The sequence below is a fragment of the Cavia porcellus genome, unplaced genomic scaffold (assembly GCF_034190915.1).
Source record: "Cavia porcellus strain 051 isolate PalLab524CR breed Dunkin Hartley unplaced genomic scaffold, mCavPor4.1 scaffold_3, whole genome shotgun sequence".
NCBI lineage: Eukaryota > Metazoa > Chordata > Mammalia > Rodentia > Caviidae > Cavia > Cavia porcellus.
In genome coordinates this window covers 62916260-63060438 of record NW_026947486.1, presented here as the reverse complement: position 1 = coordinate 63060438, position 144179 = coordinate 62916260, and the positions used below count along the sequence as shown (strand labels likewise).

Below are 144179 nucleotides of genomic sequence, written 5' to 3'. Positions count from 1 at the left end.
TTTGTTTTATTAGATAGGGTCTTGCTATGTAGTCTAGGCTGCCCTTGAACTCACTTATGTACTCCAGGCTGGCCTCGAGCTCACAGTGATCCTCCTGCCTCAGCTTCCCAAATTCTGGGATTACAGGCATGCCCAGCATTAATATCTTTTATTTTAAATTGGTCCCAAATTTATAAAACATAAAGTAAAGGCAATGTTTTAGAGATAGACATTAAGTTATCCGCAATCATATGAGATCTACTACATGCCTTTAAAATCTCTCTTGTGCATTTTTGGAAAGAGATAAGGAAAATTAAAAGTGAAAGACAGTATGCTTCCTCTAAGTCAAGGAACTGGAACTCCATGCCTCTTATCCTGGTGTCCAGCCATACATGGTAGCAGGAGCACCCAAACCAGGCTCCCACCACGCACAGTGGCAGGTTGCTCAAACCAGGGTAGGTTATGTGTGCAACCCACCAAATGCCATGGTCACGCTGCAATAGAACTGCCCAAGGTAGCAGTTTCACCATTATTCCAGAGTCATATTTCCCAGTGATTGATGGCTCTGCTCTGCTTCCCTCTGGTGGCTGGTCCAGGTGTCCCTGCTAGTTACATAGGAATCTCTCTTAACCTTTATCAACAGATCAAGAAAGCACAAAAAAGAGTTGGATTTCACTCAAAAATTTACCCCAAAGATCTTCATATCTAGAGAACTAGTAACTCACACAAGGAACTCAAAGCGGGTTTGAAAACTCTGGAGATGTCACTTAACAACTGAATATCACATTAGTAATAAGGAAAACAGAGGCCTTGTGCTTTCCCTCTCCTCTCATACTTGGCTCCTCTACTTTTCATTTCCCTGCCTCTCTCATAACTAATGTCAGAAAAAATATAAGAGAGAAGAAAGAAAAAAATTAAAAGCCCTTGCCTGAGCTTACCACAGTCAACAATTCTGCAGTCTCTCTACCTCGTTTTACATCTTCCCTTTGTCGTTGCCAAGACAAATGTCACAGGCCTGGGTCTGAGAGTTCCCCAAGTGTGAAATAAGGAACCTATGGCACCTTGTCTGCAGAGCGAGTTTGTAGGTTTTCTGAAAAAGAAAAAGAATTTCTAGGAAGTGTCAAAGACATGAGAAGGGTTTATAGGTGGTATTTAAGATGCATTCAAGAGTGGAATGAGGGTGTTCAGATAAAAAATGAGAAGCATTATGAACTTCAGCTGGGTATATTTAAGGAAGTGTCTTCAGGATGAATGATCTAGAATGTGTATTTTTGTTACCAAGTAGCCTGTTTCTGAAAGTGGCTCACCAGCTAAACATTACCCGGTACTGTGTTGCTCACTTGTCCCTCTAGAGTTAGATTCCAAGTTCTTCTCATATTAAAGAATTGAACAAAACAAGCAAAAATCAGTGGCCAAATTTATTCAAGAAAGTAAAAGTGAAGAGTGGGTAAAAATTCCCAAAGGGATGTGAACTTGGACTGAGAAAAGATAAAAAGAAAGTGAAAACAAACATAAAAGTACACACTGTGTCTGGGAAACAGCATGTTCTATCGTGGAACGTTACAACAGCAAGCCTTTCATGGCATCAGTGTTTCCTTTATATCATCCAAATCTTGAGAAAAACTTGCAGGAGTTCTCACAAGAAGTCCACATGCAGGGCTTTTGGGAACTGTTCTGCACATGTCCAGGATATTATATCAGATCACGCCTACTACCCCAGCCAGCTTTGCCCTGTTTTAATCTCCTATCTCATTTTCACTATCCGTCACATTACAATATAAGCCACCTACTTGTGTTTGAAGTTAAAACATGCTGCACACCAATACTGCTGCTTCCTGAGGATGGAGGAAGCACAACTGATAGGTGAAAATGAAAGGTTAAAAAGCCTGGATTTACAATCTTATTGTAAAAGGACCTTCAGGAATGTTTTGTGTGAGTTTCCTGGAAGTTAAAAAGACTTGAGTAATTTCTGTGCTTGAAGCTGAACTTTTTTAAAGTACAACTTTAAAATCTCAATTTCCTTTTGTCCTTTTTACCTAGTCTTTCTTTTACTGTACTTCAACTCTTGTCTTGCAATTGATTCTACAGTTCAAAATAAAGCACAAGACTAGTCAAGAACCAAAGCGTGAAGCTTGATTGTCCAGCAGAGGGAACCCCAGAGTCCTGGTAGCTCACTAGCTAGCCAGGCAACTAAGGATCCTCAAACCTCAGCCTAGCCTCCAATCTTGCCGTTTCTCAAGAAAACACGGTCTTTCGACAAACCCAGAGAAAATCACTGTCTGCAAAATGATGAAAACTGGAAGTACTGGGAAATCTACAGGATACTTTCCAGTAAGTGATGTTTTGAGCTGGCACTGTTACCTCAGTGGTAGAATATTTATCTAGCATGCGTGAGATCGTGAGTCCCATTCCCAGCACCACAAGAAAGAACAATAAAAAGAAGGCATGTTCAATTTTTAATCAAAAAAGTTGAAACAGCAGGTAGATAATAGAATCAGTGGCCAGGGATTTAGCTTCACATCACCTGCCTGGCAAGCATGAGGTCATGAGTTTGATCCCCAATACCAAAAAATAGATGAATAAAATAGAATAGAATAGTAAGAAATAATAAGCAAAATCCTAAGAAGAATAAAATGTCTTGTTGTCATACATAACTTGATGCAAGCACTATGGCAACTGCTTCTTTACCTACTGTTTAATTTTCAAAGAACTCTACAAAACACAAGTCATTTTTATTTCCACTTAACAGCTAAGAAACTTGAGGCTCAAATAGGTAAAAATAATTTTTTTCTTCATATAGGGAGTAAGCGGAAAAATAAGGATTAAAACCCCAGTTATATCTATGCTCCCACCCATGTCCAGTGTGTTATCCTGTCTTGTTTATGGAGATACCAAACGCCATTATCCAGGGGAGAAATTAAGATCAGGAACTATGGTCAAGGAGGAGACAAGAGCACAGGTTGGTTTCTAAACAATGTATATTCTTAGAAATTTTGTTGATGCATCATCTAAAGTAATCTTTTCCTTTTTGTTGTTGGGATAGAACTGAGGCCTCGTGCACAGCAGACAGGTGATCTGTCACTGAGCTACATCCCCAGCACCTTTCTGTAGATTTTATTTTGAGACAGCATCTCACTAAGTTGTCTGGGTAAGCCTAGAATTTATTATCTTCTTTGTCATCCTTTGTGAAATATTCTTTAAAAAGCTTTAGGGGCTGGAGATTTAGCTCAGCGGCATAAGCGCCTGCCTTGCAAGCAGGCAGTCGTGAGTTCGATCCCCGATACCGACAAAAAAAAAAAAGGAAAAAGACAAAAAAAAAAAAAGTACAATAGACATAAAGTGCTATCTCCAGAGCCTGATAGAGGAGTTCAGGAATGAAGTTATTAATGACCTGAAGCAAGACATAAGCAGAATAGTTAGAGAAATGCTAAGTACCACCCAAGAAAAAACAGATCGTGGAATGGAAGAACAGAAAAAAAGGGGAAATTGTTTGAGGGAGAAGATAGAGAAAACATAGAATACGTGAAGCAGGTTCAAAGAGATTACCAAGAAACTAAAAACTGTATCGAAAACTGGCATAACAGCTTGAAAAAAACTAAGGATAGATTATCTGAACTGGAGATTTGTAATATGAGAGCATGAAATGAAAAACTTCATAAAATAACAAAGAAACAAACAGCAATAATACAAAGACTAGAAGATGAAAAGAGGATCTATAACTTAAGAATTAAGAACATAAAAGAAGAGGTAGGGACACAAACAAATGAACTACAAAAGCTACTTGGAGAAATAATCCAGGAAAATTTTCCTAATTTAGCAAAAGATAAAGATACTCAGATGTATGAAGCATACAGGACCCCAGCCACCTACAACCCAAACAGAGCTACACCCAGGCATATAATAATCAAAATACCAGAAATCCAATATAAGAACAGAATATTAAAAGCCGTCAAAGACAAGAAACAGATCATTTACAAGGGAACACCCATCAGAATGACAGCAGATTTCTCGGCACAACCATCAAAATACGAAGAGCGTGGGGGGAAATAATTCAAGTTTTGAAAGATAACAACCTCCAGCCAAGATTGACATATCTTGCACAACTGTCCCTAGAAATTGATGGAAAAACAAGGTGCTTCCAGGATAAAGAGGAACTAGGGGAATTTGCAACCACCAATTCAACTCTACAGAGAATACAGGATATTCTAAAAATGAAAAATACCAAGATTCCAGAAACAGTGGCAGAGAGGTCACAATGAATGGAGTAGAAAGCGAAATGAAGAAGACAAACTGACAACTAATGACAGAAAAAGAGCTCAACAGAAATGAGGCAGAGAAGATTGGATGGTAGGAACAGCCATTTTGGAGAAAACATCATAATAGCTAGTGCTGATGTAGTATCATCTTGTTTTGAAGTCCCATCAAGCTTTTGTTCTTCTGTCTCTATCGGTTTTAACCTGTTGTATGTTATTGGATTTTATTATATGTAATAATATAAACAAAAACTTTTATAGACAAGGAGATTATACAGAAACCATTGTTCATTTTCTGTTAGTTGATTCTAAATACCCTGTAATACTGTCATTCTCTTGAATGATTTCACATTGTTTTGATATATTTGATGCTACAGTATATGAAGTTATACTCAAAGATTTCAAGGATAGAGACAATATGGTAACTACTTTCATGTCAGGATTATCTTGTGGTGAAACACTATTTTGCTTAAAGGGTTATGTTTTGATCTGCACTGTTTTGTCGTTATGCCCTCTTTTATCTCAATCTCCATTTTATTATTTACTTTTTTATTTTTATCCTTTTAATTAAGGGGAAAATAAATAAAAATATGTATTTTTATTTATATATTATAGTAACCCACTTTGATTTTCTATTAACTTGATTTGAAGCCCTGTATTGCTCTCACCATCTTGTTTTGACTGATGTTCCTCTATTCTGTTTTGCTTGATAGTACCAGGTTCGAAAGTTTAGGCAACAGCTGTGAAGATAATGGAATTCATTATGATGCCCATTCTGCTTTACTATTATCTACTTTTGAAGACCTGTAATGTTTCCCATGTTATGGTTTTGTTGGTTTCGTTCTTTACTGTTTTGTTCAATTTTATTATAACTGATGATATAGGTAATTCTATTTGAGATAGCAGGAGGCATTATGGTAACCATTGTTGATCACCTTGTATTATGTTTTTACATTATCTATTATGTCCACCCTTTTAATTTGACTGACTCTGTTCTGTTATGTCACATTGGGTTTTACTCTCTTCCAAAAAAAATAATAAGAACCGTGGGAGTAATAAAAACCCAAAATATGTAATAGTCATTGTCCAAAAGAGAGGAAAAGAAAGTGCTCTAAATGATATAACTGCATGTATATCTAAGTGTATAAGATAGACAATGATATTTACTGAGTTTTGTTGGATCATTGAACAGAACAAAAGTTCTGCAGTCTCACTATTTGAATGTCCACTTTATATGCTTTAATTTTGTAACTTGAACAAATATTTCTAAGATGACAATATGTAATCCAGTAACTAGTGATTTCCTGTTCATTTTTTTTTCTGAAATTCTGTATAACTTGTACCCTTTTTCTGCTTTTTTTCCCTTTTTCTCCTTAAATAAAATTTAAAAACAGAACCAGCCTAGGGACCTTAGAGACTGAGACCTGTTCTCAAAATGAGAATAAATAATAGAAAGAGCTGGGGTTGTAGCTTGTGTGTGTGTACGTGTGTGTGTGTGTGTGTGTGTGTGTGTGTGTGTGTGTGTGGTGTGTGTTTTCTTTCTTTCTTGTTTGTTTTTTGAGACAGGGTTTCACTATGCAACTCAGGCTGGCTTTGAACTCATGGTGATCCTAAGCCTTAGCCTCCTGAGTGCTGAGATTACAGGCAAGTACCACCACACCTGGCTGGCATCATAGCTTTGTGTTAAGACCTGGGTTCAATTTCCAGTACTGCAGTAGTAAAAACAAATAATAATGGTAATTAATTAAGATTTTTGGTAAGCATACACAACATTATTATAAAATTTATATTTCAAGACAAAGGAATGAAAACAGCTAAAAAAATTTTTGCAAAAGAATAATAAAGAGGGAGAAATCAATCCACTAGATATCAAAACTTACTAAATAATTACAGTAATCAATAATATGTAGTGTTAGTGCAAGGACGGGCATAAAGATATGAGGAGCAGAACAAAGAATGTAGAAAAAAACCCATATTAACACACATGTTTCTAAATATCTTCAGAAGGTTGGTTCTAGAACTTCTCATAGATACCAATATCCTTTGATGTTCATGTGCCTTATACAAAATAGTAGAGTAATTCTCTATAATCTACACACATTCTCGTATACATTAAAACATTTCTAGATAATTTATACTAACAAAATGTGAATGTTATGTAAATAGTTGTTATGATTTTTTCTTTAAGAAATAATGACCAAAAAAGCCTGTGCATGTTCAGTTAAAAGTTTTTGAATAATTTTTGGTCCACATTGGTTGAATACATGAATTCAGAACCTGTGAATATAGCAGGTTAACTGTATGCCCAACTGATTTTTGACAAAGACACAAAAGAATTCAGTCGAACAAAGTGACACAATAATGAACCTTAACTTAAAGCTCACACTTTGTACAAAAATTAAGTCAAACTAGATCACTGTTGTGCTTTATATCCAGATGTGCCTTAAAGCCACATGCACTGTGCACGGATATGTGGGACTCCGGGGAGGTGACTGAATCATAGGAGAATGACATTAATCAGTGAATTAGCTCACTGATGAGTTTGTAGCTAAAAGTGATTTCAGAGGTGAAACCAAGTCAGAGGTGGTCAGTCACTGGGTGCATGACTTGGAAGGGTCTCTCTCTCTCTCTCTCTCTCTCTCTCTCTCTCTCTCTCTCTGTCTCTCTCTCTCTCTCTCTCTCTCTCTCTCTCTCTCTCTCTCCCTCTTTTCCTCCCTCCCTCTTTCATTTCTGATTGTCATGCCATGAGCAAGCCTCCTCTGCCATGACCCACTGTCATGCCACTCTGACTTGGAGTCAATAGACTATGAACGGAAACCTCTACATACTGAGCCAAAATAAGATTTTCTTCCTTTAATATGTAGGTGTCAGTTATCATGTCTCAGCAATGCAATATTAACTAAGATGGTAAGAAGCACATTTAACCCCCAAACAAACACATAGACTAAAAACGTCAAAACACTGAAAACAACATTCCTTGTAAAGTAAATCCAAAACAAGCAGGTGCAGCTATCCTATTTTCCAACAAACTGGGCTACAAGCCAAAGCTGATCAAAATGCACAAGAAGGCCACTAAATATTGGTTAAGAGAATAATCCAACAGGAAGAGGTAATAATTGCTGACATTTATGCATTGAACAACAGTGCATCCACCTTCATAAAACAAGTACTATTGGATATAGAACCGATAAATAACTTTATTGTTTTCTAATCTGATTTTTACAATTTCTTCCCTTTTACTAGCCTGTGCTACAAAGTGAGTTCATGGCCAACCTGAACTGTGTAGTGAGACCCTATCTCAAAAAGACAAAATAAAATAAAATAAAACCTCAGCATTCAGATTTAATTGCAGTGTTGGTACTTGGCAATAAATAAATGGGTTTTGGCTTGCCGTTTGGCCACTTGGTCTCTAAAAGGTTCACATCATGTACTAAATGAAAATCAAAATGGATCAAATACTTGAATGTTAAAACAGAAATATTTAATGTACTGGAAGATAAAATTGATACAAGTCTTGAAAACACAGGTATAGAAATGGACTTTTTCGATGGATGCTCAATGGCACAAGAATAATACCATGAATCAACAAGCAGGATCATATCAAATTAAAAAGCTTCTGCACAGCAAAGGAAACAACCAACAGAGTGAAGAGACAACCCACAAAGTGGGGAAAATTGCCGACTATTTCTTGGGCAGAAATCTAACATCTAGAATATGTAAAGAACTCAAAAATATTAGACTCATGAAAATATAAAATATAAAACTCAACAGAAAATGAGAAACCAAAACGAATAGACACTGCACAGAGTAAGAAGTCTGAATGCCTGATAAGTACATGAAGAAATGCTCAACATGACCGGTCATTAGAGAAATGCAAATTAAAAGCATACTGAGATTCCATCTTACCGCAGAAAGAATGGCCATCATCAAAACATCACATAGTAATAAATGCTGCTGAGCTGGATGTGGGAGGAACACTTATACCTTGGTGAGAAAGCAAACTAGTAAATCAGTATGGAAATCAACACAGAGATGCCTCAAAAACTAAGTCTGAAATTTTATTTGATCCAACTATTGCTAGGTATTGTCCCAAAATAGTTAACAACTTCATATTGCATTGATACCCCTATTTAGAGCAGCATAATTTAAAATAGCTAATTGTTGGGTGCAGCCCATCAATTAGCCCATCAACAGATGAACGGATAAAGGACGAGGTATTTACATTCAACTAACTTTCCATAAAGAAAAATAAACGAGTCATTCACAGGTAAATATTTGCAACTGGAGACGATAATATTAAATGAAATAAATCAGACACACAAATTAAACAGCACATTCTTTGTCTTAGATGAGAAAGAGAGAGAGAAGGTATGAGAGAGAGAGAGAAACAGAGACAGAGACAGAAGAGGGTCATAAAGGCAAAAAATAAAAGATAGATGATATGGGGGAAGTTCAAATATTTCCCTAAATTGGCCAGCTGAGGTGATGCACACCTGTAATCCAGCACTCTGGAGGTTGAGGCAGGAGTGCTGTGAGTTTGAGGCCAGCCTGTGTGACAAAGCGAGTTTAAGGCCAGTTTGAACTGCATAGTGAAAACCTATCTCAAAAAGACAAAAAAAAAAATAGTTCCCTAAATTACTTAATCCATTGTTTCTAAAATAATTTAACGTATATGCTAATTCATTTCATTTATGTGACTAATTGCTCTTAGTTCATTGAAAAGAAAGTTTTGTATTATTATTTGTTTCTCCATAAAAGAGAACCTTTTTCTCTCTGAGTAACTACTATGAAGATTATGAAGTGCAGTGTGTTAACTTTTTTTTTGTGATGGTACTGGGAATTGAATCCAGGGCCTTGTGCCTACAAGGCAAGAGCTCTGTCACTGAACCACAACCCTAGTTCCAGTGTATTAATTGTTAATACTTTTATTATTTTGTTATGAAATTTTGTTTTTTCCATAAAATAAAAAAATGGAAGAATAATGACAAGATTAAGAAGCCCTCAGTTAATATTACTGTACCAAAGTCAGTTTTCTAGTTTCTACAAAGTACTGCGGCTATGAAAGTTATTTTCAGTGGGCAAAGCTGAGTGCAGGGCACATATAAAGTCTATTGCTACCATTTTTGTAATTGTTGGTACATCTTGTACTATTTCAGAATTTTAAAGACTATATTAAATACTAACTGTAGCAATAACAACAAAATCTTCCAGTGACTCCTTTCTGTTCTCAAATCAAAACCAGAACATGTAAAAATCTACTTTAATATCCAAGTTCATCTTAAACACTGACAAATCATGCAATCTCAGGCAACTAAAAGTCTCTGCATCTCAGTTTTCTCACGTGTAAAGTGGAAATACTGGCGTTTATGAAGCCACACTGGAATTTAGGATCTGCTACACAATGAGAAGAACTATCATCACTTTCCTTCTGCAATTCTTCTGTCTTTTTTAGCACATCTCCTGCTGAACCAAACTACTTGCTACTTCATAAATATGCTTCTACATTGAGTTATCTGCTTAAGGTATCTGCTGCAACCATTGACATTCTATCCATTGAAATCCTTTACATAAATTATTTATGTACAAAAATAATAGCTATAAAAATAGAAGGGAAAGAGAAAATCATAAATGTTCAACATAGGATAAAATGGTTAATAAAATCATTATAGATTTAGCATAGTACCTCGGACCTACTTATTCATACATGGATTCAGCACTTTTTAAAAATATTTAGGAGTAGAGTTTAGTGATAGAGTACTTGTCTCGCACATAAGAGGCCATAGGTATAATCCCTAGCACCAAAAAACATATTTACTAAGCATTCAATAACTGTCAAACACTGTGATAGACATTGGAAAAACAACAATAAGTATAGCTGGCAATATACTATTGGTTGGTGCAATTGTTCATTTAAAGTTTAACAAATTTTTAAAGTGTGAGAAGTGTTTTTGATATAATGCAGAACAACAATGATAAAATATATGGTTATTTACAACATAGTAATTACAAAAATTATTTTAAAATGAAATTTTTAAATATTATCTCTAGATTATAAAGAAATGTATGGGTGGGGTTATTTTATGCTACTTTTTTGCTTCTCTATGCTTCTCAGATTTATTCTAACATTCATTCATTACTTACCTGCTTAGAAAAAAATACATATTTTTAGGACCGAGGATATAGCTCAGTGGCATAAGTGACTGCCTGGCAAGTCCTGAATTCAATCCCCTGTGCAAAACAAAATAATAGTAATAAAACTTATTTTAAGGGACCAGGAGATTTAATTCAGCAGCATACGCGCTGCCTTGCAAGCATGCAGTGGTGAGTTTGATCCCCAGTTCCAAAACAAATTTTTAAAAAAGAGTCCTAACTGTTCTCAGACCAGAGGATTTAGCTCTGTGGCCTAAGCACCTGTCTGGCAAGTGCAAGGTTGTGAGTTCGATCCCTGGTACCAAAAAAAATAACTCATTTTAGAAAAGTATAAAAACTCTCAAACCTGGCTGAAGGTCTGCCCAGCATACTACACCCAGAAATAAAGGGCAACCACACCCTTCACAATAGCATCAAAAAAATGAAATACTTAAGAATTAATCTAACAAAAGAAATAAAAGATCCCTATACTGAAAATCACAGTGCTCTGAAAAAACAAATCGAAGAGGAATTTCACAGAATGGAAAGGCATTCCCTGTTCATGCATAGGAAGAACAAACTGTGAAAATTACTGCTCTCCCATACTGATTTAAGGCATTTCCAATCAAAATACCATTAGCATACGTGTCAGAGCTAGAGAAATCATTCCTAAAATTCATCTAGAACCAGGAGATACCTAGAATAGCAAAGGCAACCCTGGTAAACAAAGATAAGGCAGGAGGCATCACAATCCCTGACTTGAAATTATGCTACAAAGCTACTGTGATAAAATCAGCATGGCACTGGAATGAGAAGAGACCTAAACATCAATGGAATAGATTAGAAGATACAGGCACAACGAGAAACACACTCAGCCATCTTATCTTCTACAAAGGGCCTGAACATTTGCACTGGAAGAAAGATAGCGTCTTTAATCAGTGGTGCTAGAAAAATTGGCTCTCCACATGCCAAAGAATAAAACTAGACCCATGCCTATCACCATGCACTAAAGTCAAGTTGGATCAAAGATGCAAATATTAAAACAGAAACACTAAATCTGACAGAAGACAAAGTAGGTAGAAATCTTGATGACATAGAGGTAGACAGAGAGGCTTTTATAAGTAAATAATGCAACTTGAGACAATACTCATAAGTGAAATAAATCAGACTCACATGTGTAAACACTGTACTGCCTCACTATTATAAGAAAATGAAAGATTAAATAAGATACAAAATCTAAAACAAATATTATGAAAGGGTAAAAAACTGCTCAAAGCAGAAAACAATTGGGATAGGGAAAAAGAGAAAAAGAAGGGAAAAGAAAAAAAAGATATAAATGTGGATATATATACATAAGATAGCTAAAATGATTATACTACTAATTCTGTTAGTTTTTGAGAAAGAATAGTTAATACAATTAGATCAATCTTGCATGTTTATATCTGGTAAACTAAGCACCTCTTTTGAAGATAACAATATGCAATATTACAACCATTGTTAAATTCCTATCATCTTGCTTTGAAAACCTATACTGTTATTGTTGTGAGTTTGTTGTTGTTTTGTATATTTTGCTTTTTGTTTTTCTTGTCTGTGTTTTCCTTTCTCTTTAAAGTAAAAAAAAAAAAGAATTCTCAACCCTCCTTTAAAATTCATGTTAAAGATCATTTCTTTTATATATCCTTCCAGATTTGTCAAAATATAACATCTTCCCCATTTGAACTGCAACAAGATTGTTTGTCTCCTCCCTGTGGCATTTACCTTTTCAATTTTATATTAAATCTCTCAATCTGGGCATGGTGGTGTACTCCTATAATCCCAAAACTCTGGTAAGATGAAGCAGTTAGATGGCAAGTTCAAGTCCATCCTGGGGAACTTAGTGACTTAGCAAGACACTATATTAAAATAAAAATTTTAGAAGGGCTGGGAATTAATTTAAGTATGAAAGCCCTGGGCTCAACACTCAATATATATATATATATATATATATATATATATATATACACACACACACACACACACACACACACATTTTTTTTTCTTTCTCCTTATGTTGTGTTTATCTCTGTGGTCCTTGTAGATAGTACTTGGACACTGAGTTGCAATACAGCCACCCACAGATATACCCAGACACTGTGGAAAGAAAAAAACCTAACAGTGAAAAACAAAGAAAAGGATAGAAGTGCCATCTGAAGGCACACAGGCATTCCAAAGACCTCCACAGACGGCACTTCAGAAAGAGGAAATGTAAAGCTGACCCAGTCCCTCAAACAATATCTAAAACCACCAAGTACAATTGCAGAACCTTCCTGGGAAGAATTTCACTACCCTAGCATTCCTCTCTTCATACTGCCAAAAGATCCAGGAGGAAAATGAGAGAACAGAATAAACACTGGAAAACTCAGCTAATAAAATTCTGCAGGAGCTTGCTAATGCTAATGCTCCCCAACTGCAACTAAATTCCCTAAATTTACCAACCAATCCACAAATTCTTACTGAATGCCTACTGTGTACGCAGCACTGCTTTGGGACATACTGGCAAATACATGAAGCACGAGGGATTTACAATCTAAGGAATCAAAATACATATTCCTATACCCACAAACCAATATACCTATGCATTAATTTCTGCATGCATTTAAAGGTAACTCACCACTATGAGGATGTATAGTAAGAATCAAATGAATACACTTCAAACTGCAAGTACTGTAGATCAAAAGTCAGCAAAAGTACTGAGTACTGACTAGAGTCACCTGGGAAGATTCCAGTGAGAATTAAGCTAGAACTTGAAATATCTGAAAGCCAGTAGTAATTAACACAACAAATTTTTCTTTCACTGTAAAACAGACTACAAGCAAATTACTTTCCCAGATCATAGTAACAATCAAGAAGGTCATGAAAGGTACATCTGAAGAATCCATACAGAGAATGCAGCTACAGGGAGCTGGTTTCTTGAGTCCCCAGGCCAGGGCACTCCAGACAGAGTCAAACAAATCTTTAAGGGAGTGTCTGATTCATGTAGTAAAGCTTGTAGCCATTAGCAGCAGTCATTATATAATTTTTTACAATAATGGCCACAGGAATTAGTTAATATTTAAAGAAAAACGGGAGGATTTCACCCCTAACTCCTTGTTGCAGCAAAAATGCCTGCTGTCCAAATTTCTGGACTGGGATTTGGTGTGCAAACCATTTGGTTTCATGGAACAAACCTGAAGAGACCGTGGTGTTCCAAGAAATGGGAGGGAATGCAAAAATCTGTTACTTTTATTGCCATTTAAAATCAACAACAAAAACAGATACCTTCAAGTTATCTTTCTTTCTCCTCTTCTTTCTGTAAGGCTAAAATTAGACATTTAAATAGCCTCATGAGAATTTTTCTCTGCTTCATCTGTGTGAGTCTGAAGAAATCACAGAAAACAGTAGTTCTTTAAATGAAGGTGCCAGGCATTGTGGCACATGTCTGAAATCTCAGCACTACAGGGTCTGAGGCAGGAGGATTGCCATGAGTTCAAGACCAGTCTGTGCTACATAGTGAGTTTAAGGCCAGCCTAAACAAAGTAGTGAAATCTTTTCTCAAGAAAAGGTAGTATGAGAACCTTCCATATATGCCCTTTATGTCTCCCAGAAATAACGCTGACTTTCTTAAAAAGCCATGCAGCTCGGTTGGTGAGTACTTGCCTAGAATGTGCAAGGCCCTGTGACCAAAATAAATTTTTGGTACTACTGAAAACTGAACCCAGGGCCTTCATACGGAGCTACATTCCCACCCCTTTTTTATTTTATTTTTATTTTTATTTTTATTTTTGTAACGGGGATTGAACTTATGACCTCATGTTTGCCAGGCAGACACTTATGCTGCTGAGCTAAATCCCTGGCCCATCTTTTTTATTTTTGCTTTTAAATTTGAGACAGCATCTCAATTGCTCAGACTGGGCTCAAACTTATGATCGCCCTTGCTTCAGACTCCTTCAGTGCTGGGATTACAGATGTGTGCAACCTTGCCTGGCTTATTTGACACTGAATAAAAAACATCTCATTAGTGTTTAAATCAAAAGCTACCCACTCCTGCAATTTGAGACCATATTCACAAGTGAAATAAGTCATAACCACATGTGTAAACATATTATCTCACTAATGTAAGAAGCTGAATGAGTAAATAAGATCCAAAATGTACAACAGATATGGTGAAATGTGAAAAAAACTGTTCAAAAGACAAACTGATAGTAGAATGGAGAAAAGAAAAGGAAAAATATGTATGTATGCAAGATAGTTAAAATAATTATATAGCTAGTTTCTCTTAATTTATTGAAAAGAAAGTTTAGTGCTAACACTGTTGGGACAAATTTCATGTTTATACCTTGTACTCTGAGCAACTAATACAACAATACGCAATGTATTAATTATTGTTACTGTCCTAGTAGCCTGTTTTGAAACTTTTATTGTTCAGTCTTACAGTGAATAATTGGGGTGGCCATTAAGAAGAGTCTTTTGGTCAAGGGCTGAAAAAGTTTTAAAACTCTAGTTAAGAGACCACCTTGTAGGGAAAAGAAAATATTGAAAAGCACACACTCTTGTAATTGGGCTGCCACTGGCTTTAATGAACAGAGAGTTTTTGCACTCCACTGGAACAGATAACCAGTACTTGCACCAGAAATATTATCTATGAGTAGAACATCTCCATAATATTACAGCTCTTCTGACTGCAAACACCTGCAAAAACCATCTAAAATCTGCCTGAATTGACAAATTTAAATAAAATCCTCATGTCTGTCATTAGTTCCTTTACAAGGGGAGAGAGTGATTCAACATGAAATTTGATTTCTGAGAGCACGTCACTGTGTAAAGTATGCTGAGGTGGCATCAATCAGCTGGCCTTCAGCAAGGTAAAAGCAGGCAAGTATGGGAGTTTCATGTGGTAGCGTCAAAGACATATCTGAGGCACCTTGAGACTTTAAATGGGATAGTAGCTTCAAATTTTCTTCACACGTGGCTCATAAAGACTGGTATCTAATCCTTAGGGAAATGAAGTGCTCTTTCATTCTATCACATGAATGAATTTAACATTACACTGAGTGAAAAGAACACAGCCACAGAAGGTCACACCTTGTATAATTCCATTTATGTGAAATGACCAAAATAAGAAAATCTATGGAGACAGAAATTAGATTCGTGGTTGCTGGATGGAGGAAAGAATTGTGAGTAAAGGTTTCTGTTTCCTTTTCGATTCAAGAAAATATTCTAGAACTCGACAGTGTTTATCTGCATTGTAGAGGCGCTAAATGCCACTAAATTTTGTTTTAAAATTGTTTAAAGTTAAATTCGCGTTATTTTTATTTTGGCACAGTAAAAAGAAAATATATTAATTATTGAACTTCTAGAAATTCTATTCACCTTTTTGATACTGGTTGTTTCTTGTGTTTCACATATTTGTACTCATTTAAACATATTGAAAGTTATTTAAAAATCTGTAACTACTAATAGTCTTCAGACATCTACATCATTGGTTTACTTTTTCTGCAATAGTGACTTTTTCTTAAAATTATATGCATATTTGAGTGAGCTTTATCTGTGAGAAGCATATGAATCTTAAATTAGGGAGAGGCTCCTCCAATCAAAATTGAACTTGCTTCTATATTAAATCTGTAGATTTGGTACCAAGAGTTAATTGGAATATGTTGATAATATTCTTTTAACGCCACAGCCACATGGGGGTTGTGACTTTTTTCAAGTGTCGAAGTACACTATCAAGAAAGTCAAAAGAAAACTTGAAAAATAGTAGCAAATATTAGCAAATCAAAAAGGAGTATAGTATATGCAATATATAGAGAATTCACACAACTCTATAACTGAAAAACAAAAAAAAATAGACAAAGGATTAATAGACATTTCTCAAAAGAAAACATATGAATGCCCAACAAGTAACTTAAAAGATGCTTAAGTCATTTGGAAAATGCAAATCAAAACCATAATAAAAAGTTATTTCATATCTACTAGGATCATGTTAACTTTTTAATGGAAAATAACAAATATTAGCAAGAATGGAAAGAAATCAGAACCTTTCAGCATTGTTGGTAAGAATTTCTTTTTTAAAAAAAATTTGTGTGTGTGTGGTGCAGCGATGGTACCTAAAGGCCTCTTGCATTTGCTAGGCAAGCACTTTACCACTAAATTGTCAAAAACCTTGAGGATATCATTGGGAAATGATGTAGGTGTTATGAAAAATAGTTTGACAATTGCTCAAAAAGTTCATTATCACCCAGCATCTTCACTACTAAGTATATACCCAAAAAGAACTAAAGATAAGTATCCAAACAAACTTTTATGTGAACACACACAGTAAGCTATTTATAATCACCAAAATGTAAAAACAACCCACATGCCCTTCAATTGATAAATTCATGAGCAAAATGTAGTTTATCTGTATAATAAAATTTTATTCATCCAAAAAAGGAATTAATTACTATGCTACAAACACAAATGAGCCTAAAAAAATCCATCATGCTAAGTGAAAGACACCAGACATAATGGACCATATATTATATGGTTCTGTTTAAAGTAGTCCTCCATACACAGAATATATGCCCAGTAGATGGCTGAAACTTAGCACTGAACTGATATGCACATTATTTTCATACATATATATATGTATTTCTGTATGCATAATGGTTAATTTATGAAGTAAGCCCAGTAAAGACTAACAACAATAATAAATAGAGCAATTATAACACTATACTAAAATAAAATTTATAGGTATGTTCTCTTTCTCTCTCAAAATATCTTATTTTACTGAATGTGTCAGAGTTAGTCTATCCCTCAGAGTTTCGTGCCTTCCTGCCTTCTCTGAATGGTTGTGATTGTAGGTTCTATTAAACATTTTTTTTCCTGAAGAGCTCAGTCGCATTCCAACTGAAGAGACACTTGGAATAGGACCTTTTCTCCTTGATCAACTTCAACTCTGCCCAAAATTTGGCAGTAGCATCTTCTTCAGTAGCAACAGCATCTCCAGTAATTTTTATATTTTTAAATCCAAATCCAGTCCTTTACTTGCAGTAAATTACTTGCTGTCACTGTTTCAGGAGATGCCTTGCGATAGTCCTGTTATAGGCTCAATACTTGTGCAACATACCTTCCGCCCACAAACCTAATAATTTTTTTCTTTTCCATATTAACTCAGCACTTACAGCTCTGAGTTTCTTTTTCCCTGCTTCACAATTTCATGGATAGAAGATTTATTGTTCTCCTACATCTCAATGGCCTTGGTACACCAAATTTTTCTTTCCTTAAACCGAAAACTTTCAACTTTTCATTTAAAAGAAGCATTTTATAGCTTTTCTTTGGCATATCCCAAATTGCCAGCATTACTTCTCTTGTGCTTTGGGGGCATTATTAAGTGTGACTTTTTTGTTTGTTTTATTTTGTTTGTATTTTTTTCTTTTTGAGGCAGAGTTTCACTGTGCAGTTCAGGCTAGCCTCAAGTTCTTTGTAGCCCCGACGGTCCCGGAACTCAAAGTTCCTCCTGTCTCAGCCTCCAGGGTGCTGGAATTACAGCTATGTCCACTCTGCCTGACTTGGGAAGAAAGCATTATTAAGTAAATTAAGACTCACTTGACACAAGTAGGTGCAGTAGTTACAATTCCCAGGGCCCATCGTTTTAGAGTCCTAAAAAATGTCTTAATTACTTTGGAAATCAGAGAAAAAATTAATATAATCAAACTTTGATTATTACATCTTTATATACACCTTTATATCAATGATGCTATAAAACACAATTTTAAATATTTGTTTAAACTGGGCATGGTCATGCACACGTGTTATACCAGGGCCCAGAAGGCTGATAATCACAATGGCTGGCAAGTGACTAACGGGTAGGTAGCATATACAGCATGAATATGCTCAAAAGGATGATTCACATCCTGGTGGGATGACAGGGGACAGTGTGAGACTTCCTCACACTAGTCACACTGGCATGCAATTTAAAACAAATGAATTTTTTGTGGAATCTTCCAATTAATATTTTCTGACTGCAACTGATCACAGGTAACTAAAACTACAAAACATAAAGTCACATAGAAGGGGAACTTATTGCACATGATGTATTCAGAATCCAAAATCCACAGAAAAATAAAGTACACTAGTGTGTACCAGAGACTGCAATGGGGAGAGATGGTATGTGAATGTTACTGGATACAGGTTTTCCTTATAGGATGTGTAAAATGTTCTGAAATTAGATAATGGTGATGGTTGCACAATATATTTTTCTTCAATTTTTATTTTTATATTAGCACATGTTTATGTACATGATTATATTTGTCATGGTAGATTGGCACATGTACATATCACATCATAATTCTTTTTTCACCCCCTACCCTTTTCCTCCCCTCCACTTTCATGCCTTGGTTCTTTTCTCTTTTGCAAAATATCTACCTCCCTATTTCCTATTATCTATTTTTTTATTTTTCTTTATTTATATTTTGGTTTTATCATATAAAAGAAATCATGTGATATTTAAGCTTGTGTCTGATTTATTTCACTTCATGGTCTCAAAGTACATCCATTTTCCTACAAATGACTCAATTTTATCCTTCTTTATGGCAGAGTAGTACTCTGTCATGTATAAATACAACAATTTTTAAATCATAATAGCTATGTTTACTTAACCCGGTGTTCCCTATAAAGCATCACTCTAAGAAACTAGATCCAATGTTTATCAGCTAGATTACTTTAAGCAAGTTACTTAATCTTTCTCTGACTATCATCATCTATAAAATGAGGATAATTTCACAGAATTATTACAAGCAGTAACTGTATTAATATAATAAAGCATTTGGTAAAAATTAGCTTATGTTACTTATTACCATCTCAATTAATCCTCACAACAACCTCTTGAAATGGGTACTATTGATTATTCTCATTTTACAGATAAAAAAACTAAAGTAAAGGGAAAATAAACAGCTCACCAGGTTAGGTAGTTAGTAAGTGTCTAGCAAATCCAGGATTTAGAAGTCAGAAGTCTGGTTCTAGGTTCCCTGCTCTCAACTATTGCTATGCTCTACTTCATGTAAATCCAATACATCAAACCCTTGAATTCATAGTTATTTTTACCTAGGATAAGGCTCAATTATGTATTTAAGATTTTCAAAAATTGAATCAATTCAAATAAACTGTGAAGTAAAAACTATCATATCTGGTTCCTAAATAAGGCAAAATTTTCAAAGGAGCACATGAGTGAGTTTTAGAAAATGTTTGAGGAAGCTGGCAGTCAGCGATATGACAGAAGATACCTGTCACAATGTACCAGGTAAGCTACTGTACAACTTGATCAAAACCAGTATGAGGGGCTGGGGATTTAGCTCAGCGGCATAAGCGCCTGCCTTGAAAGCAGGCAGTCGTGAGTTCGATCCCCGGTACCAATAAAAATGAAAAAGACAAAAAAAAAAAAAAAACAGTATGAATTTTTCATACAATTACTCATCCGAGGCCAAAATTGTTCACCAGTTATCTAGACAAAAGAGAAGAAAGCCTGTAAAAGTCAGCAAGAGTCAATGTGAGGAGGAAATAGCCTTGATTAATATCAGAGGCTCTGGGATTGCCATCTCTTGCATTTTGAAAGTGAACTGGTCAACAAACCATCTGTTAGCTGACTTTCTACCCACAAACGTATGGGAATATGAGCAGGAAGACCTATCCATTAGGCACAGTAGTTCCAGTCCCCAGGGTCCATCATATCAGGGGTCTCTGAAAATGTCTTAATCTCTTTTGAAATCAGAGAGAAAAATAATATAATCAAGCCTTGATTATTATAGCTTTACATCAATGCAGTTGTAAAATACAACTTTAAATTTTTGTTTAAACTGGGCATGTGATGCATATCTGTAATCCCAGCACTCAGGAGGCTGAGGCAGGAAGATCAATGCAAGTTTAAGGCAAGTCTGAGCTATGTGCATTCAAGATACAAGAACAAGACTGACCCTCCCAAAAAGGAAAGGATCTAAAAGAGCAAAAATATCTAGGATCCACAAAACTCATAAGGTAACCCTGATACAGAGATGGATCTCAAGACCTCTCCCTCTTAAGTTTTCTAGAAACCAGTTCACCAACCTATACATGTAGGACACGTCCTATTAATTCCCTCAGTATAAGCAAGTGTGTATAAGCGGGCTGGGATACCCAGCACTGCCAGATCCTAGACCTTTGACTTAAGGAGACTCAGTGAGGCCTAGGTGCAAAAGGAAGAGGCTCAAACTAGTGTAAGAGGATGGGGAGACTCTCCGAATACAGGATTTATAAAGACTCTGAACACTGCTTCCAAAAAAAAAAAAAAAAAAAATCTTCTTCTGCCATTTCTGCCCAGAACACTGTTATTTACTCCTCTGAATTAAGAAACCAGTAATAGTTTGAAAAGTTAGCATACGCCACAGTGAAACAGCCAGTATGACTGCTGGCAAGTTGCTTGATGTCTCTGGGGTTAAATGTTTTGTGTAAAGATGGAAATAATAGCCTTTGTGGTTGTAAAAGTAAAACAGGATAAATCATGTACAGGGTCAAGCATAGGGCCAAATACGAAACGTTATTTGTATAATGTTAAAGGTATTAATACATCCTGTATACCTGCAAACACTGCCTAGTGGGCAAATTGTAATTATGCACTTTCGAATTTTAAAATCGCGCCCTTTAAAATTTGATACACTACTAGGGAGAAGGAACACTAGAAGATGGTTTTAGGAAAAGGGAGCGGGGAGAAAGAAATGGTAGTGGAGAGCTGGCAGGGAACTCTACCAGGGGTCTACCACACAGACCTGGGAAATGCAACGCACGCACGAGCTTTAGCCCAAGGAGGCTTTCTGCAGAACAGGCTTCTGGAAAGCGGGGTGCAGTAAGAATCGCAGCAACATTGCTTAGCAAAGGTTGCAAGCGCCACCTGACCAAAGCATAAGCATTCTCGGATGTACTAAGCATTTGGCAAAATTCTAACTTTGCATTCTGACTTAGGTTAATTACTAAAAATCTCATGTCCTTGGAACTTTTACAAACGGTACACAGGGTTTCTTTCAAAGTGCCTCTGAACACCCGAATTGCTCTGCGAACCCAGCCCCAAACTCCCGCTCCTGGAACGCTCGAGGTGGGAGGGGCGGGTTTGATTTCAAAGACTCGGAGCAAGCAGCCTTCTAGCCAACCGTTACATTTTATTAGCCCGATAAGGAATTTGGGGCGCAAATGGTACAGAACCAAGATAGTTCTATTCACTAGTCGCCAACTCCTAGCAGGAGAAAGTTGTGCTCACAGCCCAAGGCAAACTAAAGGAACTTGACTTTAGCGTACGTGGGCTGCTGAGGCTTCTGAGCTTTCCCCAGCCCTCAATCTCCTTTTTTTCCCCCCCTTTGGGCAAGTTCACGTGCAGAATATAGAACATCTAGACGTGCGCGGAGAAACACTCTGCCTGTACTTCACAAACTCCAGATGCTAATGTGAGGTCTTGCCCCCAGCCCCTAAACTGACCTTCACAATCTAGCACAACCCTTTTCCCTATTCGGATACTCAGTCTGAGTTGAGAATATGTAGTTCGGCTGCAAAATGCATCCAGTTTTCCGCACAACACGCCCACAACCCGTACTGTGCTCGCTCACACGCTCGTCACACTTTATTTTCCCTCGCCGCAAAGCGCGCCACCATCAGGACCTACCCACTCCAAAAAGATACATTAGGAATTCTGATAGAGGGCGTATGACCTGGGAACTCGTGTATAATTTGAACCTGAGGGGCGCACTGTACCAGTATATAAGGAGTGCTGACACCCAGGCAGCAACGGAAAAGCGCGGAGCAGCCACCAGTTCGAGCTCTTTCCTCTCCCTCGCCATCACTGCAGAACTCTGCTCGAAGTCTGCAGAAGCGCACAACTTCCTCGACAGCAGTTTAAGACATGGAGCGTCTCCCCCAGCCCAGCCAAAGCAGCACTAGCTACAGCACCGTCGGAGCCCGCGAAAGAGAAATCGAAGAACAACTATATGGTCAGTGTTTGGAAGGGGCAGGCGCTAAGACGAACTCTAAGGCAGAAATTTTCTGTGGGAGACGCGGGGACGGGACGCTGCGCGACCGCGCCCGCGCCCGCGCCCGCGCCCGCGACCGTCGCCGCTACTCTTTTCTAGTGACCCCCTGCCTCTTACCTAAGCGCCGCAGGCTCCAACGCGCCGCTCTTCCTCTTTTGCCTCCCTCCTTTCCCAGATGTGCAGCCCAGCGTGGCCTCGGCGATGGGGACCGGAGGAGAGGGCGAGAGCAACACGCCCTCCGAACCTGAGCACGGAGCCGAAGCAGAAGTCAGCCTTGTGGCCAAAGCGCCCCGCACGTTGGACGGCGAGACCGTTGAGAATGACGGCGGCCACCAGGAGCCCACGGAGGCGCAGGAGGAGCCAGCCCCCGCGGCCGCGGAGGGGCCACAGTCCCCCGCAAAGAGGCGCCGCCGCCGCACCGTGTACACGCACTTCCAAGTGCAGGAGCTGGAGGCATTTTTCCGTCGCGTTCAGTACCCCGACGTGTTTGCTCGGTGAGTAGCGTGATCTGGAGGTGGCTCCCCGCTCTATGGGAAACTTTTCTACCTTCTAAAAGCCCGGCTCTGCCGTCCTGAGCAGAAGCCTCCAGGGGCTCGAGGGCTCTGAGGCCCGCCCTTGCGGTGGGGGCGGGGGCGGCGGGCGGCTGTGGCGGGCGGCTGCGGGCGGCTGTGGCGGGCGGCTGCGGGGGGCAGGCGGGAGGGGGGTCTGCGAGGTTTGTTACACTAGTGGGGGGCGACTACGGTGAAGCGTGTGCGGTGGGGGCAGATTTTGCCCATATTTATAAAATTTTGGTAATTTGTTCATGTTGAGTTATTACACTAATTTTGGAAACTTTAGTGTATTGAAGTGTTTATTCGTATTACTGAGAGTTTTTTAGAGTCCTCTATAGTTTTTGTTTAGTTGCTTCGTTTTTGGTTCTTGGTGTTTTGGTTTGGTTTGGTTTCTTGTTTTGTTTTGTTTTCATTTTTGACCCTTAGATTTCGCTCCCAAGGCGAACCCCTATTATTTTATCGCACGCTGTTCCTGGCCCTGCGGTATAAGGACGTTTTCTTCCACACCAACCAGTAGAGTTTTCAGCTTTTTAAACTTGTGACACCGTCATGAAAGGCCCGGATATTTTACACTAAACCCAAGAATTTGAGGTCTTTGTACTGACCTAGAGCCACAGCAGAGCTCTTATTTTTATTTTATTTTTAATATTTTATTTTATTGTATTGTATTGTATTGTATTGTATTGTATTGTATTGTATTGTATTGAGATAGGGTTTTGCTATTTTATCCAGCCTGGGCTGGAACTTGTGATCCTCCTGTCTCGGTCAACCAGAGTGCCAGGATTATTGGTGTACATCACCATGCCAGGCTCCTGGGAGCCTTTGTGATATCTTCCCAGTAATGTATGGAGAGGCAGGCCTATTCTGGCACAAGCTAGAATAAGGGACCAGGCTCCCAGATGTGGGAAATTTCGATACCTTCTCTTCCTCCACTGTATTTATGCTGCTGTATCCTGCCAAACAGCAAAAAGTAATTGCCATCGTGTGCACTAAGGCAGTCCTGGTTTGGAGTCCAGTCTTTTAAGAGTTCATGCTCTGGTTTATAATAAACATAAATATTCTGATGTGAAATAGAGCTTTGCTAGGCACATTGGTACATGCCTGTAACTAGAGAAACTCCTGAGGCTGAGGCAGGAGGATTGAAAGTTGTACCACAGCCTGAGAAACCCAGAGAGACTGTCTCAAAATTTCAAAAGAAAGAAGATAGCTTTCCCAACTCCCTTGAACCCCAGGGTTGTATCTAAGTACTGCAAGAGAAAAAACAAAAGATCCCTGTGGGATGTTAACTGTGAAATTCACAGTGAACTGTGAAGGCCTTGGTTTCAATCCCCAGTACTGAAAAATAAAGTGTTCTAAAGGTGCATTGATTTTTATATTTTGAGACAAGGTTTATATGTAACCCAGGCTGGCCTCAAACTCTTAACCTTTTGCCTCAGCTTCCTGACTACTAGGATTACAGGAAGTCACCACCACACCTTTCTGGCATTTTATTTTGCATGGAACCAAGAAAAGTCTTCTATGAGCCAGGGTTTTAACTCAGCAGCACAAGCACCTGCCAGGCAAGTGCAAAGTTGATCCCTGGTACCAAAATTAAAAAAAAATAGACTTCCATGGTTGTTCTCTGAATTTCCACAAACAGAAAAATTGAGTTATACTCAGTTAACAAATGTACTACTCAGACACTTTCATATGTATTTCCTTTTTTTCTTATTTAATGGGTGAGTTGTCCGTGGGAATTGCTTTCTCTAAACAAAACCTCAAGGTGTACTACAGAAAACTGCTGCATGAGGAGGTAGGGATGGAAATAATGTGCATCCATATATTTCATTTTAGCCGTAACTCCAAACAGTGATCACTTTCAATTTTCCCCTCACAGAGAGGAACTTGCTGGACGCCTGGATTTGACTGAAACCAAAGTGCAGGTCAGTAATCTTTTTTTTTGTTGTCTTTTTCATTTTTATCGGTACCAGGGATCGAACTCACGACTGCCTGCTAGCAAGGCAGGTACTTATGCCGCTGAGCTAAACCCCCAGCCCCCGAGTAATCTTAAAAAGGCAATTTTGCAGGACAGCCATTCAAAAATATATTTTGACTAAGTTTTGTCCTTGGCATTCTCAATATGGTATGTTTTTTGTTGTCTTTTCCATATTGGGCATTTTTTTGGTCAGTTCTAGGGTTTTTACCCAGGGTCATGAGAATGCTACCGGCTTGCTTGACAAGTGCTCCACCAATGAGCCACACGCTTAGCACTTCTTAAGGGGAAAAAATTGTCTTTTTGAGATAAGGCTCCACTCAGAAGCCGAGGCTGGCCTCAAACTTGCAGCAATTCTCCTGCCTCAGCCTCCTGAGTGCTGGGATTACAGGCATGCACCACCACGCCCAGCCAAAAATCTTGATAAACAATTTTTTTCTTATTTTGCCAGTGTAGTAGACCTGTTTTAAGAAGTCAGAGTCGGGAAAACTGATTTACTATGAACCTGCACCCAAATCTGCCATCTGTTGGCTTCGGTTATATTTTGGAAGGTTTTTATTAGTGACATATTCAAATCTGTCCAAAATGAGCTCTGTTGCACAACTCTTGTTCATATCATGTATTTATGCAACAGAAAGACTCCGTTCCTAAGGTGAGAGAGAGAAAAAGTAGCTTCTGGCAGGGAGAGTATGCCCTTTGTTTTTGTAATTTGTAGTTTAGGAGCTTCCAGAAAGATTATATGCAGTGTAAAATCCCTAAAAGATTAGTAAAATCTAATTGAGGACTTGATTCTGTTTGTTAATAGTAATAGATGGGAAGCTAGGTGCCTTACCACAGTGGTTCACAGTGATTTCAATCCAAGAACTGAATGCACTGACCATGTTTTGAGCCCTGGAAAGGTTGGAAGGTGAGCAGAGAGGAGTGCATGAAATTAACAGTGGTGAAAATGAAACTGAAGTGGTGAAAATTAACACATCATAATTGCTTTCTCATCCCAATTTCTTGTCTGGCAAAGGATTGTAGAGTTTAGAGAATTTAGACACAAACGAAACTTTCATTAGCATTAAAGATTAAAATATCAAGGTGAAATCCTGGACTTTGGCAACTCTCATGTCCCAGCAAGACAAGCCACGAAGATTCTAGGACAACATGATCAGTCTGCCATGATCAACTACCACTTGTTTATTTCTCAAGAAGTTTCAGAGGAAGAATGAACCTTTAAACATCCTAGGAGGAAACTTACCCAAAGAGTTTACATGCTTCTTGTTATTAGTTACTTCAGTCTAAAATCAGGCTTTCCTTTTAAAAAGTGAGTGGTTCCCCTCAAAAAGACTTGAATTAAGTACCTCTTTTTTCCCCCATGCTTACCTCCCCTAGCAATTGGGCTGACATTATTTCTGGTGAGAAAGGGACAGGGACAGCTGGATAGCTGTTGATCGAACATTTATTTACTTTTATTTATCAGGCTTTAGCATTCATAGCGGGAGCCTTATGTAGTTCATCAGCATCCAAGATCTTGAAAAACCACTCTTGTTAATATTTTAATAATTAAGGATTTAAGGAATATTAAAAGTGGAACTGGAAAGATACAGTAATGTGCCAAGTGCTGGACTATGCTTAGCTCACTAAGAGTTGGCTGAAGGTAGGACCTGTTTACTCTCTTAAGATATTATTATAAATAAATAGCTTTACAGTTGTAGTTTTATTTTATAAAAAAACAAACCATATAAGAGAATTCATAACCAAATAAGAGAATAATAATAGTTAATACATTGTGTATAGTTATCTTCAAAGTAGACACAGAGTACAAGACATAGACAAAAAAGATTCTTGCAAAGAAGAAATAAGCAGTTACTTGCACAGAACATTTTTCAATGAACTAAAAGAAAATGGTATTATAAATGAAACAAATTAGCATATACATTAAAATATTTTTGAAACAACATAATAGGTAATTTGGGAAGTGATGCGAACATCTCCTTACTATGTATTTACATTTCTTCCATTTTGCTCTTTGTGTGTGTGTATATATGTATACATTTCTCATATAAGAGAAACCATGCAGAATTTAAGCTTCTGTGTTTGAACTTATTTCACTTAGCATTATGTTCTCAAGTTACATTCATGTACCTGTGATTGCCTCAAGTTTATTTTTTCTCTGGCAGAATTGTACTCCATTAGATGTAAATAGCACCTTTTCCTTACCCATTCATCTGTTGATGGTCATTTACATTGGCCACGAATGAAATGCAAATTAAAAGCACTTTGAGATTCCATCTTACCCTTGAAAGAATGGCTATTATCAAAAAACATAGTAATAACAAATACAAGCAGAATATGGGGGAAAGGAACTCTTTTACGTTGTTGATGGGAATGTAAACTAATACCTCCACTATGGAAATCAATGTGGATATCTTCAAAAACTAAAAATAGAAATTCCATTTGACCTTGCTATCGCCCTTCTAGGTATCTTTCCAAAAGAGTTAAAATTATATTACAAGAATACATACATGTCCATGCTTATAGCAGCCCAATTTACAATAGATCTTAGAAACAGCATACATGTCTAATTGATTTTTATTAGTACATTTCTATAGTACATATTGATTACATTCTTGTGGTGAGTTGACACATGTACATAACACATCATAATTCTTTTTTTATCCCTTTCCCCTCTATTCCTCCCCCTCCCCCATCTCTTAGTCACCTTCCCTTTTGCAAAAGATTTATCTCTTTTTCTTATTATCTTTTTTTATTTTTCTCTTTATTCATATTTTGGGTTTCTCGTGTAAGATAAGTCATGTGATATTTAAACTTGTGTGTCTGATTTATTTCACTTTATGGTCTCAAGATGAATCCATTTTCCAACAAATGACTGAAGTGTATCCTTTTTATGACAAAGTGGTAGTGCATTGTATATAAATAGAGTACCTCATTTTCTTCGTCCATTCAGCTCTTGAGGGATACATAGGCCACTTCCAAGAATTAGCTATCATGAATTGCACTGCCATCAACATGAGTATCCATATGTATTATGTAATAAGCTTCTGTGTTTGGACTTATTTCACTTAGCATTATGATGTCTAGCTTTTGGGAAGATACTTAGAAGAGAAGTAGCTATATGTCAAATGGAACTTCTATTTTTAATTTTTCTGAGTAATCTCCATATTGATTTCCAGTTTAAAATCTCAGTGGAATACACAGTTAGTTAAACGTTGTGTTTCTTCTTTTATGACATTCACTGGTCATATATCAAACCAATTATTTTTTCCTACTGATTGCAGGTTTGGTTTCAGAACCGAAGAGCCAAGTGGAGACGACAACAGAGGGCACAGGTGTTGGGAAATAGGCCTCCTGTATTCCTGGGCCCTGGCATGGGCATAGTCTTGAATAGTCCCTATAATGCTATACCTGTTGTGGAACCTGCTTGGAGATATGGTCCTGTAAGGCCACCACCCTTTGGGCCCCCTGTGCTGCCTGTGGTACCTTTGCCACACAGGCCACTGATGATGCATATTCCTCCTGGAGCACCTATGCCTCCCTTTGGCATGCCCCCTGTAGGTGTGGCATGGCGCCCCATTAACCCATATCCTTTCAGAAATCCCGTTTTGTAAAGTTTCATAACAGTTTTCCCAAAGGTTTTCTGCCAGTTATAAATTGTTGCATAGCACACCACCTGATTAGTTTGTTAAATACTTGTTAAATAAAGTGAGTAAACAAAGCTAGTGTCTTGTTTTCTGTAGCCCACAATAAAAAAGACTATACAATACATATGTGAATTAGCAGGATGTTGATTTTGAGTGCCAAATAAGGTTAGTAGGATATGGGTGAAAATTGCTAAGGGAATGGAATTTGAACAGAATGATAAAGAGGCCCATTTTCATGAGCTAATACCTATAAGTAACCATCAAAAGGCCATTCACATCACAGTTTTCCAAGTGCCTGTGGTAGGCTTCTTCCCCACCTTCCTCACTCCTCCATCCTCAGCATCACCTCCCCTGTTAGGGAGCACATGCATATGCCAGAGGTGGGGAGACAAGTCTTTGCTGAGAGAACAGAGTTTCCAGGCAGGGCCAGGTTCCACTAATACGAAGGAGTTCAGGCCAAATTCTGGCCTCAGAGAGTAACCTCCTAAGCAGTTACTCAGAGATTCAAGGAAAGGTGGCAGCCAGACACCCACCCAGTACTCTAATTCTGTTCTTTGCCTCCATTTTGTGGGAATGATAGGGAAATAGGAGCCACTCTGGTACCAAGACCTGCAATTTCAAAGGAGACACAAAATGGACCTGCATCAAAGCCAGGAAAAGGTTCTTCCTTTCCTCATATGCAGGCCAGAAGCACCAGTTTTTGTAGCTCCTCCAGCTAAAACTCAGAGGATTGCACCTTCAAGTGTATTTTGCCGCCTTCAGCATGCTTGAGAGAATCTTGCTTCCTGACTGTTAAATGCCGAAAAGGTACCTTTTGGTATAGCACTGTTCAAAGCAAGACATAGTCTCCTGAATAAAGTTCTAGAATAATCACTCATTGAAAATCAGTCACCTAGGTATGGTGTTACACACCTGTAATCTAAAATACTCAGAAAGTTGGTACAAGAAGATCCCAAATTTGAGGTCAGTGTGGATAACCGAAAATTTTTTTAAAAAAATTTGAGTAGGCAACTCAGTGATAGAGTGCTTACTTAGCATGTGTGAGGCCTCAGGTTTAATCCCAAGCATCACATTTTTAAAAAGTAAATAAAAACAAATAAAAGAAATAGATCTTTGCTTTGTTGATCCTGTCTTCATGTAAATTTCCCAGGGTAGAAAACAACCACCCAAAAATAGGGTGTGGGGGAAGGAGGCCAGATCTATTATTTGTTAAACATGTAACTTTTTTTTAGTAAAACTTGATTTTGAGCAATTTCTATCAACATATGGTAATTTTAATGACACAGTGTACTATGAACTGCTTGCAGCAGCTTTAGATAAGGGCTTCTTTGTTATACCAGAATCTCCTTTTACAGCAGATGAGGCAGGTCGGGGGGGGGGGGACATGTATCAAAGATAAGTTCCAAGCTGGTGCAGTGATGCATTCCTGTAATACCAGCTACTGAGGAGGCTGAGGTGGGAGGTTCACATGAGCCAGGTAGCTCAAGGCCATCCGGGTAACATAGCAAGAACTGTCTCAAACAAACAAACAGAAAAATGCTACCAATTACACAGCAGTTACATGCTCCCAGACAGATGCTTTCTCAAGAAATCATACAGGTTTTGCAGTGTTCTCCAATATTTTTCATTCCTTCCTTCTCTCCTTTCACACATATGGATATCAGACATCAGCAAAGTGGTTCTATCTAATGTGAGACTTCTGTTACAAGGAAACCATCAGTACCCCCAGAGACCCGGCCTCTTGAGAGGGAGGAACATCCAGATATGCACATGTGTGTGCTCATTGTCATCCTCACCAAGTGATTATGAAATCCAACCATTCCTAATTCATACTGTTGACTTCCTTTCTTGTTAAACATCAGGCTTTGCCATGCCTTAAATTGTCTTAGAACTAGAGGTCCTGTACAAACAAAAGTTCTAAATTCATTCTGGTAGCTCAGGCCTATAATCCCAGCACTCTAAGAAGTTGAGGCAGGAGGATCAAAAGTTCAAATCCAGCCTGGGCAACTAAATGACTTAGCAAGATCATGTGTCAAAATAAAAAAAAAAAATAAATAAAAAGGGACTGGAGATACAGCTCTATGCAAATGTCCTGGTCTCGATCCCCAGTACTTCCTCCAAAAAAAATTTCAGGACCCCAGCATGTCTTGACACTGTCATTTCAAAGCCAAACAACAGCCACCACACAAATCTCACAATGAACTGACATATCCAGATTGACACACATACAAATAGACCAGCTTCTTCATCTCAGGCTGCCTGAAAGAAGTAAAAATGTGAGTATTCTTTCCATAAGTGAAGTTTTCAACATTGATGCTATTTGAAAAATCAGATCTAACCCAGGCATAGTGGTGCATGCTTATAATCCCAGAAATCAGGAAGCTAAGGCAGGAGGATCACAAGTGAATTTGAGGCCATCCTGGATGGGCCACATATAGTGAATTCACTAGCCTGACCTACATAGTGAGACCCTGTCTCAAAAACCGAAAGTAATAGTGTTTCACCACAAGATAATTTCAACATTTTGCTTAAATGGCTATGTCTTGACCTGCGCTGTTTTGTTATTATGCCCTCTTTTTTTATCTCAATCTTCTTTTTATTATCTACTTTTTCATTTTTATTCTTTTAATTAAGGGAAAAATAAATAAAAAATAGCAGGTTATATTATAGTAATCCACATTGATTTCCTATTAACTTGATTTGAAACCCTGTATTGCTCTCACCATCTTGTTTTGACTGATTTTCCTCTATTCTATTATGCTTGATAGTACCAACTTCGAAAGTATAGGCAACAACTATGAAGACAATAAGATTCATTATGACGCCCATTCTGGTTGACTATTATCTTCTTTTGAAGTCCTCTAATGTCTCCAATGTTTTGGTTTTATTGGTCTTGTTCTTTACTATTTTGTTCAATTTTATTATAACTGATGATATAGGCAATTCTTTTTAAGATAGCAAGAGGCATTATGGTAACCATTGTTGATCACCTTGTATTTTGTTTTTACATTATGTATTATGTCCATCCTTTTGATTTGACTGACTCTGTCCTGTTATGTCACATTTGGTTTTACTTTCTTCAAAAAAAAAAAAGTAATAAGAACTGTGGGAGTAATAAAACCCAAAATGTGTAATTGTCATTGTACAAAAGAAAGGAAAAGAAAGTGTTCTAAAGGATATAACTGCATATATATATTTAAGTGTATAAGATAGATAACCATATTACTGAGTTTTGTTGGATCATTGAACAAAACTGTTTGCAGTCTCACTGTTTGAATATCCCCTCTATATGCTTTAATTTTGTCACTTGAGCAACTATTTCTAAGATGACAATATGTAATTAACTAGTTAGTGATTTCCTACTGTTTATTTTTTCTGAAATTCTGTATAACTTGTACCCTTTTTCTGTTTTTTTTTCTTTTTTCTCCTTAAATAAAATTAAAAAACAAAAACGAAAGTAATGATATCTATTTCTTCTAGGCCAGACAATTTAAGGAAGAGTGATGGCATAGAAATAAAGTGAATATGTAAATCATTTTTGTATATAAAATGTTCCCAATTGATCTGGATTCTAAAAGACAAATGTCTTCTAAAATAATCCCACAAAGAATACCACTCTAAAGTGCATTTCAAATATCCCTAAGCTGTAGATCACAAATTAATTATTCTAATATAAAGAAAATTCCTTAGTTTGTAAAAAAAAAAAAAACCTTTATAAGCTTATGATCAGCAAATCAGGAGGAGTACAGGAACTCCAGTATTTTATAGTAATAATTCTGGACATGCTCTGTTGTATAAAATTGTTTCTCAGTAAAGAATATATGCCAGGGAGCTTTTACAGTGGTAATTTTCATGGTCAAATCAAACAAGGAAAAGGTAAGAGCTATTTGTGGATAAAAGAAATCTTCTTAAAAATTAAAATGATTTATATAACCTGGATTTTGTTTTAAACAGATGTAATCAGAACTATGTCAATCTCACTTGAAAATGCCTGAAAAAATTCTAAACCATCATTTGAACTACTATTACTTAGAAAAAAAGAGAAACAAAGAAAGAGGGACAGGAGATAATTCTTTAGCTAAGAATACAGGGGTCTTCTGTGAGTGAGAAAAGTGGCTTCTTGGACAAAGACAGTAGCTGCTGTACATATATACAAAATGAAGGAATAGATTTTAACGTAAGATGTTTACAAAAAAATAGACATGCTTGTCTGAATTATAATTAGGAGATGTTCTACTCAAAATTGGGCATGCTCCTGAACACTTGTGGATGTATAACTTTTTTACCTTATCATTAGGATTGGTGTGAATACTCTAGGAATTTTTGAAAACCTAAAGTTGAAAGGTGGGGCCTAAATAGAGTTCTTTATTGTATTTCCTAATTGGTAAACCAACTTTGTCTAACTTGAATTCCTGTAGTACAGGATCTCCTATTGATAGAAGAGGAGTTGCACAAAATGACCAATAGAGATTGGACTGGAATTTCCAAACCCTGAGGGGACACATGCAATGCAAGCCATCAATAATATAAGTCTCATCAGAAACCCCTTTCCTGAGAATGTTGCATGAAATTATTTTACAAGGAAGATTCATTTGAGACTTTCCTAATGCTCCCTCCCAATTAGTCAAGGCAATAAGGTGTCTCAAAGATAAGGAACCCTTGACTCATTTCCTGTTTCTTAGCAAGCAGTTTCTTAACCTCCTTTGAAGTAGCTTCACACAAACTCACCTTAATTTGCTGAGATATCAACACTCATGAGTACAGCAGTACAAGGATGGAGTAACACAGTCTCATTTAATGCCACCCTGCAAAGCAAGTGTCTTTTTCTCTAGGAGGAATAACCGAGGAGCCTTTCACAGTCACCTAGTCCACTTCCTTCATTTTCTAGATGAGAGACCATGGGCTTGGAGCAGTGGGATGGCCTCTCCTGTCCCAGAGGGCATGCGGAATTCATCCCAAAGAAAGCCAGCCTCTGTGGCTAGCTCTTCCCTAGGACCCGGGATTACTCACTAGTAGCTGCTTACACATCTTTGGTGCTTATCACCCTCACCTGCCCAGGATGCTTTATTTCAAGAACTGTATTCTCAGGGTTCCTCTCTAAGCCTTGGCACTGGACCACTTTACCTCTAGGAAGTGTAAGCAACTTCTCCTAAAGGCATGCAGTATCCTGGTGTCCTCTCTCCTGCCCAAAACAGCAGGGGCTTGAGAGAATGATGCAATTTGTACCCTCCTCACAAAAGGCTGAGTGTGCTTCCACTACAATAACTCTCACTTCCCTCAATCCCCTTGCAAAGCTGTGCCTGCCAACTGGCAGCACAACACATCAGGAACAGCCAACTCTGGGCTTGTGTTGAATTAACTTTTTTGTAAAGTAGGCTAATAGTTTGAAAATTGTCATTATGCAATTTGTATTCATTTTGAAATGTGGTTATTTATGCTTTGCCTCAATCAACATTACATTCTCTCCTTCTTAGGTGTTAGTGTAATCCTATGGGGCAAACACCTAAGGTGCGCTTCGTACAAATTTAATTTTCAAATGCATCCCAATAGTCTGTATGCTTCCCCCAGCAAATTGTAGATCTTACGGAGACTGTCTGGATTCCCAACATTTACATGCAAATATTTTTAGACTCTAGAATACAAAAGGCTGCTTCTGAAAGCACATTCTGTTGTGCTTCACAAACAAGGGGACACAAGTGATTGAAGAGGTGGTTCACTGTCATGGACAGCATAATTGATACACCTGGTCCCTTTTGAAATACAGTCCCCAAACAAAAGTAGGACTGCAATGAGTAATGCAGAGTTGGAACACAATGTGCTATTCGAGGCCAAGGAGTCTTGGTTTAGAGAATAAACAAGAGACAGGGTAGAGATCAAGGAAGAGTCAGGGGACAGTTCCCCTAGAACAAAGAGCGCAACGAGATAAAGCAGAAATAGATCAGGCTGTGGCAACCCAAAAAAAAAGAAATTCATGTCCATGACTGGGCCCTGAGCTATTGCTAGTGTCTAGGGAACAGATGGCATTGTCAACAGGGCAATGTCTCTGAGAAGTAGCTAGTGGTACTTAAGGAGGTGGTTTTGGTCAGTTGGGCTTTACCAAAGAGAAGAATGGAAAAATCTCTTTTTCATATGAAGTTAGTCCCTAATATCCTCTCAGGTCCCCTTCTCCATATAAAGGAATACGTCTGCCTTACTCCTTTCCTCTTATCTCCATCCTCCTTAAACTCAACTCATCATCTTGAGGGGGTTTCACCAGAATTGAGATACTCATAAGGAAAGTGGGATAATCAGTGTGTGTGTGGTGGTGGTGGAATCTCCACAGTGCGATTATCTTTGGCCAAAGTAACCATCCCTAACACCTCAGAAAACACCAGGTTGGTAATGTTTCTTTATTTTAACCAGAAAGATTTGCCAGGTGTGTCTGATAAATTCCATAGACCCACAGATCACATGAAAATCCCAGCAAAAAGTCAGACAGAAATTTTACAATGATAAATGAACTCTTCTGTTGCTCAGGAAATCTTTTTCCACTGTGTTATGCTTTGTATGTTCATTGCCTACATCTTTTATAGCTATAGTCCTAGCAAGGACTTTGATGTCCCAGATAATGACTCTGTGACACTACAACGTTTCTGTAGGTCCCCAGAACTTTTTTTTTTTTTTTTTTTTTGTGCCAAGATCAAACTCATGATCTCCCGTTTGCCAAGAAGGCACTTACACTGCTGAGCTAAACCCCCAGGCACCCCAAAGCATTTCTGACTCACACAACTTATATTATTTTCTCCCCTTTCTTCCTCTAGCTGAATCATTCATCTTTTCTACTTCTATCTTGATGTTTTCTTCTTTCTCCTCCCTGTCTACTCTTTCTTCCTTTTGTTCAACTGGTTCTCATTCCTGAACCTTTGTTGGCTTAAAACGTGTATCACTCATTTAATAAGAACCCGCATAACTTAAAGCTTCCTGTTGAAATTTAACTGTTTAGTAGATATAATTTTTGTATATCTAAACTACATAGAAAGTGGATTGAGTTTTCATCTGGACGGCCTACTTTTCCTGTTCATCTGTACATTTAACAGTAGTAAGCAGTGATAATGCTAACAGTTAATAGTTTCTAAGAGCTTACAATGCTCTAAATAATATGCTAAGCAATTTGCCTGAATTATGAGTATTGCTATTTTGCAGATAAGAAATCTAAGACACAAAGTGGTAAAATAACCTGTCCAAAATCACACAATGGACAAGAGGTTGTGACAAAATCCAAACCAGTTTTTGTTATCGTGATTTATAAAAAAATCTTTGAATCAAACATTTTGCTTTCATTTGCTAGACAATTTAAATGATAGGAAAGAGGACTAATGAGTGTTTATACAATCTTTTCAACAGAAAATGCAGTAATACAAAATCATGGATTTCTTATTTTGAGTTGATTAATTTAAAATTGATTAAGAAAAATAATCCAATTTATTGAACATTCTCATGCATTAAGTGTTTATTTTAATGTATCATTATGTCATATTTCTGGATAAAATGTAAGCAGAAGAAATCACTGGATATTAAACATGGAAATCTTTTTCTTATTTATTTTTCTACTTAAAAAGTTTTAAATGGAGGCAACTTGAGACTATCCTTATAAGTGAAATAAGTAAGAATCATATTTGTAAATATCATATTGTGTCTCTAGTGTAAAAAGTAATAAAAACTGTAGGAGTAATAAAACCCAAAATGTGTAATTGCTATTGTAAAAAAGAAAGGGAAAGTGTGCTAAAGGATATAATTACATGTATGTTTAAGTGTGTAAGATAGATAACCATGTAAGTTTTGTTGGATCATTGAACCAAAATGTTTGCACTCTCACTGTTTGAATGTCCACTTTTTATGCTTTAATTTTGTAACTTGAACGACTATTTCTAAGATGACAATATGTAATTATCAACTAGTGATTTCTTACTGTTTATTTTTTTGAAATTAATAATTATTTGTACCCTTTTCTCGGTTTTGCTTTTTTTCTCTTTAAATAAATATTTTTTAAAAAAGTTTTAAGTGAATTCCGTTTTGTCTGATTAAGCCTTTTATTTCTTTGTGACAGTGCTGGGGATGGAACCTTGAGCCTCACACTAGGCAGACATTTTGCCATACAGCTGCCTTCTTTAAAAGAGAATGTGATCTTCTCTTCTCTGGGTATATATTTATCAGCATTGGACTCTAGAAGTCTCCCACTTTAAAATTAAGCAAAACCATAGCATGAATATGGTGAGTTCAGCTAATTTGAACCCAATGTTTTCAAAGTATGCTGATTTGGGTTGGAATAATTTACATGAAAATAATTATAAGAGTAGCTTATGAATTATATATATGGTCAAATGATTTTCAACAAATATGTCAACACCATTCAGTGGTGGGAAAACTAGATAGCCACAAGAAAAAGAATGACACTACATTATCTTACACAATGTATAAAAATTAAATTGAAATGAGTAAAAGACCTACAGTGACAACAAATCTCTCAGAAGAAAATATAGGAAACTCTTCATGATATTGAATTTGCCAATGATTTATTATATATGACATCAAAAGTAGAAGCAACAAAAGTGAAAACAGACTACATTGCTAATCATCAGAAAAATGCAAATCAAAACCATAAGATCCCACATTATATTCACTAAAATATACACTATTTTTAAAAACCCAATTGTGGTGGTTCACTCTCTAATCCCCATACTCTGGAAAGCTAAGGAAAGAGAATCTCAAGTTTCAGTTCCACCTGGACAATTTAGTAACATACAACACCCTGACTCAAAACAAAAATTTTACAAAGGCTAAGTGTGTAACTCAGTGCAACGCTTCTGAGTTTAATCCTCAGAATTACAAAAAACAAAAACCAAATGTCAGTGATGTTGTGGAAACATGAAAACCTCTGAGCATTATTAGTGGAAATGTAAAATGATGTGCCATTATGAAAAATAGTGCAGCAGTTTCTGAAACCTTAAAGGTGGGTTACCATGAACAAGCAACGTGATTTCTGTATATATATCCAAAACAATAGAAAGTAGCATCCCAAAGAAATATTTGTACAATTATTAAGTGCAATAGCTAAGAGACAGAAAAATATGGCATATACATATAATGGATTATTCTTCAACCTCTAGAAGGAAAGAAATTCTCACACATAATGTAATATGGATGAGCCTTGAGAATATTAAGTGGAGTAAACCTGTCACAAATGCTATATGATTTCATTTATATGAAATACTTAAAATAGTCAAAAATCACAGACACAGACCGTGGAATAGTGATTTCCAGGGACTGGAGGGGAAAAGAGAATGGAAAGTTGTTCAATGGGTACAGAGTTTCAGTTTTGCAAGATGAAAAAGTTCTTGAGATTGGTTGTTCAACACTGTACTTAATGCTATTGAACTGTACTGTTTAAACTGTTAAGATCCTTATGATGTATGAGAGCACTATGTATGTCAAAAGTGTTACAATGAAATTAATTTTTTAAAATGGTTAAGATGGTAAATTTTATGATATATGTATTTCACTACAAATTTTATAAGTAGTTCATATGATGTTTCTTGCAATTTTGTAGTTCTGCATTTAAAGTGAATCCTGTTCTTTCATTTTTAAAGAAAAAGAAATTCTAAATATGCAAATGCCATAGTTCCACATTTAATCTTCTTTCTTTGCCCTTAAGAAAATAGCAAATGAGTGGTATATTTGTTATTATTGTCACAACAAAAGTTTTATATCTAAACACTGCAAATATAAAACATCATAAACAGAAATTAAGTGATACAGAGAAGAGGCTTGCATTTTACTTATGTCTGTAGCTCTTTTTTCTGTTTTTTTTCCCTTTTATACAGTAGATGTGAATACACAGTTGTTTGATTGTATTTGGAATTTATGCTATCACAATTGATTGGCTGTGCTCTAGACTCTAGACTTCGTTCCACTTTGGAACTATTCAGTTTCCACCCTTTCCCAATAATGAGGATGAGCCACGTCACACTTAGCATTGCATCTAGAATAGTGAGTCAACAGCCTCTTGCCCTGTGGACATGATGTACAAGAAGAGTACTCAAATGCTCCATCCATGTCATGTGCTGGCTTCTGCATTTTGGACTACCTCCCTCTCTTTATTTCACACATACATGGACTTGTGCACATACACGTACACACTCAAGATACTTACCTTGAACGTATCCTGAAACGATCACATTGGTTCATTTCATTCTTTAGTCATTCATTGTCCCCAGCAAACTTCTGCCACATTTCCTTGGCAGATGCAGCTGTCAAGCTGTTCCCAGGGAGGTTTTCTGACTGGAAAATGGGATTAAATGAGGGCCTCCCTCCACTTCATAAACATTCTGTATGACAACCTCAGATTTTTGATCACCATAGGCCTTTGGAAAGTAGCTTAGGGCTTTTCTTCTTGGAAATTTCTTGTTGGTACAGGCATGTATCCAGCCAACATACACCTACTTAACATCAAAATATTACTTTCAGTGATGTAGTGTTATAGCCTTGTTACACAAAACCCATCTATTCATCTGTAAAGAATATTCCACAAATGATTATCTTGGTTCTATCCAAATGAAAGAGGAAGTGGTACCCTTAGGTCTAATTAGAATTAGTCATTCTAACATAAATTATGAAGAATAAGCATACTTAAACCTAAATAGGAACTAATTCACCTTTTCTCAAAATCCACAAGCTTAAATTCCTCAGAAGCATAGTATAACTATAATGCGCTCATCATTTCATTATTCTGCTATCAAAAATTTGAAGTAACTTGATGTTTATAGTACTAATAGAACTCTTTCCAAGTATATTCACATTTCAATTGGTTTTGTGTGGACATAAAATAATCTATTCCTCAGACTGACATGGATATTAATTTAATATGTATATATGTATATAAAATGCTTATATGTGTAAATATTTATATTAACACATATCAACATGTAATCATACACTTATATACATACATACATATGCACACACCTATATAGATACACAGAGACACATACAAGCATAAACACAGATATATTCACCGAAACCGACTGTCAGGAATGTTGTTTTATGGAAAATGAAAATTAACAAATTCATTCATTTTTATTCATATTGGCAAATAAATCTTTTCATAATTAAGGATGTGTCACATTCATTTGGTGATAAATAGTTTTTTGAATTGTTAGGTCTTTTTGAATTTCACAAATCAAATTCATGTCAAAGATATTAAGATATTTTTTCAGTAAATTAATCTCTAGAAGTTAGTAAATAGAAGCCTGGCAAGAGTGAGGTCATGAGTTCAATCACCCATTCCAAAAATAAATAAATAAATAAATAAATAGGAAGCTAAAGCTAGTTAACATACTTTAAAATATTTTTCTATTATAGCATTGTCCAATATATCATTAAATTCTATTGCAAAAAGTAATCTCTGCCACTTCATAGTAAAAGGTATATATGAACTGACTCCAGATATGAAAGTGGCTTGGGCTATTCAGATATAGAAGGAAAAAAGGAATACGTGAGTATATAGAGATATAAGCAGAAGAACTGTGCTTAGAAAATGTTAGACAAGTTACTGTGCCAGATATCCATATGCTTATTTCCCCCAAATGGAGCACACCATGAATGAATTGCTCCTTAAACATTATGTCATAATGTATAGGTTGTGGCAAAAATAAATGGCAAATATATTTTCACCTGTTCAAAATAGCTCACAGAAATGTGATCTATGTGTGTCATCTAACCTGTCCTAAGTACTAAAGCAGCAAATAATTTTTCGTAAAGGCATTTTTTCCATTATGTATCATGCTTTATAATAATGCTGGATTGAACCAAACATTACAAAATTATCTGTGTCTTTTCATACCACAGATCATCAAGACTGATTCACTTACAGAATTGATTTTTATATAATTTTAAATTATACTCCATGGTCAAATATTAGAAAATATTATAAACCTAAATATAGGCTGTAAGAATGACTACAATCCTACTACCAAGAGATGTAACTGTGACCAGGCATAGTTGATATATGTCTTTATCATTTTATTTTATTTCACTGTATTTTATTGCAATCCTGGAGGTTAAACTCAAGGTCTTACACAAGTTCTTCTCCACTGGGCTATATCCCCAAGCCACGGTGGTGTAAGACTTTTCATCCTAGATACTATGGAGGCTGAGGCATGATAATCCTAAATTTGAGATTGTCCCAGGAAACAGTAAATCCCAGTCCTGAGATAAGTTAAAAGTCTGCAGATGTAGCTCAGTGGTAGAGCACTTGGCTAGCACATATGAGGCCTTCAGGTCAATCCCTAGTACTGCTAAAAAACAGAACATTCAAGACTGAAAATATTTATGTATATCATTCCCATCTTATAATCTATATGCATACTTATCCTTACTGTTGATACATTGTGTCAAATTGAACTGTTTAGAAGTTTAACTAAGGGACTCAGAAGGGGGCTAGGGTCCTCTTTTTGTAAACATCCTCATCCTGTGCAAGAGGAGGGCAGCTATATGATGCGAGGGTTATACCCCGCTGTGGGGGTAGCCTGCTTACAATAAGGAAGGAAAAGAGGCTCACTCTCCCTGTTTTTGCTCTTGTTGCTCTAGTTGTCTTCTGCCACCTTAAGGTGTTTTAAAGTGTTGCCCCTGTGCCACTCTGCCTTGGAGCCAGCTGATTATGGACTGAAGCCTCCACAAACAGTGAGTTATATAAACTTTTCCTTCATTTTGGGTGTCAGTATTTTGTCTCAGTAACAAGAGAAAAAAGTAGCCAAAACACTAATAAAACAAAATTAAAAATCAGTTGTTATACACTCTGTTTTGCAGTATCATTTTTCCTTAATAATATATCATGAATGTTCTCATTCTATAACAATAAATGTACATTTTCATCATTATGATTTCAGCAGTTTCATAGCATTCTATTATATGGTTTGCATTAACTTATTTGACCAATATCTTATTGTTGTAAATTTCAGTTAATAAGCATATGGATATCTGGCACAGTTATCCTCAGATATTTAACATCTTTGTATTAGACTGAACCATAGGTAATTGTCATTGTCAGTAAAATGGTCATATATCAGCAATTTCATATTTTATTCATCTGAGTATATACATCTCTATACCAAATTCTGATTATTGCATTAGGGTAAACTTCTAGAACTAGAATTATTAGACAGGAAACTATGTGCATGTCAAGCCTTTAAACATATTGCTAGATTCAAAATTGACCTTGGATTACTTTTTATATCTGAAGCAACTCTTAATCACGAAGGCTTCCTCATTATATTGTAAAAAGAAATGGAAACTAACAAATATAGGATTATTCATCTAAGGTTGGATAATTACATCCCCAAAATGAAGTATGAATGTTTTCTAAAGGAAATGAATATTCATAAATGGAGTTTAATTTTCATATATTTATTACAAGAAAAATATACTTTGAATAAAATTTCAGTGTAATCAAAGGGATGAGAGCCTTGTAATCCTCTCCAGCTGTCCAACAAAGGCATTTATATTCTTTTTTAAGTACCAGGTGAAAATCCAATCTTAATTATTGGAGTGAGCAAAGTTGGTGTTAACTAAGTCATCCTAAATATTGTGTAGCAGATATCTTCTATTTGTTTACATTTCTTGAAAGCTAGTATTATCCTGGAAGATGTTTCTTAAAAATATGATATTTTTAAAAAATAAAAAATAGTCTATTTTAGTCCGTTTTAGCCAGATGTGTCAGAGAGAATCCAAGTGTGGGAAAATAAGTTTAAAATAAAAATTTTAGAGGAGCATAGTTCCTGATATGGTCTTATAAAAAGAAAGGAAAAATTTTAAATTTTCTAAGTGTTGTTTTCAGGCACCTGTATTGAATATTATAATACAGTAGCACCAATTATTATAAGTTCTTTAAATAGGGACCAAAAAATCCCACTAAGATTGGTATGATATTTTAAGTTAGTGACACCAGTTCTTCATACCATCATGCATCCTTGTTCTTTGATCTGTGACTTTGCACTTTCTCCTAGTAGAGGCCAAGTAGATTTAACCTTTGACTTTGAGCTCATCCAGGTGGCTTGCTTTGGCCATTGGAAATTAGGTAGAAATGACGGCATGCTATTTTCAAGACCAGATTTTAAGAGGAAATGCACTTTTCTGTGCATGCATATATAGAGGTAATTTACATTTCATACAATTCATCCACCGAATTTTGACCTTATAACTCAGCTATCTCTGAGTGATACTGGAGGAGAAAATAGGTGACACTACTAATTGTAGGTAACAATATCTATGTAGAACTACTGGTAGCAGTACTTTTCCTGCCTCCCCTCTGTCAACACATACATACCCTCCATCCTCAGGCACATATCTGACAGTTATTTGGGGACATTTTGAATAATCCCATTCCATATATTTACGAAATTTTGTCTTTCCTCTTAAGTTTCTAAAGTGGGCTGGGGTTTTACCTCAGTGGCATAAGCGCCTGTCTTGCAAGCAGGCAGTCGTGAGTTCGATCCCTGGTACCGATAAAAAGGAAAAAGACCAAAAAAAAAAAAAAAAAAAAAGAAGTTTCTAAAGAATAAAATTCATTCTACAACATAGAATTTTAAGTCACATTAACATACAAGAACAAGATACTTTGTATAACTCTTTCACTATTTAATTATATGCTTAATTTTGTTTTCTTTCAGCTCATTCACACTTAAGATTTACTGTCCCTACTTCTTCAAAAAGAAAGAACAAATCTTGGATGAGAAAATGAAAGTCTTGCTTTTTTTACGCTTTAAGTGTTCTGGCATGTTTCTACCAATCAAGAAAAATGCAAACAATGAAAGATTTATAAGTTTTTCCATTGTCAGGTAATTCTGAACTTTTTTGCAAGTCATTACAAGACATGTCAAGAAATGTAGAGAATTTTACAAACAAGTTCACCATAGAGGGACATTCTCTAAGACACTCTGCACTGCTACTTTTACCTATTAGCCTAAAATTAAGGTTCAGTAAACTGTGAAAAAGGTGAGACATTAAATAGAATGAGGAAGCTGACATCAGTTACTGTACAGTAGGATGCTTTTGACACAATCAGTGTAATCAGGTGTGTTCACCAAGTTATCACCATTTTGATAAGAAGAACTAGATATTACAGGCACAGGATAAAGGAAATAAATAGAGTGCAATGTTATCTCATAGATACTTAGATGGTAAACAAGAATAGTACTGAAAATTCAGTAAGCGAGTTAAAAGTAATTTACTGGGAGATATTTTTTTTCATACTCAAGATTACCTGCCTCTTACAAAACAGATAAATAAAGCTGTCTGACAGAAAATAGAGCATGATAATATATTCTATAAACAGTTAACAATATAGAAATACAACAGACACACATTACAAGATATATAGAAGACAGTTTCCCAAAGGCTTTATGCTTTTTATTGCCTCAAATCATGTTAGCTTCTCAGTCTGTATTAGTGCAAGGAACATTACTCTTTTAAAAATTATCAACAGCTAAACCAAGACATCTTTAACTTTTGAGATGAATCATAAAATATAAGTTTGAATTGAAGCCAGGCTGTTACCTCTGGCTGATAATATCTGATGCAAACTGTGGTATTTCCATGAAGCAAAAATTTCAAGCACACAAAAATCAGTGCAATTACCAAGTTAACCAAAAAAAAAATCATTTTATCATCTCAATAGATGTAGAAAGAACATTTCATAAAATCAAACTTGCATTCTTAATTTTTAAAAAACTTCGCAATCTAGGAACAGATGCAAATTTCCTTCGCAATTGAAGGACAACTCTGCCAAACCTACAGTTAACATCATAATAGTAATAAACTGAATGTTTTCCTCTTAAGACAGGCGTGAGGTGAATAAGAAGTGAGGGAGTTGAAGCTATAGTCTGAATCTGCTCTATTATGGAAGTAATCTACTCTACCTGTGCACAATGTTCACAATCTGATACTATTCATAGATGCTGGAAAACTTAGAAGGAAATGAAGAAAACAAGTGGCTTTGAGCAAGTAACATAAAAGCCAATCTTTCATTAAAATGACTTGGATTCTCTAAACATCACTGTGCCAGCAATGACACATGATGTGCACCTAAAGGGTTTATGTTTTCTTGAGAGAGAGTAGTCCTCAAACCTTGGTTTGTATTCAAATCACTTGGAGCTTATTAAAATGCATGTCAGGCCAAGCATGGTAGTGCACAGCTATAAACCCAGCCACTCAGGAGGCTGAGATAGGACAATCACAAGTTCAAGTCTCACCTAGCAACTTAGTGAAACTCTTTCTGGAAATTAAAAAATAAAATAAAAGAGATGTAGATGTAATTCAGTAGTAGAATATCCCCAGATTTAAACCCCAGTACTAAAAAAATTCATATGCCCACACTCCATACCCAAAATTCTAATTCAGAAGGTCTAGACCTGAGTTTGGGAAGCAAGGAATCCATGTTTTTAAAAATGGTTCTCTAAGGATGATACTGATGCATGTAGTCCCTAGACCATGTTTGGGAAGATATTACAATAATGGCTATCAGGCATCATAAATACAACAATCAAATTTTGCTAAAAGGATTTGGATGACAATTCCATCTCCTAGTACTAATGCCTCCAAGACATATGTTTAAATAATATTATCCTCCTAAAGTTTATGTTTTGAAAACTTGGTCCCCAATGCAGCAGTGTCAAGAGGTGGGACGTTCTGGAGGTCATGAGGGCTGTACCCTCAAGAATAGGTTAATGAATATATGAGGGGCATTGTTATAAAATCAAATTCCCTCTGGCTAGCTTGCTTTATCTCAATGTTTGACGTCTCTGACATATTATAATATAGTAGTACGCCTTTACCCAGTGCTGAGCAGATGCCTATGCCATCTTGGACTTCCCAGCCTCCAGAACTGGGAGCCAAATAAACTTCCCTTATTAAATTACTTGGTCTGGGCAGGACATTGGGGTACACACCTGGGAAGTTGAAGCAAAAAGATTGCAAGTTCAAAGCCATTTTGGACAACTGAGTGACTTAGCAAGACACTGACTCAAAATTTAAAAATAATAGAATAAATTACCTGGTCTTTGGTTATTCCGTTATATCAACAGAAAATTTACTAAAACATTTCTCTTCACACCTTCTCTGCTCATGCCCCCATACCATAAAATTTGTTCTAGTTTTGCTTCCTTTTCTCTGCATCCCCATGAGATAATTTTGAAAAGATTGACTCTATCAAGACATGTGAAATTGCCGCAAGGATGGCATTATGTGGAATCCTCCATACTAAAATTATATTTGCTTCTGTTCCTCCACCTTCTCAAACTGTCCCTCCTCTGCTCAGTCTCTGAAGGAATCTGATACAGCTGTGCCTGTCAGGTCATCTTTTACCAGCAGGAGTGTATATGTAGAAAACCATGTGTAATATTATACATGTAATTAAAACTATTTAAGTCCAAACCAATTGTATGAAATGAAACGATACACCGGTAAACTGCTCTAAATGACAACTACTTTCACCCCCACTAATTTGCTCTGTAGATGCAAAGTCCGTTATCGTCAGAATTAGGACCAGGAAATGTAGAAGGCCCAAGTAAGGGAGTTAATGATGTAGAAATTAAAGAACAAGTAGAAGCGGTTGTGGGCTTAGCTTTTAAGAAGAATCTGATTAGTGAGCTCTGTTTTTGCCCTTTTTTGCTTCATAAACTTCACAACAGCATTGTAAAAGTTCACTGATTTGCAGTTTCATTTTTGTGAACCATTCAGCATTTAGATAAATAGCTTCTAGTTCTGCTGCATTAACCTTGGAGACGACATCATAGACAGCACGACAGTATACTCACTGAGCAATCTGTGGAGTTCTTGTGCATAGAATCGAATATGGAGTTGAGTATGTTGGCACACACCTGTAATTCCAGCCTCAGGAGGCTGGGGCAGGAAGATCTCCACAAATTCAAGACCAGTTTGAGTTACATGCTGAGTTCAAAGCTAGACTGAACTACACAGCACATAGCAAGAGCCTATCCAACCAAAAAAAAAAAAAAAAAAAAAAAGAGAGAGAGAGAGAGAATCAAATTCAGAATTAGAAGCCACAAGTTTGCACTACAGTTCACATTCCTGTGTCAAGTCCCAATGAGGGTCATATGTCTAAATAGTGTGCCTCCCGCTTAAGACTGAAAGTCATAAAACAGGTAAACCATTAAATGAGGAAAATCTGTAATCACCTAGGCAAGATTTTTGTTTGTTTGTTTTAATTATTTACTTTTTCCAGTGGCACTGGAAATTGAAACTGAGCCTTCACACTGAGGTACATCCCTACCACATACTGTTTTTATTTTGAGACATACAAGTCTTGTTAAATCCCTAAATTGCCAAGACTAGGTTTGAACTTGGAATCTTCCAGCTATCCTCCAAAGTGCTTGGATTATAGGAATTCATCACCACACAAATTTTTAAATAAACTTGCTGAATTTAAGAATCATCTAGAACTTTTGTTAAAAGTACTGATTTCCACCCAGGCCTCTCCTTTAGAGTTTGATTCAGCTGGTCTAGGACTGGCTTAGGACTGGATTCTGGAGGGTTTTGTTTTTGATTTTGTGTACTAGGGATTGAATTGAACCAAATATCTTCCCATTTGGCCACATCTTAAGCCCTTTTTAATTATTTTTTTTGAGATAGGGTCTAACTAAGCTTTAGACTCCCAGAGTGTTGAGATTACAGCTATGCACACCCCATGCAGATACTTAGGCAGTTTTTTCTAAAGTACCACTGTCTGGGTTCACTTGCCAAACATTCTGATTTAATTGTTGAGTGGGGCTTGACCATTGTTGGCTGTGAAAGCTCCCCAGCTAATTGGTGATATGCAGCAAAGGCTGAAAACCTTATTTTGAGGGCCCACATCAGAATTATCTGAGGCATTTGTCTAACAGGCAGATTCCTGGGTTCTATGACAAGCATCAGTTAAAGTATTTGGGAATGTAAACCACGAGTCTACTTTTGCAACAAATTTCTCAGATGATTTTGCCTTTCTTGTATTCTTGTCATCCTCCTATACACATGCATCTTCCCAGTTGCTGTCATTTGGAATAGTCTTCCAAATGCACATGCTCAGAGGGTGGTCTACTCTCCTAGGTCTCTGGCCAAAGACCCCCTTCCCTGCTTGAATTTGGAAACTTCCTGTCTCAACCTCCAAAGTGCCTGGATTAGAGGATGCATTAAAATACAGATTAAATAAACACATACATACATAAACTCCTGAATAAATAAACTTGTTAAATTAATAAACTTGCCTGAATTTAAGAATCATCTAGAACTTTTGTAGGCACCTCCATTCAATCCCTCCTTGCAAACATGGTTGCTGTGGTTAAAATTCAACCTCATTGCTTTGATCCTCCAGAGGTATGGTTCTTACATATCCTTCATTCTGTGGCATAAGGAGGGCTGACATCTATTAAGAGACGAGGCACATGAAATCAGGTAAGGTTTCACAGATAGGGGTGCGTCTAAGCTAGCCCTTGACAGACAGTAGGATTCAAGCAGAGATGACAACAATAAATCATGGTTTGAACAAGAATATAACTTACTAGTTGCAGGTCAAAGTGTGGGCTTGGGAATGAGAGGTCAAATTCTGGTCCTAATCTTTATTAGCTACATCCCTGACCCCAGCTCTGTCATGGTAGCACCTCATGCAGTCTTTTCTACTTTAGAAAACCACATCAGCAACTATATCTGCTCAGCCAGGTGCCTCTGCATCTTTGGGCAGAAAAAGGAAGCTGCTATAGGGGTCGATGAAAATTCATTGTCTCTGCCTCAATCTCCTCTGTATACAAACAGTTGTCCAGTGGCAGCCATTTTGTCTCTTTCTTCCCAGTACCCTGCCCTGACGTGCTTTACAATCCTCTTCCTCAAATATGGTTTCTAAACTGTTAGAAATCATTGCCTTAACCAATGAGTGCCCAGTGTGGTATATTTGATTGTAGAAGGTTTATCCAGATTGCAGGTCTTCTAGCAATCTCAACTCAAATGCACAAACTCAGAACTACAAAACATCAGTTTCAGCGGCCCCTCAGTCATCTGTCACCTTAAAGCTGTCAATCCCAGTGTGGTCTGAGGAAGCCAAACATGAGTCACTTGGAAAAGGGCTCGGGGCTGGGTATTTAGCTCAGTGGCATAAGAGCCTGCCTTGGAAGCAGGCAGTCGTGAGTTCGATCCCTGGTACCGATAAAAATGAAAAAAGACCAAAAAAAAGGGAGGGGGGGCTCACAGAAAATTTTGATCATATCACTGTCTTTTACTTATCACTGTTCTGTTGCCCTTCAACTATGAAAAGTAGAGCCTACAGAGTGACACAAATGTTGCTGGTTGTTCTGCAGTGTTTGTTCTTGTGTTTAGGTTGCATAAGTTTAAGACAATTTAACTAATCTATAGTACTATATTAAGAGGAAGTAATGGAATGGCGTGTTTGTCTCTAGTCTGTCCTAGAAACTGTAAGCTTTTAAACAAGGATTCCAGTAAATGAATCTTAAGTGCAGGAATGATCTGTGATGGAATTTCAGTTCTGTAGCAGATTGGTGGTCAGAAGAGGGAACTACAGAGAGATGAGTATAGAGAGAAAAGAGATTAAGGAAAACTGTAGCAATTTTGCTGATATGATGACAACTCAATTTCTTTATTTTTTGTGGTGCTAGAGACTACACCCAAGGCAACAGATGAATGCTGCACCATTGAGTTATACCCCCAGCCCAATAGACTCAATGTCTATGTGGCTATCTGGAAATAACCCTCTCAAGGAATTAGTGGGTACTGCTGGGCAATATTCCTTTTTTAGCTTGAAACCCCTAGCCTAAAAAGCATCTTGTTCCTCGGAAGTGCTTTGTGACCATAACTTTGCTTCCAAGAATCCAGTTATACCTTGGCAAGGCCATAAACTTGCTCTACTGGATGTGGCTGGTTGTTGAACAGATATATTTAGTAGCTCTGATATTCTCTCTTCTTTTGTCTCTACAGGTATTAAGTTGAATGAGCTAAATAACAGTATTTGGCTTGATCTTTTTTTTTTTTTTTTTTTTTTTTTTTTTGTCTTTTTGAGACGGGGTCTCGCTGCAGTTCAGGCTGGCCTTGAGCTCACTTTGTAGCCCAGGCTGGTCTCAAACTCGCAAGGATCCTCTCACCTCAACCTCAACCTCAACCTCCCAGATGCTAGGATTACAGGATTACAGGAGAGCCACCACTCCCACCTTGCATAAATAACAGTATTTGGATGAAAAAGATTTATACCTTTTTAACAATCACAAATGGCCTTGCCTAAAGGAAAAATCAGTTTAACTTCAAAAGCAATGATAACAGACAATCATTACTATGGGTTTAACAAGTATGTGCAAAGTACCTATTTTTGTATAAAGCACTATCCTCTAAACTGTTTCTTTGCCCTATCACATCTCTTTTCCAGTATTAAATGGCTGCTTCCTAATCTTGTCTTTTAGGTCAAGGCTTAAATTTCTTCTCTTCAATATTCCCCAGTCTAGAGTGACCTGTTTGCCAATCACTCTCCATTATATTACCTGATTTTATCTTCTTCATACAACATTTTGAGTATCAGGAGTTATCCTATTTGTTTCTTTAATCCTTACTTCTCCCAATTCTTTCCTCCCTTCTGTGCTCTTTCTTCTCCTACCCCTAGAAAGTAAGCTCTAGGAAAATAAGTTGACCTTGTATGTCTTGCTTATTTCTGTCCCAATGAATAGTCACTCAAAAAAACAACTTCTGTGAGTTTTCTCCTTTGCTTGTAGCCCTTAGTATCTTGGCCCCCAAAAGTTTGAAATGTTTTGTACACGCACACACACCATTTCACAATTGATTTCAATGGCTGGCTGTCCAAATTCCTAGTTTACCACTACTGGAGTAGAAATACTGCTGGACACATTTCTAAATAATATATAATATTCACAGCAATCTGAGTGATTTGTTCGGCATCATTGTGCTAAAAAGTGGATGAGAAAGGAATGGTAAACCATTCTTTTGATTCCAAAGTCTAAACAGCAAAACAAAGAATGGCAGTATAGCATCCTGCATGTTGCATGATGAAAGTTGGCTAATGCATTTCATTCCATGTGTATCATTTAATAATTTTGATTTTATTGTTTTTGAGACAATCTCTTGATATATAGTTTAACCTGCTCTTGACCTCACTTTGTGGTCCAGGCTGGTCTTGAACTCATGGCATCCTTCTGCTTTAGTCTCCTAAATTTATGACTAAAGGTATGTACAACCACACCTGGCAGATAAACATATCATTTAATGTTAATTCAAGTATTATAGGAAAAGCAAATAAAAAACCCTTTGGGTTCTATATTTGAGAAAGAAATTCTTCAAGATAAAGATGACCAATGTATTTGTTTCAGAAAAATAAACTGAAATAATTGGCTTCTGTACAGTAAAGAACTCATTTGTGCCACTTTCCCATTCTTATTAGCATTGCCTTGAAACTCTAATTGTCTCTTGCCTAAATCTATCTCTACAAATTCTATTCTGTAAAATAAGGTAAGGCTTATTAGTCTTTTTTGATACTGAGAATTGATTCCAGGGACACTGTAAATAGTTTTATCCCCAACCCTTTTTTATTTTTTATTGTGAGAAAGGGTCTCACTAAGTTGTACAAGATGGGTTTAAATTTGTGATCCCCCTGCCTTAGTCTCCCAGAGTGCTAGGATTATAGGTATATACCACCATACTTGGCTGATCCCTCTTCCTAAAGCAACAGTGGGCTCATTATCCTTCTTCGAATTCTTCAAAGTGCTTTGCTATTTCCTTTGATCCACGTTTCTCTACCACCACCCCATTTCTCTGTTCCGTTTCAAAACAGTTGCCTCTATACTGTCTACATTTCCTTATTTTTCACTTTTGCTTTAATCCATTTCATAGTGGCTTCTACCCCTCAGCATTCCACAAAAACTGCTTTTTTTTCCCCTCTGAGGTCACCAGTGATCTCCATTTTGTCAAATGTGATTGCCTATATTCCTGTGTCTTCACTGTATTCCACATAGTTTTATACTCCCTCTTTCTAGAAATGCTAGACATACATCTTCCTCTTTTGACTTCTCTTCCTCTCTCCAGTAACAAAAGACCAATGTCTCAAGTCTTAGGTTTAAGAAAAACTTCTCTGTCTGTAGTAGATCCCTATGTCAGTAGTGGTGAATCTATAGCATTCACGTCACAGTGGGCTGTTTGTATTATTTAAAGTTCTAAAAAGTTTTCCATGTGATCTTGCCCTATGTGATCTAGTCCAGTCCCATTTTGAAATAGTACCTTTATATTATCCTAAAATTATATCTTTCAACCACACCATTCCTGAGCTTCAGCTTCCTACTCTGATTATCTGATATTCCCACTTGGATACCCTAAATTCAACATGTCAAAAACAAAACTTTGTTTCTCATACTACATGATTCTTATCCTAGTTTTGCTGATCTTATAAAATGTTATCTATGTATAGCACTATCATACTCATCCAAATTACCATCATTTTTTGCTTAGACTATGACAATGGCTTCCTCTTGTTTTTAGTTTAATATCACAATATATTTCCCATAGAGCAACAAGTATAGTCCTATATCTGAACATGTAACCAAGCACCCATCTTAAATCTCGCCAACTATACACACAAAGGTTTTACATATAGGAGAAGGAACATAAATTATAAGATTGCTAAGTCATCACTAAGGATTTTTGCATGTCTCACTATTTCTAAAACTTGGTTAATTTGTACAGCTTCATAGGTCCTATATTGCCTCACACATTTACAGGCCTGCAAGTGTTTTCTGTCATGGGCAAAGTCTTAGGATTTGTGAGCCAAATATTCTCTGTTGTATGTTCTTAAATTTGCTGCTGTAGCACGAAGACAGCCATCGGCAATAAAGTAATGCATATAACTGTGTTCCAGCAAACATTTACTTGCCCCCAAAAGGTAGCAAGCTGGGTTTGGCTTACAGGCAGTAGATTGCTTATCTCTGACTAAATGTTCTGAAGAGGGCAGGGAGATAGTGTGAATGCTACACCTGCCCTAAGAGGGATGAGTGTTAGTCTCCTTACAATATAAGGGAGGAAAGAGGCTTGCTTCTCCCCATCCACCATCAGCTTTTACTCTTGCTGCTTTTGCTGTCTTCCACCACTGCAAACAGTTGCCCCTCTGCCATGCCTGTCTGCCTTATAGACAGCTGATTATGGACTGAAACCTCCACAAACTGTGAGCTAAATAAACCTTTCCTTCATTTTGGTTGTCTAGTATTTTGTCTCAGCAACAGAGAAAAATAACCATGGCAGTTGTCTTTTGTGAAACTCTGAAAACCAATTTAAGAAAATGTAAGTTGGTGAGACAGAGACAAGACTATGTGATTTGTTTTTCATGTATCCCAAGTGCCAAATACAGAGTATGCATTTAACAAGTATTGCTGAATAAGTGAATTTGGAAACCAGGATCTGGGTTTTCCTCTGTAGGATGAGAAAAGATAAAATAGAAGGTTGTTTCCCTGCACATTGACCAAATTATGTATTAGTTATCTGCTTCTGCTTAAGTTCTCCCAAAGTTCAGCAAAATATATATTTTATTACATATATATTTTGTATATCTTATGTATATATTACTCTCTCTCTCTCTCTCTCTATATATATATATATATATATATACATATGTATATATATATGTATATATATGTATATATGTATGTATGTATATATTTCTCTCTCTATATATATATATATATACATATATATATATATGTGGGTGCGGCACTCACACACACACACACATATATATATATGTATATATATATGTATATATATATATATATATAGAGAGAGTAATATATACATACATACATATATACGTATATACATACATATATATATATATATATATATATATATATATATATATTACAATTTCTGGGTTAGGAATCTAAACACAACTTGGATACACAATCTCAGCGTTTCTCATAAGATTTCAGTCATTTCAAACCTGCACTGTGAAGGATGCTATTCCTACCTCACTCATGTATGGATCAATGGATACTGGTTAAAAATCTCCCTTCGCCGTTGTGAGTGTGGATGCTGTCATTCTGGAACATGGTACTCTGTGCTTTCTCCTCAAAGCAAAGCCTTTCACTTTTGCAGTTCTGAGGCTGCAAAGGGTGGAGACATGCTGCTTCTTGTGATGCCCTCAGACCATCTTTTGTAGTCTCCTATTCCTTTTCAGCAATCAAGATCTCCTCAGCTCTATCTTTGCAGGCCACAGCTTTACTGGAGCTTCCTTTCTGGACAGTCTCACATTTTAAATCATCCTGCTGGGTTTTTTTGCTCTTGATTCTCAACATAAACCTGGCTAAAATTCACCAACAATGTCATGCCAAAACTGCAATATTCAAATGCCTTCGAATTTCTTCTGCAAGATTAATTATTCCATCACCCTTAATCTTAATCTCAGGCAAAATCTCTGGACACGAGCAAAATGCAGAAACTTTTTGTCAAGACATAACATACATCTCTGGAGTCCAACAGCCAATGCAGTCCTTCATCCCGGCAGAAACCTCCCAAGCCTGGTCTTTACTGGCAGGATTTCTATTAGCCTTCTCAGCTCTGACTAGAACCTTCCATACAGAACAGCCTAAGGCATTCCAGCTCTTTTTTACACAATCTCTGAACCTCTGTAAACTCTTCCAAGAAGACATTCCCAAAGGCTCTTGAACCACATGGTCAGGTATAGTCAGAGCAAGGACCTCACTTCTCTGGTACCAAATTGTGTCTTGGTTACTTTTGTTGTGGTGGAAGACAGCAAAAGCAGCAAGAGCAAAAGAGGTAGGAGCAAATCTCTTTTCTTCCCTTATATTGTATGCTGGCTAGCTGGCCTACAGTGGGTGCGGCACTCACACACACTCAATCTCAGCACTGGAAAATGAACCAATCATGAGCTCTCAATTCAACTATCTTTCAAAAACCCACCCTCCATTGACTGCATGAGGCTTTGGGGGGACATCCAGACATAAACCATAGCAATAACCAAAAGTATAAGTCTGTGGATTTATACTAATGTTAGTGGCTAAATGATACAAAGCTTCCATACAGAAGCATTCCATATAATACATTTAAGATACTCCACTCTTCGCATGTGCTTATTAAAATGGATTGGTTGGCTCCAGTTGTAGCTCAGTGGGAGGGTGCCTACTTAGCATGTATAAAGTCTTGATTCAATTCCCAAAACAAGCAAACAAACCACAAACTACTGTGACCCACCCACATAATTTACTATTCAGTGAGTCTGGGATAGGGCTCAAGAATTTGTACCCATTAGAAGTTCTCAGATGATGCTAATTTGCCAGCCCAAATGCTAGGACCAGACCTATAAAAACCATTATACAATTTGGTATGCAAATCTATACCAAAATCTTAAAGTGATTCCTCCCAATCTCTTAATACAAGTTGTGCAAGTGTACAAACTGTTGAGCATTGGTGGTGCATGGCTATAATCCCCCACACTCTAGGAAGCTGGGATAGGAGGATCACAATTTCAAGCATGACCCTGTATCAAAATAAAAAATAAAAATGCCTGGGAATGAAGCTCAGTACAAAGAACTTGGGTTCAATATCTAGTTACCCCACCAAAAAAGGTACAAGATGCTAAGAAATGTAGTTGCACAATAACAAGTAGTGTGATATAGTAGAAAGCTCTACAGCTCCAGCAACTTGAATTTTTATCCTTAATTTGTCATCATCCAACAATATAACCTAAACACTTAATCCTCTCCTAGTCTGAAGTTTCACATCTTTTAAATAAGGAGATAATGAATAAATAAAAAAGCATGTAGTTCTCAAGTTTCTAGTTTATCAACTATTTCTGATATATCATTTGATAAACAATTCTATAATACCTAACCCAATATTTTTAAAGCATAAGTGGAAGGTATTTCTCTAGAATATAATTGTGAATAAAAACCCTTATTTTTAAATCTAGGCCAAAACTCAGATATAATATTTATATTTCATGACATCATGATTCAACCAGACTAATTATATTTGTCAAAATAATTCAGAAACTTTTCTTTACTAGATATCAAAACAAGTTGTTAGTGTATACATAAAATCTCATTACTTTAAAAATCCCACCATATTGACCAAAACCAGTGATTTCCAGGATTTTCATCCACTTTAACCACCAGACTCCATCAAATGACCCTTAATTATTTCCAAATATCAAAGTTGCCCTAGAAAGAGTCTTTGTTATTGTGTGAAAGGCAAGTGACTTGAGACCTTGATATGACATTGAATTTTGCCTGAAAAACACATCACAAACAAAAATTTGAACAATTTTTATCCTTAGACTCTAGATTAGAAAACTTGTGATCTAGAAAGATAAAAATATACCATTTAGAGAATTCAAACAAAAAGAGAAAATTAAAAAAACTTTTAAAACCAACTATTCTGAAGGAAATAAATGTATAATGAGAAAAGTACTGGACTTGGAATTTGAAAAGGCACTCTCAAGATTTGAATTTCAGGGTGGGCCTGTAGCTCAGTGGTAACATGCATGAGGTCCTGGATTAAGTCCCCTGCCCTGAAAAACAAAAACAAAAACAAAAATAACATTTGGTTGTGATACTAACTGTTCTTGGGCAAAGAAATTATTCTCCTTTTAGCGTGAATTTCTTCATTTACAAAATGAAAGGAAAAAGGGACTGCACTACATCAATAGTTCTCAGAACTTGTTCAATGGATAAGCAGCACCAGCATCATATAGAAAGTTCTTAAAAATGCAATTTTTCAAGCCAGCCCAAAATCTCCAGATCCCCAAAGCCACTATCAGTGCTTTCATTAGCTTCCTGGGAATTCTGATGCACTACTCAATGCTGGAAACTATTAAACTGTATAATCTCCAAAATTCCTTCAAGCTCTCAAACTATGATTTAACTGGAAAGCATAACTTTGGTAAAACACAAAACAAAAACCAATACCAGTTACATCTTTAAGAAAACATTTAAATATTTAAGGGATAAAATTTTATTTTTCCTTTTATCCCCTCCATAATATGCTCGCAGATTTTTATAAATGTATCAAAAGCTGTGCCATTTAGGCCAATTTTGACTTAAAATAACTATTGGGCCCAAGGACAGATGAAACACCAAGTATTTGCTTCAACTTCACATTTGCTTCCATTCCTTCTCCAGCTACCCAAGTTATTCCATGGCTTTAGTAACAAAATATGGATATTTTAATCTAAAACCAATGAGTTAAGTGTTCAAAACACAATCAGGACTTTCCAATCAATAATAAAAATATTCTATGTTAATGTCAGCAAAATATAGAATTATTTTGAAATAACACAATTAGAGGCTGGGGATGTAGCTCAGCAACACAGTACTGGCAAAAAGAAGGACCTGAATTCAATTCCCAGTACCAAAATAAAAACAAACATACACTAGTAGTTATGATTTTGACATCAAATAAACAAAACTGATATTAAAGAACCATTTGAGAGGTATGATCTTTGGAGGAACCGTTTTGGAGGTATGATGGTATTAAATATAGTACAGGATTATCTTATCTTTCAAAAATTACATACTGAAATATTTCAAAATAAAATTCTGTAACCTAAGTTTAGCTTTACTATCATAAGGTGAGGTGAGGGAGTAGGTGGTGAGGGTAATACAAACAAGAGTGCTGTGGAGAAGAGTTGAAGTACATGTGGGTATGTGTGAATTCATTTTTTATATAAATTCATTTTATTGTTCTCCCTACTTGAATTTTTAATATTACAAAGTTGAAAACATATAAACACAGTTATCTGGTATTTTTATAAGAAACACAAAACTGTAAAAAGTCTGACAGGATCCTTGTGACCAGTGGAATGTTAAACATATTATATACTCACATGATATTCTACCTATTATCAATCTATTACTAAGAAACATGGATAATATAAACATCCCATTTACTGAGATCCAAGCTGATGGTGTGAGGGTGCAAGACTAGCAGATCCAAGTAGTGATGTGGTTCTCACGCTACAAGAATTAATGAAGAAACAACCTGAGGCAGTTTCTGAAATCTATACTTCTATTTATTTGTAATTATAGTTTAATAAACTAGTCTTTAAAAATGTGTGTACGCACCTCTTCATTATAGATATCATTTACACCTGTTTTTATATCAAAGGATGAACATAGAGAAAACTGCATGAGGACAGTACTCTTTACAGTAACAACTGAGAAACTGAGGCTTGAGGTACAGCTCATTGGTAGATCTTGTGCTCAGCATCCACTACACTGTGTCAATCCCTAGCACCAACACACACACACACACACACACACACACACACTCTTGAGAAAATGCAACAAATTTCCCATATTATTTACACAGTAAATCTTTTTCATAGTCAACTGAAATGATTAGTACTTGAGAAATTCCTCCATTGTTACCAAGTTCCTAACTTTGCCAGTGGGTTTAACAAAGAACAAAAAGAAATAGTTTGCTATCCCTTTTAAGCCACCTACAACAGATAACTGTGTGTGGGAAGCCACTGATTCCTATTCTCTAGTAAAATAAAGATAATAGCCACTACACAAACCATCAAGCTTCTAGAGCAGTACTATTCAACCGAATTTTCAGTGATAACGGGAATGTTTCATCTCCTCTGCTTTTTAAATACAGAAACTGTCCTTTAGACAACCATATGTGGCTACTGAGCATTTGAAGCACTACTAATGCACAGGAACAAAATTTCAAGTTTTATTTAATTTTAAATGATTTAAGTATGTGAGACACAACTCCAGTGACTCCCTTTGAATGCAAAACAATTACTGTGACTTTGATTTTTTGGAGATTCATTTCCTTATACTGATATGTAAAGAGCTGGCAAGGATATTTCCTTCTCTCTTCAATTGGTCTTAGCACTGCAAATAAGGCTAGCCCCGGTGCTGTACCCAACAGACAGTCCTGTTTCCTCGCAGTGTTCTCCATACAATACAGATATGTACCGCATATGAGCATGCAAGATGTTAGAGCAAATAGCTCCTGCAATGTCAACTAGGTATTGCCTCAAGGTAAGAGGCTATGACTTTCCAGGGCACAAGAGTTTACATATCAGAAACCAAAGTGATACCCCCCCCAAACAACTCCACTGCTACCTTAATTGGATTATGTAAATTGATCCTTCCTCATATCTTAATCTCTGCAATTTACAGAGATGCCAATCTTGCACTTGGCCAGCCAGCTCAAGTTACCAGGTAATTCCACCATCATCACTGTCACTTATCTCTGAGCCACCATGCTTCTTCACAAGACAATAAATTCTGAGAGAGGCCTAGGATCAAGGTCTTTGCATGTCCTCCACAAGGATTTGGCTGCCCTTAACTGTATGTCTTTGTTATCTTTACACTCACCTTGGGTTGCATTGGTGGTTTTAGATTGAAATTAATTTTCTGGGACTCCAATAATGTCTCAATGGAATTACAAATGTAACTTTGTGAATTGTGAGGAAAACTAAAAGGATTACAATATTTGGATGAATGAATTCTCTTACTTGGGTTTACAATAAAGTAGCTACATGTGACTAGTGGCTACTATAAGAACAATATAACTGTAGAATATTCAAAAGAAATACACATTAGGGGCACGGCATATAGCCCAATCACACAACTGTCTACAAGGTAAGTGTGAGGCTGTGACTTAGATCTCAATACCTTAAAACATACACACACATTAGACACAATTTCACTTGATATCTAATTCACATTTATTAAAAATTGAAGGATACAGAAAAGCATAAGACTGGCTTCATTAAACAAGCTTAATTAACCTTTGACTATTAAATGAAAATATTTAATACCACAAAAGGAATTTTGAGAAAAAAGATCTGTTAACTTCTAAAAAAAAAAAAAAAAAAAGCAGCTATAACCTTTTTCAAAGGGGAGAACAATCACAGACCTCCCTCTAGTGGCGAGACAAAGCTGCTGCTGAACAGCTGAATTGTTCCTATATACACTAAACTGCCAGATATTTCTTTCACAAAATCTTAATTGAAAAAGATTCTAGAGTAATCTTTAAGAAATCTTAAGGAAATCAATTCTTTTTATCAACAAAAATAATGCCTAGCTTTCATTTATTATGAATATAAATCTCTTGAAATCTGATCTCTCAGAAAAAAACATTCTGCCAATGACATGGGAATTGAGGCTCTCAAATAAACACAATAAAACAAAATTCAAAAGTTTATGAAATCCTAACCAAACTGAGCAAAAGAAAAGAGGTTAACTTTTCTCTGCTGGTAAACAGTCTAGGATGAAGCATGAAAGGAGCTCATTAAGAAGTATAAAGAAGTAAGCAGCAGTGAGGTTTGTAGAAACTTGAGGTACAACAAAAGAACAATAAAAATGGTATGAGTTCTTAATAACTAAAATCACACTTCTCGTCCTGATATTCAATTAGCTCTGCCACGCAGCCAGTTTTAATTACAACCATACATACATATTTAAATTTATCTACTTTCAAGTACAAGAAGGAACTCAAAATACAAAGAAGCTGTGTTACGATTGTTATTCCCTCACAAATTCAGGAAAAACAGGCTTTATATACACTGTAGTAAGTACAGAATATACAGAAGACAGTTATATATTCAAAAGTGCATTAATATAGTAATACATTTAGCAGAAATACAGGAAAAATCCTGGTTAATGATCTATTACAGTATTTAAAACTACTTGACTCTCCAAACCACTTAACTTCCTACTTGCTTTGGTTATGATATTGATGCTACATAACTAATCTTTGAAACTAAAAAACAGACAAAAAACCCTCCAATGATTTGAAATTTTTAACCAGTTTTGAAATGTTTTACATATACTTGCATTTACTGTTATTATCTCTTTGATAGCAGTTCTATTATATTTCCAACACAGATTTAGAATGGATAGTACTTATTTCTAAATAAAAGTACACAGGAAATAAAATTCACCTACTACATGAACAGATATTATTTGCTCCTTTCTTAAAAGCCTCAGCCTGATTAACCTAACTCTAAAGTGTCAATTTTAATCCAAGAGGTCAGCTACTATAAGAGAGGAAGCAGCTCTACAAAACTAGTCATGGCTACAGGGCACTGTTCCTTGAATAGTAGGCATTAACTTGTCAATTTTACATAGGCAAATTGTAAAATGATTAATTTTATTAACTTTACATAATCAAATCAATCAGTTCTCTTTTTTTTCACCCCTTTCTCTCACTACAAAAAAGAATATATATTTCCACAGGCTCTACTGATCACAAACCTGTAACAGAAGAAATCTGACAGTAAAGAAAAAGTATTACATATTAAATACAGTGAAAACCAAACCAATGTTTCTGAGTCTGGCATAAACATTAAATTAAAATGTAATTTAAACATACTTTAAAAGATAGAGGGAGATGAAAAAATACAGTAATTTTAATATTTAAAAATAAAATTTTAGTGAGTCAGTTCAGATCTTCAGCTATACCATGCAACTTCCTTAATCTTAATAGCCAGTTAGGAGGTCAAATATGCTTCCACAATGAAGTAAATTTATGTTCCAATGAAATAAGACAAAGATTGTAAGGAATATTTTCCAGATACTATGCTAACAGAGATGCCTAGCTCAAAATATCTCTCAGGTGATTCTTATCCACTTTTATTATACCCACTTCATTTTTAAGATAAAATTTATCTTAGATTATCTGACTTAAAACTAATCCAGTTACCACAGTACACGTGCATACAAATATTTCCTAATAGTCCTTTTTGGGATTAATTTTACTTCTAATTAAACATGTTGAATGTCAGTGAACTCATCATCAACACTACTATTTAATGCAATTGAAATTTTTACTATCAAATACCCCAAGCTATAAACTGACTTTAAGTAGCCCCCATCAATTCCAAATAACCATCTTCTTGAAAATAGAAGAGCTAAAAGATTATCAAAGGAATGGAATGCAAATTAAATTAAGGATCTTAAGGTTTATGTTTTGATACTCTATTATTCTTAATTTAATGGTTTTGTTTACTGATATCCAAACACCATAGGCATTCCACAAAACAAATTTTAACATTCAGATTATTTTTAAATTTTGAAAAACCTGACATTCACAGAAAAGTACACAGTTCACCACCATTAAGGCACATGAGGCTACAGAGAGTAAACCATGAACAAAGAGTCTACCAAAAAACATTAAAACAAACCAAACTTCTATACTGTTTATGTACTAACCTTTTTGGCTTAAATACAAAGATATATGATAAATTTTACAAGTTTTAAAGCTCATCCTAGATACCTTTATACAATAATTTCTTGTAATTTATCCTTTATGAAGGGATTTAGCACTTTTAAAAACTAAATAAAATTAGTTGTCCATCCAATCTATAATAGAGTCACTGTTTTATATGTCACTTTCTGGGATTCATTTAGGAATGTCTAATTTATCCAAGGGACAAATGAACTGGACTAAATGGCTGGCATTCAATAAATTTCATTTCAAACAAAGTATTACTTTACTTTAAATTCTTGTTGAGACCAAACATGCTGGCCCTTTATATATCCCAATATACATTATAGTAAACGGCCTTGCTTTTATCAGTTGCAAAACTGTAGAAAAATACATGGCATATTATTTAACTGCAGGTTATACTTCTAAAAGCTATGGTAGGGGCTGACATACTATTAAAAGACCTCTAATAAGAGGTCTCTATATAAAATTAAGGAGACTTTATCACGACTTCAGTTAACAAGGTTTATTTTTAAAGAGACTTATTTGTCCCAATGCTAGTTCTCTACAGATGGGAATCAATGCAGGGCAAATACTACTTGCCTTTTTATTAATTGGTTAATTTTTGGTTTATATCTAAAAAGGAAAATACTGAGCTGGATTTAAAAGAAACTCAGAGATAGCAGATTGAATAAACTACTACTTACTCCAAAAATGATCCATCAAACTTATGAGGCATTAATGCACATAAAAATCATAGCAGAAGACAAAACATGTTTCTGTTGATGCCTCTTTGTGCTAATTTCTTTGTTGGAGGGATTAAGACTTTTGAATCTCTCTCTTAGATCATAAACAAACCCAAATTGCTTGATTTTATTCTTTTAACCAAAAGAATTTTCTCCAATTACCTCCAAATTAATTTTATAGGCTGGCTCTAATTTACACAACTGTAAAACTGTAGTGCACCCAAATTTATACAAAATTTCATGTCACACTTCTATGAGCAACAGAACCTTTGCCAATTTCAAAATATGCTTTGTGGCACTTTGGTAAACTTGTTCAATAGTAACTTAAGTTAAATGTAAGGTAGTAAGACTGTGATTGTTGGGAGAATAGAGGAATTGGTTTTAAATGACAGTACATTACAATCCTGTTTAGGATTTCCTTTTACTGATCACTGTCAAGTAAAAAAATTCTAAGTATTTGAGAGATAAAAATGCTATGCTGCAGTCTCCAAATGTGGCTTATTTTATTTGAAAAATAGGTAAAGAGAGGAGGCAATCACTTTGAGGGACTTTGCTTTTGCTAAAAGCAGGCAGAGAATTCAGATGTATTTTTACTTCTTTCCCTTTGAGCTCTTACTATACTCAAAAATCAAAACAAGGTTGACTCTATCCGCCTTCCTCTGAATATTCTGGGGTCTATCCCAAACTCTTTTTCAGCCATCTAAGCTGGCCAGGAATAGCAAAGAGGGGACAGAAGGAAAGCCAAAACAGCTGAAAAACACAAAGCTTTTACTTTTATTTTAATAAAACTTTAAATTCTGGCTTTAGTAGTCTTCAAAAGGTTACAACCATACCACAAACCTAAGCTAAGCAGCAATGTATTTCTGTCCTCAGTTTCAGTTCTTAAACCTTCCAGGAACTGAAATGAAATCAAAATTTACACATACCTGATTGTAAGCAAAGTTTAAAATTTTCTATCAAACAAGAGTTTAAATAGTTAATGTTTTTAACAAGTGAATGATTTTTTTTAAAAAGTAGAAATCAATGTAACTTCTGGATTCTAGAATTTAAAAAAATACTGACTACAACTCTTCCTACAGAACCATGATTACCTCCTAAACTTTATCCCACAATAAAAGCAAAACTTATGAATGTCACAAAGCAGCTTGATTGTCAGTAGTATCAATTTACATCTTCAACTCATGTGTATGTCTAAAGATGTGGTAGAAGAAAAGGAATCACTATTTCTAAATTAACAAGCTGTGAAAAACACTTAAAGAAGTTTCACAATTTCACAATTAAAATCAGTTTCATTAAAAATTCGTAAGGTGTCTTTTATATTTTTCACTCCTCTGTATACTTAGAGAAATTTACAGAGAATTTCAGCAGGATCCTAAAAGTATTGTTGGTTAACTCTGAACACTAACTTCTTCACATCCTTAAACATGTTATACTAAGTATTTAAAAATTAAAGCTGTGCTGGAATAAGAATAGGAAAAAGAATAAGGGAGCCAGGAAGACAAGGAGGAAGGTTAGGAAGGGAAGAGAGAGGGAGAGAGGGAGAGATTGAAATTTTCTATCTTTGAGATAATAGCCTAAAATTTCAGAAAGCAATAGAAAAGTAGAATTGACTGCTTTGCCTACATGACTTCTCTATTTGAATACTAATCAAAACAGCATAAGCCTAAAATTTAGACACTAGTAATATTATTTTCTCAGTAGTCATCACTTATAGAAAGGATTGATTTCACATAAAGTAGAAACAAAAAGAAAAACAAGTCGAACTGGAAAAAAGATTACAGCCTATTCTTATTCATTTGAATTAATAATGAATGCAAACAAAACTAAACCTAATGAAGGCACTATTGTAAACAGCAATCCATACCTCGCATATGTATAACCCTCATTCTGTCTCAAAAAAGATTTCTACCAGTGAGAATTATGCTATGGCCCTTTAGAAAAAGTAAACTAAGGAACTATAACATTAAGAACTGAATTATGATCTCGATCTGTCTGTCTCTCTCTCTCTCTCTTACACACACACACTCACACTGACATAATAAACTACAAGTCAGCAGTACCTTGAATATCTCCTAAACTGTAGAAGTACTAGTCTTTTAAAAAGCCCACTTAATCACCATAAGATTTCAACAGCCAAAAAATTAAACCAGTAGTTCTTAAGCAAGAATATGTATCAGAATAACCTGGCACTGGTTAACATAAAATTGTTGTATTCCTCGTCTGGTGTTTCTGATTCACTAAATCTGGAATGTGTCTCCACAGTACACATTCCTAACAATTTTTCATGTGACATTGAAGTTGCAGGTTCTGGAACCACCCTCTGACAACCACTAGTCTAAATAATTAATGGTACATCAGCAAAGCCCTAACCAAAATTTTGGTCAAGATGCATGTAAACCAATAAGGATAGACTAATGCTTAGAAAGAATGGTGATAAATTAATCCTTATTACATCAAAACATCAACATCTGCTTCATGGTCTTCCTCAGTCACTTTCAAGGACAGCACCTCTTCATTGAGGAAGAGCCCACTCAGCCTCTCTTTCCGGGCCTGCCTCTGCTCCTTCAGCTGCCTCTTGCGGAAGGCCTTCTGCTGTAATTTCCGCTGCTTGGATCGCTTCTGTCAAAGTAAAAGATTTTTGATCAGTAAAGCTTATTCATGAGTATATCCACACCCAAGTGAATCAAATTCTGAATTTTCTAAATTTTAAGACCTGTTCAAATTCCTCTACAGTATGATTCTCATGACAGTAAGTTAGTCAGTGGCTTTGATTTGAAAATGATTCAAGATTCCATTTTTATGATGTATGACGAGTGATTTTTCTGACCAGTCGCCGTACTTGATCATTTTAATTAGCTATGGATAGCTGATCCCTTTGAAGTCTTATATTTAAACCAAATTAAGGTACACTGATGTCATTGTAGTAAAAATAAATTTAATGAGACAACATGACACAGAAAAAGTAGAAGATACTGCCCAAATCTCTAATGCTTATATTAGTACCCAACAGTACTAACAACTTTTAAGTGACTGGGAAAAAAGCATGTGTATTTCATTAGAATTATAGTAGATTCTTCAATCATCATCACTGGTAAACTGAGGAATGACCACATATCTAGAGAAATCCCTCAGCAGCCAACAAAGCTGGCTATGCTTCTGCTACTGTACTAAAACCCAGGGAAGAAGAATCCCTGAGTTTCTTCAAGTCACTACTACATTCCTAAAGAGATTCTCTTTTTCTCTTTAAATTGTCAATGTATGGAATAGAAAGCATTTGCTAAGCCATAGGACTGTTCTATATACACTTATAACTTGTTTTTTTTTTTAAGTACCGTACAGTATAGTACTGTTAACTGTGAAAAAGTACAGAAATTACATAATGCAACATTACATTTTTGAACTAGCTATCAAGCAGCCTTCAAGATTAAAACATCAAGGGAACACACACAAAATATACAACACTTTTAAGAGCTAACAGACAGCAACATCAGCAACACAGCAAGATTTACTCAGCAGTGAGTTGCAGTCAGTATTGCTAGCTTGAGAGTTATACAGTGAAAGACACAAAAATCAGATAATATTGAATGCAATATCGTTGTAGGTCAAGAGTACTTTAAAGCTCTCAACCTAGAGTACTTTGTTCATCAGCACAGAATCCTGCTTATTCAATTAAACCCAAAACCCACAGGAATCTAAATAGCAGGACAATTTTTACTCTTCAAGAAATTTAAATGAAAGAATACAAATGTTAGTACTGAAAGATAAAGCTCTGATTAGACATTTTACTTTTGAATCTCGAATCCGCTCTGCTGCACTTGTAGACAGGTTGCTGTCACTGTGTGCTCGACTCATGTTGGCACTGGAGTTTGAAGCAGAGTTTCCAACACTGGACCCACTGCTGCTTGCAGAACTGACCATGCTGGCACTGCTGCTGCTGGCACTGGCACTGGCACCACTCACTCCACTGGTGCTTGCACAACTGAAGTTGCTTCTCTTCCAGGCCTCTCTTGCAGGTCGTTGACGAGGACTATGCTCCTTGATATAGTTTCTGACCTTGGGACACAGGGACAAAATCTGGTTACTGTTGTACCTTGATGTTCTAGCCTTAAGATGCTGGAGAGAAAAAAATTATATTGTCCTTAATTCAAAAGATTTTGTCAAAAGTAAAGCAGATGTACAAATGAGGTAGAATGAAAAGGCAAAACAAACCTAAATTTAGAAACAAACACCAGATTTAGACTACAAGAATATGTGGAAATAGAAACAACAAAATAAAAGAGGTGAAATGAAGTATTTGTTAGAAGTCTCTACTTAAGATGATTTAAATAAATTAATGATTATATCTATGGTTGGATTTTTTCCCTAAATTTTAGTTAGAAGCCAAAGGTACCTGTCTTCAAATGCAAAGCATCAACATACCACATTAATGAAAAATGGGTTGGCATGTAGAAAACTAGTCTATGTATGTTGAGAAATCAGAGAAAATCAGAGAAATCAGAGAAAATGGTCATAAATGATAAATGTAAAACAAAGCTAAGGTAGAACATAAAACCACAGGTACTCATTTAGGTATATACCAAGAAAAAGATACCAGCCAAAACCATAGTTAGCAAATATCAGAAATGTGTATATCAAATATGAATAGCAATCTGAATAGCAAAGTGAAAATTCAATAGGTTTTACCCTTGCCAAACTCAAGTACTTCGTAAGATTTATCAAGTAACCTCAGATGTTCATAAAAATATAGTTCTGATTTATTAGTACAATATTTCAATTCTGTCCATTTGTCTTTTATAAATTTAATCACAATAAATCTGTATCTTAGTCTAATCACTCCTTAAGTGACAGTTTCAAAGCCTATACAACTGAAGAGCAAGTTCTAGATCCACACTGACAAGGAAGGTACTGTAATGCCAAGTGAAATGTACATAAAAATTCTTGAAACAATGGACTCTCAAATATTACCTTGATATCTCTCCCTATCTCTCAACGTTGATAGGCAAACTCAGGGCCTCATGAATGCTAAGTAAATGTCCTATCACCAAGTTACACTCCCCATGTCTACCATCATTTTTGCAAATACTGTACTCACAATAGTGAATAGTGATTTTATTCTAATTCTCTATGTACATACATATCACTCAAGTTTACATTTTATAGCATATGATAATTTCCAGTAGGCATATACTATGCATTTACTGTACATACCTGTTTCAGTTTTTCATCTGTAAGACAGTTAAGTTCAATAATAAACTCACTGTCTGTAGGGGAGATTTGAGCAGAAGGATCAATGATTTTAATAATATCAAGTTGCTCCCGAAGACCCATCTCAGTACTGACTTTACGACTCAGATATTCAATATATTCCACCTATATAATGAAAAATTGAAACAAAAATATCAATATCTCTAATCTTTCAGGATGTAAATTATGTTTTACTTATCAGAAGTATTTAACACTGTTACCCATTTCCTGAAAAATAGTTAAAACAGAATTACTAAGCAATCCACATTTACTCTGGATTTATACAGGTAATAAACTGTGCTTCACACTCTCCTTTTCCATTGGGGAAGGTATTGGGGATCAAATTCAGGGCTTTGTGCTGGTAGGCTCTACCACTGAGCTACATCCTCAGTTGCCACATAGATGCTTTTATTTAAGAATGTACATTATCTTTACCTGCTCATCATTTGTCATTGCACTCCAAGGAAGCTCATCTAAATTCTGGTGCTTGTTTTTCTTTTTAGGAAGCAGGCAAGGTGAACTCGGAATACTTGGTATGACATCAGAAAGCACATCACTCCCACTAGCAATGTCACTGCCTGGCAACTTTATGAAAAAATAAGGGGAGAAAAGGGTAAGAAAAGCAAAAGTTTTAAAAATACATTTTAAATACCATGATATATTTCACACATTGCTTAAAAAGTTAATTTAATATAAAACTAATGGCAAATACAGAATCAAAAGATACTAATTCTGACCCATCTCATTTTATATATAAAGCAGCATCAATCTCTTCCTTTTATATATTCACTTATTCAATAAAATATGTTTTCCAAAAACTTAATATAAAAAATCAAGACTTTTCGCAGTCTTGGGGATTAGAACCAGAGTGTTTGCGCTAACTTACATCCTGCCCCCTTTTTAAAAAAGTTTTATTTTTATTAGTACATACTACATTACATAATGATTACACTCCTTATGCAGAGTTGGTACATGTACATGAAACATCTCAACTGTTTTTTTCCCTTTTCCCTCCCCTCCTTCTGCTTTCCATCTCTTGATCCCCTTCCTATTTAAACAAAATCTATCTCTCTACATCTTATTATTTTTTATTTTGTTCTTTATATTTTGTGTTTCTCATATAAGAAAAGCCTTGCAGTTATCTCAGCTTGTGTCTGATTTACTTTTGAAACAAGTCACTAAGTCACTAAATTGCCTAGTCTGGGTTAGTACTTGTGTTCTCAGTTTCTCAGTAGATTTACAGGCATGCACAACCATGTATGATCTGTTAAAAAGCTATTTAAGAGATAATCTTTATAAGGTTTTTAATTTGTAGTGCCAAAAACCAGGCCCACAGAGCATAATGACAAAGAAGTACTGGTCTCTTATGTTGAGAGACCTGAATGATATGCCATTATCTAGTTTTTTGCCTGTGCTAGATATACTGCCAACATAGAGACAAACACATCATGGTGCTAGTCTTCAAGTTGGTTACTAACCTCAAGACAATTAAAACAATTGAAAACATACTGTTGATATAAAACACTTCAAAGATCAGAAGATTATAAAAGAAAATGAGGAAATAAAAACAAGCCTAACAGAAAATCAAACCAGTTCAAAATGAGACAAACAGCAATACATGCAATTTTATATTGTCTACTTAAAAAGTGAATGGATTTCATTTTTAAAAGCTTTATTGACATATACCTGATAAAAAAAACCCACATCTTTAATGTTTGAAAGCTGATGTCTTTGGACATATGCAAACACTTATGAATTTACAACCATAATTAAAGTGAGGAGCATAATTGTTGTGAGTTGTATCTGGATGTACCCCTAAAGCCTCTTGCAGTAAAGACAGTCAAGCTTTTCAGAAGCGGTTAAATCTAGAGTTTGTGATTAATTCATGATTTAATGCTGGGATTAAGAGTGTGACTGCTATATCTGCCTTAGAGCGGGTAGCCTGCATAAAATATAAAGAACAAAGAGTCTTATATCTCTCTTCTCTGTTGTTGCTTTTGGTGTCTTCTGCCTCCATGAACTGTTACCCCATGCCATATGCCACCCTGCCCTGGAACCAGATGATCATGGACTAAAACCTCTACAAACTATGAACTAAATAAACCTTTCCACCTTCAATTTAAGGTATGGGGTATTTTGTCTCAGCAATGAGAGAATAGTAAAATAATAGCCATCACTTCCAAAATTTAGAATAGGCTGGGGATTTAGCTCAGCGGCATAAGCACCTGCCTTGCAAGCAGGCAGTCATGAGTTCGATCTCCAGTACCAATGAAAAGGAAAAAAGACCAAAAAAAATTTAGAATAGACTGTAATTTAAATAAATATATTTAAGATATTAATTACAAAAAATCTTTTCTTCTAAAGGAGCACTTAACAGCTTTCAAAGATACAGCTGCCATGTTTGTCTTAGTTACTTTCTCATCACTGAGATACAATATTTGACACCTACAACTGTAAGCAGGAAAGGTTTATTTTGGCTCACAGTTTGCAGAAGCTTCAGTACATAGTCAGTTGGCTCCAAGGCAAGGCAGCATGGCTGAGGAACATGGCAGAGGAGGAACTGCTCATGGTACAGTGACCAGAAGCAGAGAGAAAGAGCAAGGGAGGAGGGAAGGAGCTAGACCAGGCCATGTCCACTGTGACTCACCTTCCCAGACCATACCTAACCTCTCAACATCACATCCAGCCATAAACTAATCACTGTTAAGCATCATGCCTGCAAGATCCAATTACCTCCCAAAAGTCCCATCTATGAAAGCATAAGATTTGGAGGGCTAAGACAGAGGAAAGCCATTCAGGGCTTGGCACAGCAGAAGCAGAGAGTGATCAATGGAGGAAGGAAGAACACAGACCCTTCTGGTCTACACCACCAGTAACCCACCTCCTGCAACCAGGCTTCACTTTCCAACATCACATTTAGCTATAAAGTCATCAATGGTTACTAACCTCAAGACAATTAAAACAATTGAAAACATACTATTGATATAAAACACTTCAAAGATCAGAAGATTATAAAAGAAAATGAGAAAATATAAAGTTAATCTACTGATGAGTATCATCCCCCCACCCAATGAGCCAATCACTTCCCAAAAGTCTTAGTTTTCAGTACATGAGGCTTTGGAGGGTCGTTTAGATATAAAGCACAACAGTGTTTATGAAGTACAAAGTAGTGCCTTTTTTTTTTGTTGTTCTGCATAGCTCAAACTACATATCTGAAGTCTGGATAATTTTCTTAGGTTTTTGAAGTTAACCAGACAAAAAAGCTCTTAGCCACTAAAATTATTGAAATCATATATATTTGACAATAGACACAGAGGTCAAAGGAGTGTAACTCATAGGCCTTACACAAAAACTTCATATTCCACTTGGGAAGGCAACACAAAAATACACACATACTATTATACAATATAGTACATGACAATTGGTAAGTCTGAGATGACAGGTTACTGACATAAGTATTTGGCAATGGGTTAAAGTTGCAGGATTAAAGTATGAAAGAGCTACAGGGATTAGGTAGGCACCAGGGAGTCAGTAATATAAAAGGGATGAATGATGCCACAAAAACAAGATCAAAGGCTGGGCATGGTGGCACACACTTGTAATCTCAGAAGATGGGAAGCTGAGGCAAGAGGATCATTGTAAGTTTAAGGTCAGATGGGGCTACAAAGTAAGTTCAAGGTCTGTCTCAAACCCTGTCTCAAAGACTGAAAAAAATCCCCAGGATCAATTATTATACAGGATGACCATAAAATTCAAAAGTAAGTTGTCTAAATTAGAGACCATTATTTCTATATCTCTACAAGTAGCTATTACTCTTAAAAACCACATCTTCACTATGATAATCATTGACGAATCCAAATGTGCAAGTAATTTCTAACAATCTGTATGATTTCTTGTAAAAAATCTCATTAACTGATGATATTTGAATTGTTCATTCTTAGCCCTAATATTATTGATTCAATGTTGTAAAAGTATCATAGCCAAATGCACACTGGAAAGCAATTGGTTTTCCAGTCTTTGGTGGCAAAAAGAAAAGAGGAGAAAAAAGGAGAAAACAAAACAAAACAAAATAAAAACAACATATACTTTCAAAACAACAAAAATATTCATCAAAAGCTTTAGAGATATTCTTTACATAATATCTGCTAGGTGCTAAGTTATATGGTAGACACTTAAATTTGTAACTTTAGTTCTCAGAGGGTGAGGGGATTTAGAAATGAAATTAATGATCCTTTGTCTATTTTTTTCCGGGAAAAGTAAAATAGAATCAGTCTCCAATAAAAAGTAGTTAATAGCCATTGATTTCAAAAGGTGGATAAAAGGCATATAAATGAGATAAAATGTTGACACATAGATGACACTCAATAAAAAGGTATGAATTTTTCTTTTTTCTATCCCTTACCATGGATCTGGACCATTAAAAAAATGTAGCATAAACCCTTAGACAATGTCAAATGGTGGATGGGGATTAAAGGCATTAAAGGCATTCAAGGAAGGAGAATAATTTAAGTCACAGATAAAAAAACAAGATAAAGTAAAAAAAAACAACAGAATTACAATAGAACATCAGAGGTAGTTTTGAAGTTCAACAGAGGAGCCAAACATTGTCATATGACATACAGAAGTGGTACCATGACATTTTGCAAGCAGAAAAACTTGATAAACTGGCCTCTGGGGGAAAATCAGTTAAAAACCACTATGGAAATAAAACAATGATGGAAGATTTGAATTAGGATACTTGATCACTGTTTTGATCAAAGCCTGGACTAAAATAAGCAAAAACTGAAAGGAAAATGGGAACATATGAACATTTTTGAATGAAAAATAATTTGCAAAACTATTTCATAACTGAATGGTTAATAAGCAGTCAGATGTTGAGGCAAAGTGACAATATTTTGTGGTAATATAACCCACCCAGGATGATATTAATTAATATTTTCAATGGTTATATGAAGAGAACTGAAGTAATGTTACTAATCTTCTAGTTTAGCAGCTTAATTTTACAAAAATAGGGAAAAAGAAAAAATGATGTCTCAAGGTCATACAACCAGTGACAATGTAAAACAGGACCCAAGTTCAGTGCTTTTAACTATACAAGCAGTCTTCCTTTGGACACAGTTTGGAATGAGAGAAGAATGCAATGTGGGATATGGGCAGCCTAAAGCGATAAGGAAGATGTAATCATTTTTCACTATGCTGGAAAACGTGTCACAAGGCAGGATCTATTTTCTTAAGTGAAAATGCTATACTGAAAGTGGCATCACTGAACAAAAACTCAATACCAGACAAGAGGATAAAGCAGTAAATAATACAGTCATCCTAGTGGAAATGTTAGTAAATTGAATGTATGGGACTTAAGCAGCAGTTGTACGGCAGAATTAATTGCATAGACTCCTGTATATTTATTAGACCAGCAATTTTCCATTTCATAGTTGATAATGCATTTCAGAATAAAAATGCTTAATGGGTCCCATCATGTATTTTTCAGGGACAGCATTTAGTATACTTGGTTTATAACCAGTAATTGTGACACATAGGGAAAATTATATCAAAGCTCCACCATATTTTTTGCAGTATGTAGAATTTTATGCATAAGCTCATTGGTATAACACATTATGTATAATTTCAGATTGCACCTCTAGGTTTGAAACGTGACAGCTGAATTACTCTTTAAATTTTCTAAGCTTTCCTACTCAACAAGAGAAATAATTCTCAAGCTCTACAACTAGTCAAACACACCTTTAATAATAAAAGAGAACTGCAAGCAAAGAAAACTATCAGCAAAGCAAAACACTTTGATTCTACTTGAAATGTTATGAAGATTCTTCATTCTAAGGTTAAAATCATGCCTGATTAGTATCGTTCTTCCCAGAGATTCTATGAAACATTTATATTTACTCTAGTAGTAACTGAAACATCTATTAAAAATTTTAAACAGTTGCAGTTTTTAATCACAAAACAGGTGATAGGAACATTTCCACTATAGTGACTGATTTTTACTCTCTATTAATCCAAACATGTAATTTTTAATTATCCTCTTAATTACTGTTCATCATTAAAATGTCCCACAAAAGCAAGACAGCATTTTTTAACTTTCTGTATATTTAAAAGTATCCATGGTAGCAGTGTACCCATACTCCAATTTTATAAGTGAGAAAGCATGTTATGAAGGCAGGCCAACTGTTGTTCCACTGTCGTAGTCATATATATACATTAATAGTGAGTGGTGGGGATGGTTTTCCACACTAACAACTCATAAAGTAAGTGAAGAAGTCAGCAATTAAAAGTTAAAAAGTCTGCCACCTTGTAACAATATAGGTAAGTACTCTAAATAAATCATGGAAAATATGCCAAAAATACAATATTTCTTAGAATCATCAGGACTCTCATTACACTTTATTAAGAATTCCCACAGTCTGATTTAAACACGTACACTTAGAAAAATGAGGTACTAAAGAATAAAAAGCTATGTATACAAAAATAATCACTGTTGTTACCTAGAATAGGAAAAAGCTTGAAAAAGACGTTACTAAGACAATGGTTTCTCAAGATGTGGCACTTCCAATAGCAGGAACGTTATGCAATCATTAAGATATATTATGCAGATCATGTTTTTCATTACAAAATTTTGTCTACAGGAGGAACACTTCCTAACTCTATGAGGCCAATAGTACCGTGATACCAAAGCCAAATAAGAAAATCAGAGACCAGTATCTCTTATAATATAGAAGCAAAATTCCTTATCAAAATTCTATGAAACAGAAGGATTAAATACTATGACTAGGTAGGACTTATTCCAGGAATTCAAGGGTGGTTAAATATATGAAAATCAATTACTGCAACACTCCTAATTCTATTAGTAGATAGAAATTTACTCAATTTTCTTGACAGAATGAAGAAAGAAGCCTCTGACACTAAACAATGCAAAATATCACTGAAATAGATTAAAGATGCATAAAACCTATTCATCTCATTTGCATGAGTTGGAGTATTTAATATTGTTAAAATGGCATATTCCCCAAAGCAATTCAGAGTCAATGCAATTTCAATCAATATTCCAATGACCTTTTGCAGACATAAACAATCCAATCAAAATTCATACAGAATTGCAAGACCCTCCCCCCAAAAAGCCCAAAAACATTTATAAAAGAAAGGTAGGAGAACTCATACTTTCCAGTTTCACAATTTACTGCAAAACTATAATTAAAGTGTTATACTGGCATAAGGAAGAACACACATACTAAGGAGTAGAACTGAGAGTTTAAAAATAAAACCATATTCAACAAGGTGCCAAGATATTCAGTGAAGAAAAAAAGTTTTTCAACAAATGCTGCTTCAAAAATTAGATATCCACATTCAACGGAACAAATTTGTACAATCCCATCTCACATTGTAAACAAAAAGTAACACAAAATGCATCAAAGGCCTACATGTAAAAACGAAAAACTGAGAAGGAAATAGGTGAAAATCTTCATTATCCTGACTTAGACCATGTTTTTTAAATTGTGATAGCATAAGTACAATGAAGAAAAAGTAGACAAATTGGATTTTTCAAAATGAGAAACACTTGGATGTTAAAAGATACTTTCAAGTGAAAAGGCAATCCATGGGATGGGAAAGTGGATTTTCGTACATCATCATACATCTGAAAAAGGGTTACAAGATAGATTATAGAAAGACTGACTACAATTAAAAAGAACACAATTACAAAGTAGGCAAAAGATTTAAATAGTTGCTTATCAAATTAAGATATGCAAATTGTCAATAAGCACATAAAAAGATATTCAACACCACTAGTCATAAGAGAACTACAAACCAACATTAAAGTGAGACAGATACTACTTCACACCCAGTAGGATAGCTATAATCATGAAGTGCAGGCAAGGATGCAGAGAAATAAAAACTTTCATACATCGATGGAAAAAAATGTAAAATGGTACAGCCACTTTGGAAAATACACTGACAGTCCCTCAAAAAATTAATCACAAGTTATCATATGAGCTAGGATTCCAATCCTGAGATATAGCAAAGAGAATTAAAAATATGCATTCATAAGAAAACTCATAAGTGAATATCCAAAACAAATTACTAAAAATGGTGAAAAAGTGAAAATTACATAAATGTCCATCAGCTTATGAGTAGATAAACAAAATGTAGTTTTGTCCACATAGTGGAATATAATTCATCCATACAAAGGAACAAAGGACTATTGCATATTACAATGTGGATAAACCTTAAAAACATTATGCAGGGCTGGGGATATAACTCAGCAGCACAGGGCCTGCCTGGCAAGCATGAGGTCCTGAGTTCGATTTCCCCCCTCAAGAAAAGGAATGGCTGTCATTACGAATGAAATAAACCTAAGTGATAAATAATAAGAGTAACAGCTTTCCTAAACAAAACAACAACAACAATAACCAAAAAACATTATGCCAAGTGAGATAAGCCAGATCCAAAGGATCACATATTATAAGAGCCATTTACATAAAATATCCAGAATGATAAATCTATGGAGAATGTAGACTGGTTGTTAGTAAGTGATAGGAGCAGAAGGAAAAAGGGACTATGTGTTTACAGGTATGGGGTTCTTTTAGGAGTGACAAGTATCTTAGAATTAGTGACGAGGTTTATATAAAACTATTACTATCTTAATCTCTGAATTGTAAATTTTATAATGCTTAAGATGGTAAATTTTACTTTAAAAATCATAAAATGTCATCCAAGTGAAACTATACATAACACAAAATTTAAAATAGTACAAAACATAAAAATGGGTCATGATTTTTTTCTTTTTAAAGACTCATTTCAGTGTAGCATTGTTTATAACAAAAAATAAAGCCAATATAAAACCCCATTTGGAAACTAATTAAATAAATTATACATCTATAAAAAAACATATATTAGTTTTAAAAAAGCACAGGGCTAAACAGTGGATGAAATATGATCCTATTTATACATGCAAACAAACATATCTATATAAACCCTTAACAGTGGTAATCACAGTAGAGTGGTTTTGGAAATGTTAGTTTCAATTTCATGCTATTCAATATTGGCACTTTAAAAAAATGAAATTTTTGATATTTTAATAAAAACAAAACTATTATTTGATTCTCTTTTAGTACAACTTCAAGTATGGCTTTCAAACACTTTAAGTATTAAAGTTTAGCTGTTGAATAAAATACTTGCTGTACAGAAGGAAAGCTTCTGTTAAGTATTCTTGTCTTTTACAACCAGAAAGTAGATGCTGTAATGATATGATCTACATTTTCTGATAACATTCATTATAATGCAGCATTTTCAAACAATTTTCTACAAGGTCATTTTAGGTAGTATATATGCCATGAGAAGAAAAAACAGTAGGTGAAAACATCTCTACATATAAAACAAGAGACACTACAATTCTGATAACAAAACCAAAACTTATGTATTCGTGGTAACAATGGTTTATGGTATTATATATAATATGTAATATGACCCAGATATGTGTCTTATTAAGGACATAAAGGCTACTTATTACAAAGTAGGAAGAATATGTTTAGATACATGGGTAAAAAGTACTGATTATTTTGTAAAAGAAAATCTACAAAAGGATATCCATAGCACCAGAAAAGATACACTATCTTTGCTAATACACATTTCGTCTAATCATTAACATTAAGACACACTGTCAAAGAATCTCCAAGTCTGGAGATACTAGAGAAATTGTGAAGTAGAGAGGAAATATTAAAGGAGAAATTCATACTTTTCTTTATATAGTAATGATGTAAGTAAAAGAAAAAAACCTACCTGCCATTCAAACTCACTATCTGACCAATCCCAGTAAGTGCTGATAGAAGAAGAGACATCGCTGCAGACACTACCCTCAGGGAATAAATCAAAAGAAGTGAATTCTTGATCATCTAACAGAGAATAGCAATCATCTTGATCTCCAACAGATACTGATGAAAACAGTTCCTCACTGCATTCTGAGCTGGCAACACTTGTTCCACAAGAAGTTAGGTTCCACCTTCAAAAACACAACACAGAAGACATCATAACATGAACTACAGAATTCACACAATTTAAAGATGTTAATACATATTTATGACATTTATGAGAAATATAGATTATTTTTAAAAAGCCATTGCCATTATTTTTAAAGAATATATTAAAATTTTAATGAATAAAATGCATATGCTCCCATCAAAATAATAAGGGGCTGGGCAATGGATTGAGGTATAAAGCATGATGACATAACCGTAAACAACTGAAACTGGGAGGTGGTTACACAAGGTTCATTATATAATCCTTTTTAATACCATAACAACCTCAAATTTTTTATAGTCTTAAAAGAAAGATACATTTAAATTAGGAATAGATTAGAATTTTCATCCTTAAACAAAATATATAGCATAGTGGCTAAGTAAATTCTGGTGCCAGACCAAGTTCAAATTTCTGCTCTGTCATTTGCTAGTTACTTGATCTTAAGCAAATCCTAACCTCTTCAAGCCTATGTTCCCGTCCTTCTTGAATTTGTAGCAGGGTTAGAGTTAGGGTTAGGGTTCGAATGCTTTTTTCTCTGCCCTGAAATGGCTCCTCTCATTTTTTAATTTAATATTAACCACTATGTATTGAGTACCTTTTATATAGGCTGAGTTTTCTGTATGTATATGATCTTTACAATGACTCCATTTTAAAGATGGGAACATAGGCTTGAAGAGGTTAAAATGGAGTCATTGTAAAGATCATATACATACAGAAAACTCAGCCTATATAAAAGGTACTCAATACATAGTGGTTAATATTAAATTAAAGAATGAGAGGAGCCATTTCAGGGCAGAGAAAAAAGCATTCGAACCCTAACCCTAACTCTAACCCTGCTACAAATTCAAGAAGTAGTCTATAGATTTAAATAACTTTTATAACAGTAATATTATACTTGTTCATTAAAGAAATGCTAGAATGAGAAAGGTGTGAAGATTAAAATGACCAATAATGCTATTATTTGCCAATTACTTCCCCATAATATTTTGGTTCACTTCTTTCCTTAGGCATACATATTTTTTACAGAAAAGTCAATCATTTTGAGTGCATTTATTTTCGTATTCTAATTTTTTTTCTTTTTTTGGTATCAGGGATCGAACTCAAAAAACTCACACTTAACAGGCAAGCACTTGAGCTACGGAGCTAAATCCCTGGCCCTGTATACTGATTTTTCATTCAACATTATATAATGAACAGTTTCTTAAGTGTAAGTTGACTATTCCTCATCTGAAGTGCTTAGGATTAAAAGTGTTTCACAATTAAGATTTTTTAAATTTTGGAATATTTGCAAATACATGAGATATCTTTAGGGTGAGACCCAAGTCCAAATACAAAATTCAGGTATGTTTCATATGCACCTTATACACAAAGCCTGGAGGTAATTTTATATAATATTTTTAGTGCATATGAATTCTGACTACAATTTATAAAGTAAGGTCAAAATGGGATTTTCCACTTGTGGTGTCAAGTTGACATTCAAAACATTTCAGATTTTGAATGCCTGACCTGTGCATTACTTGAAAACATTTTAATACCTATATAACATTCTATCTGTTGAATGTATCAAAATATATTTAACTTTTCCCCCGACAACAGATAATGTAAGCTGTTTCTACTATTTTGTATTACACATAATAGTATGATGATCTTTCTATTTATAATTATTATTCAAAATATAAATTCTTTAAGGATAGATTAAATACTGAGTCAAAAAGTATGAAAACTTCCAAAGATCTTGGTATATTGTCAGATACCTCCTTTTTATTTTTATGTTACTATGTGTGTGTGTGTGTGTGTGTGTGTGTGTGTGAGAGAGAGAGAGAGAGAGAGAGAGAGAGAGAGAGATACTGGGGATTGTACCTCAAGCCTTCACACTGAGCTATATTCCCAGCCCTTTTTTATGTTTTTTTTTAAAGCAAGTTATCACTAAGTTGCCAAAATGGGGTCAATTTTACCATCCTCCTGCCTCAGCCTCTTAAATGTCAGGATTATAAATGTGCACCATTTGCACAGATTAGTCAAATACTTTCTAAAATTTTATAAAAATGTTTCTCTCAGATTGTATGTATATCTTATTGTTACAATACCTGCCTTGCAAGTACAAGGCCCTGTGATTAATCCCCAGCATCACAAACAAAAACAACAGTTCATCTCACAAAAACATTAATAGCACTTAAAATTTTATTTTAAAAAATTAGCCTATCTCCTAAAATAAAAATGTTTGCTTATTTATTTATTTTGGGACTGAGTCTCACTTTGTCATATAGGCTGACCTCGAACTCACTATGTTGCTCAAGCATGCCATGAACTCATAGTGATCCTCCTGCCTCAGCCTCCCAAGTTCTGGGAGTAGAGGTGTGTGCCACCACCCATGACCAGTTATTTATTTTTGTGATTACTAGCAAGATGAATCTTTAATATATGTAATTGGCTAATTTTGCTATATTGTTCTTCAATGTATTGTTTTATTTTTTATGAGTTCATGCATTAAGCATATTAACATTTCACAGGATTTGTTACAGGAGATTTGAGGATTTTACTTTTGGTCTTGAAATCTATCAATTTTTATTTCTACTAATTTTATCTATTAATGATGTAATTTTTATTGCTTTACCAGTAGCATAGGTATTATCTTTAGGAGTTAATCCTAAAGATAATGATTTTGTGCCTTTTTTAGCTTCCTATTTTCATTTTTTATTAGTACGTTTACAGTGCATGCAATTTATAAGCTACTGAAATAATGAATTCTCCAAAACAATCCTATTATTTACCTATTACTCTGTTGCTCCTCATCCTTTATCAAATCCAGGTTTTCTTAAGTTACGTATTTTTTAAATTTCTTTACTTATTTTTTGTGGTACTCTTATATTCAGAATTTAATAACATAATATATGGGCAACTTGAAAAATTTAGTGGTATCTTCCCCTTTGAGTTAAAGGGACACCATTTTAAAGCACTGAAACACACACTAAACTATTTTACGGTTCAGTAAATAAAAAAGATGTCAATACATTTTTATGAATCAAAAATTCATCTCAGAATTCCAGCATACTTTTAGTATTACTTGGTTTTATCACATGCTTGGAAGAGGGAGGCAGTATCTTCATTTTGAAAAAAATGAATAAATCTAGTAGAATAAGTTAAATTGGCCAGGTTTTATAATAAAAGCTCTAAACATCAACCATAAATTTTGTTCCGAACACAGTAAACCACACTACGTCTAGAACAAACTATTTTTTCTCTTGAGTCTTCAAATTTCACATGACTTTTCTCCTTTGTTTATTCACCCATTCAGCAAATATTGAGTCAGTACTTTCTATGTGCCAAGAGTGGTTGAAAAGCTGTTAGATAACTGCTTTTAATTAGAATTTCTTTTCAGCCTGCAAAAGCTCATTGGAAATGTATTTCCTTCATGAGAAACAATGACATTCCTTTTATCAAAGTACATCATGTTTAATAATTAAGCATTAGCAAGAGTTGAAAACTTGCCTTTACCTTAGGGTAAAATTAGCATGCTCCTCAGTTTTTCAGATTCATGACTACGTAAGAAGGTTCTTGATGTTTTCAGAAGTTTTTACATTCTCTCTTTTATAATTAGTGGCAAATAAACTAGGCTCACAGTTGAAACAAATTAGAAAAACTACTTTCATTTTAAAAGATTTTTAAAAGTTCTGTATCTTCTAATTTGCAAATAAAATGTTTATTACTTTAAGGTAGTATGGATAAAAACAAGGTAAGAAATACTTTTGTCCATTTCTAATAGGTGTAAGTAGGTAATCTTTTTGCAAAGCAATTTGGTAGTATAAGTATACCAAGAGCTTAAAAATGATCATTATCTTGAACTCAGAAATTTCTTTTCTAAGAAATCTGTTCCTTTCCCCAAATACATAGATGAAAATAATGATGCAAGTAGAAACATGTCCAAACAATATTATTTATAAATAACAAAAAAAGGAAATTAAATGACCACCAAACATGGGAAATAATTAAATCATATATCTCAATAATGGTACTTTATTACCACTAAAATCTAATTTTCAGACTAGTGCAAAGTATTCAATAATGTTAAGTGAAAAAAGCAGACCACAAATATCTTGGTTTTTAAACAATCTTGATTTTTAAAAATTATACAGTTTGAGAATTCCTCTTTCAAAAATCCAAAATTTGAACTGTTCCAAAATCAAGAAATGGTAACTTAATACAAATGGAAAATTCCACTCTGACCTCATGTGATGGGCTGTAGGCAAATACAGGCACACTAAAAATATTACAGAAAATTACCTTCATGTCATTTGGATAAGGTATATATGACCTATAAATGAATTTTATATCTAGACTTAGATCATATCCCCAAGACATTATGTAGATGCAAATATTCTAAAATTCAAAAAACAAATCTTAATTGTGAAACACCTCTAGTCGCAAACATTTTAGATAAGAGATATTCAACCTGTATCTCTGCATAGAACAGTAAAGAAATACAAAATGTTGATAGTTATTACCTCTAAGAAAATGAATCATGCGTGATCTGTGTAGTTTATATACCTATTTTCTATAGTGAATGATTTAAGGGTGATTCTTTTACTAGATAGTTCTTACAGTTTCAAACCATCAATGAATATCCATCCAATGTATGCTCAGCACTGAAGAATCAGGATGTGTTAACCTCCCACCAGCAATGTAACCATTACGTACTACAAACAGGTACTAATAAAAAATTTTTTTTAAAAAACCCAAATTTACAAGTACTTGCATCTTATTCCAGTAAAAGAAAACCATCTCTTAAAACACTAAAATTCTAACTCTAATTGTAACATTACTCTTAAAAGGAAATTCTCCAAAACCTTAAAAAAAAAATATTAACCAGAACCCCAACTGGAATGGTATTTAATTCAATAATAAGTAGGCTTGTTGCCTAAATTTTAACTTAAAAAGTAAAGCAGATATTTCCTTGCAAGGCTTTTTAGGAAGAACTCCTTAAGGACTTTCAGTGGTATTTTGACAAGTAGCCACTTTACTGTTAAAATTAAGAACAGCATGAGCATGATGTACACATTTCTCTGCAGCTCCTTCCTATTACAACTGGACCTAATAATTGCATCTCAGGATGAGAATCCAGGCAATGAGCACTTCTGAAGAAAGTCATAACCTTTAAGCTGATGGAAGTCATTCCAAATCCATGCTATATGATTGTTAGGGGGCTGACCCAGTCATAACTTGCATTCATCACTGACTTCTTACTGGAATCCCCATACAGCCACCCAGACCTCCTGTAGAGTCCAGTAGGCAAATCCTCAAGGTTTCATCACAAAGCACATGATATGCCCTGACAACCCACCTAAATTCTCTATTGTTCTCCCAGGCATTTCATTTGTCTTGAGATCATTACCCACCTTTTCTACCTCCCATACCGTTTCGGAAGTAAAGAAATGTTTTATGTCATTTCTAAGGCTAATTTTCCCAATTAGGGTTCTGAGTTCTTCACCACAGTGTCCTTTCATGTCTAGCATCCTTCCCCCTTCACTTTTGAGAGAGATCTTACTAAATCACTAAATTGTCCAGACTGGGCTCAAACTAGCCATTTTCCTGCCTCAGAGTCCCAAAATTCAGGGATTATAAGTGTGCTCCACCACACCTGGCTCCAAATCTGTATTTCTAGCCTGAGAATTTCTCCAAAGCCTCAACACCAATTCTTAACTTTCTTCAACAAGTCCCTAAACCAGATTTCTTCAGAACGGTTCTCTGACCTGAAACCCACAGCTCTTCTGTACGTGCAGTTCTATACCTGCATAAGGAAAAAATGTAGATGGTACAAAAAGATAAAGAACAAAAGCTGGAGAGATAGCTTAGTGGTTAACATGCTTCCCTGATTCCTGCTGTGATAAACATACATACACACACTGACAGAATGGTCCTCGGATTTTTCTGGTGAATGACGATTGAGCATTGAGTAACTGATTTCTTCAACAGTTTATTTCATACCCTGACAATAGGGTATAAAAAAGTAAGGCACTGTCCTCCCACATACTTTTCAGTTGTTTAATGTCAAGGTACTGAGGCACTCCTGAAATATGAAGAGAGTAAGACATCTGGTAGTTAATATTAACATCTTCCATCTCACAATTTAATCATAGGACCTATCAACGTCATCAGAATTTTGCAATTTGCAAAATGTCATCTCTTTTTGGTGGTGGTAATGATTGCAGTAGACATGGCAAGTGTACAAACTAACCCCTGATGGAAGTGCTGAGAAAACCTCCATTTATATCAGAAAAATCCTGTCCCCAAATCCAAAAACAAGGACTTATACACTCAAATGTATTAATTTTCATCTTAACTTATTCTGTATTTCTAACATTCTAGACAAAATCAACTAGGTAATAAAATTTTAAAAGACATCTATAGTAAAACCTGATTTTTTTTCTTTTTTCAAAACAGTTTCTCACTATGTTGCCTCGACTAACTCCTCAGCTCAAGCAATCCTCCTCCCTCAGCCTCTAGTAGCTGGTGCTGGGACTACAAGTGTGTGCCACCTCATTAAGCTGAAAAGTGTATGAATTTTTTTTTTTTTTTGGTACCAGGGATCAAACTCACAACCTCACACTTGCCAGGCAGGCAAGTATGCTAAATTCCCGGCCCAACTATGAATTCTTTAAAAATTGGTTATGTAGCTGGATTGGGCAGAACTGTACATATCTACAATACAAGCACTCTGGTGGGCTGAGGCCAGAGGATCACAAGTTCCAGGCAAGCCTGTGCTATATATAGTAAGTTCAAAGTCAGTGTGGCACAGCAAGACATTGTCTGAAAACAGCTGGTTAGGTCCATGTAATTTATTTTCTACTGAACCTCCATCTATGTGGCAGTTAGTTCTAATGTGAACATTACATGAATTCAACCAGAGACCATTAGTATTAGTACTGTAGCTTTCTTGGTTAAGAAAGACTGCAAATGTAGCCCAGAATTCAGCAAATAAGCAGGCACAAAATTGTCATCATCACAAGGCTTAAATCAATGGCAATATTTAAACAATCTTCCTGTTTTCTTATCTGGTAACAAAAATGAACTGAAATACATAAAAGTAAACCAAATACTGTATATATACCCAGTAATAACCTTTCTACTCTCAATAAAATTTGTTTTATAATGAGTAAACACAAAGCAAAATTTTATTATTCAACTACTCATACCTGATTTTTAGATTGCTGCTTGAACTGGCAAATGATGTGATGTGAAGAAAAAATGACATATACAACCCCCATATACAACCCCAAAATAAGCCCCTAAATTAACTACCTCCATTTAGCTGTCTGCTCCTCCCTGAAAAGAAATGGCTTAAAGCATACAGTTCTCTAAAACACTATCTTGCAAAGGTATAAAAAGGCAGAATACAGGAGGAGAAAACAATTTTTTAAAAGGAGGTCTAGAAAACATCATCTACTGTAAATATTGCCAATTCAGTTTTCTGCTGAAAAGATACCTACTGATCCCATTCCAAGCCTTGTGAAAAGCAGCGTTTAAAAAGGGTTTTAAAAAGCAGGGAGTAACTAGGAAAAATAATGTTTCACTTGGAAAAACGGGGGCTTAACAAGAACTTCCTCTTCTACCCTTCCTGTCCTATTCTGGGAAACCACTTTGATTTTACCAATCTTTAAGGAGAAGAAATTAAAGGAAAAAATGGGGCAGAGGAGAAAGATCAGAATAAACTCTAATTCCAAATTACCACCATTCCTTTTGGCAATGCTTAACCTCGATTTCTCCCCATTTCCTTGCCCTCAATATCAGAACAATTCTAAAGTCATTTAACTTTATGTGTCTTGCTCCAATTCTATAAAACCTAAATGCCACGTATATGCAGAGGTATTCTTTTATATTATTTTTCAATCCAAATAACCTTGAACACACTTGACTTCATTCAAGTCACATTCATGTTAATTACATCATGACTTAAATACTACATATGTAGGCTTCTGTTAGTCAAAAAAACAAAAGGAGCATTAATAACATTGGTTGTTCAATCACTGGCTCCAAAGTGTAGTCTAGGTCGGGCTAGGCCTTTGTAATAGGTTGTATGATCTTCAATGCAGTCTTTTCTCTTTGGTCCTCAGTTTCATTTTTGTAATGAGGATATGGAATAGTAGGAAACTTACTGCTACTTCCTTTTGAAATGTGTTACAATGATGTGAACATATTAAACAAAAGTATCTTTTTCCACAGACTATAACTGTTAGGTAAGAATCAGGTTATATGTATCTTCCTTAAGAACCAAGGAAATGTAGCTTGATTTAAGGGAGGGAGGCAAGACACAAAAATGTGGAATGATTTGATAAAACTCATATAGTAAATTTGGATCAGAAATCAGAACTAGACTCCTTATTTCTAGTATTTCCATAGATGAAGCACCATTCCTAGTCTCTTAACTACATATTCGCCCAGCCCTTCGTATATGTATCTTAAATACCTACCTATATTAAAAGTTTACCCTACACCTTAAATGTCTTCAAATCCCCCAGGACATTTGGCATAAAACTTAAATGCTTGCATCAGAGAATTCTCCAGAAAACTGTCCTTCAATGAAACCGGTTAGAAGAGGCATCCTCTGATAAATCTGTGTAAACAAGCTCATTTTAAATCTTGCTCTGATCCCTATCACCACCTGGAATGCGGCAAGTCAGAGGACTTTACAGGAAGGAATCTTCCATGTTCAAGCTTACACATTTTGGCAAGGTCTAAAGGGCTAAACCAGTGTTCATTTAATAAATGAAGGAGGGGGAAAAACAAAACAAAAAAAAAGGACCCATGAGTTTTCAAGCGCTCCGCTATAAAACAAAACAAACCAAAAAATTGGGGGAGGGATAGAAGTGTGAAACATGTTAAAAATTGGGAAAGGGAAGGCCTAGTTTTAAAAGTGCTACCTTCCCAAAGACCTGGATTGATTCTGAGCCACCGGAAATCCACAGAATAGCGTGCCGAAAATGGAAGGGGTTAAACTTTTGCAGGTGTATGGGAAGAGCAGAGCATCTAAAATTCAAAGGTGGTGGTTTTGGATTCTCAGGGTACAGGTGAGGGGAGGCATGGGGGAAAAGGACAAGATAGGAAGACAGGAACCGCTGTTAAGTAGATCAATAAAGGGGAAAAACGCGAGTAAAAACGCCAATAGAAGGAAAATCAGAGCGTGAAAATTGGGAGGAGCGGGGGAAGCAGCCCAGGAATGAGCTCTAGCCAAAGGGAGGTGGGGGAAGGGGCCGAGGTTCCAGGACAGAGGCTGGGGCGCATCGCGTGGCGTTCTACAGCCCCAGGCGTGGGTGTGCAAAGTCCTCCCCGGCGGTTCATACCTGTTGGTGTGGAAGCGGTGAAGCGGATCAGTACGATGGCAGGAGGAGAGCTGGCAGCCGAAATCACTGATGTCCAGGCAGCCTGGCTCCTCGCTGGGGCAGGTGCCCACCCCACGAGGGGGTCCCAGGAGCGGGAAAGGTTCTTCCGGGGTTAGAAACTTCTCATAGGAAGTGGTGGCAGACGCCTCGTCGGACATTGTTGGAGATGGCCTGATTTGAGCTCTTTCTGTGGCCTTAGTCGGCTCCCTCGCCTGCCCTGCCCCTGCGCCCAATCTAACCTGTCCGAGAGCGCTGCTGCTCAAAGGGTTGCGCCCACTGCAGTTTACTGGTGTACCAAATGTCGTGGCCCACGGTTGTTAAGGGAGTGCGGGGTCGCGCGAAGAGGCTGCTCCAGGGGATAGCAGCCCGCCGGCCACCCAGCTTTCGGCTCAGTGTCTCTGCAGCCTGTGCCGCAGCCGACTGGCCCAGCCAGTCAGCGCTACGCCACCTCCTGCACCAGCGGGCGCCGCCCACTGCTTTCGCAGCTCGCGACTACCGCAGTCAGCAGGACCTCTGCCTTGAGACCAAGGGCAGTGCGAAGCCGCTCCGTCTGCCCCCTGCTGGACCGGAGGAGGAACTGAGGCTGCAGCGCCGCATGGCCGGCAACCGCCTTCCAATGAGGGGTTCTGGGCTTTGTAAGGGCTGATATCGCAAGCCAAGTTCCTCTCCCGCTTTTCTACTCGCACCTGGTTACTAAACAGCAACCACGGAGAAAAGAGAGTTTTCCAGGGTCATACTGCGGTGTGTTAGAAAAATCCAGATGGTCTTATTCCTAGTACACTCTATCGCCCTGCCTCAATCAACTATTTATTGAACTTTTGCAGCGTGTGTGCCCAGCACTGTGCAGTGAACTAAAAAAGTAACTAGCCTAGTGGAAAAAAATAGTCCCTACCTCAATTCACCTGAAGAATGCTTCTCTCCAGCCACCAGGCTACTTACAGCTGCAGGACATGTAGTGATCTTTTGTGCTCTGTGTTTTCACCAGCTCATAGTATGCTTGGAATGCCTTGCCATTTCCCTCCTGCTAATCCTTGAAGCCCCAGATTAGAAGCTACCTCCTAGGTGAAACCTTCCCTGACTGGGAGGGAAACTTACGAATTCCCACTATTACTCCGTGAACACCCACGTTCCTCAGTCGAAAATAAGGAACTTGTTCATCTTAAATCAACTTACTAGGTGTCACATACTGTTCTTTACTCTTACTATTCCTCTGTTCCCTTTATTCTAAGCAAGCTGTTCCAGTCTTGGATGAATAATTTTTAAAAATACTCAGAGGAAAACCCAACACTTTCAACTTCTCATTTTATCAAATAAAGAAAAAATTTGAGACAACCCAATGTTTTAGTTCTTGAATCAGAGTTTCCTTTTTCTTAATTTACCTACTGACAAATTATGTACTGATTATTTTCCCTAGAGGACAACTTAATGGACCAGAATGTGAAACATTAGAGACGATACCAATAATAAAGCCAATTCACATTTTTGATAAAATATCTAAAGACAATAATTAGTTCATTTCCAATGAAGACAACAAATGTTATATATGATTTACAAAAAGAAAGGGTGAACACAATTTTTATAAATAAAAAACGAGATGTAACATATAATGATACAGAAACATAATGTATATACTATGCCACGAATAGATCAAACATATAGGAAGAAGATATAGTATACTGACAAATATCAAGCAAAGAGATTAGGCAAATCTGGAACAGGTCCAATAAATTCTGAATTTTAATTAAACTTTATATAGAAATCTAGTATGCATCTCTAATTGAAAACTACTGACTTAAAAGATACTAGAGTCAAATGCATAAGAAGTTTCTGGCCAAGTAAACATTTAAACTAGTATCTAAAAGTATAACTGATAACATTCTGCTGCAGTTGCCTAATATCCTCAGGCAAAGCACCACCAGGATTCAGAGACACGCAGAATAAAAACACTGAGAAATGTGTAGGTCCTTCACACACAGCAATATCTGAAATATTTATATTAATAACATTTTGGCCATAGAAATTTAACCTAGGCAAGACTTATTTAACATCACTTCCAATTGAACGACTCTTCCCATGCAATTATGAATAATAAAGCCAAAAAATTTACACTTATTTTAGTAGCAAAGAATATCTTGAAAGTTATTTTATTTCAGTTTACATTTAGGATTCAATCTTAAGGAAAAAGTCATCTATGTACTTGAGCAATTAGAATATTCATGTAAATCAATAGTTGGAAACTCACTTGAAAGCAACAAAATATTGAAAAATAAACATAAATTACATGATTATCAACAATGACGGTGAACTATAATAATAAATAACATAAATTAACATAGGTTACATGATGATTGATAACTATTATCATTTTTCATAAGTGATAAAATTTTTTTCTTAAATAATCAAACACATGATAAAATCAGCATAAAACACATAGTTTTATACTTGCAAAACATGGATTTTTTCTATACAGATTACGTGGAATAGCCCTTCATAAAAGGAAGAAAGAAATAACAGTTAAAACCTGTATATCATGTACTGTGCTAAACCCTAGAAATATAAAATGGATGGCACATACTCTAAATCTCTCAGGATATTACAACATAGATAAGAAAAGAGATGTGGTAGGGAAAATGTGGCAGAGGCTGCTAAATACATATTATATATCCTTTCTACCTGCTGTTTTTGAGTAACAAAGACCTGATTTTATTGAGGATGGCTATGTATCCAGGAGGAAGATAAAACCTTAAATTTCCAACTTTTTTTCATATAAGGGAGCACATAGACTAAATATAGGACATTGACATCTGGATAGAGGTTGAGCGGGACTTCTTAGAAAGTATCATAATTCTGTGCATAGCTGTGTGTATATGTGTTCGTGCATGGCAGGGATTGGCTGAGTAGAGACTGCTGAGAGAACATTTTGCATTGCCATTTATTTACCCTTGATTAGGACATTGATGTGATGTCTGGAGTTACAGCAAATTATTTTGTTATACTATGGGAAGCCTGAGCTAGAAAAGCAGAGTTTGAACTTGGAAGATATAGAACAAAAAGGAAAGGAACTACTTTGACAACATTAACTGCTTTCCTTTGGATTTCTTTCATGTTATAGAAAGTTAATGAGTTTCTTAATGATAGCCTACTGATATAAAATATAATTGTAATATAGCGAGATACAAGGTCTGAAAGAAATAGGATAAAGAATAATGCACATTAAAGAAAGGAACAAATTCTGCTTGTGAGAAAGGTTTGCGAAGATTTCACAGCAACATTTGACCTGAGCTTCTAGAAGAGCAACTTTTAACTAGGTCAGAAAAAATGGTAATTCTAGATGAAACAAAGTGACACTGAAACTCTGAATCATTTCTGTAGTGCAACTGATGAAATTTGAAAGATATGTGATAGAAAATGCTTTTGATTAGAAATTAAAGTTGGGGGTGGTGACTCATGCCTGTAATCCAGGCGGATCATTGCAAGTTCAAAACCAGCCTGGGCTACAAAGTGAGCTCAGGGTCAGCCTGAACTGCATAGTGAAACCCTGTCTCAAAAAAGACAAAAAAAAAAAAAAAAAAAAAGAAAGAAAAGAAAGAAATTGGTTGTGATATTAATTACATAAAATCATAGAAACATTTATTTATTTATTTGGTACTGGGGATCAAACTCATGATCTCGCCCTTGCCAGGCAGGTGCTTGCACTACTGAGCTAAACTCTCAGCCCTAGAATCTCTTAAGGGTTAATAACAGGCAAAATTTTGAGAAATAGCATAGAAAATAACTGTCATAACATTTACATATTTGTCCTCAGATAATTTTCTCATATTTGAAAAGGAAAGATATACTGTTCCCTTCTTTAGTTCTGTACATTTTATTGTTTAAGTACTTCCAAAATTTTAATGAATTGGACAATCCACCATTCTTCAATTGCTCTTACCAATAGAACTTGTAACTTTATTGTTACAAGTAATTAGGAAAGTTGTATCTCCTCTTCAGTACACATGCTTATTATTAAGTATATTTTTCTAGTATCACAGTAAAAATATTGTATATTTTTACTAATATAAGGTTTTCTAGAACCAATCAACATTTCTCAGACCCACAGGAATTTTTAATGCACTAGTATTTTCTTATGAAAAGAAATTTTCAGTTACAATAACAAAAACATTACTTAAATGATCTTCCCTCCATAATCTGATTTTTTTCTGGGATATGGAGATGATCATTATATTTTACTAAATAACAAAGCAAAAGAATTTAAATAAGCTATGATATATAAATAAATATGCAAATAACTAAAAGAGTCAAATATAATTAAAAGAGGTAATACCAAAAGGACTGTTTCAAAATAAACTAAAAAATGAGTTTTCAGATATTATGGGGTTTTTTTTTTAGGTAGAAATTATTTGAGAGAATAATTTCAATAAAATTATTGTGTTTGTTCAGTATTGTGAGCCAGAAGAATGGATTTAGTTAACTGAGAATAGTGTGGGTGTCTCTCCAAGGGCCTATACAATAGGATATGTATATTGGAGGAAAAAATTGAATGAGAGACCTGGTATTACAAAATTTTTATTTTTGGAAATGTGTAATTTTAAAATCTATTCATTTTGACCTGCACTTTTTCAATCTTAATATCACTTTTAGCCAGTACCCGTACATTTCTGAAATACTTTGGCTGATGTTTATAATATCATATTACATCTTTGAATCACTACAGAATTAACTTAGTGTATATTCTTGTTATTTGCAAACTGGTAATATGGTCAGACTTTTTTAACACTTCTAGGGTCTTCTAATAGGTATCTTACATTAGGCTCATTCTTTGACCTTTTTTTGTACTGGGCATCAAACTCATGACCTCACACTTGCAAGGCAAGTGTTTATGCCGCTGAGCTAAGCCCCCAGCCCCTCTTTGACTATCTTCAATATCAAAGAACTTACAGTTAACAGAAGTAAAACAACCATTAAAATTCAAGTTATCACAATAAGAATAATGTATCAGTCAGTGCTAACTAGAAAAACACATATAGTACAATGTATACAAATATATAAGACTTTACAAGATTGGCTTATAATAGCTGCCCACAGAGACAGGTGTGGAAGAGTGCAGAGGGTCTGTCTGCACACTAGAGACTGAAGGATCCAGTTGAAGACCTGGTGCTATGTGTAGTGCCCCTTGCGAGTCTGTATCAGGAAGCAGAAGGGTCTGTGGTGGGAGGCTGAATAGTTGCTGCTAGAAGCCAGGAGATGATGATCTAAGTGAAAGCAAAGATTGGAGATCCTCAGAAGAAGACAGAAACAACCTTCCCTTTTTCATTTCCCTTTTGTAGCATTCTGGCAAGAATCCTTCCTATGGCAGATCTTCCACAAACACAACTAAACTGAGCCAATCAAGTTGGGTATTACTGACTCAAGCTGACACAATTGATCAACTATCACACAAAATTATTTTAATCTAAGCAAATTTTTAACAAGCACTATATAGCTTTCTAGTAATCAGAAGAATTGTTCATATTCATAGTGGGAATAATTACAACGAGGTATTAACATACGCATCTTGCTTTCTAATTAGACAGAATGTGATACATTGGTATCAGCCAGATAGGCTACATTAGGAATAAACTGGGCCTCCTGTTAACTTTGGACATAGGTCCAAATTTTATTTGAAGGCCTTGTCCAGTTGTACCTTAAGTGGCTCCTGACATTCCCAGAGATGAATACTACTGCTCTGCTTGTAGTGAGAGCACACAGAAGGTTTTTTTTACATAGACTTTTAACAAACATACATATGAGTATTAGAGAAGGTTCTTTAGAAGTATGGAGGAGCCATGGTTCTCAGTGAGGGAAGTAAGAGAAGCAGTATTGGGGATGTGACCTAGATCCCCAATCTCCCAAATGAGTGTATGGCAAAGGCTTAACATAAATAAGTGGAATGATTTTAGGGCTCTATGAGGATCAAAACCCTCTGCAGAGTTTGGGATTCTGGTGGCTTAAGACAGGAGATGCCTCTGGGCATCTGGGCAGTCTATACTTATTATTTTTTTTCAGACAAGGCAGGAAACTGAACAGACCTTGGGAGTGGTTCAAGGACTTTGCAAGTAACAAATTATGTTAACAAGGAGAAGTATTTGGGGAGAAGATCTCCAAGTCTCTTTTCCCTACAGGGGCTACAGTTTTTATTTTTTTAACTGGAGTTGGAGCCAGGTGTCCTCAGCTGTTATCTTGCCCCAGCCATGCTGCACCCCTGCACCTGTGTTCGATTTCCAGTTTCAAGGGCTCCCAACAAAGCAGAAGAGGGAAAGGCTAAAACTAAGCCAACTGGAAAACAGCTTTAACATGATTTCAGCAGTTGCTCTGGGGTAGAATTTGCACCAAAAATATTGATCATTCTTAAAGTGAGGCACCCTTGTATCTTGTACCTTGATTACCAGTCACTGGCTACAAGTCTCAGAGTTTTGTATGGAGTGGAGGTGTTACATGATAATCTGTCAGGCATGGAAACTTTTCTACAAAATGCAGTTCTCCACAAAAGGCAGCAGTTGGAGTTAGCATCTAACACTCACAGCCACTAAGGGTTAAGTTTGTCTGCTTTGTAAAGGGGCATGTAGACTATAGTATGTGCACTACAGTACAGAAACATTCATATATGTTAGGACTCCAGAATGGCCCTTAAGGAATATATAACTGAAACATACTACAGAAAAAATTGCAGAACCTGAACCCAACCCACCTCTTAACATAAGACTTTTGGGGAACATTTTAGATCTAAACCATAATAATGGTGTTGCCTTAGAGCTAGTCGATTGTGGATTGAAACCCACAGAAGCAAATTAAGCCATTCCAGCTATATATTATTGTGGTTATTAGGTATTTTGTCTCATATATGAGAAATCTAATACATGTATGTCTGCCATTTTCCATTCTAGACTTAGCCATTTCAAAAGGCTAAGCCCAGGCTGGGGATTTAGCTCAGTGGCATAAGCACCTGTCTGGCAAGTGTGAGCTCATGAGTTCAAACCCCGATACCAAAAAAAAAAAAAAAAAAAAAAAAAAAAAAAAAAAAAAAAAAATCAGGAATTAAAAGGCTAAGCCCAAACATATGTTCTGTTGTTGGATGTTGGGGATTTAAAAAATGAGACAAGATTATTCATCTTAAATTCACCACAGGATTTTCTGGGTGTTCAGGACAATGAGCTGTGAAATGTCAAGGGGTGAAAAAGAAGGTGAGAGAGCTATTAAAAGGTTGCAGAGGTGGAGACAAGGCAGTGTGCTTCATTTACCTTCAGCAAACTTGCAGACATACAGTATCTTCTTTCTCTCCCAGCCTTCCTTATCACCAGTACTTCTCTGAAAAACAAAGTAAGAAGCAAAAAAACAAACAAAACCAACAACATGGAATTCCTGAACATAAATTGGGAAGTGAGAATGAACCAAGAATAATAAGATACTGGGGATTTAAGACTCTAGGAAGAATGGGAGGAATTCTTGTTTGTTTTAATCTGGGAAAGGGGATTTTCCTGTTCTTTTTTGGCATGAAATAGTAATGTTTGAGTCTGGGAGCTGGTAATATGGAAATTACTGCTATTTTGAACTCAGAAGAATATATTAACAAGACACTTTAATACACATATAATAATAGTCTCTCATCCTAAAATAAGCAAACTCTTGGTAAGACTCAAGTTTTACAGAATAGGGTAAGATAAGGATCTTGCATTTTTATTCTTAATAGTCTCAGTTTAAATAGGCAGTATTAGGGCCCATGAAACACATCAAAAGGCCGTAAGTGAGGTGGTTATGATCATCACTATTTCAGTCATCTCTGTTGCTGCCGGCCTTCAAGAGGGTGACAGTTGCTTCATTGGTGGCCATCTCATACTTCTGAATATTGAAAGTCACTCTTGGGGGTTAAAAAAGAATGTTTGAATAGAATTTGTGAACTTCTGCAATGATATTTGAGAGATATCAAGACATGTCTGAGCTTACATCTTGACTCTGTGTATTACTAGCTTTCTTCCCACAGGCAAGTTAATGAGTTACCTACTATCTGGTTGAATTTTTTATCTGAGAAAAAAATAGGAAGGTAAGAGAGGATAATATACTTAAGTATTATCAAAGGGTTAATGTGAGGATTAAACAACAATAAAATGAGGATAAAGCACTAATTATAGTTTCTGATCCTTACATCTTAGCTACTACTATCATTTATTAATTAGGCAGGACTTAGGTAAAAAGACATTCCATCAAAGGCAAGAATTATAATTTACATTTCCATATACTGCTTAACTCTGTGTTAAGCAATGTTCTAATTGAAATTGATATATTTGTATTACCACCCTGGAGATAGCTATCACAGTATCATACCCATTCTACATGGGATAAAGAAGAAAAAGAACAGCATTTTAAAATTATTTGCCCAAGATTCCACGGTTACTCAAAGCCAAAACTCAGGATTCAAAGCCTGTGTTGTTAATTATGTAGTTAGAGTCAGAGGTGAGCAAAAGAAAAGAAAGGGAAAATAGAGTTACAGGTTTAGGGTAAACATTGAGTTTGGATTAGTCCACCAGCTTAAAGACAGCATCAGAAACTGTTCACTTAACAATAAGTTAAGACCTGTTTTATCATAATTGATAAAATTGCGAGTCAACCTATAAGCAAATTAGGAAATGTTCAATAGATGACTAAGTGGCTGAGCCTGATCTTTTACCTCCTTACCACTTTAGTTACCTGGATCTCCCAACTGAGAGCACGGGATAAGGAAGAGGAGGTGAAGGGGTTAATATTGCAGCTGTGAACCGGGCGTGGAGGCGAGGAGGATTGTGGGAGTTCCACTTTCCTCCTTACCTGGCTCCGGGAAGGAGAATTGTAGCATGCTTCGTTATCATGGCCGACTAGGGAGGGCAGTGAGCTGAGCGGGTGACTACAGTCTGGCCACTGCCACCGCTGCTGCTTTCTGAGGCCGCAGGACAGGGGCTGTCAGCCACAAGAGAGCAGACAAGGCAGAAGTTTGTAGCACTTCTTAAGGCTGAGGACTAGGCATGTCCTGCCGCCAGCTGCGCTGAGAAGGGAACAGAAGTGAGAGGGGATCAGGAGTAGGGGGAACTGAGAGATGAACGAATCTGGCGGCGACAATTGATGGCGTAGCTGCAGGCTTAAATGGCAGTGTAACTATGTTGTGTGTGATGACATTGAAATGTGTGAATTTTCTGGCTATTCGCGATTAGGAACAGATGGGATCTATAGGCGTGGCCGCAAAATGATAAATGGAAGATAAAATCAGGGCGAAAACGTGTTGTAGGCCGGGCACCAACACACCTGAAAAGTACCTCTGACTTTATTGCGGTGACCCGTATTTTCTGATTCTTTAAGATAAGAATTACACTTTATTCTGGACATATGCAGCCCGCCTTTTGCTATTTGCTATCTGCAGTTGAACAGATGCAGTTACAACAGGACAGAAGTGATGCATCATGTTTTATCAAAACCTACCTGTTGACCACAGAATCCTCTCAGGAGGGTCTGGATGGCTCTTTGCTGTGGTGATTTAATGTATTTTGAAGAAAAACCCAAACGTGTGCAGTTTTCCTCGAGGCATATGCCCTTCGTTTTTACCTTACATATGGCTGCTTGGAGGGCAGAGTAGTACTTAAGGCCCAAACCACTTTATTCCTGGTGAGAGCTTTTACCCACCACAATCCCAGTCTTTCTCTGACAGAATCAGTATTTCCTTTGGGTAAGGTTTCCCCACAGGCAGAGCCCACAAGCTCTGGGCATGAGTGCAATGCAGGATTCATAGACTTGTTAGGTTGTGCCTTTGAAACTTGTGTATGCTAGTTCTTTGGTTTTCTGGCAAACTCTATTCAGGGCAGGGATTGTACACACACCAAAAACCCTGGTTTGGTAATTGCTTATGCTTCGGAACTAGTGAACCTTATTGTTTGTTAACCAGAGAAACAACCATATAAACAGGCAGTCCAAGTCAGTGGTTCTCAAACTTTCCTGTGCTTTAGAATCGGCTAGAGGACATGTTAGAACACAGATTGCTGGATTCCATTGATAAGAGTTGCTTTTTCAGTTCGTCATATGTGGTGTCCAAATTTATATTTCTAACAATTTATATTTCTAACAATGCTAGTATTACTGGCTCTGGGGCTCTTGGAGGCACTGTTAATCTAAACACACTTGACATAAGTAAATTTGAGGGGACATCTATAGAGAAGGCTAGGCACACTCTTAAGGTCAGACCTGAATTAAAAGAAATGGATAGTAAATCAAATGGATTTGGTTTAGACACTGTGTAGGAAGAAAAATTTCTTTTGTGCTAGGTGCTAGGGATTGAACTGAGGCTAAGCACTTGCTTTGTCACTGAATCACACTGAGCCACTTAGAAATCTTCTTTTAATTTTAGTGTGTATTGACATTTATGACCTACTAAGTGATGTCATATGCATACAGTGTGGACTGATTAAGTCAAGTTATTTAACATATCCATCCCCTAAGGTACTTTTTTGTGGAGAGAGCATTTGAAATTTGCTCTTAGCCAATTTGAAGTACTTACTAGATTTCAAAAAAATTCCTAACTGAAATTTTGTACACTTTAACCAACTTTTCAGTCTCAGTTAACTCTCCTTTCCAGTCTCAGTTAAGTACCTTTTCCTCTACTTCTATGAGAGTAATTTAGAATATGAATATAAATATTTATTCTTCTATATCTGGCTTATTTCATGTTATGTAGGTTCATCCAAGTTGTTGCAAATGACAGAATTTCCTTTTTAAGGATGAAATACATTGCTTTGTGAATATGTAACATATTGTCTTTATCCATTAATCCATTGATGAACACTTAGATTGATTCCATAACTTGGGTATTGTGACTAATACTGCAATGAACATGAGAGTGCAGTTATCTCTTCAACACACTGATTTCAAATATTTTGTATATATACCCAAAAAGTTGGATTCCTAGATGATATTTTAACTGGCAGGGCAAGATGGCTATCTTTTGTTACAGCTTGTATCCAGATGTCACCTCCACCTAAAAGACTCATATGATTGTAGTTAGGGCTTTTTAGAGGTGGCTGGATCTAGGATGTGTGATAACTAAATCGGCTTAGCATCATTCTAGGTATGCATAATGAAGACCCACCCTGGGTGTGGTACAAACTAATAGTTTTGTAGCCTGGATGGAATATAAAGGGAAATATGGAAGGTAGGCTGCTGCTGCTTTGTTGCCCCTTGCCTGTCCTGCTGTAGAGTATTTCTCCTATGCCGTGCTTCCCTGCTTTGGAAGCAGTCACCTATAAACTGAAATGTCTACAGTCTGTGAGTTAAAACAAACCTTTCTTCCTTAACCTTGTGGATGTTGGGTATTTTGTTCTAGCAATGAAAAAAGTTAAGTAAGACTTTTTTTATTTAATAGGAAAAAAAGAAAAAAAACCAAAACAGTATAAGGGTACAAGTAATACAGAATTTAAAAAAAAACAGTAAGAAATCACTATTTAATAGATTACATATTGTCATCTTAGAAATAGCTGTTCAAGTTACAGAATTAAAGCATACAAAGTGGACATTCAAACAGTGAGACTGCAAAGAGTTGTATTCAATGATTCAATGAAAACTTACTAATATGTTCATCTATCTTAACACACCTAAACACATTTGCAGTTGTATCCTTTAGAGCACGTTTTTTTCTCTCTTTTGTACAACAAAATTTACACATTTTGGGTTTTATTACTCCCATAGTTCTAATTACTTTTTTTTGGAAGAGAATAAAACCAAATATGACAAAACAAAGCAGTCAGTCAAAACCAAGGATAGACATAGCTCATGATGTAAAAACAGAGTACAAGGTTATCAACAATGGTTACCATAATGCCTCTTGTTTACTTAAAAAATTTTGCCTATATCATTAGGTATAATAAAGTTGAACAAAACAGTACAGAACAAGAGCAATAAAACCTAAACATTGGAAACATTACACGATTTCAAAACAAGATAATAGTCAAACCAGAATGGGCATCATAGTGAATCTTATTGCCTTCAAAGTAGTTGCCTATACCCTCAAACTTGATACTATCAAACAGAACGGAACAGAGTCCAGTCAGTCAAAACAAGATAGTGGGAGTAATACACGGTTTCAAATCAAGTTAATAGGAAATCAAAAATGTTACTATAATACATCCTGCTAATTTTTTAATTTTTACCTTAATTAAAAAAATAATTTTTTTGAAGAATAAGGGAGAGATTGAGATAAAAGAGGACATAACAACATAACAATACAGGTCAAAGCATGACAATTTCAGCAACCTAGTGCTTCACCACCAAATAACCCTACTTAATAGTAGTTACCATAATGTCTCTTTCCTTGAAATATTTGAATATAACTTCGTATACTATAGCATCAAACATATCAACACAATGTGAAACCACTTAAGTGGACGAAAGTATTACAGGGTATTTAGAAGCAGCTAATGGAAAATGAACAATGGTTTCTGTATTATCTCTTTGCCTATAAAAATTTTTGTTTATACTATCACATATAAAATCCAGTAAGATACAACATGATACAACCAATGGAGACAGAAGAGCAACAGTTTCATGGAGCTTCAAAACAATATGATATTAAATCAGCACTAGCTGTTATGATGTCTTGTTTTCTTCAAAATAGCTGTTCATTTCATCACAGGCAATAATATCAAGCAGCCCAGAAGAAAGCCATTCCAATTAATGAGTGAAAACTTTATAAGGCTTCAAGACCACATAATGGGGAATCATGATTACAATATACTTTTATATATTTGAATCATTTCTTACACTAGACATTTTAAGTTAGAATTTTTCTTTTCTTTTTTTCTTTTTCTTTTTTAACAAGCTGGTTCTCTATGCTTCTCAGTCCAAGGGCTTAACCACCCCCCACCTCTCCACAACTCAAATGAATGGAAAGAATATGCAGAAGCCGGCCCCAGGATGTTAGAGTGGAATTTTGTTTCCTGAGTAAGGAAAACAATTGAAAACAACCAGTGGAGATGAAACAAGTGTGGATCAGAATATTGTCTAATTCTATTCCTTTTCTTCCCTTTCTTCTTTACTGTGAGAGGCTCTTGCAAACCTGAACACAATGGCATGGTGATTTGTAGCAATATGAGACCTTTCCATCTTCTTGGAATCGGTTTCAAATATAGTCTTTTTCCTTTTCACCAAGCCAATTGTGTGTGTGTGTGTGTGTGTGTGTGTGTAGGAAGTAACAATTTGGTAATTTTATTTTTGATTTTTTGAGTAACTGCTCGATAGTTTCCCATATTGACTGTACTAACTGAATTTCTACTAGCAGTATACATACATCATCTTTTATCCACATCTTCTCTAACACTCACCTTTTATCATTTTATTTTCAGTGCTGGGGACTGAACCTAGTGTCTTGTGCATGCTAGACAATTTCTTTATTACTGAGCTACCCTCATCTTTTTTATAATAGAAATTTCAACTGGTATAACATGCTATATCATTGAAGTTTAATTTGTATTTCCATAATGACAAATGATATTGAACATTTTTTAACATATCTGTTGGTCATTTGTAGGTCTTCTTTTATGGACTGTCTATTTAGCTCCTTTGCTTATTTTTAATTGGGATAATAGTTTTGTTGATATCAAATTGAATTACTTGTATATTTTAGATATTAACCTTTTATCAGGTATACAGTTTATAGATATGTCCTCCCACTCTGTAGGTTGTTTCTTTGTTCTGTTAATTCTTTACATTGCAGAATAGTGTTGAGTTGGTGTAATCCTATTTACCTATTTTTTCTTTCATTTTCTGAGCTTTTGGGTCAAATCCAAAAAAATCATTAACCAGACCAATGTTGTGTAGTTTTTCTTCAATGCTTTTATCTAGGAGCTTTGAAGTTTGTCTTTAATAAAATTAATTTTTTCTCTTGTTCATGTATATGTTTTGGTTGGTGGAGCAATGATCTTCTTGAACTAAGCACAGTTGTTTTCTTCAGTTGTAGGTGTCAGGATGCCTTGTACCATAAAAGTTTAAAAACATGAAGTAGCTATTTTCTTTTAAAAATCCCTTGCTAAGTTATATTCAAGTAGCTAGTTATTCACAATGGAACTCAAAGTCTTGTTTGTGTCATCAATAACAAAAATGGGGATTTCTAATTTCTGGTAAATTATGCTTGAAGTTAAAAAATAAAAAATCAGTTGTGACAATGTAATTGCCAGAACTGTATAAAGAGTCAGAATTTCAAAAGGATGATAGGTAGTTTTCTTTTTCCACTATAATTAAACCCCTCAATTCTCAGAAGAAATAATCATTTTATTTATTCTATCATTCAGAGAATTGGAAATCCTATTTGCTAGGGTTCTAAACAGCTTCTGGAGAATGGCAGTCTACAGGTACACTCACCCTCTGAACTCTTCCATTAGCCTTCAAATAGCCAGTACACATGTGCAGAAGTTTCATTAATCATCCTAGACTCCTGTGCATGTTGCACTCAAGAATGGCTATCATCAAGAAATCAATCAACAAGAAATGCTGGTGAGTCTATGGGGAAAAAGCAACCCTTCTGCACTGTTGGTGGGAGTGTAAATGGCTATAACCAATATGGAAACTAGTATGGAAATTCTTCAAAAAACTAAAACTAGAGGTTCCACTTGACCCAGCCATTTTGCTTTTGATATCTTCCTGAAAGACGTAAAAGCATCATTCCACAGTGATATATGCATACCCATATTTATAGCAGCACAATTTGTAATAGCTAAATCTTAGAAACAGCCCATATGCCCATTATCAGATGAATAGATAAAGAAAATATGGTGTTTATATACAATAAAGTACTTCTGTGCCATAAAGAAGGATAAATTTGAGGTATTTTAGGTAAATGGATACACACTGAGACTATACCTTTAAATGAAATAAATTGTACATATATGTTTAAATATTGCATTGCCTCTCGTGTGTGAGAAACTGGAAGTGTGAATAAGGGCCCAAAGGAATGTTAGGTATTGGGAAATAGGAATAAAATGTTCAAACGAAAAGGAGAACAAAAGAGAGGGAGGCTGGAGTGAAGAAAGAGAAAAAGAATATAAGGAGAATTGAAGGAAAAAATGGAAACAAAACTTTTGTAAATAAGGAGGGGAAGAAGAAAGGAAGAAGAAGGATTGGGAAAAATAATCAAGATATATTATGTACAACTACATCATAGGGTACAAATTCCCTAAGATGAATGTGATCATTATGTATATCAAAAGAGCACCAATACAATTAACTAAAATTTTTTCCAGGCTCTATTTAAAACACGGCAAAGGAAACCCAAGCCAAACACACAGTACATAAAGTTACAAAAATATACAAAGTGTTCTAGCTGCCTTCTGAGTCTTTGCAGAGGACTACCAAGATGCTATGAGGACCCGTGTCATGCATATTCCAGGAATCTATTCTGAATCATACTGATGTCCCAGGGAGTCAATGATAAAGAAACAGAGGAAGACAGACAGACAAATGCATATACTCAGTTCTTGAAAATTAATAAAATTTTACACATAGTTTGTAAACTTCTTACTTTTGCCTCTGCACTGATTTTTCCCTTGCACACTAATCCACACTTGTGCCTAATCCATATTTAGTCCTACAGACAGAGGAATTTTTTATGAAGTATGCAATAACAAATTATGCCTATGTGAATTTGGGTCCCACAGCTCTGTCCTAAATGGTTCCTAATAGAAACTGTTTAATTTTTTAAACGAATATGTGTGGAGGCATTGGCTAGAGGTATGTATGATATAGATATGCAGAGGTAAGGAAATTTTGGAACCACATGCCCTAAACCTCCCTGAATGCATGTCTACAGATTAAAAGATATCCCACAGGGCCACAGGTCCAAGTAGGATCAAACATACTATGTTAAGGAATGAATGCTCTGGGCCTTGACATCAAGGGTCTCAGTTAAGAGCAACCCCTCTGGGCTTTCTTGGAGTTTGAACTGGACATTGGCTCTAAGAAATTTTTCTTTCTTTGCACCATGACATGGTTATAAATTACAACAAATATGTAATACCATCAGCAGTTCTGGGAGTAGATGTAGACATATGGCTCAAAGCAACAAACACGTGATTACTCCAGAATTCAAGTGCAGATGAGTTTGTTTCCCATCCAAGTTGGGTTGGCTGATTTCTTAAGCATTTTTAAATAAATCAATATGTCTGTAACCTGAAATGGAATTTCTGATCTGGCACTTAACTACCAGACAACGGAAGACAACATTTTACTTGGAAACTCTCACTCTCTCTCTCTCTCTCTCTCTCTCTCTCTCTCTCTCTCTCTCTCTCTCTGTCTCTCTCCTCTCTTGCTTTCTCTCTTTCTCTCTTTCTCTCTCACTCTTTCTGCTGGAGATTGAGCCCAGGCCTTAAGCATTTTAGGAAATCATTCTATTACTGTAATGGCTCTGAATCTAGAATGGTTCTTCCGAGGATGAGTCTTTGCATCAAGTGAATGAGAGACATAAAGAAGAGAGGGCAAGGGGTAATTATCATGATTAAGGTCGCATTTTCCCTTGCAAAATAAGATTAGGAAAAAAGTTAAGAACTCTCTAGTAGAAGAAGGGGGCACTTTTGCATTATGTTCTAGAATCTGATAGCTGTGTATACTTAGTGCTTTTTCCACAGCAGACATAAACAGACTGGATGGCTGCAGCCAGGTTTCCTTTGGTTCTGTGACCATGCTGTGTATACAACAGCAATTACTACTGCTATCAGGATAATCTCTTTACACTTAATAAAGTGACAAGGAAGAAACTTGAAGGGCCAAAACTCATATAAATTTATATTTTATAGGAGCATTTTAATAGCTACTGGTGAATTAAGGAATTTGTATAATTGTTTGCCAAGACTGAAGTGTAAAGAAGCCAAATCCAGAGTCTGATTGACTGTAATATGGAGTTCAGAGGATTAGAAGTAGCCCTAGACAGAAATGTAGTCCATAGAGTAGTTGTTAGGGTCTTCTAGTCAAAGATCACCAGGAAACTTGTAGTTTTACGAGTTGATTGCTCCTTGCATTGCCTCAAGGGAGAATGCGGACAACAGAGAACTATGGGGTACTTCAGAGTGTCAGAAAAGACTTACAGGGTTTGAAAACATATGAGATGATTTTGGGGAGGATTTAAAGAAGCAAGGCTTTGCTGTGGATTGGGATCTATTAGGAAGTAGTATCTTTTTGATGATAGTGTGTCGTGTATGTGCATATGCATGCACGTGTGTGTGTGTGTGTGTGTGTGTGTGTGTGTGTGTGTGTGTGTTTTACTGGGCAATGAACCCAGAGCCTTCCCATTGAGCTACATGCCCAGCCCTTTTTAAATTTTTTTTTTATTTTGAGACAAGGACTTGCTAAGTTACTAAGTTATCTAGGTTGGGCTCAAACTTGTGATCTTCCATCCCCGGTCTCCCAGAGTGCTTGGATTAGAGGTGTGTGCCACCATGCCTGGTTCAAGTAACTAAGTATCTTAATAAATCTTATCTAGAAGATGGATACTACTAGAAGTAGGCTAATTAATAAAGTATTTTAGCCTTAACTAATATATGGTCATTTTTGTGATTTGGTCAAAGTTTGTGTTTTTCCTTTTCAGATGTAATTACGCAATGATGTTGGCATATGAAATTGTTCCACCAAGGCTTAACTGTGAGAACTAGGCCAACTCCCATATGTCAGTGGCTGGTTTTCTCTTCAGAATGATTTTATTACTATGTCCGATAGCTCAAAGGAAACCAAATTCCTTCTTTGTGGGTAACTATTGATGGAAGAAAAATGATCAGATGTGCTGAATAGAAAAGCTGGATGTGGACGAAAGCTTCTAGTTACTCTGTAATACATCTTAGAAGCCCTGGTTGAAATGTTAGTCTCTTGTTATGATTTTCCCATGAAAATATCACCTTTAGCGTGTAGAGTTTCCATGTAAGAAGTTCAACTTCAATGAGGCTTCCAGACTGTGAGAAATCCTAGACTTACGGTAAGGGCATCTATAAGTGCTTTGGTCAACAGTCTTAGCCTAGAGGTTCCAACTACTAGCCAATATCAACTAATAACCTATGAATGAAAGCACTTCTTGATGCTTACAGTCCGTAGCCATCGAATCTTTGCAGCTGAAGCCCAAGATGCTGTATCACTGAGCAAAAATGAGCCATCTGTGCTGTGCCCTATCTCAGTTCTGGAACCACAAAACTGATTGTTTTATACCACTAAGTTTTAGTTTATTATGAAGCAATAGTAACCCAAACAGGTGGGTATTTTGGTTAACATAAAGAAGTAAGCAAGGATTGTAGTTGATAGAAGGAAAAAAACAGACAAAGATAAATGCTGCTGAGAAGGGGCTCTTTGATTTCAGATACTGCAAGGTGGACAGAAGCAGGTGGTGAAGGGAAAAGTACAAAGAATTTACCAGTATAATAATTGAAAGATCTGTAGACCATTGTGCATCATTCTAAAATAAAATCTTGATTTGCTTAACTTTCTTTTTAATGTACTACAGGTTGAACCCAGGGCCTTGCACATGCCAAACATGCACTCCACTGAGCTGGACCCTCAGCTGTCAATTATTTCCTTAACTGAACATTCTTGATTAAAACGGAGATTCATAGAGCTTTTTGTCAGTAGAAAAAGTAAAAATAATATTAACACTGGGAAACTATTCAGTGAATAAAAAGATTTTGAGCGTAGTTGTCCATGGTAAAAAGCTTTTGAAGAAGTCTCATTAATAATTTTCAATCAGTAGAGGCTGGGGATTTAGCTCAATGGCATAAGCACCTGCCTTGCAAGCAGGCGGTCGTGAGTTCGATCCCTGGTACCGATAAAAATGAAAAAGACAAAAAAATTTTTTTTCAATCAGTTATCAGGAATTATCTATAAAAATGCTTTCTACTTTGCTGTGTTTATATGAATGCTTGCCTCCATATATCTTGTTTAAGATGTTAGCATAATACTCATACATGTTGAAACTATCTGTGAAGATTTTTAGCTCTTCAATTCTTCGTAGTAAAAGTACTTACCAGAGGACAAGAGATAATTGCTCACCTCTTTCTCATTATATGATAGGAAAATACAATATTATCTCCAATAATATGTGTCAAAGTTTTTTTATTTTACTGTGGTATAATCGAGTTCACTTTTAAATTCTTCATACATGCGCATACTTTGTGTACATCAATAGTTTCCATGGTTAACTCATTCTATTTGTAAATAAGTATTGAAGTCCTAGTGCATTATTGAAATTGTTTTGTTAGTGAACAGTCAAAGATACTAATTATAAATACTGAATACAACCATCTGACTTCATGGTTATTGGCTAAATTACAAAATGTCTGTCATTTTGTTCATTGTAAAACTTCATGTGAATTTCTAAGGTTACAAAAATCACACATGCATTTTTATCTCAAACTTTAATATGTTTAATATTTTACATCAATGTAAAGGTAAGGAGGCAATTTGAGCTTATTTTTTAAAAGAGTAGTTAAACTTTCTTTTTCAGGTACATAGCCAGTTGTGCTAGCTCCTAGTTCTCATAGCTTACTATGATTGCAAGGTTTCTGGTTTTCAAGGCCAAGGGAGAGGACATGGGAATAGGGCAAGTTAAATGAACACAAAGAACAATGTTCTGTGATTCAATTGCTTTCATGAAAAAATGCTTCTCAGCTTGTTCTAACCTTTTTGATAATTTCCAGAATATTGAAACAGTTTATTTTGAAACCTTTTGGCTGATATCATGTTGCCTTTTTTCCCAGTATGAGGGAGTGAACTCAAGGCTTTTGCCTAAACCACATCCACAACTCTTTTTTATTATTTTGGGGCAGTCTTGCTATTAATAAGCTGTTCAGGTTAGGTCTGGATTTATGTTTCTTTTGCCTCAGCCTCCCAGAGTGCTGAGATCTTGTTGACAATTTTTTTCTTTTGATACAGGGGATTGAACTCATTACCTCATGCTTGGCAGGCAGATGCTTATGCAGCTGAGCTAAATCCCTGCCCGACTTGACATTTTTAAGGAGCAGATTTTGAGAGATTCTTACTCTACCATTCTTAAAGTTCTTTGTCATAGGCTTTTATTATACTTAAGGTGTAATAGGTCTTCACATGTAACAATATTGGTGGGTATGAATATTTGGGTCAGAACTTCTCATCAGTGAGCAGGATTTAGACCAGCAAAGAAAATGCTTTCAGCAGTCTCTGGTTGATATTCAGGTCTATAAGACTGTCCTGGGACTGAGGCTAGACTGTGTTTATGAGAAGACCAGTGGGTGAGAACTATGGGCAGTGAGACCATATTGTTTTGCCCCTTCCAGACTGTTCTGTGCCCATAGATATCTGAAAATTCCTGGATATATGTTAGAGTCACATTTGCCAGAGATGGAGCATCAAGTCCCTTTACTGGTGATTAAATTCTCCAGAAATTTTATTGGACTTGGACTGTTTCTTGGAAAGAATTTAGGAAATACTAATGTTAATAAGGGGAAACTAGAGAGATTAGGGAAGGCTTTCTGAAAGAGGCATGAGGGTTTTTTTTGTACTGGAGATTTAACCTAGGGTCTTGAGCATGCTCAGCAAGTGCTCTACCACTGAACAAGATCCCTGGTGCTTTTCATTTGTTAGTTTTTTTGAGACAGGGTTTCACTAAGTTGCCCAGACTCATTTTGAACTTGTGATAGGTATAAGTTTTGACCTAACATAACAAGAATGGGTAAGAGTTGACTAGTTGAATAAAATAAGCAGTAAATAAAAAGCAATAAATAATGCAAGTCATTGAGATGTCTATTATTAATTTCCCTTACTGAGTCACTGCAAGGTTATGTCTTCAACTTATCTCTGGAAGAGAGACAGAGAATATGCAATGAAGTGGTCAAAAACTCAAGATCTGTTGTCAGACTACTCAAATTCAAATCTCGTATCTGCTTATGAACTGTATAATCCTGAGGAAATTATTGTATCTCTGATTCCTTGTTATTTTATCTGTGAAATGGGGATATCTACCCACCTTATAGTTATGATGAGAAGATTAAATGAGGTCATATATCAACGGTGCAAATCAAAACACTTTGCACAAAGTGTTTGCAAAAAGGCAGCTTTATTTCAAATCTTTGAGTCCAGCCATGAACCCAGATACCAAACCTACAAAGCTTGAAGACCTTGTAAATGTGGTTAGCATAGATACTTTGTTTCTGAGATATGGTCTCACTATGTTACCAAGGCTGGCCTTGAGTTCTTGGGCTCAATCTCATCCTTGTTTGTGTGCCCCCTGAGTAACTGAAGCTATCAGTGTCTGCCACTACCCTCATTTTAAACTGTTCTTGAACCCTTCCTGAAAGTGTTTTTTTTTAATTTGTCTTGTTCTTCCTTTAGAATTTGGTAAGCATCTTGAAATACCATCATGTTTCTATCATGTTAAGAAAGATCATATCAACCAGACATGGTGTTGCATACCTGTAATCCCAGCTACTTGGGAAGCTAAAGTAAGAAGATCAAACCCAGCCTGTGAAACTTAGCGAGATCCTATCTCAAAAATTAAAATGGGCTGGGGATGCAGCTCAGTGGTACATCACCCTTGGGTTTGAATCCCGGTACCATACACACACACACACACACACACACACACACACACACACATACAAAGAACATACAAAGAATCGTAGTGTTTTTGTCTATATTTCAGAGAGAACATTAAAGGGAGAGTGCGTATTTTCAGGAGTGGATGTTTCAGGGATAGAGTAAAGCAGGTATCAAGCAGAAAGAATTCCCAAGGGTGCTGGGTGAGATTTTAGGGAATAGTATCAAATTCATGATCGGCTTAATCCACTACTTGAACTTTTTTTCTTCTTAGGTATGGGAAGTCTGAGATTTTAATTTATTCAATCACCAGAGAACATCAAAAGACTGAAGGTGCAGTAGTATTTTTTATGTAGTATATAAGAGTGTGAGTTGGACCTGGCCATGCTTGAATCTAGGCTCTACCACTTCATAGCTGTATGACTGTTAGCAATTTATCTAACCTTTCTGTACCTCTCTTGCTTTATCTGTAGCATGAGGATAATAATGTTAACTACCTCATAGATTTGTTGAGTTAAATAAGGTAATACAAATATATGTTAAAAACTTTGACAAGTTTCTGGAAATATTAATTACTCAACATATTTTTTTTTTGGCAGTGGGGATTGAACTTATGACCTTGTGCTTACCATGTAGGCATGGTGTGGCTCAGTTATATCCTTAGCCCCTGTTAAATATTAAAACTGGATACAGTGCACACTTAGCATGTGCTAGGCCCTGGGTTCAATCTCCAGCACCAAAGATAAAAACAAAAACATATATTTCATATACACATACTCACATATCTTTTATAGGGTGAAAAATATCTGTGTATGGATGAAAATGTGACTATTTTAATTCCTTATGTGCTTAATTCTTTGTTTACAATCTCAGTTGGTTTTGCTTACCATGAAGTCTGTGCTTCCATGTCTGTCCTAGCTGTGGCCCTTATAAAATAAATTTGTTTGATGGATGAATGCTCAGAGTTGAGCACTTCTAATGGACAGAGGATATAATGAATTTGAGTTCAAGGCACTTTGTAGTTTATACCTATCACAAGTTCACTTGTAGTTTGTTCAAGGCACGAAGAAGAACTTGATTAACTTTAGGCAGTTCAAGGAACACTTAACAGAAAGGGGCAGGTTCCTTCCAGAACTTTCTAAAATGCAAAGTTAGCACCAACTCCTCCTGGAAACTAAGTGAGATATTTGCTAAATGGCCACCAGGTTGCAAAATTGCAGAGGGCTTCAAGTTGCAGGAAAAAAAATACCCACAAAAACAACAAAAAATACTTATTCCAAAGAAGAATCTATGCTTATTGTTTAAATAAGATTTTTCTCCTATTTACAAATGGTCAGGCTATGATTCCTTTCCTTTTGTTCTTTTGGTTTTGAAGCATTGCTATTCCTGCCCAGGGCTACCTGCAGGCTGTCTGGTACCATAACCACTTTGTCATTTATAGACAGTGGGAGAAAAAGAATGCCAACTATCTTCCAGTTCTTCAGATATTGCAATTCTAAATCCCAAATCACTGATCTGCTGTTTCTCCTGGTATGCCCTTGTGGAACTGAACTTAAAGGGGTAAGCAGAGAAGCAAACTAACATTTTTTGAATATCTGGCCTTGTAATCAGACATTTTATGTAAACATTTCATTTAATTGCAACAAAGCCTTACGAGATGAATGTTGTCATTTGTTTGATCACTCACCTTGTTTCAGCAATTATTAACAAAGGGATTTTCAGTCTTGTTTAAAGTATATATTCACCCAACAACCTTAGATTATTTTTAGGCAACTACCAGACACTTCATTCTAAAATACTTTCTTGCATACCTCTAAAAAGATTTTCTAACACAATATTCCAATACTAACTCCCTCATGATAATCCCTTAACATCATCAGATATCTATCCTGTATTCAAATTTACCTGATTGTCTCATTTTTAAAAGTTGCAGTTAGTTCATTCAAATCAAGATTCAAATAGGGTTTCAGATTGCACTTATTTGATGTGTGTGCTATAAAACATTTAGGTAGATGGAAACTGAAGATCAGAGAACGTCTTTTATGTATTCAGATAAAGTTCTCTAAGAAAACAAAGCTGGTACCAAATGTTGAGGTTGCAACAGTCCATGTCCTCAAGAAACTCAGTCTTATGCCCTTGTAATGCTCTATTAGTATACGTATCACGGACTTATGACATTATGTAGAGTCCACCAAAAATGAATACATTAGGGAAGGAAAAACTTGTATAAATATTTTAATATTAAATTTATTGAGACATCATGAAAATGATACAAGTTACCTTTGGCCTCTAAAATTACAAGAGGTGCTTGAAGTGGTGGCCATTAGCTTCCAGACATTTATTAGTATGATGAACTGTTGAAGCATGTATACATTTTTGGTGTACTCTGTATCACTAGTATGTACTTACGTATCTCTCTTTTCAGAAAGATGGAAGGTAAACTCATATACAGCAGGGGCCATTTTGTGATCAACATTGCATTTCGAATACTTGGCATAGTTCCTGGTAAATAGTAGGGAATAGAGTGATTTTTGTCTGAGTGGTTGGAGCCAGTGAAGTTTACAGCAGGCAGTGACATGATGAGGTTTTCATTGCAGGTAGTATCAGGTTGCAAGTTGGTCAGTGGGCATCAGAGATTAGAAGCAGGAAGGAGACTATTGCAGAGCCCATGCTGGAGAGGATCAAGGTAAGAATTAGAGTGATGGCAGTGAGTATGGAGAGAAGACATATTAAAGAGTTACTGAGGATGTGAATTGGAATGATTTGTTAATTTCTCAGGTGAGAAGAATAAAGAGTTCCAGGCTTAGGTGATGATGATACTATCAACAGATTCAGAGTAGAGAGGAAAAAAAATCATATTTGGAGTGGAGAAGATGAGTTCAATTTTGGGCATGCTAAGGTCTGGATAACTGTTCAAAGAGACATCTATCAGGATGATCAAAACCAATGCTCAGAAAAAGTCTGGAGTGAAGCTCTGGGAATTATGAGCTCAAAGGTGGGGCTTAAAAGTGATGCCATTTCTCTGAGACAGTACATGCAGCAAAACAGGAGGCAGGTGAAGGACGGACCTTTGGGGAATATTAACATAGGAACTGAAGAATGAGAAACCCATGAAAAAGAAAAGGAATAACTAAGAATATTGCAAGACAGTTGGGAGAGTGTGGTGTCATAACAACCAAAGGATAGAGTTGAGAGAATGAATGAGTAGTTGACATTATAGAGGTGACTAAGAAGGTGATGATGGACAACAGTTCAGCATGAGCACGGTGTGAAGGACAGGCAGGAAGTGAACCCAGAAAGGTCCTTTGGGGCTTTATTCAAAAGGGCCTTGGTCACTAGGCTTAGGAGTTAAAGCTTCATTTTGTAGATAAGGAGGAATCATGTAGTGATTTTAAACAGGAAATTTGGTCAGATTGGTATATTTTAGAAAGGTCAGCTGAAGCGGCATGGAGGATTCTGTGGAGAAATGGGATTATAACTGGATGGAGGGTCCTGTGCAATTTTTTCCCAGGTTCTTAGTGTCCTGAACAATTAATGGACAAGATACATAGAAAAGGCAGTGAAAATGTGCATTTATTGAATGCACAAAGGAAGTGAGAGTAGGCTGGTGAAAAGGCTCACAATGGCCTTGAAGATAAAAAGACATCTTCTTATCCAAAATTCCCAGGCTCTCTCTCCTTTATGTAAGTAAGAAATGAGAAAGGCATCCTATACAACACTTGCTTGGCATCACACCATGTGTAAAATTCCAATATAAAAAAAACCTCTTCTTGCTTTCTATTATTTACAAAGGAAGGATCAAAATTATTGTTTTTGGATTAGTTTTACCCAAATGCAAAAGAAGGATCACAAAGACTATTTTCTGGTTGGTCCTGTGACCAGAACTATATTCAAATAAAGGATTGAAAGTAGCAATTTCTGGGAGTGGGGATTTAGCTCAGCGGCATGAATGCCTGCCTTGTAAGTATGTGGTCATGAATTTGATCCCCAGTACCAATAAAAAACAAGAAAGTAGCAAATTTCTGATTCATCCAAAACAGCACTTTTTCTGATTGGTTCTATGCACAGTGAGGATGGCATCACTATATTACTGTATTAGTGTCCCTCCTCCTGGGAGTGTCCCTCACCATATTGCTCAGTCTAGAGGTAGAGCTCATCAAAGTGAGATTAAGTATTATTTGGGCTGTGGAGGAAAGGAAAAGGATAGTCTTTAGTAAACAAAATTGGTTGGTCCTGAAAATAGTGGATAACATTCATTGAACCAACGGCCAGGGACTGCTGAAAGTGCATTGGTGAATTGTTTTGCTAAATTCTCACAACAAACTTATGAAATACATAAATATCATTAACGTGTAATTTTATGAATGACGAAACAGAATCAGAGATAAAGAAGTTTTGGGAACAGCTAGAGAGTAGCAGAACTTAGACTCAAACTCAGGTTTATCTGTAACCTACACTTAACACTTGCATATCATTCCTTGATTAGATGGGAGAAGTAAGGATATTAAGAGTTAGAGTTCAGTTCAGTTGTAAACACTGGACATCCAAAATAACAGTGGGTTAAACAGGTTAGTAAGTTATTTCTCTTTCCTTAAGAAAAATTGTCCTATCATATTCACAGTGTGACATTTGTCCTCAGGATATGATATATAACTCATACAGCACATTTATGTTCCACGAGTTAAAGTGCAGAGGGAACAGGGGAGAACAGACTGTGGGCAGCTAACAATCTCTGCTGTAAGAGATATTGTGGTACTGTGACATTCACATGGAGAATGGTATTGCCATCAACTAAATTAGGGACTATAGAAAACCTACTATAACTTTATTGTTTATTTTCCTAGTGTTTTTCTCTTTCCCTGGTAGTAAAACCTTGTATTTTGTGTGTTTGGTTTTTATGTCTACTCTCCTTCTCCTGTCTGGTCATGCAGTTTTAGTGGGTTTCTTTCAATCATAGCACTATGTTTCCCTGGCCACAGATGTTTGAGATATGTCATGTGATCCAGGCTAGGATAATAAGAATTATTCACTTTAGTTATTTTCCTGAACTTAATTAGGGGAAAATACTATGTCCCAGTCTTGTGGCATAGTTGGGAGATGTATATCCAGAAACTGTTGATGGCTCTGTTGTAGCTACCAGGAAGAAACTTGTCTAAAATAATGCAGTTTATAGGATGAGCGACTGAGGGATCCCTAGTGGTGTTCAGGTCTCTAGTCTTACTTGTTTTGAGGCTCATCCACCTATGCTTGTGTGAGACTTCTAGTAGATTTCCTCTTTTTCCAAGCTTAAGTTGTGTTTCTGTTACTTTCCGTCAGTGATTAAAGCTGTGTTCTAAAGATAATTTTGGAAATAATGTAAATGTGTTCATGGTCTCCGTGTGTGGTAGGGATCATATGACTAGTAACTAGAAGCAGGGAAACAATTTATGGGGATTTTTTTGATTATCTAAAAAACCTCACAATCTGAATTAGGGCAGTATCTGGGCCTGCTATATGCCCTGGCAAGACTAAATTTAAGTCTCTTCTAGATCTTGAACTAGCTACATCCATGTACAAGTTGGTCATCTTTACATGGTTTCAGGGCAACTATTCGCTATTCATTGTGAACATGATTTCTCTTGTGTTGTTGTAGTAAAACTGAGTCTGGAAGGAACGACACCCCAGGAAGTCAGGAAGCAGTGAACAGCTTTATTTTACATAGATGATCCTGGCTGAAATAACTTCCAACAAAAAGCCAGGTGGTGAGTTTCTGTGAGCCAGCTTTTTTATATGAGGAATAAGCAGGGGTTACAAATGCAAATCAGGACAGCCTGGCAGTTCTTCTGATTAGATATTAAGGTGAGATCATTAGTTATAGGCTAAATTAATGGTCAGCAGTTACAAGTCTGGATTAATGTCCACAAAGCTTGGTACAATCAGGTTCATTATGCTCTCATGCTTACAGGGGTCAAGAAAGCAATTACAGAGCCATGACACAGCTATAGAGCTAGGCATCTCAAAAGAGAATAAAGTTTTGAAAAGAACAATTTCTTTGCTTTCATTTCCCCTTCTTGTCATTACTCAGAAAAATGTTTTTCAGTGTTGCTTTTATCTAAAGCTGCATAAGATGGAGGAAGGCCATTGGAGTGAGGGCCGTTTAGAAATTTGTGCTGCTGATCTCTTCTGAATCCAATTAATCAGGCAGAGCCCTATCAGGAGAATTAATGTAAGGGCTTCCAGGGGCCCCAAAGGGGCCCCAGCTATGATTTCAAGTGAGATAGACCTTGGGACCATCTCCTTTTCTGATTTCATTCTTTGGCCTGGTTATCTAATTGCTCTTATCTAATCAGACCTTCTCAGAATATTCTAGATTTATTAGCATAGAACAGCAGTTTTCTCCTATGCCTTCCATACTCCTTATTGTAGAAAGATTAAATCTAAGCCTCTACTATTTTGGAGGACAACTTCAGCAAAATAGTCTATTTGATTTCCCTTGGTTAAACTCAACAGAGCCAAAATCCAAACTCCAGCATTAAATGCAGGTACATTACTAACAATGAACATTTTGTACTTATAACTGATAACCTTAGGCTTTTTCTAAATGAGGAAGACAGTTTATAACAGCAAGTCTGATCAAAGAAACCATGTATAGAGTAAGGAAAGAGCCTTACTGGCTGTCTTCCACCCTTCTAGGGTGACTGTCCAGTAGGCCAAGGCAAAGGTTACAGCAAGTAAGAGGATAAGGAGTAAAAACCAAGCTGGATAGCACGCTATCAAATACATATGAGAGGAGCTAAATAGTTACACTTGGACTCTTATAAAAGTGCCCTCCAAGCATTGACCTGTCAGTGTCTAGAGTGACGGGACCAAAGTTTTGGGTGTATTCTCCTTTTGTGGAGAACTCCGGAGGGGCTGTCCAGGCAAATTTTTCAGTGCATCTAGGGCTAGATTTCTTGTAGAAACTTGTAGAGGTAGTTAATATGTACCTGGGATATATGTGTATGCAGCAATGTCTACAGATATAGCTTGTCTTTTAACTGGTTACAAGCTATATATAGTTTTATGTTTTATTTCTGTGTAATCTACCTAATCCACTATAATACATGAGGTCAGGGCCAGTGACACAGACACTGTAGCTTCAGCTGGCTGCAGGTGCCAGTGCTGTGGTTTGAGCTTGCAGAACAAATGGTGGGGGCAGGTCTGGTTCTGATCTCCCAGAAATACCAGGTAAAGTTTTTCTGGCTGGGGTTAATGTTTCAGTAAATTGAATCCCCGAAGTGGGTTTAGGCTTCCTGATCAGATTATTTCACATTGTTGGTGGCAGGTTTCCAAACAGCAGTTTGTCATGAAGATCATCCCTGAAGGAGAGTTTGGACAAAACAGTTTTGTCCAAGGTGACCACAGCATATTAAGCCTGCTGGACTTCATTCCTAACAGACTTCTTCCATCTGTAAACAGGGTGTACTCAGCATCTATCAGGGGGTCTAACTTTTTAGAATGGTTTATCCTAGTATTGCATGTGGCTCTTGGACTATTAGGTCTCTAAGCTGAACTTGTCAGCTTTCTCTATTATAAGGATGGTTGCTGCCAGTGCTCTCAGGCAGGGAGGCCAGCCTTTAACCACAAAGTCTAAGCTCTTTGACAAATATTTGATGAGCCTCTCCCAATGGCCAATCTTTTGGGTCAGAGCCCCCTGATGCCAATATCTTCATTCTTTAACAAACAGGTTAAAAGGAATGCCTATCTCTAGGGCCTCTGACAATGCTTGTTTTATGATATGGAAGGATTCGGTTTGTTCTAAAGTCCAATTTAACAGTTCTCTTTCATTTTCTTTTCCTGTTAGAGTATCATACAGAGGTTTAGCCTTCTCTGAAAACTCTGGTGTCCAAATTCAACATAAAATTTCCATGCCCAGGATTTTTCCAAATTATCTTTTCTCTCTGGGCCCAGGTGCCTGAATCCTTTTTCTAAGTTCAACTCCAAGTAATGCATTTTTTTGTCTACATAATTGAGCCTTCTTCCAGGAGACTTTATATCCTGTGTCCAGTAGGTGGCAGAGAGGGGCTCGCGTTTCCTTCCAATAGTCTAATTTGCTTAAACTACAAATTTACTTAAACTACAAATTGTAATATTGTATAGGATTATATGATATACTGCATAAGAGTGCAATCAAAGTGCATGTGGAAATTGGGCCAGGTTAGCATCCAATGCTTCCCCTAAAAGTGTGAGGGAGTTATTAAAACCTTGTGATAAATCCAGGTAAATTGGCCTTTTAATCCCATCTCTGGGTTCTCCCATTCAAAGGTAAATATAGGCTTACTGACAGGATGCAACTTGTTGACAGAAGAAAGCATCTTTTAAATCCAGATAGGTGAATCAGAGAACATCATGGGGAAGCAGACCCAGCCAGGAGCGTGTTGTGAATTGTCAATGCAGAACTATAATGGCTAAGCATGGATGTCCTCACTGGTTGGTTGTCCCCACTGGGTTCTCTCACTGGGAGGAGAGGAGTATTTCAGTGCAACTAACAGTCTATCAGGATTCCAAACTGTAAGAGATATGGGGCTGGATGCCAAGCTGAGCCCCTCATGACATTGGGTACTGCTTAATAGCAATGGGGGCTCCATTGGGACAGATCTCAATCACCAAAGGGGTATGATTGATTGCAAGACCCTGGGTGAGTCTTTGGCACATACTTCTGGAAACAGGTCTCTCAAAACTTCAGGGTTATGATTATCAGGTATTTTAGGCAGATGTAGGTGTCATCACTCCTCTTAGGATATAGTCAGAGGAATATATCCTCTTAAGGATATAGTCAAGTGTGGGACAATGAACCCTAGTGCAAGGGAGGCTGGCTGGTTTGGAGCAAGAGAAATAATTGCTCCCAACTTGGAAGAAATGTCACATCCCAGGAGAGGGATAGGAGACTCAGGCAAACATAAGAATTCGTATTGGATAAGGTGTCCCACAATCTCGCATGACCTGCTTTGAGAGAACTTCTTTTCAGTGAGGGTTCTGGTGGTGCTGATAACTCGAATTTGCCAGGAAGTTAAAGGAGCAACAGGCTGAGTCACAACTGAATGTTCAGCTCCTCTAGCCACCATAAAAGTCATAGGTTCTCCTAATTCTAGCAATGACCATGGGCTCCTGGGAGTCCAGTATATTAAAGCCTGGTCTGTCCTATTCATTGTTGTCATCAAAGACAGAGAGAAGAGTTTCAGGCTGGAGTACCCCTGTGGAGTCTTACCTTCTCCAATGACCTGACCCAATTGCATCCTTTCCCCCTCTTTTGGATCGGACAGAGGACATTTAGTGCTGAGCAGGGGTCTCCAGTCAAGGCCTCTGAGGGGATTCCAAGAAAATCTGGAGGGCACGCCTTCCCATCAAGGATCCTGGAGAGGTCCTCACTCCAGCTGCTGGGCCCCAGCTGGTTGCCTAAGCAGCCAACAGAGCTTACCTGGTCAGGGAACCAAGAATATTGTGGTAAAATTGAGTCCAGGAAAGGAACAACACCCAAGAAAGTCAGGAATCAGTAAACAGCTTTGTTTTACATGGATGGTCCTGGCTGAAATAACTTCCAACAAAAAGCCAAGCAGCGAGTCTCTGTGAGACAGCACTTTTATATGAGGTATAAGCAGGGGTTACAAATGCAGATCAGGACAGCCTGGCAGTTCTTTTGATTAGTTATTAAGGTGAGATCAATGGGTTTAGGCTAGATTAATAGTCACCAGTTACAAGACTAGATTAATGACCACAAAGCTTGGTACAAATCATTTCATTATGCTTTCATGCTTGCAGGAGTCACAAAAGCAGTTACAGAACCATGAAACAATTACAGAGCTAGGCAACTTGAAACAGAACAAAAGTTTTAAAAAGAATAATTTTTCCTTGTATAGTTTTTCCCTTTCATTCTTGGGCATAGCTATAAAAGCTACTTTAAAATTTTCTTCTGCTAATTCTGATATATGGATCTTCTAGGTGTCAGTCTTCATTGATCATCATTTTCTTCACAATCAGTTATATCTTTCCATTTCTTTTTTTTTAATTTTATTTAAAAAGAAAAAGAGAAAACAAAACAAAACAAAACAAAGCGGTGTAAGGGCACAAGTAATACAGAACTACAAAAAAAAAAAAACAGTAAGAAATCACCAGTTAATAGATTACATATTATCATCTAAGAGATAGTTGCTCAAATCACAGTATCAAAGAATACAAAGTGGACAATCAAACAGTGAGACTGCAAACAGCTGTGTTCAATAATCCAACCAAAAACATTAATATGGTCAGCTATTTAACACCCCTAAACACACTTGCTGTTGTATCCTTTAGAGCTCTTTTTTCCCTCTCTTTTCTACAACAAAATTTACACATTTTGGGTTTTATTACTCCTTAGTTCTTATTACTTTTTTTGGGGGGAGAGAATAAGGTCAAATATGGCAAAACAAAGCTGTCAGTCAAAACCAAGGATAGACATAGCACATGGTGTAGAACAGAGTACAAGGTTATCAACAATGGTTATCAACAATGTCTTTTGTTTCCTTAAAAAGAATTGTCTATCTCATTAGATATTATAAAGTTGAACAAAACAGCAGAGAACAAGACCAATAAAACTTAAGCATTGTAAACATCACACGACTTCCAAAGGAGACAATAGTCAAACCAGAATGGGCATCTTAGTGAATCTTATTGCCTTCAAAGTAGTTGCCTATACCCTCAAACTTGATACTATCATACAGAATGGAACAGAGTCTAATCAGTCAAAACAAGATCGTGGGAGTATTACAGACTTCAAAACAAGTTAATAGGAAATCAAAAAAAGTTACTATTATATATCCTGCTAATTTCCCCTTAATTAAAACAAACATAGAAATAACTAAATAACTTTTTTAAAGAATAAGGGAGAGATTGAGATAAAACAGGACATAACAATATAACAATACAGGTCAAAACATGACTGTTTCAGCAACCTAGTGCTTCACCACCAAATAACCCGACTTAATAGTAGTTACCATAGTGTCTGTCTTTTTCCTTGAAATATTTGAATAAAACTTCATATACTATAGCTTCAAATATGTCCATATCAAGAAGCCCAGAATAAAGCCTTTCCAATTAATAAGTGAAAACTTTATAAGGCTTCAAGGCCACATAATGGGGAATCATGATTACCACATATTTTTATATATTTAAATCATTACTTACATTAGGGAAACTATTCAGTATTCACACATGCGAGATTGATTTATTTCACTTATGAGTATGGTCTCAAGCTGCGCCCATTTATTGATAAATATCTCAATGTGATCCTTCTTTATAGCTGAATAATACTCCATTGTATAGAAATACCACAACTTTTTTATCCATTCCTCAGTTGATGGACACTTGGGTTGTTTCCAAGATCTGGCGATTACAAATTGTGCTGCTATAAACATAGGTGTGCATATATCACTGTGGTATGATGCTTTCAGTTCTTCTGGGAATATGCCTAGAAGTGGAATAGCTGGAATAAATGGGACTTCCAATCCCAGCTTTTTTTTTTAATTTTATTTAAAAGGAAAAAGAGAAAAACACAAAACAAAACAAAGCAGTGTAAGGGTACACGTAATACAGAACTACAAAAAACAACAACCAAAAAAAAAAAAAAACAGTAAGAAATCACCTGTTAATAGATTACATATTATCATCTTAGAAATAGTTGCTCACATCACAGTATCAAAGAATACAAAGTGGACTTTCAAACAGAGAGACTGCAAACAGCTGTGTTCAATGATGCAAAAACATTAATATAGTCAGCTATTTAACAACCCTTAACACACTTGCTGTTATATCCATTAGACCTCATTTTTCCCCTCTCTTTTTTACAACAAAATTTACACATTTTGGATTTTATTACTCCTTAGTTCTTATTACTTTTTTGGGGGGGAGAGAATAAAGTCAAATATGGTAAAACAAAGCTGTCAGTCAAAACCAAGGATAGACATAGCACATGATGTAAAACAGAGTACAAGGTTATCAACAATGGTTATCAACGATGTGTCTTGTTTCCTTAAAAAGAATTGTCTATCTCATTAGATATTATAAAGTTGAACAAAACAGTAGAGAACAAGACCAATAAAATTTAGGCATTGTAAACATTACAGGACTTCCAAAGGAGACAATAGTCAAACCAGAATGGGCTTCTTAGTGAATCTTATTGCCTTCAAAGTAGTTGCTTATACCCTCAAACTTGATACTATCATACAGAATGGAACAGAGTCTAATCAGTCAAAACAAGATCATGGGAGTATTACAGGACTTCAAAACAAGTTAATAGGAAATCAAAAATAGTTACTATTATATATCCTGCTAATTTTTTTAATTTTTCCCCTTAATTAAAACAAACATAGAAATAACTAAATAATTTTTTAAAGAATAAGGGAGAGATTGAGATAAAACAGGACATAACAATATAACAATAGAGGTCAAAGCATGACTGTTTCAGCAACCTCGTGCTTCACCACCAAATAACCCGACTTAATAGTAGTTACCATAGTGTCTGTCTTTTTACAGGGAGGGGAGATGCTGGCTTGGCTTCCAGGAGTCCTAAGCTCCAGCATGGTGTGGATCTCAGGAGACACTGCTAGTTCTCCCCCTGGAAGGGCTGCAGTGGGCTAAACTACCGCCGCTTACCAGGGAGGGGAGATGCTGGCTTGGCTTCCCAGAGTGCTAAGTTCCAGCATGGCGTGGATCTCAGGTGACACTGCTAGTTCTCCCCCTGGAAGGGCTGCAGTGGGCTAAACTACCGCCACTTACCAGGGAGGGGAGGTGGTAGCTTGGCTTCCCAGAGTCCTAAGCTCCAACATGGCGTGGATCTCAGGAGACACTGCTAGTTCTCCCCCTGGAAGGGCTGCAGGCTGCCACCCTGCCTCCGCTTACAGGGAGGGGAGATGCTGGCTTGGCTTCCCAGAGTCCTAAGCTCCAACATGGCCCAATCCCAGCTTTTTGAGAAATCTCCAGACTGACCTCCGCAAAGGTTGTACCAGTATACACTCCCACCAACAGTGTAGGAGAGTTCCTTTTTCCCCACAGCCTCTCCAGCATTTGTTGTTGGTTTTCTTGATCCTGGCCATTCTTTCAGGAGTGAGATGGTATCTCAGTGTGGTTTTAATTTGCATTTCTCTAATGACCAATGATGATGAACATTTTTTCATGTATTTATTTGCCATTTGCAATTCTTCATCTGAGAAGTGTGTATTCATCTCAGATGCCCATTTTTGGATTGGATCTTTGAATTTTGGGGGTCTGAGTTTTTTTTAATTCTTTATATGTTTTAGACAAGAGTCCCTTGTCTGAGAGAGAGTTCACTAAAATCTTTTTCCAGTTTGTGGCTTTTCTTTTCACTATTCTGGAGATTACTTTTGACATGCAGAAACTTTTTAATAAGAAGTGGTCCCAGTTATTGATTCTGGGAAGTATTTCCTGTGCGGTTTGAGTCCTGTTCATGAATTCTCTACCTACTCCTATGTCTTCAAGGTTTCTACCCAATTTGTCTTCCAATAGATTTAGTGTTTCTCTTTTAATATTCAGATCTTTGAACCATTTAGATTTTAATTTAGTACATGGTGATAGACATGGGTCTAGCTTTAGTTTTCGGCAAATGGAGAGCCAGTTTTTCCAGCACCATTTAATAAAGTGACTGTCGTTCTTCCAGTGAACCTGCTTGGCTCCTTTATCAAAGATAAGGTGGTTGAGTGTGTTTGTAGTTGTGGTTGTATCTTCTAATCTATTCCATTGATCTCCAGCTCTGTTTTGATTCCAATACCATGTTGATTTTACTACTGTTGCTTTGTAGTATAACTTCAAGTCAGGGATGGTGATGCCTCCTGCTTTGTCTTTGATGCTTAGAATTGCCTTTGCTATTCTAGGTCTCTTCTGGTTCCAGATGAAATTTAGGAGTGATTTCTCTAGATCTATAAGGTATGTTGATGGTATTTTTATTGGAATTGCATTGACTGTATGACAGTTATGGGAGAATGGCCATTTTTACAATGTTTGTTCTTCCTATCCATGAGCAAGTGATGTCTTTCCATTTTCTGAGATCATCTTCAATTTCTTTTTTCAGTGTATTATAATTTTCACTGTATAAGTCTTTCACTTCTTTCATAAGAGTAATTCCTAAATATTTCATTTTTTGCTTGCTAATGTGAAGAGTGTAGTTTCTCTTATTTCCCTCTCTGTGATTTTGTTGTTCGTGTATAGGAATGCTATTGATTTCTGAGTATTGATTTTGTATCCAGCCACATTACTCAATTTATTTATTGTATCTAAGAGTCTTTCAATGGAGTTTAGGGGGTCTTATATGTAGAGTATCATGTCATCTGCAAACAATGATAATTTAACTTCTTCTTTTCCTATCTTTACCCCTTTTATTTCTCTCTCTTGCCTAATTGCTCTGGCTAGTACTTCCAGTACTATATTAAATAGGAGTGGTGATAAAGGACATCCTTGTCTTGTGCCTGATTTTAAAGTAAAGGCTTTCAATTTTTGGCCATTTAGTATGATGCTGGCTGTTGGTTTGTCATAAATGGCCTTTATTATATTGAGGTAAAGACCATCTATTCCAATTTTCTGTAAAGTTCTTATCATGAATAAATGTTGGACCTTATCAAAGGCTTTTTCCGCATCTATAGAAATGATCATGTGATTCTTACTTTTGGCTTTATTGATATGGTGGATTACATTTATTGATTTACGTATGTTGAACCATCCTTGCATTCCTGGGATGAATCCCACTTGGTCATGGTGTATAATCTTCTTGATGATTTGCTGCATCCTATTTGCCAATATTTTATTGAGGATTTTTGCATCTGTGTTCATTAGGGAGATCGGTCTATAGTTCTCTTTTTTAGTTGGGTCTTTCTCAGGTTTTGGTACTAGAGTAATATTTGCTTCCAGGAATGACTTAGGAAGGATTGCTTCCCTTTCAATTTCATTGAATAGTTTGAGGAGTGTCGGCATTAGGTCTTCTTTGTATTTCTTGTAGAATTCTGCAGTGAATCCATCTGGGCCTGGGCTCTTCTTTGTAGGTAAGGATTTAATTACATTTTCAATTTCATTAACAGAGACTGGGTTATTCAACAGTTTTACATCCTCCTGATCTAGCTTTGGTACTTCATATATTTCTAAGAATCTGTCTATTTCTTCTGTGTTATCAAACTTTTGAGAGTAGAGGTTTTTGAAATAGGTGTTGATGATCTTCTGTATTTCTTTGGGTCTGTAGTGATTTCACCTTTTTCATTTCTTATTGCATGAATTTGAGCTTTTTCTTCCCTTTTTTAATAAGGTTGGCTAGGGGCTTGTTGATTTTATTAATTCTTTCAAAGAACCAACTCTTTGATTCATTGATTCTCTGGATTGTTTTCTTAGTCTCTATTGCATTGATTTCTGCTCTGATTTTTATAATTTTCTCTCTTCTTTTGGATTTGGGCTTGACTTGCTCTTCTTTTTCTAGCTATTTGAGGTGTAGCATCAAGTTATTTATTTGTATTCCTTCTGTTTTCCTGATGTGGGAACTCAGTGCAATAAATTTTCCTCTGAGGATGGTTTTCATTGCATCCCACAAATTCTGGTAAGTTGTATCTGCATTTTCATTTTCTTTTAGGTATTGTTTAATTTCTTCTTTAATTTCTTCTGTGACCCACTGATTACTCAAGAGTGTGTTATTCAGTTTCCATGTGTTTGCGAGATTTTTGCATTATCTTTTATCATTAATTTCTAATTTCAGAGTGTTATGATCCGATAACATGCAAGGGATGATTTCAACTCTTTTGCATTTGTTTAAATATGTTCTGTGAGCTAATATATGGTCTATTTTAAAGAATGGTCCATGTACTGCTGAGAAGAATCTGTATTCTGATGTTGTTGGGTGGAACATTCTGTATATGTCTATCAAATCCATTTGTTCACCAGTGTGAGTCAGTTCTGTTATTTCTTTGCTCATTTTCTGTCTGGTTGATCTGTCCCTTGCTGTCAATGGCCTATTGAGGTCCCCTGTTACAATTGTGTTACTGATAATTTGAGTTTTCATTTCTGTTAATAGTTGTTTTATATAACTGGGTGCTCTGGAGTTTGGTGCATATATATTTAAGATAGTTATCTCTTCCTCTTGGAGTTTCCCCCTTATGAGTATGTAGTGACCTTCTTTGTGCTTTATCGTCATTGTTGATTTAAAGTTCACGTTGTCTGCAAACAGAATGGCTACTCCTGCATTTTTTTGGATTCCTGCTGCATGAAGTATTGTTTTCCATCCTTTGACTTTCAGTCTGTGAGTATCCTTCTGGGTTAGATGGGTTTCCTGTAAACAGCATATGGTTGGATTTTGTTTCTTGATCCATTCTGCTAGTCTGTTTCTTTTGATTGGTGCATCGAGATCATTTACATTCATGGTTATTACTGTTAAATGCTGGTTTATTGTTGACATGTTATCTCTCTGCTGTTGCATCTTTATCTTTCTGTTCTGTTTAATTATCTGCTTTGCTTAGTGGTTTTTTCCTTTGTGTATCTAAACTGTCTTTCAATATTTTTTGCAGAGTTGGTTTGTTGTTCATGAAGTTCTTCAGCTGTTCTTTGTCATGGAAGCATTGTATTTCACCATCAATTTTGAATGATAGTTTTGCAGGATACATCAGTCTAGGTTGGAAATCATTTTGCTTTAGGATCTGGAATACTTCACTCCATGCTCTTCTTGACTTTATTGTTTGTGCCGAGAAGTCTGCTGTGATTCTGATAGGTTTTCCCTTATAAGTGATCTGTCTTTTCCCTCTGACAGCTTTTAATAATCTATTCTTGTGTTGGATTTCTGGGATGGTGATTATTATATGTCTGGTTTTAGTTTTATTTTGGTTATGACTATTTGGAATTCTATATGCTTCACTGATCCTGATGTTGGTTTCTGATCTCATGCTTGGGAAATTTTCAGCTATTAGTTCTCTAAATATCCTCTTAACATCCTTTATGTTGTCTCCTTCTTTTTCATTAATCCCTATCATTCTTATGTTATTTTTCTTTGCATCGTCTTGCAGTTGTTGAATTGTTGTTTCCTTATTCCTTGTTATTTTTAAAAGATTTTTCCTTTCCTGTTCACTAGCTGCAATCCTGTCTTCAAGGTCTGAAATTCTATCTTCACTTTCATTAAGGCAGTTTTTACAACTTTCAGTGGAGTTTTTTATTTCCTGTATATCTCTGTGCACTGCATTATGTATTCTGTTTGTTTCTTGTATTGCTCATCTAGGGATTCTATCTTTTTGTTTAGTTCCTCCAATTTTTTATCTGTGTTTTCTTTAGATATATTCAGAATCTCTTTCATTTCTTTTATCATTTCTTCTTTTACCTGGGAGATTATTTCAAGTTTGAATTTCTTTAAAGCTTCCTGGAGTTGCTTGTTAATTTCAGTAGCTATTGTGTCCCATATTTGAGGTGAATGGGATATATTTTCTTCTATATACATCGCTCGTAGGGTTTCTTGAGATGGGCTGAAGGTTTGAGGTTGTAATTTGGTCTTTCGTTTTGTCATTTTCCTATATTTCTGTGTTCCAAGTGTTATTTGAAAGCTTCCTCAGGATCTGTTGACAATCCCCTTCTATGTTTGCAGCTACTGAGACTCTGGCACCACGCTACCCCAAGACACTGGGCCTGCAGAACCAATGGCCCTCCTCTGCCTGCTAGAACTCCGCAGTTCCAGACAAGCTGAGCCTCAGGGACACTGTACGCCCACCTGCCGGTTGGAAGCTCCACAGCTCTCCAATTGCAGCTGGGATGTGGAGGCAGATGTAGACGCCCCAAACCCACCTCTCCACTTCACTGCACCTGGAAGCCTGGAGGGACCCAAACAGTCTGGGCTCTGGGCAGAGTGCGCTGAACACTCACCACAGGCTGCAGGGCCTCCGGAACCCACGATGCTCCACTGCCCGCCGAGACATCCACATTCCTCCAGACACACGGGGAGGGAGGCTGATGCAGCCGCCCCAGATCCGCCCAGCCCCTTCTCTGCACATCGATGGCTAGGTGTGGGAGGCCCAAATAGGCTGGGCTCCGGGGATAGCGTGGGCCCGCCCACCCATTGGAAGCTCAGCAGTTCTCCAAGTGCAGCTGGGATGGGGAGGCGGACGTAGAGGCCTCAAACCCACTTCTCCACTTCACTGCACCCAGAAGCCTGGAGGGCCCTGAACAGTCTGGGATTTGGGCAGAGTGCACTGAGCACTCACCACAGGCCACGGTGCCTCCGGAACCTGTGATCCCTCCCTGCTTGCTGAGATATCCACAGTCCTCCAGACACACGGGGAGGCTGATGCAGGGGCCCCAGATCCGCCCAGCCCCTCCTCTGCACACGGATGGCTAGGCACGGCCTATCTTTCCATTTCTTATGTGTACAGTTATTGTGAATTGTTTTCTGGACAATGTTGAAGACGTTCTCAAGAATCTAGATTCTATTATATTGCTATGGAGAGAACTGATTTTTTATTTTTTGTTTGTTTTGTTTTGTTTTTTAGCAGGCAGTTAAATTTACTGAACTCAAACTTCATATTTGGTCCCTTTTGTGGTAGGTAACAATGGGAATCTTTATTCAATTCTTTTAGCCTTATCTAGACTGTTTAAATACAGTCTCATGCATACATAGTTTAGACTATGCGTTTGTATACAGAATTCAATACTCTAGATTCAAGGTCTCTATTCCAGGATTTTATCCTCACACTGCAGTTGCTATAGAAAGCTTGAACTCTGTCCTCTGGTCTTCAACCCAGTAAGATCTAATTTTAGTTACATATCAAGACACTGACTATGGATATCCCATGGCTAAAAGCCTTGAAATGGAAATCTCATCTAGCTCTGAGCTTTTCTTTTGTAGGTTCTATTTCAGTTTCTACTTTTTCTAGGTTATTTGTAGATACCTGTAGGTAGTTGTTTTTAACATTTTGTACAGAGTATATGATTGTATAGCTGAAGGAAAGTAGGTTGGATAGGAGCTACTGGGTGATTTACTGGAAGCCAGAACCTGTCTGGTTGCTATTATATAACCTGTAGTATATGTAGCAAGAATATTCTGGGGGATCAGTAAGAATTTATATTTAGTATCTGGATATGTAATTCAGATGACATGACTCAGTAAAGGGAAGTTTTATAACCAAATAAGCTTAAGGTGATGATATTTTAGGTTTGAATGGAGGTATGAGAATGTTGATAACTCTACTCAGGGTTTCCAATGAACTGAAACACCCTCATCCTACATAGACGGGATCCCACTGCTACAAACTTGAGTGTCGTTCCCAATAAGGAGTTTTTTTTTGTCAAATATCCTCTATCCTAATATCTCTGGATCATCTTTGCTTTTTTAAAAAAATTGAACTTGTAGTAACTCTTATTTGTCTGCAATTTATAGATAAGACTAAGAGGCCAAGATTCTCATATAGTCCTCTGCCAGACCTACTATCTAGGATGCAAAAAAGTGCATAAATTGACAAGCAACTTAGCAGGTTGAATGGTCATGTATTAGTGATGAAATATATGCATTAAAGTAAGGGGTAGAGTGAAGAATGATGCCCAAGTTTTCCCTTTGTTTATCCAGATGGATGATAAATACAGGATGGAAATGATAAGAAAGAGAATAAGTTTAAGGGAAAAAGACTAATTTGGCTTTAACCAAGACATCTGGACAGAGTACATACATAAGATAGGGGGTCTGTTGAAGCTGGAGTAGCTTTTAGGAGAACTCCCACAGTTTAAACCCTGTATAGTCCATTCATCCATAACAGTAGACATTTACCAGTGTATCCAACAACTGTCAGATGGAATTAGTGATAAAAGCTTCTTTTATAGCTAACATATTACTATTGCATAGTATTATATCTCTTGAAGTTTTACTTTTCTCTAGACTGTTCAAGACCAAGTTAAGGTGAAACCCATATTAAATTTAATTAGTCTCTTGCTACCTGTATCAAGGTCAGTTAAGTGTTCTTAGGAATTGCCTTGGAACCATGCATAACACCTCTTAGCTCTATTGTTGAGTGTCAGCCATCTGATCGAGTCATGGCCATTGCTTGACCAAGTTGCTTTCCATGAAAGACTGAGAGATTTTTTTCTCCTGGTGATTCACCTCAGGCACACTACATTGATAATATTTTTTTGTAATCACAACCTTCTTGATCAGAATACCAGGGACTCACTGAGTACAAGATAACACAGCAGAAATTCTCTTATGTCCTGTGTCTTCATTGACCTTAGAGGGTGAGGGACAAAATATTGGCTATCGCCTTAGCCCATCTATCTCTTATCATCTCTCTATTTTTTTTATCTAAACCTCAGTTGTTGAACATGCAGAAGAAAACAATTGACAACAGTACAATATAGTAGAGGCAGTAAACTTAACATTACTATTTTCTCTGAATATCAAGCATCTTAGTAAATGAAACTCTTATTTCCTATTTACCAGGGATGTTTCAACATTTAAATATCTGTAGAATGTTAACAAAGAGTTGTGTATTTCACAGAGAAAATTAGAAATCCAAACCATACTTAATACAGCATGAAAGTCTTGACGACATTTTGTAACATGCTTGAATTTGCATTTTTGACATAAGACACACTCTTTTTGGTTAATCCTCCTTAATACATAAGAAGCTTGTACCTAACTTGATCACTTTTAATGAAATGTACATCTCATAAGCATTTGTTAAATGTGGAGGTCTGATTTGGAAACAAAATTCTGTCACTGTAAACAATCCCTGCTTTACATTTTGGAAGACCTGTACATCTAGAAGCATGAATACATGTATACAACATGAGGTTAACAACAATCTGTCATAGCCATAAGAAAATCTTTGTATGGGCATCTTTAAATAAAAAAACCTTCCTGTATTATTTCTCTTGATGATGACCAATGTGAATATAATACAATAATTTTATCATAACTTATGTTGAGGTATCTCCCATAAGGCTATAGAGATCACTGGGGCCTCTGATAAATGAACAAGTGCTGGTTAAAATGTTACTAGGCATCTTCTTTCTTATTCATCAATTGGAGTCTTGTCCAATAATCCCAACCCTAAGAGACTTTGTTTACTCATCTTAATAATTTTTTTTTGGTCTTTTTCCTTTTTATCGGTACCGGGGATTGAACTCACGACCGCCTGCTTGCAAGGCAGGCACTTATGCCGCTGAGCTAAATCCCCAGCCCCCATCTTAATAATTTTTGATGACATGATAAATGCAATCATAACATTTAATCCATTAATTTTTAAATAATGCGAGATTCTCAAGTCAATAATAAATAATAATATATATTACATTTACATAACCAATATTTGTAGCATTTGGACTAGCTGTCAACCCAGGTGGAAGCATGTTTTGTAAATCTATAACCCAAACAAATCTTTGATCAAATGATCCAAAAAGGCAAAAGAAAAAGGAAAAAAAATGTTGATCTCAAAGTAAAAAGAATAGCTGTTCAGAGAATGAACAAATGGACCAACATAGACAAACAATCTGAACAGATTTGAACAGACATAGAAAAAATCACATAGCTTTAAAGTGTCCTTGAGAGCTCTCTAAGTTCCCAGGGGCTATTCATACACTTGTATCATACCTTCTTGCTGAACTAGTTCACTTCTTACACCCGTGTTCTCAGGGCTGGACCATCTGTTCACCTCTAGTACCCCACAGCTTCAGGGCATTTCTCAGGTGCTCCTTGCCACTTGGGCACTCTTGTATGGGCACTTGTGCTTTTGGCCTCACACATATGAATGATCACTAGCTCAGTTAACTATCAACAACTGTTTACAAATCGATTGGACAAACAGATAACAGATAGACAGACTAATAAACATCTTACAAAATCAGAGTGCACTTAAATATATTTTTAGCCAAATTGAATTACAATTTTTTTGCAAATATAGAATTTATAACTGTAAATTGACTAGTCAGATTGTTGTGGGTCAATTAGCAGAGATCTTTTGTAAAAGGAATTTGGAGAGGACAAAATCTTACCAATAATTAACATACATATTTGTATTTTATCTTAAGAATGCTAGTAACTTTTTATGTTCCCTTCTTTCACTAAACTTTTAGTTTGGATATCTCTATACACTCTTAATCATCTATTTAGACATTTGGTTCTGTTTTTTGTTACCATCTTCTGGGCATGCTGCATCGATTTCTTCAATTGGCTCCTGGTCTGGTCTAATCCAATACTTGTCTTATCAGTTGTACTGTGGTTTCTGAGGAGAAGACTGAGCATCTGCTTCTTGAGAGGTGCAATCAACTTCTTAGGGTTTGTGTTCATGATATAGCCAGACAGCACACTCTGGCACCCATATAGGCCATTTATGTTTTCCTGGAAAAACATAAGCATACCTTCGACCCCAAATTAGCACTGGACTTGTTACTTTGATTGTCCAGTATGAATACTTTTCTGAATGACTCTTTTTAGCCTTCATTTGATTGCAATATCTTTCTGCTGCAGTAGTTTCATCTGATTTAGAATTTGAAAATTTTTAAATAGTATATACTGCCAAGTGAAATCTTATGAGGTTAACTCCTCCTTTTGTTTTTTGAAATTTGAGTTGTGAGCACATTTAACCATTTTTAGGCCTGAGAATTATAAGGATTTTTTTAGTAAGGTACACAGGAAAAAAGCCTTGCATTTTGTATTTAGGCACTTTGGCCTTTCCTTTGGTATTTGTGGTTTCCACCTCAGGTTGTAGTTCTTGTCTCCCTGCCTGGAAGTGTTGGACATGCTTGGCTGGTGTGTGTGGGCAGATTTTAGGCTGCTGTGGTACACACATGGGGCCACTGTTCCCTCCAGTTGACCCCAGGCACTAAATGCTTATGCTCCTGTTCTGGCCCAGAGACTCAGTTACTGTTGCGGATCTGAGTGCAGTCAGTGTCAACGGCTTGTAAACTTCCTAATATAGAGGAATGAAACTCCCCACCTACTATATGTCCAGAATGCTAGGATTATTTCCAAAAGATGAAAAATATTTCCAAAAGATGAGAAGTATAAAATAAAAAGTGGCCTTTATTCTGAGAACACGGAGAGATGACCGGCACCCCCCACCGCTGGCGACCAGCGAACTCTCCAGCAGACACGTGGCGTGGGGGTATGTAAATAGCCTCGGTTTGGGGTGGAACCTAAGGCGGGCATTAGGGATGTACAGGTAGCCCATTGGTCTTAGGTTTCACGCCATAGATAAATTCCCAGGGGCAGGAAGATGGCGTCACAGGTAACTTCCTAGGGCGGGGGAGATAGCGCCTTCCTGCTTCCGGTTGAGGCTTTCCTGGCTACAGTGTCCTGTCTGGGCCAAAACCTTTTCACAGTATAAGTTCATGTTCTCTAAAACTTGAAGAATGAAGAATGAACATGAAGAATGAATTTTAGGAACAACGAAGGTTAAAACCAGGATATATTTACTGAGAGAAAGAAACTGAGGGAAAGGCAGAAGTGGTCCTGAGTATGTTGCGAAAGACTGTCTTTTCTAGGGTATTTTATAGAGTAAAACCAAAAGGTGAGATGGGTCCATGATGGGGAAAACCTGGGAACTCGCAAGGCAGATAGACATGAGGTGGACAGAGCTATGTTCAACCAATAAGATTAATTGTTCAGGTAAAACTGATTAAATCAGGAACAAATGGAGAAGGGAGTCACATAGGAATTGGACATTCTCACAGAACAGTGACTCTTCCAGTAGGGGATTGAGATGGTGACTCCTGGCTTCATCAAGGTGATCCATACATATTTAGAATATGAATCCCTAATGTTTATACTTAGGGTGTGGTTGCATTTTGTTTCTTGTTGGGATCTGGCTCACAGTAGGCACTCTGTCTTCTCTAAGGTCACAAGACATCTGGTCCTCTGTGCTGACTCCCTTGAGGGCCTAGCCCTGTCTGAATGTCTATAATATTTTTAGCTAACTCAGCTGCCTATAGCTTGCTGATGCATAAAGCTCAAGCGAAGGTGATAGAAAAAGACAGAGGTAGCTCAGGCATGCCAGAGCCATGTCCCACCTTTCCAGAAACTTGTCCCACGTTCTTGGCCCTGGGACTGAGTGCTACATCATCATCAGTGGACTGATAAAAAGATTGTTAGGCCCTGGTGAAATTTGTCACTCAGTGTGTTGCAGGAAAATCCCAAGCCAAACCAAATGAAACTAAACTGAAAAGGGACTCTTTGCACCAAGGAAATAAGAAGGCAGCATTTAATCCGTGAAAGAGTTTTGCCCTAGGGCAAATTACAGGACATTATGTCCATAGCTAACGTGGTGGAAAACCAAATCAGGAACGCTTACCCAGAGGGCCACCTCTTCCTTCTTCTCCATTACAACTTCCTCCTTCCTTTCCCTGTGCACATGAAGAAAATTCCAATCAGCTCCTTGTGCATCATAAATGCCCACCCCAAGTACCACATCGGTCAAAGGTCACATATAATCCCTACCCCTCTATATCTGGTTGAAGGAGACAGCCCAACAACCACGGGTTGTGAGCTCCTTTCCACTTCCTCAATAAACGGGTTCTTTTTGAAAACTTTTTTCTTCTCTACTATGCCAGAAAACTTAACAATCTTTACATCAGCAGATTGCTGGATCTTCATGCCAGTAGACTGTTGCAGGGATAATTCCTCAAAAGTAAAAGCACTGACTTTAGGAAAAGTTTAGTTCATATAGAATTGAAAAGTGGGAGGTACAAAGCAAATGACAAAATGTTACATAATTAGTTACAGGCAGGCTAGTCTTGCAACAATAGAAACACTGTGGGAAAAAGGGGAGGGGGCTCTTATAGAGTGAGTATAGTTAAAGGTATTACCATAATATAGCAACATTCTGTGGAGGGGCCCTTTAATTAGCCTAGGTTGCCTTATGGTATAGACAATTACTCTAAGTGCTCATCAGAGTTGTGTATCTGGGCTGTAGACACTGTCAAGATCAATTGTGTTTAGCAGAAACAGCAGAACAGTAACTTAGTCAGAGACCTCTAACTGATCATTAAGTATCTGTAAGTTTGCCATTTTATAAATGTGTTTCTACATTATAATTTGCCTCGAAAAGCACATGAGAGGAGGGCTACAAACCCCAGTTCTATGGCACAGGTCTCATCTCACCAAGCTAGGCAAGTCCAGGCCAGGTTGCTGACTTTTGATCTAGTTGGCCTATCTCTTTGTGACACTGGAGTATTAAGGTCCCCCATTATAAACGTATTATTCCATATTTGATTTTTCATGTCTGTATATCAGATTCTTTTCCCATGCTTGGGAAATTTTCTATTACTTATGAAAAGAGTATTTTTATGCCGTTTGCATTGACTCCTGCATTTTCATTGACATCTATCAGTCTTTTATTACTTTTCTGTGCATGATCTCGGAGCTGTTGAATTTTTTTTTTTAATTTTAAGAGAAAGAAACAGAAAATACATGGAGATATAAAAGGGTAGAAATAATACAGAATTACAGAAAAATAAACGATAAGAAATCACCAGTTGATAAGTTACATATTGTCATCTTAGAAATAGCTGTTCAGGTTACAAAATTAAAGTATGCAAAGTGACATTCAAATAGTGACACTGCCAACAGTTTTGCTCAGTGATCTAACAAAAACTTAGTAATATGGTTATCAGTCCTACACACTTGTTTTTTTATCTTAAAGAGGGTAAGATTAAATATATCAAAACAGAACAAAACAGTTTAAAAGAACAATCTAAAGAAATACAGATTTCAAAGCAAGTCCACTGGAGATCTTCACTGTTTATCTAATTGTCTCTAGTTTCTTCCAAATAGTTGTCCCCATCTTCACACACATTAAATACATACTACATATTATAGAACTAATCAAATCATTACAGGATGATGAAGGCTTTTTAGGTCTTCAAGATCTGACACTGGGGAAGACAATAATAACTACCATAGTGTCTCTCATTCTCTTCGTAGTAGCTGTCCTTATCTTTATGTATGCTGAAATTGAACTTAAGAGACTAGACTAATATCACTCTGATGAATAGTATTGCTAGATTTTATATCATAATGCTACAGAATTAACATTGGGTGTCTTAGTGTCTCTTCTTCACAGTATCTGTTCATTACATCTTGCATTATATAATCTGTTCCCGTAAATAGTTTTAAAAAAAATCTTCTCATGTGTGAATTTCTACATGTATATCTATCCTCTCTGTATTATAGGGAAAAACAAATCATAACAAGACAGCAAAACAAATTCCTAGAAAAACATGCAATAAAAAAGACACAAAAGACACATAAGATCACAATTTTAGGTGATCTACCGTAGTTACTATGCTTTCTCTTAGAACTGTTGAATTATTATTTCATGGTCCCTTGTTATTTTTAAGAGTTCTTTCCTTTTGTGATCACTAGCCATGATCCCATCTTCAAGGTCTGAAAATCTATTCTCAGTTTAATTCAAACAGTTTTGTCAGCTTTCAATGGGATTTTTAATTTTCTAGGTACATCTTAGAATTTGTTTCATGCATTGTAATTATCTCCTATATTGTTCATTTGAGGTTTCTATAATTTTCTCATGCCCCCATACTTTTTTTAAAAAGTATGTCTTTTCTAGCTACGCTGAGCATCTCTTTAATTAAAGTTGTCATTTCTTTCTTTACCAGAGATATTATTTTTAATCTGATTTCCTCTATAGCTTCATGCATTTGTTTCTTTACTTCACTTGACATCTTTTCAGAAATTTCATGTGTGTAACTTTCAATGTCCTCTATTTGATATCTCCTGCATTTGTTCCAGATGGGCTAGGGGTTTGAGATTGCATTATCCTTTTTCCTTTTGTCATTTTCAGTCCCACTAGTCTCGACTGTTCATCATGTGTATCTTAGGGTCCTACTGTGTGACTGACATTCGTCAGTTACTGGATCCTGCAGTAGGTGAGGGTCCAATCACCTGAATGCCTCCTGAGAGGCCAGTTGGGTGTGTCCCATATTCTTCCTAGGCTGATTAGCCTATGAATATTAATGTGAACCAACCTTTAGTTCATATTGTTACTGCAACTTCAGACGTTTTTAGACTGCCAGGCCCACCTGTCTATGATGTGTGCCCCAACTGGGACCCTACTGTGTCACTGGTGATCCCGCAAACCTAGTCAGGCTCCTCTGGGTTGGAGGAGGCCTCACTGCTGTTCTTTCCAGCCTACTCTGTGTTCTCTGTATGGAAGAAGAGCTCACCTGTGCTCTCATCAGCCTGCCAAGGTCCTCCATATGTAGGGAGAGTTTATTGAATCTCCTGCCAACCCACTGAGCTCCTCTGCTATGGAAGGACTCACCAAGTTCTCACTGGCCTGCCAACGTCCTCTGGGTGTAAGTTTCACTGAGCCTTCCACTTTCCCACTGAGGTACTGCAGATTGTGGAAAGGGTTGCTGATGCTCCCATGGACTTTTGAGGTTGTCTAGATGAGGAGAAAGGGCATCTGATGCTCCTTTTGGTTGCTAAGGTCTTTTGGGTGTGGGAAAGGGGTGGCTGAGGATCCCTTCAGCTGCTGAAGGCTCCCATCAGCTGCTGAAGACTTTCAGGTGTGGAAGAGAGGTGGCCAACACTGTCGTGGCCTGCTGAGGCCTTTTGGGTGCCCATTTATTTGTATTTTGAACTCTTTTCTTTTATTTGGGAAATTTTCTAGGATTTATGTAGACATGTCAATAAACTTATGTATGATATCTTCTTGTTTTTCTCTAAATCCAATTAGCCTTAGGATTGGTCTTATTTTTATTTAATGGCTGCTAGATAATTTTCTCTTGTTCCCTTATTTTCATTGGGTTTCCTTGGACTCTTCCTTGTAATTTACTATTTTGTCCTCAGTATCAGATATTCTGTCTTCAAACAGGTCATTTCTTCAATTTATGAGTTCTGTACAGTTTTGTATTTCATGTATTTCTGCCTGACATCATATTGAGGATTCTACATTCTTGTAAAGTCTGTTATTCAAATTTTGAACTGTTTTGGTTAGATCTGCTTTTCTTTTTGTTACCAACTTGCAACCTCGCACTTTCCAGGCAAGCATTTATGCCACTAACCTAAATCCCCAGCTCACTAGATCTATTAGATTTATACTGGTTTCTCTAGAATTCATCCTGGGCATATTGAGTGAAACTGATATGTACTTTTTGCTCATTTCTTCTTTGAACACATCTATTTTCTTTATCGCTTCTATAAATTTTTCGTATATTTTTATAACCTTGTATCTGTTTTCTTCTCCCTTTGTGACCCCCTTGCTCTTCCTTAGAAGAATCCAGGGATCTTCTGTTTCCTTGCTTCACCATGCTTCTGTGCGTATCTGTGGTATATATTCCACTTTTGGGGGTAGGTACTACAGATTGAGGACTAGAAAAGTGAGGACAGTTTGTGGCTTGTATGAAGATTTTTAGTAGAGAGTTTTCTCTCTGTGAATAATGTTCAGCTCAGTTTGTCCAGTACTAGTATTTACTCCTATTCATATTTACTTTCAATGACCTAGAGTTTGTGCATATATTTTTGCTGAATTATTTCTGTTTATAACAACATTCACAGATTCAGTCTTATAACAATGATGTATGATAGTCCTTGAGGTTGCTCTTACCCATTTTGCCTGTCCTCTGTGCATTCTGTGACAGTTTATTATTTGTGTTTTTTCTGTAAGGAGGCATGTGAGGTGGGATGAGAAGAATTTAATTGGGGTTGGATAAACAGTGTAGGATACTAAGGGGGAGGTTTAAAGGGAAGAAAAGTTATAGATGAGAAAATAAGATTGATGCATGGTCTGATTCTATTCACCTTTTAGTTGAATTTAAGGGTTCGTATTGAGAGACAGGATATTTTTTGAGGGCAAGGGCTAAGAGATAGGAGAAAAGAGTTTTACTTTTTGATTAAGGAAAAGTACCTTGTTGTTAGAACCTGCAGATAGGGAGGGCCATAAACTAGATAAGGTTGATAGTTTATGATGGGGGTGATTGAGAGTTAACAATATTAAAGAAGATAGGAGTGACTCTGAGGGTGTTATGTATGGGAAATTTAAAAACTTGGGAAAAGGAGTTTATATGCTTGGAAAAAGAATAAAGAAATATGTTAATAATATTGTTTTGAGAGTTTGAGTTTAAGAAATTAGGGAGTTGAGATGAAGAAGAAAAAAATCTAGACATCTATTAAATTAGAGCCAATGAAAGAAAACATACACAAAATTAAAAAATAGTAAGCACAAGAAGCCATAAAAGAATACAACATAACCCCACATTACTAAATAAATCAAGAAACATACAGAAACTCAAACCTGTAATGTCTGATGAGAACACAGATTAAATATTAAATATTAAAAAATAAATATTAAAAATTAAATATTCCAATGACATATTGAATATGTGATTTCCCAGTAGCTTCTTAGCCAGTGAATCTGAATGCTTACACCCCAGTAAGTCCTCTTTGATTCCTCCACTAGAATACTAAAACTATCTCAGACTAAGGACTTCTTCCACCAGGTTGTGGACATTCTTGCAATGATCTAGACCAAGTTCTTGGGTTAAGAACTCTTGCTGTCCCTCCCCTTAGGGGTGGCAGTGAATTTGGCACATTACTTTGCTGACATAGAATTGTCCACTGAGTCAGGATTATTCCTATGCAATCAAATCAGCTACAGTACTAACATAATCTGTTACAGTGGTATCTATCAGGGAAAGTTGAGAAATAACATAAGACCCAATTCTTGCTTTAGTCTAGAGAAAAAAACTACAGTTATAGTACAAGCATTATAACAGCCCAACTATTGGCCCACAGTTAATATGCACTAAGTATAATAGTTAAATCTCTTGTATTGGTGAAAACAGCATTGAACAGTAATTTTATAAAATCATTTATTTTGCAGTCTGGTGAGTTGGGGATCAGGTAATGCCAAATGCGGGGAAGAAAAGAAAAAAATTTAGTCTTCTGCAATGTGGTATGAGAAGAACAAAATAGGAGAGGGGAAAAGTGCTGACAAAGATCTGTTATATATTTAGACGGAGATAAAAGGGAAAGCGGTGTACAAAGTTCGTAGTGAGAAATGAGGATGAGAAGAGATTCCATAACTGACATACATATTAGGGAAAAACCGAAAGAGAGACAAATGAAAAGGGGGAAAAAGAAACAAAAATATGGAAAGAATAAAAAAATAGGAGAAAGTCAGGTGAAAAGTCAGATATAAAGGGACAAGGGAAAATTCACTTAGCCTGTGTAAACTATGTTGAAAGAAAAAGACACGAGGAAGAGAATCATATACACATAAACACATGCGTTCATAAAAGAAAAAAAAGTGGAAAATAATGGAATAAAAGTGGGAAAAGCTTAACAGAAGGAGGAAAACAGCAAACAAATAAAGAAATAAAAATAATAGCAGAAGGTCTTCTTTTGCTTTGGACACATGACTTTTTCCCTCAGCCTAGGATTAAGGAGCAGCACTCAAGTCAGAACATAACTCTATACTGCAAGTCTAAGGTAGTAGCCTGACCCCAGTACAGTGCTGGATGCAAACATCCACATACAGTGAAAACAGAATGCCAAGGTGATCTTTCAATCTTGTATAACTCAGGCTAAACCTAGTCTCTGACTGCAGGAGCCAAATCCATGATTACCAGCTTCAGACCCTCAGTGAAACTCCTTCCAGCCTTCTCTCCAACCAACAGATGTCTTGCATGCCTGTCCTTCCCTCATCTACTCTGGAATCTTGGCAATGTGAAGAATAGCATGGAGCCAAGTAGCTGTTTGGGGACCCAGGTTGAAACACTAAGCTTTTCTTTACAATGATATCCCCATCAACTCTTCTTCCATGATTATGGTGATTGGGACTGTATCAAAGTCACTCACCAACATTGACTGTAGAAGGCCAGTCTGGAAGCAGTACTCCATGTTTTCCTTGCTATTTTCCTGTTGATTCTCTGGGTCCCAGTGCAGTTCTCTGGCTCTCTATGAGGAAAAGTTGTTAGTTTCACCATTTCCTGGCTGGCAGCTGGCCAGCCACTTTTGGCAGTGATATAGTCTTCATGGGTTCTCCTCTCTACTGCACAATGTGATGTAATTCAATTAATCCTTTTCTCTTCTCTTTTGTTAATGCCTTCTTGGTCCCTGGGTTACCTCCTCTCACTTTATTTCCTCTCCAAGGCACAGTTTTTCAGACTAGACCCCATCCTGGAGAAGCTGGCAGTTACTGTTCCACCGTTTTTTGTCCTCCTCCATTCTTTAGGTTGTTTCTTTATTGTTCATTTCCTTTGCTGTTCAGAAGTGTTTTGGGCTTGATATGATAGCAGTTGTTGATTCTTTGTACTATTTCTTGTGATATTGGAGTTCTGTTCAAAAAGTCTTTGCCCGTGCCTGTGACTTCAAGAGTCTTACTATATTATCTTTCAGAAGATTGTTTCTGTTCTCACATTTAGAACTTCAATGCATTTTGATTTTAGTTTAGTACACGTTAGAAAATATGAATCTAGATTCAATCTTCTGCATGGTGATAGCCAATTTTCCCAGTACCATTTATTTAAAATGTTATCTTTCCTCTAGTGCATATATGCTCTTCTTGTCTTCCAGTCCTTGCACAGGCTGGCTCATAGAAAGGTGTAGTTTGGCTTTTTGATAATCTTCCCATTATAGTTCTCTTACTTGTTTGGATCTGTTTCTAGTTTTGGAATCAACATAATGGTAACTTCCAAGAACAAATTTAGGATCACTCTTTTGCTTTCAATTTTGTTAAAGAGCTTAACAATCATTGGTTTTAGATCTTCCCTGAAGTTCTTGTAGAATTCATCAGTGAATCTATCCAGATCTAGTCTTTCTTAAATTGAAGTATGTTTTTTAATGTTTCAATTTTATTGCCTGTTATTCAGAGTATTTATCTCTTTTTGGTTTAGTTTTGGTTGTTCAGATGAGTGTACAAATCTGTCCATTTCTTTTGAATTCTCCAATTTTTGGCATACACATTTGTGAAGTGATTGCTAATACTCATCTAAATTTTGGCAGTGTCCATTATGATTTCATTTTTTTTCATTTCTGATTGCACTGATCCTTGTCTCTCCTGTTTTTGGTAAGATTAGGAAAGGGTTTGTCTATGTTGTTTATTCTTTTGAAGAAGTAGTTCTTCACTTACTCTTTGTATTTTATAATCTTGATTTCACTGATTTCTACTCTGATCATGTTTCTTTCCTTGCACTAGCTTTGGATTTTTAAAGCATGATATTAATTTATTTTTAATTATTTTTGGTACACTTTACATATACATAATTGATCTCACTAATCAGTGGGAACTCGTATTTTTACAATATACCTTGATTCTACTTTTCTCCCAAATCCTCTCCCCTCCCTTCGATCCCTCTTCCTCTCCTTATTTACAAATTTTTTTTCCATTTTTCCTTGTATTCTCTTCTTTTCCTTTTCCATTCCTTCCCTCTACCTTCCCACCTTCCTGGTTCCCTTTCCATTTGAATATTATCTTCCTATTTCCTGATATCTATTGTACATTTTTGTCCTTATTTAGCCTTTCAGTTTCTTGCAAAGACAAACAATGCAATATTTGTGTGTCTAATTCATTTCACTTACTAGTACAGTCTCAAGTTGCAACCATTTACCTACAAACATGTCAAGTTTACCCTCCTTTATGGCAGAGTAGTACTCTATTGTATTAAAATCCGAAACTACATCTTCTTTATCCATTCATTGTATTGATTGGCATTTTGGCTGTTTAGATTTAGCTATTACAAAATGTGCTGGTATAGTGTCTGCCTTGCAAGTGAGTGGTTGTGAGTTCGATCCCCAGTACCGATAAAAAAAGAAAAAAGACAAAAAAAAAAAAAAAAAAAAGAAAAGTATGAATACATTGCTGTGGTATTATGCTTTTAATTCCTTCGGGAAGGTGCCAAGAAGGGGAAGTGCTGAGTCAAATGGTCACCTTCTTTAGACTTGCTGACAATTTTTAAAATTTGACTAAATATCTTGTTGTTTGTATCTTCTATAATCATGCCAGTTGGCTTATTGAACTGTTTTCTTATCTCCTCTGATAACATTTTGAATAATTTGTTAAGAGGTATTTGATTTTTCTCCCCTTTGATGCCTCCCTGATCAGTTTGGAAGGAGTTAAAAGTTTTTGGATACATCTTGTTAGCTTCTGTTCTCATGTTTCTATTTTTGCTGCTTCATTTCCTGTTAAGGTTTATGGATTTACTGTAGCATAAAGTTTCTTTTTCTAGTATGGCGACCTGTTTGTTAATATCAACTTTTCAGTGGTGCCCTCTGAGTGTGGATAACTACGCACCTTTGCTTATGTCCCAGGATTGAATCAACTCAATTTGTTTGATATGGGAAAGTTGCAGCATATTTATCTCAGTACCCAGTTCTTCAAGAATAGTCCACAGTATTGTTAATGATGCCTAGGCAATCTAGATATTGACATCTAAAGAAAACCAATTAGCAATAAAAACTGTGCCACTCTAGTAATAAAATCAGCATCTAGCTCTAGTAATAAAATCAGCATCTATTATAACACTACAAAGTGAATATTGACAAACATTAAAGGATCAATAATCTTCCCCCTTGTCCACAGAAAAGTGATGTATACTTATAGTATGAATGCTAAGACAAATCAAAGATTGACTTATTGACCTACAGTAAATATCTACTAAGTGAAGTAACTTTACCTCTACTACCAATAACACAATATTCAAAAAGAATACTGTAAAATTTACTATTTATCCAGAGATTCATAAAGCTTAGTAGTTATACCAGTAAAGGTGGCAAGCAAAGGAAATCAGAGGGAAAAAAAGGAAAATTTGAAAAATTAATTGATGGGATGAGAACGAGGAGAGAAAATAAGATAGGGGTTCCTATTAAGGAGTAAAAGGAAATTAATAGTGGTAGAGAAATAATGATAGAGAACAGTCATTGAAAAGAATGAATAAGGAAAAAGAAGAAAAAAGATAAACAGAAAAACAGGCAATAAAAGAAGGAAATGTTATAGCTTTATGTCTAAATGTCTTCCCAAAGTCTCATACAGTTATAGATGGGGCTTCTTCAGAGGTGAATAAATCCAGTGTGTTTGATTGACTCACGGGGTAATGCTAAGATAAGGGGGCTAAGGCTAAAGTAAATGATTACTAAATCAGCACAATAATTGATTTGGCAACCCCTAACCTCAGTAACATAAATAAGCCTTTCTTTCTTTAAGTGCTAGATAATTATCTCAGCAATGAGAAAAAGTAAATAAGACAGAATTTGGTACCAGTTGTGGTGTTGTTGTTGTGGCTGTACCTGACCCTGTGGTTTAGGAACCTTTGGAGCTGGCTTGTAGAAAGAGAGTTAAAAGAGGTTTAAAGATTCCAGCTGAAAAAAGTAAAGTGAGAATGCCTTAGGCTACAGTTGATGGGAGATTCTGAGCAGAGCCAAGAAGACCAAAATATTTTTTTTTAAAAACTGCTGATAAAAGCTAGGTTCAAAAGGTTTCTGCTAAGAAGAAAGACTGCGTTGGCTGTTGGCCTCCAGAGAATGTATGTTATGGCTTGGCAAAAAGTTTGTATGCATTTTACTCAACAGACTTTCCTTGAGACTGAGATTAAAGGTAGCAGACTAATTAATCTTGTAGAAAAAATTTCAAGGCAGTCTAATGTTGAGGAGGAGGTATGGCTACTCTTGAGGGCTTTAGCCAGATTTGTGTTGAGAACTAAGAACAAAGAGCCCAGCATAATTCTTTAAAGCAGAACACTTTAAAGCAGAATGCTTTAAAACATTATGAATTTGGCCAAAAGCTAGCTCCAGTAACATTACAGCTTGCAAAGATAAAACAGAGCAGAAATTTATTGCATAAACAAAGAAACAAAAACTAGAAATAAAATTCCAACTATTTTTAAGAAAACAGCAAAAAGGAGACCTTGAGACATCACAAGAACTAACAAGATTCCAGCATTTTCAGCCTCTGAGTTGCAAAGGCAAAAGACTTGGCTTTGAAAAAAGAACCCCAGGGTACCATGTTCCACAATGACAGCAACCTAAAACACTTGGTCCTTAAGATTGGGTTCAGAGTTCTCAGAGATCCAGGGATTCAACAACCATATCTGAGAGAAAAAAGCAGTACTATGGCTCTAGGTCACAGCAGACCTTGGCATCATACAGATGGTGCTGGTTTTAGATGTATGCAAAATGCAAGAGTTGTGGGGTCAGAAAAGTTTCCATCCAGATTTCAGAGAAGACTTTGTAGGTTAGGCAGTGCGCCCCTGGGAAAGCAGTGTGTAAAGCCAAAGGTGAAGTAGAGAGCCCAGAAGTTTAGAAAGGCCAGTAATGTAGAATGTTTAATTTTTAAAAATCTGCAAAGAGAAAACAGATGAGAGTTAAAATCACTGGCAGTGTCATAGGAGCAGATCCATGTAAACCCTTCAGAGTTCACAACCACAG

General features: G+C 36.4%; 2 protein-coding genes and 1 long non-coding RNA gene across 4 annotated transcripts; 1 reads left to right on the top strand and 2 right to left on the bottom strand.

Annotated features, from left to right (window-relative positions):
- Positions 1 to 22603: 22603 nt before the first annotated feature.
- Esx1 (ESX homeobox 1) lies at positions 22604 to 28539 on the top strand. The gene is made up of 3 exons (XM_005004194.3): positions 22604 to 22896; positions 24830 to 24875; positions 28210 to 28539. Exons 1-3 carry the CDS (start codon positions 22604 to 22606, stop codon positions 28537 to 28539), a joined length of 669 nt encoding a protein of 222 aa, XP_005004251.1.
- A 30787-nt stretch (positions 28540 to 59326) lies between these two features.
- Positions 59327 to 87692, bottom strand: Fam199x (family with sequence similarity 199, X-linked). Its single transcript, XM_063246232.1, has 6 exons — positions 87182 to 87692; positions 77610 to 77829; positions 68259 to 68408; positions 67788 to 67949; positions 66366 to 66632; positions 59327 to 65198 (listed from the first exon to the last, which is right to left on the bottom strand). Exons 1-6 carry the CDS (start codon positions 87376 to 87378, stop codon positions 65028 to 65030), a joined length of 1167 nt encoding a protein of 388 aa, XP_063102302.1. The 5' UTR covers positions 87379 to 87692; the 3' UTR covers positions 59327 to 65027.
- Positions 87693 to 88508: 816 nt separating this feature from the next.
- Positions 88509 to 96402, bottom strand: LOC106027937 (uncharacterized). Of its 2 annotated transcripts, none has more exons than XR_010046614.1 (3): positions 96059 to 96402; positions 94498 to 94564; positions 88509 to 92472 (listed from the first exon to the last, which is right to left on the bottom strand). It is a non-coding gene; the product is annotated as an uncharacterized LOC106027937 (long non-coding RNA). The 2 variants fall into 2 exon arrangements; XR_001201517.3 differs by having other exon boundaries at positions 95942 to 96069.
- Positions 96403 to 144179: the final 47777 nt, after the last annotated feature.

Coding starts and splice junctions, on each gene's coding strand:
- Esx1 (XM_005004194.3), top strand. CDS start 22,604: ATGGGGACCGGAGGAGAGGGCGAGAGCAACACGCCCTCCGAACCTGAG. Junction 22,897..24,829: donor TACCCCGACGTGTTTGCTCG/GTGAGTAGCGTG, acceptor TTCCCCTCACAG/AGAGGAACTTGCTGGACGCC. Junction 24,876..28,209: donor TGACTGAAACCAAAGTGCAG/GTCAGTAATCTT, acceptor TACTGATTGCAG/GTTTGGTTTCAGAACCGAAG.
- Fam199x (XM_063246232.1), bottom strand. CDS start 87,378: ATGTCCGACGAGGCGTCTGCCACCACTTCCTATGAGAAGTTTCTAACC. Junction 67,950..68,258: donor CAATGACAAATGATGAGCAG/GTAAAGATAATG, acceptor TTCATTATATAG/GTGGAATATATTGAATATCT. Junction 65,199..66,365: donor AGCGGATTCGAGATTCAAAA/GTAAAATGTCTA, acceptor TTACTTTGACAG/AAGCGATCCAAGCAGCGGAA.